At 32.1% G+C, this 144,179-nt stretch overlaps 3 protein-coding genes across 3 annotated transcripts; 2 read left to right on the forward strand and 1 right to left on the reverse strand.

Annotated features, from left to right (window-relative positions):
- The first annotated feature begins 9,670 nt into the window (after positions 1-9,670).
- Positions 9,671-68,453, forward strand: LOC149484319 (neuropeptide FF receptor 2-like). Its single transcript, XM_089700453.1, has 9 exons — positions 9,671-9,901; positions 37,521-37,663; positions 46,390-46,637; positions 46,933-47,023; positions 55,554-55,651; positions 58,792-58,960; positions 64,295-64,410; positions 66,565-66,645; positions 67,065-68,453. Exons 1-9 carry the CDS (start codon positions 9,705-9,707, stop codon positions 67,236-67,238), a joined length of 1,317 nt encoding a protein of 438 aa, XP_089556579.1. The 5' UTR covers positions 9,671-9,704; the 3' UTR covers positions 67,239-68,453.
- Positions 68,454-69,827: 1,374 nt separating this feature from the next.
- On the reverse strand, positions 69,828-87,594 carry LOC149484320 (pickpocket protein 11-like). The gene is made up of 8 exons (XM_089700470.1): positions 87,523-87,594; positions 86,731-86,832; positions 86,318-86,397; positions 81,799-82,072; positions 79,204-79,260; positions 76,934-77,054; positions 73,985-74,091; positions 69,828-69,959 (listed from the first exon to the last, which is right to left on the reverse strand). Exons 1-8 carry the CDS (start codon positions 87,533-87,535, stop codon positions 69,838-69,840), a joined length of 876 nt encoding a protein of 291 aa, XP_089556596.1. The 5' UTR covers positions 87,536-87,594; the 3' UTR covers positions 69,828-69,837.
- A 7,178-nt stretch (positions 87,595-94,772) lies between these two features.
- On the forward strand, positions 94,773-102,478 carry LOC149484321 (uncharacterized). Its single transcript, XM_089700850.1, has 7 exons — positions 94,773-94,814; positions 95,290-95,393; positions 95,754-95,907; positions 98,241-98,371; positions 99,614-99,734; positions 101,447-101,608; positions 102,368-102,478. The coding sequence occupies exons 1-7, from the start codon at positions 94,773-94,775 to the stop codon at positions 102,476-102,478; spliced, it is 825 nt and encodes a 274-aa protein (XP_089556976.1).
- The last annotated feature ends 41,701 nt before the right edge of the window (positions 102,479-144,179 follow it).

Consider the following 144,179-nt stretch of genomic DNA (forward strand, 5'->3'; position numbering starts at 1 on the left):
GCTTTAATATATTATGCTTTTTTTAGCTTATCTTTCTTCGTACAATATTTGAAATGCCATAAAAAAATTCCACATTGTTTACCAGCCCTGTAATGAAAAACATATTGAACAATAGCTATTGACATAGCGTCGCACAATATATTATGTACATCATGGCGCGTTTAAAGCAAGCAAATTAAATTAATAGCTGTGCTGACGCGGCGTTTATACAGACACCTACGAGCCTGTCATTTTTAATCCTGGTGGAATATAATAAAAATATTTTATTTGTTGGCATTCATGCTTTGTATACAAAGCAACGAGAGTTTTGAGGATATTTCTTGTTAAATTAATTAATTTACTTAAAAGCAACTATTTAGTAATCTGTACTTTTACTTCGATTTGTTATAGTTTTTTATAATATAAAAATGAATCCCAAAATGTGTTGGTAAGCGCATAACTTGAGAACGGCTGAACCGATTTCGATAATACTTTTTTTATTCTATTCCTTGAAGTACGAGGATGGTTCTTATGTAGAGAAAACGTAAATATGTAACACGGGCGAAGCCGGGGCGGACCTCTAGTTTTAAATATAATTTAATTCTTGCTCTTGTCGTTGAAATTATAGCTTTCTCTATTTGGCTTTATAGACTACAAGCCGGTATAGGAAAAAAATATGGGTCATTTGAACCACCAGGTCACCTATCTAGAACGATAGAAGAGCATAAAATAATAAGATTCAGCACTATGCCGTCACTTGTAAGCTGTCCAAGTGAGTGCAGATGAGAATTCGATAGTACTGCAGGTAGACTCGGTAAATTTTGGTCATATATTTTTGTACGGCATTCTTAACCACCGATAGATCCATTAAAATAATAAGAACACGCTCAGTGCCGTACAAAAATGGTGATCCACAAAGTCGGAATTTTTATTTAATTTTTTTTTATGAAAAGAGAGTTACCCCGGTAGATTTGGTCATTTGACCATGTACGGCATCTGTGTCATACTATTTCAATACTTCTTTTAATCCATTATTCCGCAACGCCGTACAAAAATCATGGGGACAAGGGGAAAAAATCGAGATATGCAATCCCCTCTCTTTCCCCACTCCAGTGGGTCATTTGACAAAGTACGGCTTCGGTTCCAAAACATTATTTAGCACTCAAAAGTACTATTAAAAGCAATGCCGTCAAAAAATAATTAATATTATATAACATCCTGCATCGTCTCCAAAGATTGCAGTACAGTCCAGCATTGCAGTAGGTTTTTCCAAATTGATTTAGATATTTATTATTATTCTAAAAAATACGGAAATTTACGTATCATTTATAGAGTAAACTTAAGAAGTAACGACATTTATAAAAAAATAAAAATTTAAAATCAATCTTTGAATTATTCAAAAATTTCACAAATTCTTTAATTATCATGAAAGACGCGAACGTGATAAGATAATGAAACACAGTCGTTTACCAAATACGTACCTGAAGTTAATTTTATCTAGAGTTAGGTAATGTACGTAAAATTTAACCACCGTTTCGTCTTCAATAAAGTTGTAATACGCTTACTGAATATTAAATAAATAAAAGTTTATTTGAAACAAAACCGTAACCGTTATGTAAAATTTACATTTGACACGATTAGATTACAAATTTCTTTCTGGAATTTTCTAGATTGAACGTCGTTGGAAATTTAAGAGGGAATTCCATTCCTTACAGAATAATGAAGCATATCGCTCGAGGATGTAAACTTATAATATGGAATTTAAGTAATATACTTATGTCGAGAGAGCATGTTTATTCAATCAGTAGGTATATCATGAAAAACGTAATGTAAAGAAAGAAAGTCGTGTTTTCGTTAGATCAAGTTAATATGTATAGGTATTGCATTATTTTAAAAGGAAAATCTCTTTATATTTAATAATAAATCTTTATTCCTATGAAAAGCAATTGTAATAAAAAAGACAAGAAATGTAAAAATAAGTTACAGAACACAATGGCACATTATATTTGAAACTATGTATAAACTGTTTTCAGTTAATAAAATAATAATAGTTGTAGAACCCTACCATTTCCCAAAATATTATCTATGATAAATAAATCAAAAAGATAAACAGACAAATTGATATTAATAATGATTAAATTAATATGTAGTTGTGTTTTTGTAAAATATGATATTCAAAATATAAAGTTCAATTTTATTTACTTGTATATAAGAGATTTAATACACGAGCTTCTCAAATGATTTCATTTTATTTGAAATGAGGATATATTTACAAAAATAGAAGCAATAGCCAAGCGCAGCTTATTAAGTAAAACAGAGAGATAATAATGCAGCGTAGTTGCATTTTTAAATAAGGAACTTACCTTTGTTAGAATATTAAATATCTATTTGATATGTTCTTTATGTAATAGGTACTCCATAATGGCAATGTTTACGATAACCATATCTACTATTTTAGTTTTAGCTCTTAGTTTTAGCACTCAGACCTTTAGATTAGCTTTAGCTTTAATCTAAGAAGATTTGAGTACAGCATAGGTACATTTCAATCAAAATGTAATAATTTATTTAATCTTAAAACGTATTAACTAAATATTTATATTTCACCAATACTTTAGTCCAGCTCTAATATTTTGGTGGTAATTCCAATTGATACTCTGGAAACATTTAACGTCGCTATTCACGAGAGCTATTCATTCTGAGAATGATAAAGGAACGAGGTCCTTTGAGTTATCCATTGGTCATTTAGACATTTAGTGACCCTAAATAGTTGGAAATTCTAGTTAGATCATTTGTAATGTTGTGACGTCAGTGTTGCTTTCTCAAGAGTACTAAATCGTTATTTGTCATTGTGTTGATTTGTCTTTTGTGATCTCGTTCTCTTTCACGTAAAGGAGCTAGAACTCAGTAACTCTACCTTTACATTACTATATTTACTTTACTTTATATTATTAGATACCTAATGTAGCTTTTCTGTATTCTTCGTTAAAACCAGTTAAGTTCGTAAAATTGTGCAATAAATTAATACAATTATTTTCATTTCAAGTCTGATTTATTAGGAATCGGAGCAAAGCCCTCCACATATCTTCTAATCTTTCGTCTTAATGTTGGCGTCTGTATGGAGCAATTGGTGCTATTTGCGTAGTTTATGGCCGAGCCAATAACGCGCTGTTGACCTTTGCGACTAGAAGTTTACACAAGACAAATTAGGTTCCTGAGCCTCTCATAATATTTATATTATATTATATTAAGTCAACAAATTGTAGAAACGTTATGTGTGAAGTTTCATAATAACTTAGTCAAGTAAAATATTTCAAATTATTAGTTATTAGCTCTACGTCGTTAATTATAAGAGTTTTTATATTAGTTGTATTAGAGTTTTTTTTAATGTTTGTAAAAATAAATATCATAAATATATCAATTAATAGCATCAAATAATTTTGATATGTAGTGAATAATAATAATATTTTTATTTGATTATATATTTCGTTGTAGATGAAATTATCGAAATTTTTACATTCAGTTCCATATGTGCAGTAGGAATCATAGAAGATGATACAGAAAATCGTCTTGAATAAGAATATGATTACGAATATTATAAGATCATTTAGTGCCTCACGGACTTATAAGCTAAAACTAATTCAGTTCTCTCACATTTACAAGGGTCTATTTAAATTGTCTAAAAACTAAATATACGTAGACAGGTCATAAGAAATCCCTTTTTAAAAATTAACTCTCTTTAACTATAAACTCTAGTCAAACAGATACATCTGGCAAATCTCCCAAATAAATTATCACGTACACATCTCCGTGGCTATTCTCTGCCAGATAGTGACCATTAGGATCAAATCCCGGCCCTTGGTTACTTACGACGTCATCTTGAGACGGCCATTCCTCTTTTGTAATGTCCAAACCTCAGAACATTTCCGCTATAAACAAGCTAAATGAAGTAAGTAAAAGCACACATTAAAAGTGATATGAAAATAACGTACTTTTTTAATTAGGTATCTAAACTAACACTTAAATAATAAAGCTCTATTTTTGTTATTACTCATATCAGTTATTTTACATTTTCAGAAACAATAAAACTACAACAATATATGCTACTTAACTATTTATTAAGGAATCTACGCTTGAAATAAGCCAAATTAATTTCATCATTACCAGTTCGTAGCACATACCTCGCTACGTGCTCTACGCATTATAATAAAACTATAATTCCGCCCGTGGCTTCGCCCGCGTTTTTAAAGAAAAACTCGCATAGTTCCCGTTCTCGTGGGATTTCCTGGATAAAACCCATCCTATGTGTTAATACAATTTACCCTCTTTATGTGTGCTAAATTTCATTGTAATCGGTTCAGTAGTATTTGCGTGAAAGAGTAACAAACGCACACACATCCTCGCAAACTTTCGCATTTATATGTAACTAGATTTCCGCCCGCGGCTTCGCCCGCGTTTTCAAAGGAAAACCCGCATAGTTCCCGTTCCCGTGGGATTTCCGGGATAAAACCTATCCTATGTGTTAATCCAAGTTACCCTCTATATGTGTGCTAAATTTCATTGTAATCGGTTCAGTAGTTTTTACGTGAAAGAGTAACAAACATCCATACATCCATACATCCATACATCCTTACAAACTTTCGCCTTTATAATAGTATTAAGATATTAAAGTAGGATAGTTATCTATATTTCTTACTACAACTGATTTATAATCGCACATCCCTAACTACTTGACCGATCTGAATGAAATTTGTCATGCAGAAAGCCATAATACAATACACGAATGCATTAGGAAAGGAATTCTACCCCCAAGGAATTAAAAAAATGATAAAAGTTTGTACTGTGAAAATTATTATAAAGCTACTGATATATAATATGTGTGTGTGTGTGTGTGTGTGAAATATCTCATAATAATACACAATTGAAAGCTCTACGTAAGATCTAACAGCACGTACCTTATTGTTATCTTTACGGCCGACTTCAACTTTATTGCTATTATCCCGTCCGATACTCTGTTTTATTGTAAGTGATCCTTGGGTTGTGTTCTGTATGTACAGAGATACATATTAACAAGATATGAGAAATAAGGATAAACTTTCATTTGACCCCCCACCTACATTAAATAAAACTATATAGTGGCCTTTTTCTATAAAGCTAGAAAGATATATTAAAATTTATATTAAAAAGCATCTTTATTGGTTTATTTTATTTAATATCATTTTATAAGTTTCACTCTAAGAGTAAAAATGAAATAAGCGGAGCCCATAAAACTTCTTCAGATCTGATTCAGAAGGATTCAGACGTTAAGAGGCAAACAAAAATTATTCTCTACTAATACTTTTCTAGATACTCTACAATCTACATAATATACATGCGGATTAGGATATTCATAGGATTATGATTGATAATATTATAATACTATAATAACACTAGCGGCCCGCCCCGGCTTCGCCCGTGGTACATATGAAAAATAGATGTTGGCCGATTCTCAGACTTACCCGATATGCACAGAAAATTTCATGAGAATCGGTCCACCCGTTTCGGAGGAGTATGCAGACTAACATTGTGACACGAGAATTTTATATATATAAGATTTTAGTTAAGCCTATTATGTGTCGATATGAACTAAGCCGACAAACTTCAATGTCTAAAAAAGCAGATTAATCTCGCTCTAGGCTTCGATATTATTTTCCTTTAGATTTTATATTTATCTTATTAAGGTGACGATTGGTTGAAGGCAATGTTTTACTTTTGTAAGTAGGTCGTTTCGTCTGATACTCTGAATCACTTATTCATTTTTTGGTTCAAAAAACGTCGTTTAAATTTTGATATGTGTTGTATATTATATTTTTCTTTGATCAAAGGTAACAAAGAAAAATGCATAATAACTACTGTTCTAATATCGGACAACATCAGCTCTGCCTGCCCAAAGATGAACTAACGAAACCAAATTGCATCTCATGCTTGCATCAATATACATTTCCCCATCGACGTGTGAAATGAATATGATAATGATCCAGCAATAGCCACTCTATATGCCATAGCTTGTCAATCCCCTGGGAGTTCATCCCACGACAATGTGACACGACGTGAAGATTACTCAGGCATGTAGTCTGAAGTATATTGTGAGGGAAACACGTCTCAAATGGCGGAATTACAATAGGCGGCTTCTTCGTAATGTAAGAATTGAAATTAGAGAGGGATTATTGTGAAAGCTTTTATTGCTTTTTATTAAATCTTATATAATCGAAATATGATTTAAGTCTTCAAATATAATCCAAGGTCGACTGTAAAAAAATAAGAAAAATAATACGTGCATAATAGAGCTAAGAATTATGCACAGACTGATGATTTATGTTCAATAGTATGCGTACGTCTGTGTTCACTTTCTTTTACGTAACATGTATACCACCCACGTGGCGTGGTTTCTTCAACATGCTATTCTTTGGTTAGTAACACTCATACAACTACATTTCGAACGTTTATGGGCAGTACATTATCTTTTAACATGTTTCGAGTTTGTTCAAGTGCTTTCCAATACCCGAAAAACATTCTACGACTTTCTTTGCTCGTTAAGTTTGTTTCATTGATAGAGTAGATAGATACTTTGAAAATATAAACACCTGTGATTGTTAATTCATTAAAACTTATATAAAATGATACTTACCAAAGTTAAAATTTATTCCATAGCTAGAAAAAAATATTAATGTGTGGTGCACATTGATGTTTCCATTTGCAAATGGCAATAAAACACATTACATTATATTAAGTATGCCTCATTTATTCTCCAGTTATTTACATTTATACTGTATACAAATAAATTATCTATTCTGAACTGGAATTTGAACATAATTTCCGCATTCTACGGAAATTTGAAAGCAAATGAAGTATTTAACGACGATCCGAAGAAAGTTCGCTAAATTCAATGCGATATTGTACGTGTTGTGATTATTTAGAAGGCAAATAAAATTATATATTTGTATTTCAATAAATCATGAGCTGCTGTTATAAATAAATTAACACAGAGCGTTGACAGCGGACCAGCTGTCTCAATAAGATAAAACAAACTAAAAACTGTCTGAAAATCGACTTAGTTGATAAATAATTCAAAGTCAAAGAAGACATTTCTTATATCGTACAGAACATTCTAAATAATTATATTTTAGATTTTAGATTTTTTATCAATAGCAAAATGGGGCCACTATAAGTACTAGAATCCTGAGAGGCTTATAACATTTCTATTCATTTTCTTGGTATAAATGGATTTAAAATTTAATTCTGTCTTGGTTTAGATTATCTAAATGGCAATGGCTTTGGCTTGGGATTTATTATGATTGATATTAAGTTTTAATCATAAAAATAAAATAATTATACGTAGTTCGTTTAAGTGATTCTGCTGTAACTTTAACATTCATTTATAATAATACATTTGACTTTACTTAAAAGAGAGAAACAAATAAGTTTTCACTTAAAATAAAGTAAAAACAAGTTTATTTTTTTAAGTTGGCTTTATTACTGACAGTTTCGAATGAAGTACCTCATACAAAACCTTTGCTAGTATGTTCATATTTTATTTACTTTCTTCAACACACTTACGCGCCTGTTTCTAACTCGAGCGAAATAAAAGAATAGAATACGCATGAACATACTCATATCACTACTTTCTTTGTGGTGCGTAATGTATGTTGTCAAATTGGCAATTTGTTCTGAATCTAGAAAGATCTTATTCATGAAAGTGCTTTTCGTGTGTTCTGTATGAGTGGGCGAGTAAGGGTTCTTAATATGCATATGTTTAACATAATATTTGTCTAATATCGGGTTTGATATATGTATGTTCCACTTATTTTTGAAATATAGGAACATAAAATAAAAATGATAAAATCGAAGACAACTTACATTCTTCACTTTCACTTTGTATTCAATATGTTTTATTTGAAGAGCTAACATATTATGTTAAATATTAGTCAGAAATTTTCAATGGAGTCCTTCATTGATTTCTAATGAATAGTCTGATACTTACACAATACAAGACTAAGAAGAAGCAGATTAGAATAAAAAATAACTTTAACTACGTACGTGGAATTTTCAGTCTCATTAACAGTCTTTATATTATGTTATACGGTCTTACTACTACTATTATCTATTAGTATACTCTTTATGTAGTAATGAATTACATAATATAACGTACAACAAATACGAACGAATAAATATTTTGTGTACTAGTTCTCTGGATTAGTTAGAATAAGGTTCAATTTCGAGCATTAAACGATTCCCGTTTTAGTTATATACGAAGTTAGTGTCTAATAATAATTTGAGAAAAATAACAAAACGACATACATCCCCAGTGACCGTAATGCTATGATTACTTATTTCATTGTTAAGTTTATTGTCTCACAGTTAATTTACGTTGTTTTACGCCATTTTTACGGGAACACAAGCCGCCTAAAGGTCGCAAAACTTCATCCATTACTGGTCCTGAACAAGATATATTTTGTTGTTCTTGTAAAAGGAGTAATGTACTCTGCTCGGTTGCGTTCTCTGCGTCATTGACTGCGGCCTACATGTATAGTGCTTTCTTTTTACAACTAATAAAATATATACCACGTTCGTAGATTCCTTAGGTCTTAATAAAAATGCTAGTTTTATTAGTACTTATATAATTTTGGTACAAACTATTTTTAATTATTATTTTACGATCTTTTCATTTTTCAAAGATCTTAATAACCCAGTTTGGAAACAGAAATAAGATAAGCCGAAATAAACATCTGTATCAAGCCCCAATTAACTAAAATTTAAGTTTTATTCATTCAAAAACTACAAGTAAGTAACATTCATTGTAGCGAATTATATTCGCAACTATTCACTGTTGTGACACATTTATCTGAATCGAGGAAATGGAAAGTTTTCGCTACACAGTATATAAACAACATGCAGACGGCGGAAGGCGACGACATCCTAGACGGGCTCACTCTTTCGGCAATCTGTGTATTTAATGTAGAGTAGTAAATAAATTAATACAAAATTTAAGATAAAATGTCCAGAACGATTTTAAGCTAAGCTAATATATATATAATTAAATAGAAAATTAAATTTGTAGAAATAAGAGTTATTTATGCCTTGTGTCTCAGAAACTTTAGTTAAATTCGACATCCATAAATTTGTGTTTTGAAAATGTATAGTCATTCGGAATATACTATGAATAGTATAAGTATACCTAACCATTTTATAATATTAGAATTAACCCAAAAGCTTTACGTTTTTAAACCCCCGATCAAACAATGAAGATTTATGTATTCTACCCAAATTTCAAAATGTCAAACATTTAATTACAAAAAACAAAAGAATGTTCCAATGAGAATGCACGACATATTTCCCGCCGAAAGTTGACAGTTTGCGCCGTCTCTCTCGCTCTTAGCGGGAAAGCTTCATTCAGTTGTTTTCTGAATTTCAGTGTCATGGACGTACGGTGCGGTGCAGATTCGAGCGCGGAAAGTATCGGCCTTTTTATTAGTCATTGAAGTTTGATTTACGGCGTAAAAAGTGGTCTAAAATATATTTGTATTTTATGAATATGAATATGTGTTGAAATAGTTATAGTTAATAATAATAAAGTTTTGTGAAGTGTCAATATGAATAATTAATACGGAAGTTTAAGTGGAATAACCGTTCTAATAGTTGAAGCTATTTTAGTGAATTAAAAAATGACAAGTCAGTGTGTGTGAGCAATAATGAATGCAACGGAAATATTGGATTTGTTCAATTCGAGTGTGAACCTGAGTGGGACCCTTCCCTTTGGGTCAGAGCTGGATATACTGTTCCAACCGGAGAGTGTGCTCATAGCACTATATGTGCCCATTATTTTGGTATCTTTGGTGTCTAATATACTCCTTATTGTGGTAGCTGTTAAGTGCAATTATACTAAGAAGTAAGTATGAGATTTGTTTGGATTTTTTATTAATGATTTAGTGTATGCAATGTATCAGGAGTGATTTCTATCTCATATAGATTTAATAACATCGAAATGCTTCCAATAAATCCACAACATAAAATTCGACATTCGTAAACATAATGTTTTAGCTCACTTAAATAAATTTTAATAAAGAGATAAACTTCTTAGCTACACAGATATGGAATTTCAAATTGTAAGTAGAGTTTTATGGTTAAAAGCAAATTTCGTCTGTTTCTCTACATTTTTCCTATTAGTTTTCGACGCATTTCAGAGCTCAGACTCTATGAATCTTAAGCAATTACCGAACTTCAATATTAAGCAGGTACCTATTTGTCATATACTGGCAGTAGTCTTGTCTTATTACTATTACTTCATTATTAGTTCACGATATCTTAAGGAGCCTTCGTAAAGCTCGCTAAGAGTGTAAAAGATTGAAACTCATTAGCAGTTTAATATGTTATAAATATTCGCAATCATCACAATATTGGAAAGTTTATTTTATACACACAATCATAAAATGAATTGGAGAGAAAGAATAACATTTTCAAACACATGTTTACAAAACAATATCGTCGTCAAAAAGTATGAAGCTAGCTGTCACATGCAATGGAGTGGAACAGCAAACTGGATACATGGTCGTAATTCTCCTAACTTTGGCTCGAATGCAGCAATTCTATTACAAAAGTTTTTATTTCTTATTTCTGTACGTACGTACCGAGGCGTTTGATTGACGTGTATCTAGAATTTGTAATTAAAGGAAATTCAAAAGACTAATTTAGAAATATACGGATATGCCTTATTAGGTCCTTTAGTTAAATTGACAAATTATGTTTGAAAATATACGTTGAAATGTTGAAAATAAGCTCTCAGTGACTTTATCAAAAAGTAGTGAATCTATTTTACTATCCTATTCCTAAACGTTGTAAGAATTGTGACCAATCTGTTTGTGTGTTCTTAACTTTGAAATAGAGGTCCAATACCAATTTGATAAAAATATTTGTTCTAAAATACATTGCTTAGAGATTTTTTATTTATTTGCTAAAACCTTGGCTAAAACATAAAAAGGGACAATTTGTGACAATGGCTGACATTAAAATATGACGTAAATAATAGAATACAAACCTTATCACAATCCTTTTGTGTCAACGTAGCCTGTAAGATAAGCAGCCTGAATATTAAATGTTTTTGCGTTAATACATTTTGGTTTTGAAGTATTTAAAGATCACGGATTAAATAATTCTAACTGTAGGGCTTTCATAATTTTATTCGATTTAATGATTGCTACTATTGCTGATTCGGAACTAACTATGCTACGCAATATCGTTCACGGACCAGCTTGCGGGCAATTTCAAGTATTTCTATGTCTCATGTATTATTCCGATATAACCGTTATTGATTGTAAAGTTTTATCCAAATCCATCTAGTAGTTTTTTCAAACATCCATCGATACTAACCAATTTTCGCATTTATAAAATTTGTAGGATAAAACATTCATCCACCTAATTGATAATGATTTGTTAGCATTATATTAATGTTGTTTTAGTTGTTGAAATCGTTCGACCCCAAATGCAAGTTTTAAAGCAATTCTGACCCCACCGCAGACCCGGAGCCTCAACTAACAAGAACAGTTAGGCAATCGTTGTAGTATAGTTAAATGTTCAATGTTCATAAAGTGATGTTCACAAGGTTTAAATTGCAAGCCACACTATTTTAGTAACTAGTACTTATTTAATGAATAAGATAATGTACCTAATGATTGCTCTATATCTCTATTGCTCTATGTAAAATTTAGCTAATAATGCAGTATTTTCTATTCAAACATGTACGATCAGAAAGTTAAAAGGAAATACTTACCATATAATTATTTGTATTTAATTACGTATGGTATTAATTTAAACTTTCTCCTCAAATTAACGGAAGGGTTTACCTTTTAATTTAATGGTGATTTGAAACTTTTTATTGAAAGAGTTTTTTTCTGAAAGACAATTAATGTTTCAGGGACTTGGTGTTGTTATTTGTTTAATTTAATATCCCTGTACCATAGAAGCTGGCACGTGTAGCTTGTTATTTTAATATATGTGTATACAAGGTGTATACATTGTATGTAGTTCCTATCACATCATTAAGCTTTAATGACACTGAGTGAATTCTGCACAATCTTATCTCAAAATAGGTCATGTTTTTACATCTCTGCAAACAATGAGCCGCCACAAAAAGCACTCTGAAAACATGAAAACTCACGTATTTTCTTTTGGCGTCATCATAAGTAAAGAGTAAATATCATTTTTAGGGTTCCGTAGCCAAAATGGCAAAAACGGAACCCTTATAGTTTCGTCATGTCCGTCTGTCCGTCTGTCCGTCTGTCCGTCTGTCACAGCCGATTTACTCGGAAACTATAAGTACTACAGTGATGAAATTTGATGGGAATATGTGTTGTATGAACCGCTACAAAAATATGACACTAAATAGTAAAAAAAAGAATTGGGGGTGGGGCCCCCCATACATGTAACTGAGGGATGAAATTTTTTTTTTCGATGTACATACCCGTGTGGGGTATCAATGGAAAGGTCTTTTAAAATGATATAAAGTTTTCTAAAAAACATTTTTCTTAAAGTGAACGGTTTTTGAGATATCAGCTCTCAAAGTCGTAAAAAGTATGTCCCCCCCCCTCTATTTTTATAACTACGGGGTATAAAATTCTAAAAAAAATAGAGGTGATGCATGCTAATTAACTCTTTCAACGATTTTTGGTTTGATCAAAGTATCTCTTATAGTTTTTGAGATAGGTTGATTTAACTGTAATTTATTATATTTGCTGCTACGGAACCCTTTGTGCGCGAGCCCGACTCGCACTTGGCCGGTTTTTTAAATGCTCTTTATGTGTTAACGCGCGAATAAAAATTCAAAATTTATTTATCATTTTATAAACGGCGACGTCTCCTCGGCTCTTTAACTTTTATGTGGATGAGCTGATTGTCGGGCTCAATAGAACTGGTGTCGGCTGCTCGATTGACGGTAAATTTGTCAACAACTTAAGTTACGCAGACGACATGGTTTTGTTGGCTCCATCAATCAGTGCGTTACGAAAGCTTTTAGAAAAGTGTGAAGATTTTGCCGTGGCCCACGGGCTCAGATATAATGTAAAGAAGAGTAACCTTTTAGTGTTTCAATCACGTGGTTTTAGAGTTGACTCAGTCCCGCCGGTGTTTCTCGACAATACACCATTACAGAGGGTCTCTCAATACAAGTATCTGGGCCACTGGGTCACGGATGAACTCGTGGATGATGCCGACATTGAGAGGGAGAGGAGGGCGTTGGCCGTCAGGGGTAACATCCTGGCCCGTAGGTTTGCACGCTGCTCTCGCGAAGTAAAGGTGAGTCTGTTTAAAGCGTTTTGCCAATCGTTTTACACGTGTAGCCTATGGGTTAGCTACACCCAGAGAGCGATCAATACCCTCCGGGTGCAATATAATAATATGTTTAGGATGTTGCTGGGGTTGCCGAGATACTGCAGTGCGTCAGGAATGTTTGCGGAGGCGCGCACTGACGGGTTCCACGCAATCATGCGGAAAAGAGCTGCATCCATGTTGCGCCGTGTCCGGCAATCGTCCAGCAGCATCCTATCTCTCTTCGTGGATAGATGGGAAAGCAATGTCTTGAGACATTGGAATAAAATCCATGTCTCAAGCACATTATGATTTAAAATAGTATTGTTGATAATGAATTGTGTAATTTTAATACTAACATAGTTTTTTAAGGTAACATGATACTAACAATTATATGGATATTGCAATTATCTGAATTAAATTAAATAAATAAATAAAAATAAATAAAAATAATAATATCTGATTACTCGAAATACTTAAACCTCAATTTTGAACTATAGTACTATCAGGTGAGAATGTATTTATTTGAGAATTTATTTATTGGTGTACAGGATATTATATATTCAAAGCTTCATTTTAGAAGGAATAGTTGTAATTTCTGAACCAAAAACTCAATTATTGTTCTACACGATGTTCTATACATCGTGTAGAACAATAATTTACACGATTTTATACAATAATTTACACGATTTCATTAATTAAACATATATTCCAGAAATAGCTGACGAGAATTAGAAGTTTCAAGGATCACTTATCACTTTGAACCACGTCTCAAATATTATATGGTTGGAATATGGATCAGCTTTTAAGTGTTATGCAAAATAGCCGATCGTGGAGTAGGTTTTGGTGAATCCAATAATACCAGAAAATGGATGGCCTTGTCCAAGCCTGTGTATTTTAAAAGAATTAAGAGGAAGTAGGATAAGAGCATTTTACGTCTAAATGGTAATGAAAAATTATGTTACTGGAATTGTCAAATGACAAAAGCGTGTTTTTTTACATATTCTGAGTAAAATTAAATTCATCCTCTAAATAGTTGAAATATTTCATCGGATTGTAGTTCGTAAAAAACAGATATATTAGCTACATTTAATATTTTATCTCACTATTACAAATTAATTATATTTCGAAACAAATGAGCAAATTTTAAAGTCTTCTTTTTAATAATAACTTAATTTTAACATCGTAAATATTGAATGCTTGCTAATTTAAAATAATCTGTTTTATGAAGTTAATACTACGGTATTTGGATTTATTTAATAAAGAACAACTTGATTAAATAATTTTCTTGCTTAATATTACAAACTCTCTAATTTACTACTCAAACTTATACCCTAAGGTAGAATTACAACAAAGCAAGTAAAATAATTTTAGTAAATTATTAAACAACAGTTTATGTTCTACGCAACGTGGGACTCTCAGGTATGTACCTAGGTTTGATTCAACTATTGTTGTATTATGGTAGCAGAGCAAAATAAATAATAACAAACATAATTCGTTGGTATACGGAGCGTGGTTCGCCGACCACTGGGTTTTTTGGGTAAAACGTAACAAATGAAGTAAATGAAGCATAAATTAATATAGCCTGTGGAGAGGTGAGTGCGGTCGTTGGTAACAATAATACATAATCCTTGTTTAAATACAATGCTAATATCTTTAAAGGTAAACTTTAGTTCGTGCCTATTGTTGAATTTGATGTTGATTAGAATTAGAGCAGATTAGTTATTATATAATAATTTGATTTCGTTCAATTAATTTCATATTTAAACTTAGTTTAAAACATTATTGTATGTATAATTGTATAATTAACCATTGGCACTAAATTTTTGAAGTCATTGTTGAAGAGCTATTAAATTTCAAGTTTAATTTTATTATTTTTTTTCAAAATTATCATAATATATCAAGTTTAGCGAGTCCAGCACTTTCGTAAAGTAATGTAATATTAAAAAATGTTGTGTGGTTTTATGAAACCACGGTAAAAGTGAAACTGTTCGAACGGTTCCGAACACTGCTTTGTGTAGCGCATGTCGCGTGACGGTCGGCTGCCGAGTAGGTATACCTACTTACAGTAGCGATACACGCGACATGCGCTACACAGACCAAAAAGTTTGAGACGATGTAATAAAAGTTTCACTTTAATAATTTTTGCTATATTGCACTGACTTTTCATCTGTTTGCAAGTATGAGTAACACAAACGACTTATGGGTCATTGTCAAATTTTGCGCAGGTAAACTTGTCCCTCAAAACTTTTTTACTTCTATACCATTAAAAAATTAACTGTCACTCAAAACTTTCAGCAAATACAAACTTAATCGCATTACTAATAATATATTAATAAAAGAAAGGCCTATTTTTAATTTTTTATTTTATTTTTTAAAGTAACATTGTGGTTTTTTCTGGTAACAGAAGGGTTTTCCATACAAATTTGACCTGTCCCAAGTAGCACTTCGTTACAGAAAATATAAAATAACTACAATTTCCAATATACCAACCCACATCAATTAAAATATTACTATAAACAGAATATTGTAAATATTTCTAAGAGTAGATTTTAAAACCGATCAGTGCTAAAATTTATTTTATAAAATTTTTTTTAACTTTGTCCCACGTAGTGTTTAGAATCGTGTGCTCTACTATGTTACTAAATAAATAATTACTCAAAATAGAGGTGGCGCTGTTTTCGACTTTCTATTAGCTTGAGCAAGGTTTCTGCAGCCATTGTGGTCGTTCGTTAGGTCGGGGGGAGGGGTACATTGAATTTCAGTCGACCGCATGGCGTTGAGCGTGCCGCGTGTTTTTATTCCGCATCAACATTGTTACCTCCCTATTAACGTAACTAAAACCGTTTTTTTCTATTATTTTACGTTCAATTTGGGGGTAATTATGCTCAATTTGAAATAAAAAAATAACTAAATGCATTATTCTATGATTTATGTCTTTTAGAATGTAAAATTTACAACTCTGTTATCATCATTCTGTTACTTAGCTCATGGTAACAGAGTTGAGTAAGCATGTATTCTTTAACTTTTGTTTGAAATTTTATATTTGTAATATTTTTTTTCTTAATAATCGGTTTCCTAAAGTAATTTTGAGTTGTTATATGTAAATAAATCATATATAATTAAATGTAACCTTGAAGATATTGTTACAGGATATTCTGCCGTTATTAACGCCCTTAAAATGCTTCTCACGCTAGCTGAGCAGCAAGCAAGTTAAGAGAAACATATCGCAGTTATTTACAGATTATATAAAATTGAAGTAACAATTACAAACAGTTAACAAGAGATACGAGACGTATTAAAAACAATGCAACAGAGAAAAACGAAAAAAGTCTAAAAATAAGGACGGCAATCCAGTAAATCCAGTAAAAACTATTAAAAAACGCCATGAAAAAGTTAAGAATCGGAAGGAAAAGTATGCTATTGATAAAATATTTGACAAGAAGGCCGTTAAATTCTCTAGGCAGGAAATACAAATTATAAAAGAGTGTCTTGCTGTGGATCAAAGTTTCATATGAAAAAAATCAGCCCACATGTAAGAAAAATGTTTTAAAAACCAAAATCAATCTTTTCGAACGTGAAAACATATCAAGAGTATGCAATTTATTCACTTATAGTACAAAAAGAACAACTAAGTTACTGTGTTACAACTCTGTTATTTTCGTGTCCCGAAGATTAAAGAACATATTTACGAAATTTTGGAAAAGCTATTCAATATAATACTGCTATATTACAATAGGTTAATTTGCCAGTTAATGAAGCGGTTATATGTTGTTATTAGCTGTTAATTTATAGATATTTCATGGAGTTGTGTAGAATTTAAGGTTTGTTATTTTTCATAAAGTAACAGAGTTGACTAAAACTTTAAATGAATTACTGTAAAACTTAAAAAAAGCTTGTACTTCTAATGGTGATTATAAGATATAAGACTGTAATTAATATAAAAGCCAAAATATGTGCGACTGGCTTATTTAATTTTATGATAAAAGGTAAAGTATAATGATAACAGAGTTGTATTTTTTCACCACCCTGACGCACTAAATCTGAAATAAATCTTAAATTATTAGCTAAAAATCGCGGCCAACTTAAATAAACCCTACTTCAGTTGTTTTAACAGGCACAGGCATAAAGAAAAGTTCAATTTTAAAATATTTTCTTTTTCACATTTTTGAAATCTGGAGTTACGTTTACCTGCGCAAAATTTGACAATGACCCTTATAATATTGATGAGATTTTACAGAAAAGATGAAAATAATAACAATATTTCAATAACTTCTTAATAAATAAGGCATTGGTTATGTCAGAAACACATTATCCAAAAGAAAAAAATATTAGTAAGAAGGTAAGAAAATATTCTCACACTAACATGAGCTTTTTTTTAAAACTTTTGTTTTTTATTTTTAAACTTTCAAAGAAAGTATACATATATTTAAGTCTCTTGCGGAAATATAAATTCAGTTTGTGAATAGCAAGGTTGTTCCTATAATGTGATATGTAGAATGTAAGTGCTTATTTTCGTGAATGAGATGATTTATGTAATAAAAGGATTGCGACAAAAGCTCTGAATTGTATGTTTTATAAAAACTCAATCTGTGTGTTTAGGTACGTCGTACCCAAAATAAGCTGCACTATTCCTGCTTTTAAAATTATATCCAAGACAAAAACATCTCAAAATCTACTGCAGATAAATATAATTGATGCCAAAAACGTGAATTTTAAAATAATCTTTATGTTATATTAAAGCCAATATAATCAATCAAATCAAAACAAGACAATATCAAGCATTATCTATTATATCATTGAAATTCGATAGCGAGTTTATAAAAGCTCATGGCAGAGGCGCGCAAAGCATTAACGCTTTTCAGAACAAATAGTGAAATGTTCAAGGCCCTAACATGTCAGTATTACAAATGAATCGTGAAAACAAGAACATGACTAGCGAGATATTATTAGAAATGTTGTGATTCACTTTTTCAATAACACTTAGTGTATTTATGAACGAAACGAAACAATATTTCAGAATTTGTTCGAACAAAATTATTGGGTTTCATCTGATGAGTTATAGTAATAGTGAATTGATGCGTTATCTCGAAATTGCAATACATTAATCTGCTTATCTGTATTAGGGTATTAATGTGCAATGGAGAGGATATGAGTATTTTACTTAGCTAAATGTTCTGGTTTGTAGGCCTGCTGTACTACAAGATCATAATATTATACATATAATATGCATACGTGTCCATATTATTTATGCTATAATTTATAAAGATGTTATTGGCCATTACAATATGAAGATAATTCATTATTATTTCGAGTATAATTAATAACAATGTTTCTGTATCTCGTCTTGCGGCGGTATTAGTCAAAATGCCAAAAATAATTATTGGGGCGTATGATATTATTTACCTTATTACATATATTGTATATAACTTTGTATCCAACACCCACAACACTAGACTTGTGTTCTTATTGAAATAATATATGATGGCTCTACACCGATAAAACTAATCACTCGACGAAAAAACTAAGCTAATTGACTAATTGTTAACACTAATATAATATACCAGTCACTTACCAGTCATCTATAATAATCATTAATCACCCTTAATACTTTCTCACAAGCCAAAAGTCAAGTCACGTGCGCCCCTGACGGACAAAGCTAAAGGTCACCAATACTTCTGTTTCCTTGTGTTTTTCTTTTGGTGCTACATTAACTTGCTGTTCGTATTTCAATGGAACTCTTGACCCAATTCTTGTTTTTAATGTGCAGTAAGTTTATTGAATACTGGCGCTCTCCACTTTAAATTATTTGAATTAAAAACACAGCTTTTGTTCCGACAACAAATTGCGCTTTTTAGCTTTGGAATGCTTGAGGTTGTAAAACTGTAATAATATTATTATATTACAACGAAATACAGATTTTTTTTGTTTGTTACTTTCATAAAAACAACACAACAATATTAAAATATTACTACGAAGTGCTGGAACCTGGAAATTATGACGAATTTTTTTTTATAATTTTTAAGAAATAACAAATTTTTATAAATAATTGATTTCAAACAGTGAATTTTCTATTTTATGTTGAATCAATGATTTAACAAACCAAAATGTAACTAAATAAATTAAATAAAACTATATCATGCTTTCAATACTCAGCAAAACACATCGCCTGTATTCATAAATTCCTAACAATCTTTTGTAGAGACTACGGCCAATTAACCCACACTATGTTATATTTGTTATCCGCTCCAGACCCATTTATATTCGTACAGCTGACTAAACATCTTAATATCGCAATCACTCCTCATAATTGTTACCCTTATCAATACAATGTTGTTAGTACGAGAACTGGATAGAGAGTTAGATAGTAGGGGGTTTTGGATATCATATGTAATTGTGAGTGTGAGATAGTTTTAATAAGTATTTGGGGCAAATATAACAGGAATTAAAAAAGTGTAAATAATATAATATTTTCGATAGGTGGGATGTGACTTATTACTTCTGTTGACTGCTATGTAGGTACAATATATCTTTATAAAGCCATTTTAGTATAAAACTTCATCCAAATCAGAACCAAGCAACAAACTTAAACATAAGCATCCTAATAATAGTATTATAAATGCGAAAGTTTGTGAGGATAAATGGATGGATAGATGGATGTTTGTTATTCTTCCACGCAAATACTACTGAACCGATTACAATGAAATTTGGTATATGTAGGTAGTTGAAGACATAGGCTATTTTTTATTCCGGAAATCCCACGGGGACGAGAACTGTGCGGGGTTTTCTTTATAAACGCGGGTGAAAGCGCGGGCGGAAAATTTAGTGCAGATTTATAACAATAGAAAGGTTAAACCGGAAATAAAGTAAATATTATCACAATCTTTGTAAAATACAAAGATTGTGATAATAATTTATATGAGTGAGAGGAACTTTCATAACAAGTTAAAACGTTACATGAATTGTCGGACAAAAGTTTATGAAGTCGAAAGAAAAGTTTTGAATTAAGAATAGGGTTGTTAAAGAATTAAATTATACGTAAAGTTTCGTATTCAAATGGCAAAGAATCCTGGTATTAACAATCAATTCTTCAACCGATTTATGAGTTTGTGTATCATAACCAAAGAATACGCAATCAAATTTAAAAGTTACGGGCCGTTTTCGAAAGAAAAAGAATGTTTTAATCCTCACCCCTCGCCAGTACATAATATATATTGTATGCTATTTGTTATTGGTATAGAATACTTTGTATAACTTATAATATTAGTAAATGCTTATTAAAAAGATCAGAAAATGGAAATCTTTAATATCTCTGTCTATCTATGCAATACAGATTCGTTTAATTTAATTTTACGTATTAATTGGATGTAGTCAAAGATATTGTTCATCGGAGTCAATAATTAAGGTGTTGTCAATCAACAATTATTATTTTGTTTGCTGTGGTTGAATGATCAAACCATTCATGGACAATGAAATATTTAATTCTTAAAATTTAATGTTAAGTATAATATAAAGTGCGAAATACTTGATTGTTATAAAATATTTTTTTATAATCAATAATGTTTTTATGTTTTATATAACGTGTACTAATTGAATTATATTGAAATGCTATGAGTACAATATTTTTTAATTTTATTAAATAGGTAGATTTCTAATAGGAATTATTAATTAATTGAAAGTATGCTTAAATTGTTCATTATTAATTATTATAAGGTGTTTGTTATAAAACCATGAAAGCGTTAACTGGATAATTGCTAGGCTAATATTAATAGTATTCATAACCCAGTTTCTGATTAATGACTAACCTTCTTAGCGAAGTAAACGGATCGATTGTGCCGAGTTGTAGGCGATTAAAACTTTGTACAATACATCATACCTTTACCTATGTGAATTCAATTCAAATTTATTTTCTTAAAGGAACATTAGCTTTACTTTCTTTGGACTGTAGTAATTGAAAAGTCCTGGATTCGATTCCGATTGAAAAAAATCTAAATTGCTTGTAAAGAAAACGGATTTTGCGTAATTGAACACGGATCTTCCTTTGTTAATTTGTCTCAACGTAATTACAAATTTAGAAATTAATTAAATGGGATAAATGGTTGCAAATTAAAAAGTTTTAAAAATAAAGAAAGGTCAGTGGACATTTTTAAATTAATTTTTACACTTGTATACCTTTTGCTTGAGGAAGAACAGTTTTAATATTAATATCACACTGCCCCGGAAATTTCTGAAAGGTTGTTTTATAAAGACGCGGGCGTGAAAAGAAGCGAAGCGATGAAATTATTTCCTCTAAAAATATATGAAGAATATTACAATTTTCAATGACAATATCACCAAACTAAATTGGTCTATTCACTAACAAGTTTAATATATTATAGTCACAATAAAGCTAAATAAAGAGCAATCAAACAACCCATTAGTTTGTATTGATGTATTGAAATAAGATTTACTGTTACATAAATTATTCTTCTCGTGATTAGATACATTAATTTGGTACCAATGTACCTATCTATCTATTTATTTTCTCCAATTATTTGTATTTCTGTATATTTAATAATATATAACATCTGTTAAAAATTATTTAACACTATAATTAATAGTAAAAATATCAACTGCTAAATTCTGCATAGTACCAGAAGCAGAATAAACATTAACGTCTTATACTTTATTACGACCATAAAATAGTTTATAGGTCAGCTATAAACTATCCGCCGAAAACTATATTATTGTCTTTACTATTCCATCAATTGACCTATTTGTTTAATTTAGGTAATTACCTTTTTTCATTGACAGGAAAGGAGCGTTTAATGAAGATTCTTAGTAATATTACATAGAAGAAATTGTGTTTGTTTGTTTGTCGCAACGAAGTGTTTATGATATTATTTTTGTGGTAGGCAAGAGAGTCAATTTTTTTTCATCGCAGTGAATCAAATCATTTCCATGATAATTTACTTTGACTACACGTGTAACTAAGGAGGTTAAAGTAAATTGATTATATTTATATATAATACTGTGTTTACTTGGAAAAATAACCTGTGAATAAAATTACGCAATTGAAAGAAATTTGTCGAAAAACAAAATTAGTTAATTTTGGCTTGTTCGTAAAATAACCTTTGCCTTTAGCCAAACGTCAAAACGCAATGGAATAGAATCCGCTAGCGATACAAATTGTCATAAGCGTACGATATTTCGCTAAGGATTTGTTCACCCTACCAACGACGAAGACGACCACAAACAAAATTTTCATCCAGTCGCAATTTAACAAAATTGTGAATAACACACTTAAAAATAAAATATTAAAAATTTCCTGTCGTTCTGGTGATTGGAATTTTTTTTTGAGCTCAACGAATAAAAAAATAGATTTTTCGTTGAAACGGTGGCTCCTAGATAAAAATGTATTTGAAGTTTTTTATAGATAATTTTATGAACTACAATTTTGGTAAAAGGTTAATTACCTTTTACCAAAATTGTAAAAGGTAATTAGTATGATTAACTTACTGTCTCGGCGAAAATCGCAAAAAACCTATTTTTATATTAACTGTACTCAATTTTTTTTCTTTCTGAGTACCAGTATGACGGGAAATTTTAATATTTTATTTTGAACAAATTTCGGCAAGATTGGAATTTTGGTCGTGGTCGTCGTCATCGTTGGTAGTGTGACCGAATCATTACCAAAATGTCATGAGCTTATGTCAATAATTAGCGTTAGCAGTTTCTATTCCATGGCGTTAGGTACGTTTGTCTAAAGGCCAATGTGTTAAATTACCATTAGGAAGTTGATACATTTTCGATCGCAAATTATTTTACATCAGCAAACGAATTCGCTTGAATTTCATTGAGTTCATTGTTCTGAAAATTTATGCTATGGAGCTGAAAGTTTTGATTCAATTTATAGGTTTCCGATTAATTGGGAGTAGAACAACTATTACCATTTTAAAACGTTTGGGTTAAATAATTAAACTACAAATGTTAAATACGTATCGATTATTCATTTCACAGCTTCTGTTAAATTGATACACATACGTTACCATCGAATTCGCGACCTCAAACCTAACCTAACCTAACCTAACCCAACCATCATCACATTCATATCAATATAGCGCTTAATATCAAACTACATATTTTCACATTTTCTAGTCCTTTTTTTTGTTCCCATCATCGCTCTTTTTTATCCTGTAAGGGAGGAAATCCATTCGCAGAGGTTTAAGCATTCCTAGGTAAATGTTCATGGGCGGTGTTGGTCACTTACCATGAAGTGATTCATCTGCTTGTTTTTCCGCTACAAAATGATAACCACTTAAAATATATTTCCAATGTGAAACACACAGCGCGCGCGGGCGCATTGTATTCAAAGTCAAATAGTGCTGGATATGAAATATTTTTATTTCACAAATATTCATCAAACAGATGTGAATGGAGATGGACGGTTGCCAGAATTGTTTGAAATGGCGCCAAAAATACAATAGAAAAACTCGTAGTAAATGTGTTGAAGCCTGTTACGTGTATTGATTGAACGATTAAATTCAATTGAGACAACAGAATTTCCATAAATAAATATTGTAAATAAAGGATGGAAAAATATACAGGGTGTCCCAAAAAGTAGTGATGAACGGAAGCTGGGAGATAGAGGACCTAGAGGGCTATCCGAATCACCCCCATGTATGTTATGCGATTTTTCGTATTTTCGGAGTTATGACGTTTTTTTCAATTTTTCACCTATCGTCGAGTACGATGTTATTTTCACTCATGGTGACGTCAATTATTGCGCTAGATGCTTGATTTTTTTTTGTTTGCTAAGCTGAAAGATAGGCCAATTCAGTATGGAAACATTTACTATCGTTAGATCTTCGAATGGAATAAAAAAAAGAATTAAATTCCAAGAAAGATAAAATTACCCAGTATGTTCACCACTTCAAGGGCCCGTAAAAAAATAAAATCACATAAAAAGTTTTCCGTTTGGCTTTTAAAAACTTGCTCTATCTATCAGGTAGCTACCCTGAAAATTTCATTTTATTATTCAGAAGGCTTCAATCGAAAAATTTAAATTTAAATGTGGTAAGTGCAAAAATTGAATTAACATGATGATCAATAAAAACAAATTAAAACCAATAACAAGGTGTTTAATTATTACCAGAAATTTTTAAAATGACCCCGCTGTTGCTCAGTGCAAGTGCGACATCACCGTAAAAAGTTGTCTTTTAAATGTCTGAATGCCCTTTTATCATTTTTAATGGTTTCTTCTGCTACTATGAATTTTCGGGTTATTTCGTTCAAATTGTGGTATTCTCTCAAGTAGCCGAGGTCTTTTAGTATCCCCATTGAAACAAATCAATGGGGTTTAGGTCGAGGGACCATGGAGGTCAGGCTTTAAGGCAGGCGTCACCAGCGCATGCGCAGGCTGCAACGACCAATCCATCTTTCGTATGTATCTTTGCCTTTTAGCCTGGCCTCCACAGTCCCCGGACATAAACCCTATTGATTTTTTTCCGTGGGGATACTACAAAGACGAGAGACTGCCACAATTTGGACGAAATAACCCGGAAATTCATAGTAGCAAAAGAAACCATTAAAAATGATAAAAGGGCATTAGACATTTAAAATACAACTTTTTACGATGATGTCGCACTTGCACTGAGCAACAGCGGGGTAGCTACCTTATAGATAGAACAAGTTTTTAAAAGCCAAACGGAAAACTTTTTTTATGTGATTTTATTTTTTTACGGGCCCTTGAAGTGGTGATGTTCACCACTGGGTAAGTTTATCTTTCTTGGCATTTAATTCTTTTTTTTATTCCATTCAAAGATCTAACGATAGTAAATATTACCATACTGAATTGGCCTATCTTTCAGCTTAGCAAACCTGCCTGAAAATCTCCGTGTGAAAATCTCCGTGTGAAAATCTCTGTGTGAAAATCTCTATGTGAAAATCTCCGTGTAAAATCTCCGTGTGAAAATCTCCATGTGACAATCTTCGTGTGAAAATCTCTGTGTGAAAATCTATGTGTGAAAATCTCTGTGTGAAAATCTCTGTGTGAAAATCTCTGTGTGAAAATCTCTGTGTGAAAATCTCTGTGTGAAAATCTCTGTGTGAAAATCTCTGTGTGAAAATCTCTGTGTGAAAATCTCTGTGTGAAAATCTCTGTGTGAAAATCTCTGTGTGAAAATCTTTGTGTGAAAATCTCTGTGTGAAAATCTCTGTGTGAAAATCTCTGTGTGAAAATCTCTGTGTGAAAATCTCTGTGTGAAAATCTCTGTGTGAAAATCTCTGTGTGAAAATCTCTGTGTGAAAATCTCTGTGTGAAAATCTCTGTGTGAAAATCTCTGTGTGAAAATCTCTGTGTGAAAATCTCTGTGTGAAAATCTCTGTGTGAAAATCTCTGTGTGAAAATCTCTGTGTGAAAATCTCTGTGTGAAAATCTCTGTGTGAAAATCTCTGTGTGAAAATCTCTGTGTGAAAATCTCTGTGTGAAAATCTCTGTGTGAAAATCTCTGTGTGAAAATCTCTGTGTGAAAATCTCTGTGTGAAAATCTCTGTGTGAAAATCTCTGTGTGAAAATCTCTGTGTGAAAATCTGTGCCTGTCGCTCGCGGCTGCGCTCGCGACAGGCACAGATTTTCAATAAGTGACATTTGGCTTACAGTTGTGCGTAGCAGAGAGTTATATTACGTGATGGTCATATTTTACTAAACTACATGGTTATTTATAATGTCCAAACTCAAGTAGGTATATGAATTCATTCAGAAGTATCGTGAAAGGCTGCTTATGGCCTTTCACGATGGCCAGATGTAACGCTATGAAATATCATGTAGCTGTAGGAACGCTTGCAATGATTTTTTTAAAGTATAGATACGTCACCCGGGCACGTTTTTTTATGTGATTTTATTTTTTACGGGCCCTTGAAGTGGTGAACATACTGGGTAATTTTATCTTTCTTGGCATTTAATTCTTTTTTTTATTCCATTCAAAGATCTAACGATAGTAAATGTTACCATACTGAATTGGCCTATCTTTCAGCTTAGCAAACAAAAAAAAATCAAGCATCTAGCGCAACAATTGACGTCACCATGAGTGAAAATATCATCGTACTCGGCGATAGGTGAAAAATTTAAAAAAACGTCATATCTCCGAAAATACGAAAAATCGCATAACATACATGGGGGTTATTCGGATAGCCCTCTAGGTCCTCTACCTCCCAGCTTCCGTTCATCACTACTTTTTGGGACACCCTGTATAAATCAATGATGTTAAATGTTGAACATTGTAATGTTATAGGATTTCTTCTCATATTCATTGTTCGTGAAAAGGAAACCTTTTATTTATAAATATGTTCTTTATCTTATTTCTGAGAATGTGCTTATTATAACCAAAAATAACGAATCTTTATACTTTACTTTTGTAGATCCAGTTAGAAATAAAATAATATTTTAAAATAAATAAATAAATAATGTATGCATACCATGTTTACTTGCAAATAATCGATTTATTTATTTATTTAAAAATATTTTCAATAAGAAATAAAAAGGAAAGAGGAATATATCCGAATAAATTCGAATGCGATATAAACTTGCATATTTCTTCGACGGAACTGAAAAAATATAAACGCTGAAAATAGACTGAATGCAACCGATTCAATAACACAAATCGAACGAAAACGTTCAAAGATAGAATCTAAAAAGCTAGATTATAGTGGCTGTCTCCTAAGCTGAATTATAATAAAATTATAGAATTTGTACTAATGGCAAAAACTTTAAACAATTTGTAATGTTTTTTTCTTTGAAAGTCTATTCTTTCGTTTTCTATATATTATATCATACATTTTTATAGGGATGAATATAGTTAACAGAAAATAACACAGATTTTATTTATAGGAGTTGAAACATTGGGAATATTGGGAAATGTGTTGAGTTTTAATCAAATTAGGTAGTAGTAAAATGGGATGGGTGAAGTAAATTCGAGCTTTCCAATTCATTGTTAGTATACAATGTGATAGAAGAGTAATGAAAAAATATTGAGTGGTCAAAATATTATTTACGTATTTGTAAGTTGTTAAATTGTAGTATTTACTCCAAAGTAGACTATGGTAATAAATACAATACAAAAGGTCTACTCGCCAAGCCGAGCTGAACTTTTGTATTGTATATTCTCATATTATATTCGTAATATCTAATGTACTAGAATATGAATTAAAATTTGATTTGTAGCGTTCACATTGTGTCTGTTTCAAGATTTATTACTGAATATTTATAACTTTTACTGTGCGTCCTATCCATTTTTAGACTACAGCTGTAACAACCGAGAAAATAGAATACAAATGAATTGAAACCAATACTGCTGACAGTGAAGTTTAGAAACAGCGGCCGATCGTTTGTTTCTATGAGTTGTCGCTGTATTTCGCTAAAGCAATTTCTGTTAAGCAAAAATACGTGCCATCCAATAAAATATTAGCGCGGGTGAAAAGATTTAGCGAGAAATACAAGCTGTCTCTGAGTGATAGATCTGTATTATTACTTTACGCAAGTTTTTCAATATGCTTTGAATTTTGTAATAAATTTCGTTCGCAGCTGGATGTGAAATGAGTAAAAATAAAATAATTTATGTACATATTACCTTCTATAAGAATCTTGTTCGGTTCACATTTTCGATTCTTTCAGTGACACAAATCTACTTTATAAAATTTTGTACTTGCTAGCAATCATGAAGCTGAAAAATTATGGAAATGTTGCAATGGTGTTATGTTTCCGTCAAAGTGTCTGTTAGAATTGAAGTAAATGTAATTTTCTTGTTGCCAACTTGTAGCGAGGGAGACGATTTCATTAAAATATTAGAAGTGGAGCGGTATAGGTTAGGTTAGATAAAGGTAGCTGGTTGATTTTGTTGTTACATGTTTGGAGCTAGGAAAGTTTTGTGTAGTGTAAGTTTCTAGGAATCTTCTGAGACCCAACAAGTCATGTAAAGTGAGTCAGGAATCAACGAAGCATCTGCTGATACAGTTTAATATGTGAATAGGTTTTCACACATCAATTGCTCATTATTTTAATGCAGCTGATAAGCATGAAAGCTTATAATAATATCACGCCATTCATGTATGGTGTTCGTACACCACGTTGCGCGCTGTTATAAAATACTGTATACGGGTTTTACTACCTCATACAATTTTTATAATTTCGTAGCATAAATTGTACCTATTTTGAAACGAAATACAGGGGGATATTAATTATTTTAATCATGGTGAACACCTGTGCCAGCAGCAGGCAAAAGGTTAAAAATATTCCAACCTTTATTTTTATAATTCGTAGCACAAATTGTAGATACCTACGCGTAAACTAAAGACAGGGGACATAATATAAACCTATCGAATACCTCTGCTAGCAATAGGCCAAAGGTTAAAAATATACTGACCTTAATTTATCGAGTCTGGCTTCGGAGTTTGTTCAGCTACGTGCTGTGAATTATAAAAAGTTATGTTGACAGACGAAATTAAATCTTTAAGAATTATAGGCTTCGTCGCTCGTAATTATCCTGTTAGAAAAGGTCTGTTTTGTGGTCTGCATTTGCTTTTATCGTGACGTAAATATGCTTTATTACTGTCGCGATATTTATTTGTTTCTATTTGCTTTATTTTTTAATTAATGCTATTGTTACTTTTGTTCGAAACATTAATTCTAAATACGATTTTTCATGTATGATTAATTGTAATGCGGATTTGGTAATTGGTTTCAATTATTTAAGCGACGCATGATACATTGCAATTATCCGCATATCTGTAATGAATATTAAATCACTTCAAAGTTGATTACCTACTGCGTTTCGATACAGTATTTAGTAGTTTAATATAATAGATTTGTATTTGATGGAATATTACAAAACTATTGAAAATGTATTGTTTTCAGTCAAATCATAAATATCCCTGGTGTTGACTACCTATATAAATAAACTTTAGACTCATAATTTTTCACAAAACAACTTAAGTTTGATCGTTAGCTGAAAGATTAATTTTCAAACTTTCATGCATAAAGCGGTGGAATACCAATAAAGTCAGTAAATCCTCTCCAATGCAGTTTTAATCCTTCAAAATATTAACTTCTCCACTTACCAAGAGTAATTCAAACTGCAGTATATTATTCTAGTGTAAAAGGAAATAGTTCCGAGAGCTTATATAAGGAGTTGGCAAGTCTCTTTTGGGCTTATTTCTTGTGATCATATGATTGGCTTATCTCCAGACTGCGCGGAATAATTTACGTACGACCGACTTAACGATACTTTAAAAGAGATTTTGTGTTGTGTTTTTGCGAAATTTTACGATTACCGGATTCATACTTAAGTTCTGTACATGTAAATACAGTGGGGATTAATGATTATAATATTATGGATACCTTTTAGCTTTAGTATGACAAGACAGGAACATTGTAAAATTATTTAATTGTATTATATATTTGATAACTTTTATCTATCTCTAATTGCGTTTTATCGTAAATTTTCCTTTTGTGTAACCAATGTGTATTGAATTGGTAGGTGGGTACTTATAAATCACATTTTGACCAGGCGGTCAAGGAGGCCCTTGGTACAGTGGTTGGCGCTTGAGCGTAGAACCAAGGGGTCCTGGGTTCGATTCCCGGTGGAGACGAAGAAAAAAAAATGTCTCGGTCTGGCAGGACATAGAAGGCTGATCACCTACTTGTCCCTAAAGAAAATCGATCAGTGAAACAGATGTATGAATAATGTATCTGCCCCTTACCCCACTACGGGGACACGGGACTTAACTTTTTACTTATAAATCATGTGCATTTTAAAATACTCGTATGTTATTTGAAAGGTAATAAATCATATAAATTTATAAAGAATAGAAAAAATTCGATCACGAGGTGGGACTCGAACCCGCATCCTTTCGCGCCATTCCGGGGCGGATGCCTGACCAACTCAGCCACTCGTGACCCGCCAGAGCAATCGAATTTATTCTATTGTTTCAGTTTTATGTGTCTGGAGGGACACACCGCGCGCCATCTATTGAGATGATTAACAACCATTTCATAAATTCATACATTCATTTTATAAATTTATATTTATAAAGCATTTGAATGCCATAAAACCAAAAATATAACTACTGCGGAGGTTTATTCGATAAATGTGACCCTAAAAATATCACGAAAAAACAAGTCTTTTGAAATTTCAGCTCGTTTTAATCTACGCCACTACTCTAATCGCTGAAGGCAATATAGCAAAATATGCAGAACTATTTTTAACTCGATCAAACACAAAAAATCGTAGTTTATTTAAAAAATTCGTTTCCATCTATTGCGATGAAATTCAATCACATATTTTTATCATGTTTATTAATTTATCCATATATTTTCAAATTCATTGATTTGATTCCAAATGTAATAATTAATTATTTTCATAATTTAATAATTAGAACTGTAGCTTACCATATAAACTCGGCTGGGCTTTCAATTGTAAAATTGTAATACATATATATCTTTCGACCTTCTTCACCAATACTGCAACTATAAGGGCTCAAGCCTCTAAAGAGTAAATTTAAACAACCGATTCAGCAACTCACAAATTTTTACAAAACAAAAGAATCCAAATTGTCACCACAGTACTTGAGCAAATGCCAATACTAACACTAGCATGGCGGATGTATCACGTTCAGCGCTGATTGATCTCTCCATAAATAGCCTCTAATTATTTGTTCTTACCGAAACATACAGAAACACAATGCTAATTTATATTAACGTTTGTGTATTGTTCTGTCATCTGATTACAAAGTTATTATATACACTATGTTTTTGTGTATCTGGGCATTGGCCATTGCCGCAAACAATATTTTGAATTAGGATCTTCAAATATCTCCAAACATTATTATCAATAATTTTAGACATATTTTACTAGCGGTGAAACGACGACCTTTGATAAGGATATAAAATATGTTACCATAATTCTACGGACAAAATATTTCATAAGGACGACGCTTTAACACGAGCATTTTATAAATATAGACATTAAATTAATATTCAATCAACTATCAAGTTCTAATTGTTTCGACTGTAGGTCTTTAACTAGGAAAATAATCGTAGATTATACGAGAATATAGAACATCTAAGATTTAGAAACGGAAACGGAAACAAAATATTATCCCATCTTGAATATCTTAGCGTCTATATTAACGCAATAAAAGTTAAAAGTAGCGAATTAATTCGCCGCCAATTCTATTAAGAAAGAAGAAAGAAGAAAGAAAAATTATTAAATTATTATGGACCAAGTTTCACTTTGTTATGTTTAACTTCTGAATTTTGGTTTACTTTGACTCGTTTTGAGACTCTGTAGATTAGGTACCTCAAGAGCTAAGACAACTACAGCCGTGACAATTCAATCCCGGAGTGAGATTTATTTGATGATTTCATTATAGTAATTAAGTTCTGGAAATGTCTCGAATTTACTTTATTTCTTGGAAACCTTTTGAGATATTTGACGACGAGTTTGTAGTTCATCTAGAATGATGGTAGTAATTAGCGATGAGAGCCAATGTTTGCTGAGTAAGTTAATAAGCAGACTTTTGGTTTTTTTGTTATAGGTACTGGTATGGTTTTGGTCTGATTTTTTTATTATTGTACCTGTTCACTCTTCTCTAGAGGACATCATGACGTGTTTCGTTCATATTTTTTATCTTTGATAAAATCTTTATAGGTGTCAAAGTTAATTAAGTTTTTAGAATGATCTATTTTACAGAATAAACATGCAACGCGCAACGTCCACTCTCAGCGTCCTCTACTTAATTTTAACTTTACGTTGTAAACTTCAAAAGTACGTATTTTTAACAAATAAATTGTAATCGTCGTCGAATTTCAAACACAAAATGTAATTTAGATAATATGGTTAACTAAGATCAGATAACTAAGCAATTAATTATAGAAAATGGTTTGGTGTTACTCCACATTAATCTTTTCTATCCCAAGCCTGTCCAAGTGAGATTTCTAAAAGCCAATTCGTTCCTGACAACCCCAGTTGGAAATGATATAATGGTACTCAGGTAGAAATCGAATTTAGATAAAATTATTTGTTTTTGAAAGCATTGTCTGTAATGTAGAGAAAATGTTCAAAGACAGGGACTGAAAATATTCCAGAGAAAAAATTTTAATCTATCAATATTAATTTATAGTATAAGTATAAAGAGTTGTTTGTTTCCACCTGTTTGCGCGACGAGTTAGCCAAGAAAATGAAAAACACGTGATAAAATCAAATATAATATAATAATTAATTATTCAATTAATCAATTATTCAAGTGCTTATATAACATTTGGTGCGTTTATGGACACGAGTTAGGAACGAATTAATTATCAGAAAATGATTTATTTCATTGATGAATTAATTTCATTATGCATTAAGAACTCTGCTGTAGAATTTATCCGTTACGTAAAACATTGTGAATTTATATTATGTGCAAGCTTGTTTATGTAAACGAAATTCCATGAAGAGAATATGATACAAGTTTTCATCAAGTTCACGTTCCTCATATTTCCATGAAATATTTCTTACTAGGCTACATAATATGAAATTTGATTCTGATGATAAAATTGTCTTGAAAAATATTTTATAGCAACATGTAGCATACGAAATATACGGAAAAAGCTTGTATTTTATAAGAGCAGGCAATTGTACTGGCGGGTCACTTGGGGGTAAGAAATACTACTCGAAACAATGAGGTGCATGTTTTTGCTTTTTGAGATAGGTTTTTATATGTGGAGTTTCATTTCTAAAACTATCCGAGCAAATGTAGATTTAGAACTGGCATATTTTTTGTTAGTCGTAGTTACATTCGAACTGGGTTGCGTACTTTTTAACCATTTTAGCAAGCATCTGGCAAATGTAAATATGACATATTTTTACTACTATAATTTTTGTAACAATGTAACTACTACGAGCGTGATACATCCGTACGTAATTATCTCCTACTGGAATATGGCAAAGCCACAGAATTCAATAAGCTGCAATATTCGTCGTATCAGATAGATTAAGTTTTATATCTTCTTGAACATGTTTCTAGAAATGAAAAGTAATTGAAATTTAATTTGTTCAGAATAGAATGGATTTAATTCTTTAGCATTTATCTATCAATACTCCCTTTGAAAGACTTTTCAATTATTGCAAATGTTCGTTCCTTGCAATGCGAGTTTCAGCGAGTTCGGCTGGACATTTAGCTCTAATAATAGTTTTTATTGTTAAGGAAGATACGTCTTTATAGTAAGTACATATTATTATGTATTGAAAGAAGGAAGATGTATTTATAATATGATTAAACAAATAAAGTTCTCGTGTTACTGTTTGTAATTAAATTCCTCTAAAATGAGTCTACCGATTCTCATGAAATGTCGAGTGCATAATGGGTAGGCCTGTGAATCGGTCAACAGTACAGTTAAATGATAAGAGTAAGGTATACCGACGGTTAGGTCAGCTAGGTCAGCTAATTAAACGACAATATGATGTTGACTAAAACCTTTAAAAAATTTACTTCAAATTAATGTCAATACAAGAAACTTTTCTTTTTACTTGATAGCTTTGGTATACTTACCGAAAAGATGTCATTTGTTACCAACAACCCGTGCCAACAACAAAATTTCATATTACAAGGTCTTAATAATTATAAGTTTGAAATTGCATTTCTATCCGTTTGCAAGTTGCAACGACTGCAGTTCTCTGATTATTAACAAATCACTTTGTTTCATAGCAATATTTTAGCAAGATTTGCGAGTGACTAATAGCGAGAGATTATTTCCTTTGGGTACTAATATTGTGAAATAGTCTGAGTAAGTTTGTTCAGGGTAATTCCAGGAACTGTTTAATTGAAAAAAAAGAATGTTTTTGTTTGTGTTTTGAAAATCGAAATCGATGTAAAAATGTTCCTTTTAATACCATATAATTTACGTGAGTCAGTTCATAATTAAGTAACCATGCAGTGAAGTCTAGAATTAATTTTATATATTCTAAGAATCACATTTGAATCATCAACTAATTGAATGTTCTAGGGTCGCAGCATAATCTAATTAATGGTGGCTGTATGAACTAACCACTCCTGTTGAAATGCAACAAGACGCACCTTTTATTTGTTTTAATTAGTTTAACACAATGCTGTTAAAATGGTATAATTATCGACCTTTGATTTATTCGATAATAATTAATCGATGGACCACAAAAAAACGATGGAATTAGCTACCCATCTATATTTGTGTTTCATTTCAACTGTTCGGTGCTTTTGCAATTTTTTCTATAATACATATTTTGTTTTTTAAAAAGTAAAAAACCGACCGAATTGAGAACTTCCTCCTTTTTTGAAGTCGGTTACAAATAAATCTATTCCTGAAAAAGTCTGTAAGTTATCGGTTACATTGTCTTGTCTATCACTGAACAAATATAGGTTATTCTTCAGAACGAGATGTTACGTAAAATAATTGGCTAGATATGTTTCAGCAGTATGATTGATATTTTTCGGGCTTGACTCCAATCTTCATGGAAGTTTAGCGCCTGAGGCCAGTCGTTAGTCAAGTTTTCGTTTTGCGTAGGATGTGAATAATTGAGGGCTTTAGATGTTTTTTTCGGAAGGAGCATTTTATTCAATCGCGATCAATACAGATACAAAATAAGCTAAATTATATTTTAGTCACGCAATTGTATGTATAACATTTTATGTTACAGTATCTTAAGGTATCCGGTATCAGCGTTCTGACCATCATTTTTCTTATTGTCATTGCGTACTAAGACCCCTGTAGAACCGCCATCCTGTTACAAATGACCCACAAAATTTCGGGTTATCTTAAGATAAAATATTATAGTATCTTCACCGTGTGTGACGCACTTAATAGTGACATTAATTATGATGGATGATATCGCAATGAATCCGCTGAGGCTTGATACTGTCACGGTATTATGTCACTTCTGTCGTATTGACTTTATGGAAGGCTATTGTAATAACTTGTGTTCCCCTGCGACAGTCAAAGCTGTGTCCATGATACCCTAGGGGGACTTTGGAAAGCTAAGTCCGTGATCCCGTATGTGACTGTGGACATGTCACTACTATAATAGTGTACATTCAGTATGCCTAAAGTCTCTTTAGACAAATTTGTTAAACAAAACTGAGGTGTACTGCAATACATTGCTTGTAAAAGTTCTTATTAATACGAAAGTAGTGGAAGTCCCATAGTATGTTTGTCGAATATTGTCCGCTTAGTTATATACAACGTGGTTAGGTTACGTCTTGTAGTCGTACGATCCTAGAGAATATAATATAGAACCTTTCTTCTAATGCAATCATTTTAAAAATCGCTTCGATTGAATTGAATCTTCGCAGAGTTTGAATTTTCGAAATATGATATCCTAAAAGCACTCTCACAAATGTTTATAAAATACTCGAGAATTATAAATGTATTGTTAATTTCTCAACCATTAATTTTATTAAAAACTTTATTGCTTTTTATTAAACCCTTATTCTTAACACATAATATATTAAAAAATTTAAAACATAAAAAATAATATGAAGAGGAAAAGTGGCGCATTCAGTTTGCAACTAATTTCATACATAATTAAAAGTTAAAACAAACTTTCAGATTTCTTAAATGCTGGTATAATCTTCAGTTTTTAAGATAGTTAAGTTTCGAGCTGGATCTGGCTGTAAGCCAATGTTAGTATAATACTCAAGTGGTTTGCTGCTTCGCACACTCGACTGTATAAAGTACCATATTTTTTAAGAAAGTGTAGATTTAAATAATATGCTTAGTTATCTACTTTAATTAATCGTTTTATAATTATATTCCTCCTGAATTAAAATTTAATTTGGGTACTTGAAGCTTTGAAGTTTTGAACGGTTCTTGACTGAAAAACTAATAACACATTCGATATAATTATGAAAGACTAGCTGAAGTATGCGGATTCACTCACATAACATGCTACAACGTACACTACGTGCTAATCCTTCATCTAATCTATCTTTGTAAACTTTATAGATTCAACCTTTTGTTTAAGAAAGAAGAAACATCCCATCCATTCTCACAAACTTTCAAGTTTATAACAAAGGAACTAGGATTATTACGTATTGTTTGGTACAACTAACCTTTGTAGTTTCTTCCCATTACTATCTGTAGTAGTTTTTCACCGCAAATGCAAGTAATATTCAATTGAACCAATATAAAGGCCGATTTATTTGCGATTATCGTCTATAACTGAATACAGATTAAGCCGTGCTGATAACTCTCAGCAATTATACACTCGAATAATCAGATAAAGCGGATTATAGGACTCCAAGTATATTAATGCTCAATTTTGTAGATACACCTTGTTATTTATAGTAGTGTTTCTATAGTAATGCAAAAATATAATGCAAATTAAGCAATAATTTGGAATAAGTTGGCGGTGTTTCTACTACCAATGAAGTAGAAGTAGGTGAAATAGGCTCAGAAATAAACATATATTTTAATGAAAATTTCACAACGGCAAGAATCAACGCATAAGTAGCAATATAACTGAATATGGAACTATGAAATGAGGTCTGTAGTAAAGCTTAGTTGTAAACTATCTAATAAACATGCTAGACAGAGGTGAGGATAATAATATGTTAAGTTGAAGGAGTATTATGTGAGTTATGTTACGGATCAGATCAATGACCTGTAACGTCTAGAAATCAACTATTTGATTGAATACCTCTTACCAAATAGCCCGAAATGGGCATAAAATAGTAGTCCGGATTGAAATAACATTGCAAGAGATGAGAGGTACCGCTAGTGTTGATAGAATATATTTATTTTAGTTTAGCCGAACGAAGAACCTGCTTTTGCAGTTTCTATCTTGCTCGGGGCTTTAATAAATTTTGCTTGGAATGTATCGTCATGTTCTATCGAAACATTTTAGTTTAAATTCATCTTATGTTCGGAATTGCTAACGCTCCGGAGAAGACTCGATCAGAATTCAATATACTATAAAGAAAACATATTTTAAAAACAACTCCAGATATAAAGTGTTTATATCTAGAGCAGGTGTTCAATTCAATGATAAATCACGGAAAAAGTAACAATTTTATGTAAACAATATTATTATTAGCAATAGTATATGTTGGCCACATTCGATATGACCGATTGTCAAAAGCAGTTATTTTAGAAAAAAAAAATTACTGTTACATAAATATTTTCCAGGAATACAATTATAATATTGCAATATTGTTTGTTGCAGCGTCACAAACATCTTTCTGGTGAACTTGTCAGCCGCGGACCTGTTGGTGACGGGCATCTGCATGCCGATACAGCTGAGCAAGGCCATCACACTGGTGTGGTACTATGGGGAGACGGTGTGCAAGATCGTTAATTATATACAGGGTAAGACTAATTTAATGTAATTTATCTAAATAAATACAGCAGTAACACAGCTACATATCATTTTAAAGGCTAGTTAATAAGCCGGTCTACACAGAGTGAGCAGCCTCGCGAAGCATAATCCGCGCGGAAAGCGGGTGCACACGTGATTTCCTCGGCCAGGATATAATAATATTATCGTGCGGCCTCGCTGGGAAAATTCTTCGCGAGGCTGCTCGCTCTCTGTGGACTCACTATTTTTTGTTAAGCTTTCAGTTAAATCAATAAATGTAAAATATTATTAGTGACTCTTTAAGAACATTGAGAAACCCGCTCTTATAATTATAATATTAATTTTGGCTATAATATCGTTGTAACGTTGTACTCGGGAAAAACTACAACTCAATGAATGGATGGGTTTAATATGATAACATCAAGAGAATAATAATATTTTTTAATGAGACAGTAAATAAAGGACATTACACATTCTATTTGATAGTTAGATATAATAATTAGCTAAGTTGTGTACTACACTTCTACATTTTCTTCGCACCATTTTCAGTAGTTTGTTATTTAACCCAGACTACAAGTTTCCTCCATTATAAACTCCAACATAATTATGTCATAGTATTTCGTTGTTTTACGAGCACCAACTACCTACTAAGTGTAAAATTGTGTAGTTGTTGCGGCAATAAGGATCGTTTTTGCATAAACTGTGTTTTTGTGTTGAAATGAAACGTCTTTCCTCTATTGAATCTGTTTTATTACTGATTGAAGCACACAATGTAATAAGTGACATCTTAGTCGTGAACGTAATTAATAAAAAACCGAACATACCGCCCACCAAAGGACTACACTAGTCCTTTCAAATAACAATGAAATTACCTAGTCTCCTTAACTTACAAATAAAGCGGCATGCTGTATGAATTAACAAGATATAACACCTTAAAAATCAATATATACCTTAAATGTGAATGTTATATACTTATTACATTGAACATTTGTTTACAATACTATAACTTTTACTTTAATTTTTAATAATTTATGAAATACACATACGTTGCAGGCTTTGTTATTTATATTTTACTTTACACACAATTTTATACATTTTTATGACAGTTTTATATTAAATATTGGTGTACCTATACACATAACAACAATACAGATAGGTTTTACATTTTACACTTTATAATTAATCAAATACACATACATATACCATAGCAAAAGAACAATTACATGCGAAATGAATTGACTCGCGTATTTTAAATGATTAATTGATATCTGTATTGATAGGAAGATAACATAATTTAGATACACTTCTTTTAATTATACTATCACCGCTTTTTACACTATAAACCCTAGTGAAACCGTCTGGCCCCGGGTGTTTGGCAGTGATACGCCCTAATGCCCATTTGCCAGGTGGCAAATTAGGTTGTTTAATCAAAATAACATCACCTACTTTAAATTCATCATTCTTCTTCAACCATTTTGTTCGCTGTTGCAAACTGGTCAAATATTCAGTTTGCCAACGGCACCAAAAATCATTTAACATTTTTTGACAATATTGCCAACGAGATAAATGTGTTAATTTAAGAGATTCTAAATTTGGTTGCGGTACAGTGATAAGTGCTTCCCCGATTAAAAAATGTCCAGGAGTAAGTGGATTCAAATTATCATCAGTTGAGTTCAGAGGACACAAAGGTCGTGAATTAAGACAGGCTTCGATGTCACACAATACTGTAGACATCTCCTCGAACGTTAAATTGTTGTTAACAATGCGCTTCAGATGAAATTTAATAGACTTAACGCCGTCCTCCCAGAGTCCTCCGAAATTCGGTGAGTATGCTGGAATGAAGTGCCATTGCGTACCATCGTTAACTAAAGTGTCAGCAACATCATTGGGCAGTTGTAGTTTCGCTTCTTCCCAGGCTTCCCTTAATTCCTTATCAGCACCAATGAAGTTACGACCTTGGTCACTCCATAAATTTGCACACCTTCCTCTTCGAGCACAAAATCTTTTAAATGCACCTATAAATGCTTGTGATGTTAAATCACCAACCAATTCCAAATGGATTGCCTTAGTAACCATGCATATAAAGATGGAGATATAGGCCTTTGTGGTCTTCGCGCCTCTTCCTCTGTTCATTAAGATCTGAATTGGACCGCAAAAGTCTACGCCAGAACTAAGAAATGCTCATGCAGGTTTTATTCGAACACTAGGCAAGTTCCCCATGATTTGAGTCCTTGCCTTAGCGTTTTCTTTAGCACATATAAGACAACCATGAATGTGTTTTTTTATTAAACCCTTTGCTCTAACAATCCAATATTTTCTTTTAAGGTAACGTACATCATTAATTGTACACCTCCATGCAGTGTCTTCATATGAGCTTCAGCAACAATAAGAGGAATAAGAGAATTCTGCTTTCCGATAATTATGGGATGTTTAACGTCTTCTCTTATGTCTGCATTTCCTAACCTTCCGCCCACCTTGATAATTCCATCTTCATCCAAATAGGGATTTAGTGTCTTAATCTTGCTGATTTTCTTCACCTGTTGTCCTTTTTCTAATGAATCCATTTCTTCTTCGAATTCTTCCCTTTGTACTATTTTTATACAAGTATTCAATGCCTCATCTATGTCTTCAGTTGTTATTTTCATGTCTTCTTTATTCTTTTTAAACCTTAAAAATTTCTTACAATAAGCTATTGTTCTCAATAATTCTTTTAATGTATCAAATTCTTCAAATTTCAATGAAATTTTATCTTGTATAGTATTTGCTAGTGTGACTGTATTAATAGGTATCTTCTTTTCTTCTAAATTACTTTGTATAAATTCTGGTCTCTCTAGTTGTAGTTCATCGTTTCTTAACCACGTGGGACCTTTCCACCAAATGTCACAGTTTATAAGATTTATAGCAAGCATTCCTCGCGAAGCTATATCTGCTGGGTTATCGTGAGATTGGACATGATACCATTGTTCCTTATTAACTGTAGAAACTATCTCAACTACTCTATTTGCGACGAAAGCTTTCCATCTTGAAGGTTCATCAAATAGCCAAGCAATAACAATTGATGAATCTGTCCAAGCAAAAACCTTGGATGTTGGTATACGCAGTGATTGTGATACTTGCTTCAAAAGTTGAGAAAGTAATAAAGCTCCACAGAGTTCAAGTCTAGGTAATGATATCGTCTTAAGTGGTGCAACCCTTGTTCTTGCAGCAATTAGACTTGTACTATAAGTTCCATCATCATTTCTAACACGACAGTAAACAACTGCAGCATAAGCTAATGTCGAAGCGTCTGAAAACCCATGAATTTCAATTGTATCAAAATTTGTATTTACTGTTCCAAGCCATCTATCTATAGTAATATCCTTTATGTTTTGGAGATCATTTATTTATTTATTTATTTATTTATTTATTAAGGCTCATTAGCAGCTGTACATCGATGAAAATACATAAAAAATACACAAAAAATAAAGAACATGATGGACAACCAATAAAAAATGAGCACTGCATGCACTATAAAAAATACGTTACAACACATTCAATACATTCCAAAATTATTAGTTAATAAATTATAAACAAGTACATACTTAAAAATTAATTCAATTCTAATTATCCACAATCTTAATTCATAAAAAATAATAATCAACTTAGATAATAATTATAATTTAAAATAAGTAAAAAGCGAAACGTTACTTTAAAATACATCATAAAACAGTCAAGTAAATTCATTTAAAACACAGAATTAATTCATTTTTTTAAACTTAGATAAACTTAAAATTATGCGGTAGTATTAATTAAACACTGACATGGTTGATCGTAAGTAAGGTTTTTTTAAATTTCCCAAAATTGTCAAAATGTATATCCAGTGTGTGATTTATTATTATTCGATTGTAATTTCTACATATTCGCGGTAAGGGAGAGAAGGAACCCAACTTGGTCCTCATGACGGGCACCGATAACAGAGGGATCGGTTTCCGTGGGAATTTACTAGGCGTTCGGAAGCCAATCAAGGAAAGCAGTTGAGGGCAGTCAATATTATTTCTAAGTAATTTGTATAAAAATAAAATATCAAAATTATCGCGCCTTCTCTCTAAAGATACCAATTTAAAATAATCCAGACGCTTCGAGTACGAAATTAGACTTTTACTTAATTTTTGACTATAGGCAAGGTGCCATATAAACCTTTTTTGAACCCGTTCTAATCTAAGTGAATGTGTAGCAAAGTGAGGGCGCCACACTACTGAGCAGTATTCTAAGACATTACGTACAAAGGTATTATAAAGAATAATTTTAGTCTTAGGACATTTGAATAGTCTTGCGTTTCTGATTACGAACCCAAGCATTTGGTTGGCCTTTTTTACAACATTTTCAATGTGGGCTAGGAAAGTAAATTTTTGATCAAAAGTAACGCCCAAATCTTTGATACTTTCAACTCTGACTAATTCTTGATTGTTGGCGTAATACTTTGAGTTAATGCCAACATGTTTACGTGAAAAAGTTATATCATTGCGAATATTCTTCCACTCTTCTTTTATAAAAATATTAAGATCCTCATCCCAGTTTGCTTTTTCAAGCCATAACTTCTGCATTAAAATTTTAGCTAAAACAATGCAAGGTGCAATCCATCCCAATGGGTCAAATAATTTTTGTATATCAGAAAGAATATTGCGTTTAGTTATAATAACGTTATGGTCATCTATCGATTCTAAACTAAAATTATATTCGAATCGATCCGTTCCCAAATTCCATTGAACACCCAATGCCTTGACAATACCATCCAATTTAATATCTAAATGCGCCTTTGTAGATCTATCATTTGCTTCTAAAGATTGTAAAAATTCTGCACTATTAGACGACCACTTTTTAAGATCAAAACCTCCTCTTCGCAATAGTTCCGTCAAATCTTTTCTTAGTTGAATACATTTTTCTAAATTATCACCACCAGACATGCAATCGTCTACGTAAAAATCTTCATTTAATATTCTAGCAGCTTCAGGAAAATGATGACCTTCATCAGCAGCAAGTTGTTTAAGTGTTCTTACAGCTAGGTATGGAGCGGATGCTGTGCCGAAAGTGACGGTAAGTAATCTCATATCTTGTATATTTTCAGTTGGATCATTTCGCCAGACTATTCTTTGGTAGTCCACGTCATTCCTATTCATCCATATCATTCTGTACATTTTCTGAATATCCGATACGAAACAGATTTTATGAGTTCTCCACCTCATAATAATGTTTCTAAGATCTTCTTGCAATACTGGACCAGGTAAGAGTTCATCATTTAATGATATGTTGTTAGTACCTTTACAGGAAGCGTCGAACACAACTCGAGTCTTCGTGGTCTCCTTATCTTGGCGTACAACGGCGTGGTGGGGTAAGTAAACTGCCTTTTTATTTATTTCCTTTTCAGGTACTTCTTCAATATGTTGTAATTCTTTGTATTCTTCTATAACTTTCAGGTATTCATTTTTCAGATCTGGATCTCTTTTAAATCTTCTTTCTAATTGCAACAATCTTCTTACAGCTACTTCTCTCGTGTTTCCTTCAGGTGAAAGCAGCTTTTCAGTTTTAAAAGGTAATGTAACTATATATTTTCCATTACTATCTCTCTCATGTGTCCTTTCATATATATTTTCACATAGTTGTTCTTCTTTAGTTAACTTTCTATTTGTATCAATATCTATCTCCCATATAGTTTTAAGTAAGTCATTAATATTTGAATCACTAGTTAAATTTGTAACCATTAAAGACTTATGTATAGTGTTAACTTTCATATTAATTCCACCCATAATGATCCAGCCCAGGTTGGTATTTTGAGCATATATAGTACCTGAGGGACCCTTGATTAAACCTTCTTGTAGAATTTTTGTGTATTCATTTACACCTAATAAAAGATCCATACAACCTGACTCATAAAAGTTTGGATCTGCTAAATTTAAATTGTTAAAGTGTACAAGCTCATGTTTAATACTATTTCTCGAAGGTAAGTTTATTTTTAAATACTTTGACATCACGTAGGCATGTACTGGTAACTCAAACTTAGGTTCCCACCGAGACAAAATATTTACTTTGACTTCATTCTTTACATGTACCTTCAAAGACTCCATGCCAGTAACTACCATATTAACCGGCTTGAGCTGTAACTTTAAGACTTGTGCAACTCGTTGAGTAACAAAACATGCCTGTGACCCTGAATCTATTAGTGCCTTAAGAGTAGTAGTGTGTCCATTTTCACCTTTAATGACTACTACCGCAGTTGCCAAGAGACTTACCTTATGTTCACCATCTCCTTGACTATGTAAAGACGTCATTGTAGTATGCACCTTCTTCTCATCTACATCGGTCCGCATTGATGTCGACGGTTGTGTAGTAATCTCGGATACCGACGAATCTGTACCTATATTTGATCGGTGTAGAAGAGAATGATGACGCTTTTTACATATGTGACACGACAAAGGTATACGACATTTAAATGCCGAATGACCTGGGGCCAAACAGTTAAAACACAATTTCTTACTTTTTACATATTCAACACGTTCATTACAATTCAGTTTAGCAAAAGATTTACATTTACACAGATTATGATTCTCATTACACATTATACAATTACATTTCACAGAATTCACGGACGTACCTACATGAAAAACGCGTTCTTTAGTGGACCTTACAGGCGGTGTAATTAATTCTAATGTACGAAATTTAGACTCCAAATACTGTTTTAAATCTAACCACTTCGGTAACTCTTCAATTTTTGTGTACGCAAATTCCTCCCACGCTTTATGAGACTCTGGGTCTAACTTCTGCACTACAAGAAATATTATAATCGGATCCCAAGAGTCGATGGATACATTTAAATTTTCAAGACTATTTAAAACTTCATTAGTAGTATCTAATAATGATTTTAACTGTGAAGCAGTTTGCGACATACATTTTTTCTGAGAAAAAAGTCTTTTTAATAAAGAGTTGACAATTAAACGTTTATTTCCGTACCTTAATTTTAATGTTTCCCAAGCCTGTGTATAATTAGCATCGGTAATTCTAATATTACGTAATAAACTTTCTGCCTCGCCTGATACACTGGACTTAAGATAATGTAGTTTTTGTACCTCGGACAGCGTACTGTTGTTGTGCACTAAACTTAGGTATAAATCATTGAATGTCGGCCATTCCTCATAGCTCCCGGCGAACGTAGGTAACTCAATCCGCGGCAACCTCACTCGATCGTTGATGTGTACCACGGTGCTGTCCTGGCTGGACTCCAGGGCTGATGCAGTGGATTCCATGTTCAATAATTTATCCTTCAAATCAGCGAGTATGCATAAATAAAGGTCCTCGTGAATGTAAAATTCTTCGTTGACGAAGTATGGTAAAAGCGCCTTTTGTTCCCGCGGCGTTATCTTAACTAAATCTAAGTGTGCGCTTTGAAAGGTTTGCCAATAATCCTCCAAATGTTTAATTCTCGATTGTATATATCCTTTGGATAGTCTTTGTTTAGGACACTTAGATATGTTAATTTGCGTTTTTTTGATGAGTTCTGCCGTACTTTCCAAAACACGTATGATTTGTTCCGTATTATTATTCGCCATCATAAATATTATCTTTCAATAACAACTTCGTAACAAATAACGCTGTATAATGAGCGTCTTATCGCGATCAATTGCACGGGTGCTTCTTTTGTTCTTCGATTGTAGCTCAGATAATCCGGTACGAATGCGACCATATGTTGCGGCAATAAGGATCGTTTTTGCATAAACTGTGTTTTTGTGTTGAAATGAAACGTCTTTCCTCTATTGAATCTGTTTTATTACTGATTGAAGCACACAATGTAATAAGTGACGTCTTAGTCGTGAACGTAATTAATAAAAAACCGAACAGTAGTATTTATATTTTGTATCTACTATTTAACTAAAATGTTAATTGTTGCAAAAAAGGATGTATTTTTTATTAGTGTATTCTTCTTATGACAAACTATCTGGAAAACAATTTTTATATAAATCATAAAAAAGGTATTTATGTAAACAGTATTTTATTGTGTTTGATACTTTGCAGCGAGCGTGGTCACGTGGAGACTGGTCCGTGGATCTAAAACTAATCTAGTTTTCTGTCCATTTATTGTTTGTTAACTTTATAATAATAATTACAAAATGTATAACAATACAGTTCCTACTATAGAGCTTTAAGTTTTATTATAATTTCATCATGAAAACACAAGGTCTATGCGTAGGATTTTTTATTAAATCAACCAGAAGGTTGTGTTTATTCAATTAGTAGGTACCAATGTTTTATTTGTGAACTCGATGGAAAACACGCGTAGGAAAACCAAATAAAGCATAGGTATTTCATTAAAATCCGTTCAGCTATCCTATAATAAATTTTAAACTGTGTAAAGAGCACGACTTGTAAAAAGATTTTTCTTTGAATCATGCGAGTGAAATTTTTATATTTGAACAGAAAATATATAATATGTGTATTTATATACTTATTTTATAACGCTTAAGAGTTTGTTTAGTTGAACGCACTTATCTCATAAACTACTAGTCAAAATTAAAAAAAATATATTTTTATGAGAAGTATTTATAGTGCGGCCTTCTTCGATAAATACATCACGCTACGTACAATAGGAGAAGAGCAGCAATAAAATAGAGCAAATAAATATTTCTTTTAAGACCAAAGTTGCGTGTTTCATCTCAAATTTAAAGAGGCTCATAATCCTGTAGGATACATTTTATATATTCGTTAACAGGTGTGGCGGTAGCAGCGAGCGTGTTCACACTCACAGCCATGTCGGTGGACCGCTGGCTGTCGATCGCGCCGGAGCCGCGCCTGCGCCCGCCCGGCAGGAAGCAGGCGCTGCTGCTGCTCAGCCTGCTGTGGGTGCTGGCGCTGTTCATCTTCATACCGCTGCTGTTGGTGGCCTCCGTGCGGAGGGAGGCCGTGCCTGTTATATCGCAGACTTATTTGAACCTTTCGGTGAGGTTTTTGGTAGTGTTGGTAGGATTAGCTTTTTTAAGTTGATTATGGAATATGGATGTTAACTGCTGCTTGACTGATATATTTTCAACAGAGAAAGGAATTGTTTTTAAATTTTCATGAAGAATTGTTCTAATATTCGCAAAAAAATAATGTGAAATTAAAAGTTTGGCATGCTAAGTTGTAATAATTTGACGATTTGCAACATGTTTAGATTTTGTTAATTTTGTTGTTATGGTAATTAATATAATTAATTCTCTTCAAAATAGAACGTACATATGTCTCAAACAGTATATTATTTCAGATAGAAACGAAGGATGTATATTTCTGTACAGAGGAGTGGCCGAGCCCCGAGTCCCGGAAGCAGTTCGGTACATTTAGTTTTACTTTAGTCTACGCTATTCCAGGTGAGATTTATTCCTTTTGTAGTATTGAATGTTATTTTATTTTAATACCTAAGTTCAAATAACCTTAAGGATTTACTTAAAAACATTCCTGAGTAGCGTGGTTCATGAAAAGAAAATTCGCCGAAGCAGAAATTAAGTTTTACCTAGTTACTTTGCACGTTGTTATCGTTTCTAAATAGTGTATAGACCCTATTTAGAAATAAAAACTAATTTGTGTAAATATGCACTTTAATATTACCTACTTATAGAAGTAGGTAATATTAAAGTTCATAATTACACAAATTAGTTTCATACACAGAAGAACTAATAAATTATTGATATAATATTTTATAACGTAGAGTAACGTAAGAGGTAAAGCAGTCTATGTTTCTAATCCCTTTTGTCCTTTGTTAAAATAGTACGTCAGTGTCAGAAAATGTATGAAGATGTAAATTGTTGACAAGAAATTTAGGCAATATGGATTTATGCTCCAATGGATAATATTGGAAATATCTTTGAATAACAACTACATGGTGTAAATAATTCTGTGCTCTTGTATTAAAAGTGGAGCAGTTTATATATGTTTAAATTAAGTGACTATTTCGTGTTAGTTTATGTAACGTTGATGATTCTTTATTAAATTAGATTCTCTTAAATAAATAAATATAAATTTTCCGCACAAATTATTAATAATGGAAGCCTCAAACAAGTTACATCTTTGCTTATTTGTTCGACTTGTCAATCAAAATCGATATAGAAAAAGCTGTTTATACTAATCGGCTTTCGTACTTTCATTTGTAATACCAAAAACACGCTCTAAAGAAAACGTTATATTTCATAGTATTGTATAAATTAACTAGCAATGCCCTGCGGTTTCACCCGCATAGATAGCGATATCGTGACAGTGAAAAGTCTAAGGTCGGACTATAGGTTTAATTTTTAATCACATGAAAATTTTAGTTTACCTAGTTTTCTTATTTTTTGATGAATTCCTTTCAGATTATTAGATACACAGCGTCATTTAATCAATAATCAATGCAGATTTTAATTTATATTCATAACACCATTTATGTAAAATGTTATATTAGTAAATTTAAAAATACTCTACAGGTTTTGAAAAATTATTGACATCAAGTAGTTTGGTTTCTTTAGTCGGTCCAGATGATTTGAACCTGATCAGTATAAATTGTTAAAAAACAGAGATTCAATATTTTTGATAAAAATTCTTGTACCTATAAGTAACATTTGAAAAAGTTTTATTTGTAGAACTTCAGTGTCTCAGTACTTCCCTATATACAACATTTGTCGTAGTTTTGTTTTGTGGCAGCAAAATTACTTGATGTTCTGGAGTTCCGACTCGAGATAGGCCAACATACAATTGTCCATGAGTAAAACATTCTTTACGCAAGTCAATCCCTACTAAATTGAATGTTTGGCCCTGAGACTTATTAATGGTCAAGGCAAAGGAAGTTTTTACCGGAAATTGTATTCTTTTAAAAGGTATAGGTATATCCGTGGGTATCATTGGTATCCTTGGAATATAAGCTATCTCACCAGTTGCAGGCCCAGTTATAATAGTCGCTACAATTAAGTTGTCTTTCAGTTCTTTTATGAGTAGTCTCGTCCCGTTACACATGTTTGGTGGGCTTAAATTTCTCAAAAGCATGATTGGCGTCCCAACTTTTAATGATAAATTGTGAGGCGGTAGTCCTGAAGGATTAAGTGAATTTAAAAATTCCTGTGGGTAATGAACGGCATCCTCTGTATTAGAAACTGTATCTATCGATTTGTAATGTTTAACCTGGCCGGGAACTTTTTGTGTGATGATGTTATTTATTTCATCGACCGTCTCATTCCGAGGAGACACTATTGCTCTAGAACACAGCCAATGAAAGTCTTTTTCAAGTAAATTTTCAATGTCAGGGTAAACAGCATCTATCAAATTTTCTAAACTATAAACTATTTTGCCCAGAGACTCATCTAAAAGAACTTCAAAAGTGTTTAAATTCGGAGACGGGAAAATGCCTTCACCAAGTTTTAACAATTTTTGTGGAAAATTGCTTTGAGTGTTTCCACGGAGGTGAGCTCTCATGTTAGTCCGCAAATTCAAATGTTGAATCGATGCCCAAAGTGGAGACGATTTCAAGCAAGCTTTGATAATATCTGCCCGCGTGCCTCTGTTAATTACTGGAAGGGTCTGTCTGAAGTCTCCGGCAAACACAAAAGTAATACCACCCATAACAGCAGCAGAGTTTCTTAGGTCTTTTAAAGATCGGTCCACAGCCTCCACATGAGCTCTGTGGCTCATAGTGCATTCGTCCCAAATTATTAATGACGCATCTTGTAATAGTTTGCCAAGAGGTCCATTCTTGCGGATAGAACATGTTGATTGTTGTTCCAAAGAGACGGACAGTGGGAGTTTAAATGTGGAATGTGCAGTCTTACCTTCACACAAAAGAGTGGCAGCAATCCCTGACGAAGCTACTGCTATTGCTATTTTGCCTGACTGTCTTATCTTAGCAAGAATCAAATTAGCAAGAAATGTTTTGCCTGTACCTCCTGGAGCGTCTAAAAAAAATAAATTCCCCCGATTGTTGTCTACGCTGTCTATTATTGTGTCAAAAGCATGTTTTTGATCAGGAACTAATTTTAAGACATTGTCATTGATAAATGCTGTTAATTCATTTGTATTATAACGTGTTAACGTAATGTCTGTATTATGGTGGGAACGAACTGAGGGAGGTAATCCAACATCACTCAAACTTTTATCATTTAATTGCAACAGTTTGTTTTCTATTTCTATTAAACCTTTATTATAAATATCTTCACTGAAAGGTAAAGTAAAATCTTGGTTTTCCTGCCTGACTCTATGTCTAATATCTTCGCATAAATGATTTTTAAAACTATCCCACAACTGCAATGGTTCCGATGGGTGACAAAACAAAAGAATGATTACAAACAGCTCTCTCAGATTTTTAGGACTATCAGAAAACGAAGCTTCCCTTAGGGCATAGTTCCAGTGGTCATCATTTTCAAGTAAACCTAAATCGCGGCAAACTGCTTGAAACGTCTCCTTGACAACACCATTTATAGTTTTGAGATATTCGAAGGAGGTCGGACCGCGTACGTGATGTAGCAGAATTCGGAGATAAAAACATTCTGATTGAGAGGGATGTACCCCGTAAACTCTACCTAAAGCGGCATCTTTTTTTATCCCCGGATGGCCAACTACATCTTCACCACGCCTCCTTCTTGTAAATTTATTATTAGCCCAAGTATAGTATTGAGGGACTTCGTGGTAAAGTAGGGTTTTAGCGAATTCATCTTCAAGACACAGATCAAAAAACGCCAGCAAAGTCGTTTTACGTGGGTTTTGAGCTACTTGTTGAGCTGTCCCTGGTGTAAAGTAGACCCTCTGACCATTCTCTAGATGAACAACTAAATGCACGACAGTAGGGTACCGGTCGTGAATTGGAAATTCTAAAAGTCTCCATACAGCTTCAGATGTACTAATATAGCGGCCATTTAAATAGTTTTCTACTTCATTGTTTGGATTTCTAACGCTGAACGTAGCTTGATCTGATCCTTTATTAATATATTTGCAAATATATTTTATAGCTTGGACCGAATGGCAATATTCAACATTGATATGAGCGTTGAAACTTTTACATAACAGTGGGGAATAAGGGACAATCCACCTATTATCTATGGTGACCCTACTTCCCCTAATGTTCAATGTAGCGCTCCGACCTCCATTTTCCGTGTCACGGCGACGATATACTGGATAACCATCTTCTCCCGTCTGGGTATCCATAACGAAACGTCGTGGGTATTTTTTAGTGCAGATACCGTTCCTCATACATGGAGCCGTTAAGTTCTGCTCTCCGCACGGTCCATGCACCATATTTTTCGTTACAATATCGAACAATCCGGGATCAATTTGTGGGTCAGGTACCTCGGCAACTATAATATTATCAATTTCGTCTGGCTGTATTTTTCTTTCCAGCCAGAACAACAAATGGCAATGTGGTAGGCCGCGCTTTTGCCACTCTACACTTGCCATATGGCATCTTACTTTACCGAATATTTCGGTTTTGGTGAAAAGTTTGATGAATTTTTTCATCTTTAAATGAAACACTCTCGCTATAATATCATGTCGGTCGAAGGACCGTTGACCTGGTAACAGCAACGCTTTAATTTCATCCCATTCCGGGTTGCAAGTAAATGTGACGAATAAGTCAGGTCTCCCGTAATTTCTGACGTAGGTCATAGCGTCCTGTGTTTTTTCATGTAAATAACGGGGAGAACCTGTAAAAGATGACGGTAATATTATATGTTGACCAATATTTGATGGGTCAACATTCGCGTCTTGGTTTAAAGCATCTCTAAGATGGATGTAATCGTCAGCTCTGAGTTGTTGTTGATTCCGAGAAATAAAATTTAATCTTTCGGAAATCATTTTGGCCATCATATCCACACAGTATTGGCTAAATAAATCTCTATAATAATGTAATATATTTAAAGAATTTTCTCTTAACATCAATCTATATGCGTAAAATTGCATACATGTAACATTTTTGTTCCGCGCTGTACCTTGTTGTGGGATGGTTAGATAATAACCATCTTCTCCTCTTATAAACATTATAGGATATTGTAGGGGGTCATATGAGCGGTGTAATTCTGAAACTCTTCTTAACTGTCCATCTTTACTGTGCAAAACTATATCTCGGGGGCCCTTTTCTTCATCGACCAAAAGAACGGCTACCTCGTTTACATTAGGAGCATTAAATCTACCTCTGTGTGCTGTCTGTGGTGTGCGATCTGAATGAATAATGAGTTTTAAATTTTCCGATGAGTTGAGTTCTAAGTTTTGTTTAAAACTTTGTATGTATATATTGTTACTATTCAACATGATCTGCAATTCGTTTATCAAATCTGGTTTTAGCGTGGGGGCAATGTTCGATCGCAGAGATAATTGGTCGGCATCAGAAATAAAATATATCTGCAAAAATTTTGGGCTTTGGCCAGATGGCGGTAAAAGACTACCTATCAGATGATACACTTGTCCTTCAACCTTAAAGGTGGGCATAAAACTACCCTCGCGAATTTCTTTTGCCCCAAACGAAGTCATTTGAAAGAGGCTATTGTATCTACGTACGTTATTCAAAAAATGCGCCGACAATGTATGATTATTTGTTAAAAGGCTTTTTATTGGTTCTGGTGGTTCTTCAATATCAGAAAGAATAACTTTACCAGACGCGCAACACATACCATTTGTTTCATCGGACCATTTTCTTGCAAAACATTTAGGACATATCTTATTCATTGCTCCTATTTGAACAGAGTTCTGGTTAGCATAATCGATTTGGGGATCATAATTAAATGCCGATCTGTTACTGTGTGCCAAAACTCTGTAACGCGTCGTTGTTCTTACGGACCGTTGCCTTTGTCTCTGTTCCATAAGCCGTTGTGAGCGTTCAGCGCTAGATTCGCGAGCCCGTGTATGTGAAACCCTAGCGCTATTTTCAGCAAGACGCTGTGAACGTTCAGCGCTAGAATCGCGAGCCCGTGAATGTGAAATCCTAGCTCTATTTTCAGCAAGACGCTGCGAACGTTCAGCGCCAGATTCGCGAGCTCGTGACTGTGAAACCCTATCTCTATTTTCAGCAAGACGCTGCGAACGTTCAGCGCTAGATTCGCAAGCCCGTGTCTGTGAAACCATAGCTCTATTTTCAGCAAGACGCTGAGAACGTTCAGCGCTAGATTCGCGAGCCCGTGTCTGTGAAACCCTAGCTCTATTTTCAGAAAGACGCTGCAAACGATCAGCGCTAGATTCGCGAGCCCGTGTCTGTGAAACCCTAGCTCTATTTTCAGAAAGACGCTGCGAACGATCAGCGCTAGATTCGCGAGCACGCGATTGCAACGCGTACTCTCTCATACTCGTAAGTCGAGCTGAATTTTCAGAAGAAGACTCTCCAATACGACGTATTTTAGCTATTCTCGCTTGAGAACTACGTGCAGATAGTTGTGAATTTCTTTTTCGTGGCATTATTATTTTGGAAAATATGTATTATGTGTCAAAGTTAATAACGTACCTAGTTAATAAATACCTAATGGATAAATTTGATAAAATACTGTAATATACTAAATAAATACCTAAGAATGTTATCGAAATAACTATCTTTCTATGAAAAATAAATAATGTTAATAATAGTAAAAGTTAGTGAAACCGTAAAATGTGTTGTGAAGAAACAATAAAATGAATAAAATAATTTGTAAGTAGTTCTGAAAAGAACTTTTTAACGCTTTGAAATTGATAAATACTGTAATATACTAAATAAATACCTAAGAATGTTATCGAAATAACTACCTATCTTTCTATGAAAATAAATAATGTTAATAATAGTAAAAGTTAGTGAAATCGGAAAATGTGTTGTGAAGAAACAATAAGATGAATAAAATAATTTGTAAGTAGTTCTGAAAAGAACTTTTTAACGCTTTGAAAACTCAAAATATTCGATTTCGGTTGCGTCCACTGCGTAGGGAGCCGACCGCGCGAGTGAGCCGCGCGGCTAACTATCTCGCAGAACTCAATATCCCTTCCCTCCTCACCTTCACCCCGTCCCGAACTACGCCTGCTCATTGTATTAAACAGTAAACCTACTATTTTCTGTAGATTGACACTTTTAAAAATTCGTTATATCTTTTGAATGGAATATCCAATTTTTTTAATTTAAAAAGTATTTTGCTGGTATTGAAACAGTCTACAATAAAACATCATTTAATGGGATAAGGATTAATATATGTGTATGGATAACATGGTTTGATTACTGTCGGCACTTCTATTTACTTTGAAAACGTATAAAAGTTGTTGTAGTAACATAACTACTGAAGATGGACATATGGTATCGCGGACTTTCTTGTAGATATTGATCCATTCTATAATACCGTAGAACATTTTTTTGTTCTATCTTCAATAGATTCCGCAGCGCACGCGATGACAGAAGTTTTATTGAGGATTTTTTACACCTTGGGTTACATTATTGCATTTTTGGTAAGGATCTCTAATTTTTTTGAAAATGCAATATAGCCTATGTTGCTCAGTAAAGATGCAGCTTTCTAATGGTGAAAGAATTTTTGAAATCGGTCCAGTAGTTTATGCGTGAAAACCATACATACATACATACATACATACATACTTACAAACTTTTCCTCTTTATAATATTAGTATAGAAGTATAGATTACCATGTTCAATGTTCATGTCGGTTTATATGAGAGGATAACCAAATTCTAATTCCCTTTGTAACGAGGAGCCCGCAAACACATAAAGCTCAAAAGCTCACCCTAACCACTGTAACATAATATATGAACTGTTCTATTTCTTTTGTTACCTATTTGAAGATTGAAGAGTTTTAAAGACCCGTAATCTTTTCTTCCAGTTCAAATTTATAAGGGATTTGCTTTTTTTCAAATAAGTACGTAATTTTTTTCCGAAAACTGTAAGCGATTTTGATGATTTGAACATCAAAGATTTTCAATTCATTCAACGGTGACGCTCTTCAAGGGATCCGATTACATTTTGATCCTACTCTGTACGAGTACTTTTAAGTGTTACTTTTTGACGAGCATGCAAACTTAACTTCATTATTAGAATAAGTTTTTTTAATTGTACTTAATGTGTCTTATATCAATATAAATTACATTTTAATATTGATTTAAGGTTTATGAGGTATATATTTCTAATATTTAACATTAAACAGAATATTGAAGAATATATTTGTTTTGAATGATGTACTTATTACGCCAAGATTGACTTGGTTGTTTAAGATTCTGGATATCGGGTAGTAACTATGAATAAATATGAATACACATAATTTGCACTATTTATACACTTTGAGTGTTCTCATATTATTATATGTAAATTTTAACGATTTCGGGCAGGTGCTAGTCCGTTTTAATAGTAGAAGTTAAATTGCTTTTACAGTTTTCACTCAAACACAGTGAAATAACATTTTCGTTTAAAATAACATAAATGGTGTTTATAGTGAAAATTATATTTGTATTGCATACGGGATGGAGATGAAATCAAGTATCGTGTAGATAAAGTCTTCATTATTGATAAATATCAACGACTTGATAACCCCGGCGTGGTCCAGATAATATAATATGGTAGTTTTTGTATCAATATAAATTTAAATCTATCAATCAATCCCAGGCTCTCATTGATTAATTATTTCATCAATTTTTCATAGAAACTTTGAAGCAGTCACTTGATTAAAAATTTGATCACGAAAACACGAAGGCAATTTTCTTTGCTATGTGGGTAGTAAGATATTCATGCTCTGGAACCTTTCAGAAACGATTCTCGGTATTTCTAGCATTCCCATTTGGATATTTAACCAACATCAAAAAAGCAGGATGTTCTTAATTTGTGAGATTATAACTAAAATTGTACTTGTTTAATGCAGTATGAATTTCACGTTATTTGTTTTTCATTTACCTCAATATACCATAACTTAGAACATATAAATATAATATTGTTGTATACAGGTTCAATAACAATATTATCGTATGCGTGTATGGGACGCACTCTGTGCTCCGTGAGGCCGCCGTTTGATATCGACGAGGGAAACGTCAGTATGCAACAAGTGAGTCATTTATTTACGTTTTAATATAATTATTACTGAACATTTATTTAAATACATTAGAATAATTTTAGAGGCTATTTTCTAAGTAAATTGGTACACAGGCTGTAAAATTATACTAGCTGTGCCCCGCGGTTTCACCTGCATTGTTCCGCTCCTGTTGGTCTTAGCGGGATGATATATAGCCTATAGCTTTCCTTGATAAATGGGCTATCTAAAACCGAAATAATTTTTCAAATCGGACCTGTCGGTTCCTGAGATTAGCGCGTTCAAAAAAACAAATTCGTCAGCTTTATAATATGTATTAGTTGAATATCGATTATACGTAGAAAAAGCGATAGACGGACATTTTAATAATTATTCTTGTTATTTTTACACAATAATATATTGAATTAACAAGTATTAGTAGAATACAGCGCCTGCGGCGTAGAAATTCAATATACTTCAACACTAACTATTAATCATTTCCAAGGATAATTCTATCATAATATAAATAGATTTCATCGAAATCGCTAATGCAGATTAGCCGTGAAAACAAAACCGATGGACAGAGAGACACGTTTTATTATAAAAATATCAACAATATTTTTATTGTTAATTACAAATTATATTATTCGCTGGTTTCTAGATATTAAATGTCTGATTGATTTGAACAGATACCTGATAGTTCTTAATTAGTGAACTTGATTGAATATTTCATTCTTCAGTATTTCTGATCAATTTTGCTTCATGAAACAGATGAAGACATTCCCTTGAAACGCTTTACAATATTTTAAATAGGCAAATATTTAAATCAAATTTACTGGTCTGTATTTTGCATAAAATATTATTTTATCTAAATCTGCACTGTTATTTAGCCATGAAAGCGTTACATACAAACTTTATATTATTAGTTTGCATAATTGTTCAAAAAAATAACGTATCCACAGGCTTGATTGTTTGAAACATTGGTCGTGTAGCCTGTGGTGTAGCTCAAGTCACAATAGATAGAGTAACGGTAGATGTAATTACAGAAGTTTACATAATCAATCTTTCTATTTTCAGGTCTTTTGTATTTATTTTTAATGGTCTTAAAACGAATTTTTTATCTCCTTTAGATTTTTTACAGCAAATAAATCATAAACTTTGTAATCGAACCTATTTCAGATCCAAAGGATTATGGAAAATATTTGTTTACCAAAGTGTAACATTTCGAAAATATATTAATTTTCTGATAACTTGAGCTACCTATGGGTATTGAATAAACGAGTTTTTTGTATAAACAAATATCAACATACAAATTACCATACCAGTAAACCCATTCCGTATTTTCCAATATAGCCTATCCCCAATTCTCTCAAGTATTCTCGGCAATTTTCACAAAGAATTCGGCACAACCTGGATGCCAAAACGTGATAAAATAAACAAGAAAGGTCCTCAAATATAGTTTACCTACATTTTATTGTTAGTAAAAATCCGTTCACGCGTTACAAAGAGACAATAAGTTTTGATTTGATGTATGAGGTTGTTTTATTACAAGTAAAAGTGAGCCTGAGGCCTTTTTCATTCGTTTATTTGGCAGTTACTTTCACTTATACACCATCTCTTAAAATTAGAGGTTAAACAATGACAAAAGTAAACACGAAATTAGGAAAGATGTGTCATAAAAATCATACAAAAAATTGAAAATATGGTGATGTTACTCATTTGGAAGTAAAAATCGGATGGATTTACATACCTACTTAAAAAATTAATGTGTGACATAACATCGATGAAATATGTTGAGATTTATCACTTCAATCACAAGAGCTTCAAAATTATCGGGTATTTTCCGATAGGTTCGTTGCAAACAAATGAAGGAGTCAAGTTTTTAGTCAAGGTTAAAAAATCACGAGCGCGAAGCGCGAGTGATTTTTCCTGAAAAACTTGACGACTTTATTTGTTTGCAGGGAACCTTGAGAGAAATGCCAGATAATTTTGAAGCTCGTATGGTAGGTATTCGGGAGATTATTTTTCCGTCCCAAATGTCGGCCAATAATTTCACAATTGAATTGAACCTGTCAGTTTGACGTCAACGACCAGAGAAAATTTTCAAAAAATTATCAGTATAATACCATGTAGGTTGTACCACGTGACGTCGAATGGTGCAATTCTATTGGTCGATATTTGGGTCGGAAAAATAATCAAGATTATACTCAATTAGTATTCTCACACGTACCTCTACACGCCTTGTTATGATCTTCATACATAACTAATTATTAATATAATGCGTCATGCGTATTTTCAATTAAACGTTGAGGAAATCATTATTTATTCGATGTTATGTTGTATTATATTATGATTATAACATTATGATTATTTACTCGTAAAATTGCCGCCTCCCGTAAAGGAAAAGTCACTACTAATTTATTATGTTTACAGAACATTCATATAAATTTCTTACTATTAAAATAATGTTCATAATTGTTATTTTATTCAACTAGTTGAGATTTAAACAAAACTGAAAATGATAAAGCAGGATTTGAAACTTTGAGATATCGTCTTAATCACATAACGTTATTTACGTGTTAATACACAAGATACTGTCGCAAAAAGTATATAGGTATTCTATAGTATAATATTCAACATTCTATCCATCTCATCCATATTTTAAAAAAGATCATCGTTAGATTACGTATTCCTCAAGATCTGTTACAGACAAATATTTACATAATTGAGGTTTTCCTGCCCACACGAATACACAATATGTTAAAACGTGTAGCTCGAAAACTGAACTGTTTGCATGTTATTTCTCGGTCTTAAGTCGTCTTATGATCAAGTTTCATGGAGATATCTGATATTATGAAAGAATTTAAAATAAACAGTCATAAGGTTGAAAATTCTTTGTATATATCCTATTCTATTTTATATTTTAATAATCAAACTAGCCTCGCGAAGCAATTGATGCGCGAGGCTGCTCGCTCTGTGTGGACGTGGCACAGACATGACAATCTGTCGTCACTATCAAAATGTCGTAGACGATAGTAAATCATATCGTGATATATGTGAACACCTCCATTTAAATACATATTATCTAAGACACTTAAAACTACACGATTATCCGTCGTCACGACAAAGTGGGAGCTCGCCCTAATGAAAAACGCTTTACAAAATAAGTTTTCCAGGGTCTCCGGTTAATGAAGGAGAGGAAACGCGTGGCGTGGATACTGCTGCTTCTAGCAGTTCTATTCGCGCTCTGCTGGCTGCCGTACAACATCATGCAACTACTGCTGGATGTAAACCTAGTCAATACTAAGGATTTGAGCGCGTTTCTGCCCTATGCGCTATTTGTTGGTAAGCTTTATTTCTAACATGTTTTTAAAGCCACCTCAATGACGCGTTTATGGCGTAGTTTACAAATCTAACTAGTTTATCTTTATGTATTTTTTAAATATTTAGAAAATATATATCCTGTTATAATAATAAAATCAAAATAAATATATTATCAACCGTATAACAGCATAATGAATTATTTTAATTAAAGCTTCAATTACTATTGAACCGTTAAATTCAACAAACAAACAAACAAACAAAAATACTTTATTGTGCACCACAGAGAAAAGTACAAATAAGGACAAAATACATTAGTTAATAAAAGAGCACAACAGGCGGTCTTATCGCTCAGACAGCGATCTCTTCCAGACAACCTGGTGGACAAGGAGACGCAGTGCAAAAGTAATTAAAAACAGGGCAAAGTGCACTAAGAACAGAGAAAATAAAATAAAATCAATAAATTAAAAATAAATAGAAATACATATTATATAAATAGATAATAATATAAGCTTATAAATATACATAAACATACACATATATACTTATACATAATGTACATACATAATATAACTAAATAAATAGATACAAACATATACATATACATATATAATAGGAGAATAAACATACATAATATATAAATACACATACATAAAATAGAAAACGCACACCAACACAATTGACTAATAAAATAAACAATGAAATTACCGACTAATTGGATAAATAAAATTGCTTCAGTAAGTTTTTGAACGTAGATAGAGATTGAGCTGCTCTTATGTCTAAGGGTAAAGCATTCCAAAGTCTAATGGCACGCACAGTGAACGAAGAGTTATAAACATGATTAACATGCGGTGGCATTGCTAGACGGTGTTTATTAGAGGAACGCGTCGGGTTGACGTTAGACACAAGGAACTCAAATCTCTCTTTTAAGTATAGCGGAGTTCTCGGATCGAACAGAACACAATACAGGAGGTGAAGGATATGAGTATTTCGGCGAAGACGGATGGGAAGCCATTTGAGCTTAGTGCGAAACTCGGAGACGTGATCGTATTTGCGCAAGCCAAACACAAATCTTATGCAGAAATTCTGAAGGCGCTCAAGGCAGTCTAGGTGGTATTCGAAGAGGTCAGGATAGCACGCATCAGCATAATCTATGATAGGTAAAAGGAGTGTTTGGACGAGCGCAATCTTAGTCGGTATCGGCAGAAAATTACGTAAGCGACGGAGCGAACCCGCAGCAGCAAAAACCTTTTTACGAACCTCCTTTATTTGACGATTCCAAGATAGACACGAATCAATCCAAATCCCCAGACACTTAATTTCGGTACTATACGGTATAGCAATCCCATCAACTATTACCCTAGGCAAAGTAGAAAAATCTAATTTGGATACAAAGTATTTCGTACCGCATATTATACTTTGCGTCTTTTTTGGGTTTACGTTTAGGCCATGACTATAACTCCAATCAACAATAGTGGATACGTCGTCGTTCATTTTAGCAATAGCATTCGGCAGGTCTTCAAGCGAAGTGTGACAATAAATTTGAAAGTCGTCGGCATACATATGATAGAGAGAAGTGATGTTGAGGGATATTGAATTAATAAATAAACTAAAAAGAAGAGGAGAAAGCACACCGCCTTGCGGAACACCAGCAGTAACGTCAGCCCAAGAGGAAAAAGAATTATCAACTTGGACACGCTGCTGGCGTTCCTGTAGATAACTACGAAACCAATCAATATCTGTTGGAGATATGTTAAGAGAACTAAGCGTGCTGAGAAGGATATCATGGTCAACTGTATTAAAAGCATTACTAAAATCTAGAGATGTTAGTAGCGTAAGCTGTTTTTGATCCAAATGAAAGCGAATGTCGTCAGTGACTTTAACTAGAGCAGTAACCGTGCTATGACCGGGACGAAAACCGGATTGGAAAGGATTAAGGAGATCATACTTATTAAGGAAAACGCTAAGCTGCTGTTGTACTAAGCGCTCTAGGACTTTTGACAGAAATGGAAGGATAGATATCGGGCGGAAATCGGTGAGCGTAGAGGGTTTAGAATGTTTTGGTAGAGGGATAATGAAAGCATTCACTATTTGTTTCATGCAAAAACTTAAATAAATGAATGGAATATTCGTTAATAGAATTGGAAATGAATAAAACATTTTGTATTTAATAATTTTAATACACTGGACTGTTTCTGAATATAATATTAAAACGTAACTTAAACATTTTTATAATAAACCTTGTAGGAGGAATAAAATTTAAGAAACATGTTTTCAGGAAGTCGTAGCTTTTTCTCGCGAAACTATTTATTGTATTTATTTCCTTGCAAATATATATCAACATAATATATAATATTGTTTAAGTGTACCGTACTTCAAGCTCCAACAGGACGGAAATGATGTAGTTTGTTATATTTTATTTATTTTGTCCCTCGACACCATTTTTATGATCTCGAAAATCTCATGGCTTTACGTGGTTTTACCGAGAAGTTATTCGAAACATTTTTTTCGTAATATTTTATAAATTTCAAATTTCATGTTTTATAAATTAGGTATTAGTTTTTAATATATTCATAATATTGTCACAACAAAAGAAACTCTTATGTAGATTGGGATATTTTGACGTGTGAACTCTGAACTGCAGAACAGATATAGATTAATTTTCTTTTAAAGTTATCGCATTGCAGGTGCTAGGTATTATTATTTTTTTCGTTAAACATCTAGAAATAAAGAAATATGGTTGCTATGACAATTGAAAATCGCTTCTCAAGCGAAGCGTTTTTCAATTGTTACGAAGAAAGTTCCTCTTTGAAATAAGTAATATTTCAATTTGATTTGACCTCGAACAATATAATTTAAAAATAAATTACAATTGTATTATTTCCTTATGAGAAATTTCTTATCTTACTGTATTTGTTTTGATTTATTGGGTTTCTTCTTATTTTCGTATTTTTATAACTAAGAACCAAAAGGAGGAATGTCTCTTTTCTTTTACCTGGGGCCTTAGACAAAGTAACAATTACAAAACGATAACGAAGTTAGAAATCGCAAAAATGTATGGGATTGACATTAGATAGACCACGTGATCTAACGCGGCGTATGTCAATCCCATACATTTTTGCGATTTCTAACTTCGTTATCGTTTTGTAATTGTTACTTTGTCTACAGGCCCTGTATAGCTTCGGACTTATTAGTCAGCGTGATGATATAATATGACGTATAGTCTATAGTCTTCCTAGAAATAAGCTTTCTAACACTGACATATTTTTTCAAATCGGGCTCATAGAAATTAGCACGTTTAACCAAACGAACAAACAAACAAACTCTAAGTATTGATTTGTTCCTCCTTCCAAATTCAAATTTCTGACCGAAAATTCCAGAAGATGCTAAATAAGCAGATAACGGTAATCTTTTGTATGCAAAAACGATTATTGTTACCCTCATCACGGAGTGGGCGGCCGGCTGTCAAAATGGCTGCTCGACATTGTTTCCTATTGTGCGAATAATCTTAGGCCAAGCGCGCACCACGATTTTAATTTTTGCGACATGATTTCAAAATCGCGCTGTAGAAAATCGCAGAGAGTACGGTGCGCGCACAGCGATAATTTAATAGTGATCATTACTCACTTTCATCATGGATTTCGTACAAGTTGCTTGTCTTTATTTACTACTTCGGAGGATAAGAAGAAAAAAAAAAAAGAAAATTCGTCAATATTGGACTCATCCTTTTACAGCAGATAGAATTGTCCAAGGTTTCTTTTATCAGAAATGAACTTCCATGTATGGATATCCATATTCATTGTATTTCTGATATGGATGTATCCCAAAAAATTCTTTGGCTATTATAGAATGAAAATTCCGCCAAAAGGCTGCCCTTTGTGCTTTTTTATTATTTTATATTATTGTAAGATTTATGTATATTTTGTTTCTTGCACAATAAAGTGTTAAATAAATAAATAAATAAATTGAAACTTTTGACAGATTACTGAGTTTATGTTTACCAAACAGTAGGTACCTATACCACTACGATGTTTACTGTTGGACAGACGAAACACAAGTGAAGTGCCGGCCGGGCCCGAGTGTGCGATTTTATTATCGCAGTGCGCGCGGTACCATACAATTTCGTATTCTGCATTTCATTTTCGCGACAATCGCGTCGCGAGCAGTCGCAGCAAAATGTGACAAATCACAATTTTAAAATCGCTGCGATTATCTAATCGCATGTGCGCGCATTGTCATAGTAACTCATACGTTGTATTTCTGCGATAAAATAATCACGCTGCGTAAAGTCGTGGTGCGCGCTAGCTCTTACTCAATGCATTTTAAATGGAACGTAGGAAATGAACCATTATTCATTTTGTTGTAACACGATAATTAGGCGATGTTTTGACGTTTAATTGGTTAACGTGAATCTTTTGTTCTAGGGTTAATTGTCCCTTAATTTGGGTTTGGACAGTTCGCTAAATTGTTTTCTTTTTATATTTAATTTTGTATTTGTTAGCTTAACCTGTATTAGGTATGTAAACGACTCCTTTATATTCGATTTTGACCCACTTTTAACCGACAGTTTTAATACACACATATAACTTTGCACACTTACCAAGAATCGGTGCCAATTCAAAAATTTCATAAGTTTGTTTTATTAAAGTGTGATTTTTAATATATTTCTTTATATTGATGTATGTACCGTACCTGTGTGTGAGGGCACATATTAGACAATTCATATTACAAACATAAATATAATATCTCACACTGAGCTTTGATGTAAGTATCCAATTTGTCTTGTACTCTATGACAAGGAACGGTGTAATCAATACTTGAATTATTGCTCAAACGCTCAGTCTATCAATCTGTATGTTCTACCTGGTTCAATTTAAATAGATGTATGTAAGATGTATGTATAATGTATATCTCATGCAAGATGCTAGACTTTATATTTACTATTGACACAAATTACTAAATAATTATTATGCAGTACAAGAAGTCCTTTCTTTTTCTATAGTGCGTAATTTATATTTTAAACTAGCGGTCCGCCCCGGCTTCGCCCGTGGTACATAATATTTACGTTTTCTCTACATAAGAACCATCCTCGTACTTCAAGGAATATAATAAAAAAAGAATTATCGAAATCAGCCGTTGTCGAGTTATGCGCTTACCAACACATTTTGCGATTCATTTTTATATATAAGAAGATTATATATCATGATTTGAACAAGATCGATGCATAATTTTATTTTTCAAAGCGCTTATGAATCCACTTTTATATAAAGGAGAGTGTCGTTTCACATAAGCAGTCTTAGCTGTAATACCTAACATAAATATAGAGCAGTTATTTATTTAAACCATGTTATTGCACAGGTCATGCGAACTCAGCCATCAATCCAATAGTGTACTGCCTGATGACGAGGAACTTCCAGCGCTCGGTGAGGAAGCTGGTCTGCGGCCGCGGCGTGTGCCAGCAAGCCAAGTTTACGGTTAGATATATTTTTAATTTTAATTCTATTATTAATTTTATTTTATTTTAATTTTATTTCATATTTATCTGTAACAGTTTTCTGTTTATCTGTCTGGGTGTATCCAATAATTTTAGAAAAATATGTGAGGCTAGATAATATGTGGAAAATTCCCCTTTGAGTGAAAATGGAACTCGGAATTGAAGTAACAAATAGCAAGCATAAAGGAAACATGCCTAAAATAGAATGTCCGGCTGTGCCAATATTGCCCGTAGTGCTTCCATTGAAAGGAATGGGTAAGGGATTTATCGGTTATTTGAGGTGTATATTACACGACTGGTTTATTTGATTAAAAGATCTATAAATAAAAAATTGAAGAGTTTATTGTATCATTTTTGTATCATTCTATCCCCGGATTTGCCTTGGTGAACTCGGGATGGAACAAAATAAGATATTACCTTTTAACAACTCAATCAGACATTTAAAATAATTTCTATATTTGAATTATCAAATATAGAAATTATTTTAAATTCTGTACAGGAATTATATTTATTCTGAATATTAAAAACCAAATGAACAATCAAACTCTTACTCTTTCAATTTTTTGAGTAGATTTTTCTAGTTTTACCAGTAAAATTATATTTGGATATGTAAAGTAACGAATGTTAAGTGCAGCTCGTTCCATACTTTGCATAAATTCGTAGCGAAGCGTAGCCAAAGCGTAGCACATGTGACTGTCACACGTCTAGTTTGTTTCCGAAGTTTAAATAATACCTGAAAATTATTCATGTTATACTTCCATATTATGCCAAATACCTGTTTTTGTTACATTATGTTTCATGTCGATTATTTTTTAGATATAATATACCTTCTTTGCAACACGATCTTTCATATCAACTTATTATTTATAGTATTTAAAATTATTGTGTAAAATACTATCTATAAATTAAAACGTATACACCTATAGTATGTTCCATTAATTCAGTGTTCATAAGAAGGGTATCTAGTACATGACTATGATGTTAATTAATGTTATTAGTCTACGGTCTACACCTAGAGTGAAAGCACTTTAAAATAACTTTCCACTTAGCTTTTCCATTTAAGGTTTATTATACGTGTGAAATGAAATACTTAAATAACTGTTACTTGGTAAACTTTTGCTTAGAAATATAAAGTAGAAAATAAATAAATATAGCTTTCTACCGATGTTTTCTAGGAATGTTCTGAAAGCTCACAAACTTACAAACTTTACCTGTATATAATACTAGCGGCCCGCCCCGGCTTCGCCCGTGGTACATTTTTCGCAATAAAAGGTAGCCTATGTTCTTTCTCAGGGTCTAAAGATTATCTGTGCCAAATTTCATCAAAATCGGTCCAGTAGTTTATGCGTGAAAACCATACATACATACATACATATATACAAACCTTTCCTCTTTATAATATTAGTATAGATTAATGGTTACAAATCAAAAGAAAAAATTGGTTGTCTGTAAAGTCGGTTTACTGACGATAGTTGAACGTGACAACGTCCGATTGTGCTTCTTTGTCGCTCGTTACGCGCTCTGAGGCGTTCCATGTAAGGCTTGAAGCCTTACATGGAACGCCTCAGAGTGAGGTAACGCCGCATGAGTCATGTTTTTTTGTGCGTGCAGCCGGCTCTATTGAATTATAAGACGTTGTCACGTCAAAAAGAGTTTGGAATGTAAGAAATATTACGGATTCACCTGTCAGCAGGTATTTGAAGTAAGTCTGTATTGGTATTTCCTAACTCACACAGAAAATGGTTGAGCGGCCGACAAAAGTAATTTCGGACTATAGTATTATAAACCCTGTTGTTCCCGAGGGATGAAATTTTTGAATAAACGCGAGCCAGAATCCTGCGAAGGGTTAGGATACCACTCTTGCATACGTAAGAGTTTTGTTCTACAGTTTCCTTTATTGTATTTATCCAATTTACTGTGTAAAAAACTTTGGAGGAGTTACTTGTAGCTAATTACTTTTATTATACCTTCATATAAAATGGTGATATTATTCTACTTTTAAACCAATTTAAAAGCAGATTGAGGCAACTTTATTAAAAAACCACATAGCAGCAATTGACTATAATATTTAATTTCCATTGTATAAGATTAATTACAGTACAAAATGAAGCAAACAAATCAGTTGGTTTTGCAGTGGCGGTGCACACAGAAGCCGGACGGGTCGTCAAGCGATTATGAGCTCTATCACGAACCACATAAGAGATGCTATTTGCAGGTAAATTTGTGTAATAATCTTGCATATGGAAACACAATAGCAGCTACGAGCGCTTTTGATGTCGTATTACTCGTATTTAACAAAATTGTTTTCTGTTTTGTTTGTTTATTGATTATATTTATAATCTGAGTATCATGTTACATGCTAACATTAAAAATCATTGTTATGTTCGTATTGAATCGAATGTCAGATTTAATTCACTAATGTAGGTTGTATTGATACAATTTTAACCAAAAGTTGAGGCTGTCAGGGTTACTTTAATTAATAATTATTGGGGTTGTATAATTAGGGTGGTAATTAGAGTGGTGGGTGGAAGTCACAAAAATCCCCAAAACATAAGCACCAGTTTAATTTGAGGAAAATAGCACAGCTCCTCACCTATTTTGTTTGACATGTTGCAAATCTATATCCCATTACAGATGAACTCTCTCCGCTACAACGGGCACGTGCACGCGGCGGGCGTCGCGCGGCGCACGGACACGCGCGCGCTCACGCAGCTGTCGCACGTGACGCGCTCCTCGCGCCGCACCGCGCCCGCGCACGCGCTCTCGCTCGACATGCTGCAGCGGCACGGGCACATCGACATCAAGTGACGCGTGGGCACCGTGCCCAGTGACATGTGCGGGTAAAGTGACGATATTGTGTGTGTCTATGTGACGTCACGCACGCGCTCTCGCTCGACATGCTGCAGCGGCACGGGCACATCGACATCAAGTGACGCGCGGGCACCGTGCCCAGTGACATGTGCGGGTAAAGTGACGATATTGTGTGTGTCTATGTGACGTCACGCACGCGCTCTCGCTCGACATGCTGCAGCGGCACGGGCACATCGACATCAAGTGACGCGCGGGCACCGTGCCCAGTGACATGTGCGGGTAAACGGACAATATTATGAGAATATTACTCGTAGAGAAGACGACACTTGTTAACGTATGGCGATGATGATATTATCGACATTAAGTATCGTGATACGTGTTATAAGTGATCACCGCGGTCCAAGCGAAATCTAAAACATTAATTATGAATCGTAAGATACGGAAGGATAGTGTAAACGCACAACTTAATAGAGGGGTGCTAATTACTATATGATATCAAGTACAGCTGTGCTTTTAAAATGCATAGACATGAATGAAGACTCATTGCTCAAATGCATGCATGTGTAATTGCGAAACGTGGAATATTCCCTCAGCCTACAACAAAGCAAGCTTCGCTCTAAGGGATGTAATGAGATATCTTACTAGATATTCGGTTTGAGAAACTTGCTCTATAGAATGCGTTCAGTTTACATGTACTACAAACATAGTAGAGGGTCCTCTAGCAAATTCTGTGAATTCCCCTTTGTATCATATCGATTTAATTACTGCATTCAGAATGCAGAAATAGATCTTAATTAATAGTTAAATAATGAACATAAAATACTGATTCCAATAGAGCGTTAATTGACTGTGGTATTGCAGCACGTCTTTGAATGGCAGTGATCATTAATGGCTCTCTAAAGTGATGAATAATTTAAACTAATGAATGCATGCATTAATATCGATTATTCGTGATTATAAATGACGAGCTTTGTGCAAATCAAATTAATACGGAAATCATTCAAATGGATTAGATACTTGAAAATGCGTGTCCCCTTTGTGCGTAAAAACGTATAAGTATGTTGTACTGATTGTTGATAATACATCGAATCTCTCTGATGTAACGTCAGAGAAAATATTGAATAAATGTGGTCTAATTATATTGGTTTTAAGTACCCCTTAAAGGAATCAAAGAAACGAGAAGATTCTTAATATTGTATACTATTATAATAGAAGTACAACATAGTATAGTATAGTAGAAGTACATACAACTAGGCAATAAATATCTATAATTTTTTGTCAAGTGAAATTTGAATTTGAGTTAAATCATTTGTGATGAATTATTACTATTAGAACCACTGAATTATTTTATGTGCATCACAATAATGGTAAGCTTTACATAAATGCAAACATTAGATAAATGGGGAAAAACGTAGGTATTGTAAATATTTAAAATATCAAAGTGTACATAATTTTGTAATTTTCTTATTTATTGTATAAATAGTATAATAAGCGTAAATTATTTTGTATCTTTCGCTCTACCATGTAAAATAAATTTATTGGATATGAATAACTTTGTTTGATTTCATTTCATTGCATTCATTTTCAGGTGCGCTTTGATTCGTAATCAAAATTACATATTAGATAATTTTGCTACTACTAAAACATTTTACAAATAAAATCCACAAAGTATGAAGATAGAATTTATTTAAATTACACTCAACAGTATTTATTTTAATATTAATCAAAGCATTTGTAATGAACCAAAAACCAAGTCAAGATATTAAGCAGGTATGCTCTGGCATTATTTAATTTTCTTTTTCCAACGAATGTTGTACATATATTATTTTTTATTTTTGGTTTTATCTTTTTTGATTTATATGATCGTAAACTAGTAATAATATTATACATACCTAATATATATTAAGGTTGTTTGTAACTTCATATAAGTTCCAAGGGAACTTAATCAGTAAATCATTTATTCAGGCCAGGTGAAGGGTGGTGAAATGATTGATGATGAACCCTTAGATTAATAGCAATTGTGTTTTGAGGTACTCAGGTTTAAGTTTAAGTGGTTAGAGAACGCATAAATTACCTATGTTATTGTTATTATTGTAGCGTTATATTACAGGTCTTCTATATCTTTACTTTTATATCACAGCATGGAGTAAATTTTTTACACAATTTTTCATATTATAAAATTGTGTACAACATAAGTTAAAAAAATTGTAATGTTGTTCATTGCACTACGTGGCTTGTTCACTTAATTCTTATGAAAAATAAAACAAATATATCACTTTGCAATATTTTTATTTCACACACAACAATATTACGTTTAGGTACAGACATACTTATATAGGAAGAAAATATTTTATCGCGGGCCTTGAGCGCGGGGACCGAATCCAGAAATTGCGTAACGAAAAACCTCACGCTCCCCACTCCGACGGGCACGGAGGTGTGGCTTGAAGGCATGCTATGCAATAGCTTAACGCGGCAGTCCCCGAGTGCCACACGTCTTTTTATTTTAATTTAAGTAACATAGTACGACCTATACATTAATCTTATATTAAAACATTTATAGATTTTAAATCAAACACATCACACAAAAACACTTAAACTATTTGTCTTTAATTGATTTCCAAACATACTTCATCAGAAAGCTGGTAAACAAATAAAATATCTCAAAACATGTGAGGAGCGACGCACCGAAGCTCAGCGAAAAAATGCCGCCATAAGTCGCTGTAAAAGGAAAGCTCATATTACAAAACAAATAATATGTTTGAATGGATGGCTGGAGGTTAAAGCTTGTTTGTCTGTATATTCTTTATATAGAAAAATATTTTATGAAAGGAAAATATGTTGTTTTTATACTAGATCGCTCGCTGCTAAGTTTGTAAATATTACAAGTATTTTAGTTGTAGGTGGTTGGACTTTTATTTAAAACGTAAGAAGAAGAGTAAGAATGATTAAAAATGTGTGATTTTATAAGATACCAAATCTTAATTAAATAGCAATTTCATTTATTTTCAAACTCTATTTTGTATAAAGTATTACGAGACAAATATGTTTAAGTCACTCCTCCAGAATGTAAATATTTTATATAGATTATGTTGACGGAAATCAAAACCTTTCTTTTCAAGACAAACAAAACATCTATTATACTAAGGATTGTAAGTATATTTTTACATTACAACGCATCACGTAATCCATATATCAACTGTGACTTGGCACACCCAGCTATTCACTTGTTTTTTGTTAAAATAAAAGAGGAACTGCCGAAATTCCCAGTTATTATGTAGGTAACATTCTGTCAACCCATGTCCTACTAATCCTAATAATATTATAAACGTGAAAGTTTGAGAGGATGGATGGAGGTTTATTACTCTTTAACTTGTTATAATGTATATTTTCGACAACAATATTGCTTCTAAATTTGGTGTTTGATGAACGAGTTTCATGAAATGAATATTAACAAAGAGGAAAAAGTATAAGGTAAAGTAAAACAACAACAGGATAAAGCGATGAGTGAAAAAAATAATTTTCCTATGTTAAAAAATATATTTTTTCAATGTCCAATTTATTACAAAGCCCTAACATTCAGGCCAAGTGCTTACACGAGGCAGCGCTGCATCAACTTAAAGAATTTAATAAATTCGTAAGGCGACTACACAAAAAAACGGAGCTCGTAGGTGTCTGTTTGAATTCATTTCACAAATAAGTCACATGTACTTTACGCTTTGGAGCCAATAAAGAGATTTAGACGTGAATATAATATTACAATTGGATTTTCACAAGGAAGTTACATCCTCAGAAAATATCATTATAAAGGTTGGTAATTGGGTAAAATTGTATTTATTATATTTTTATAAGCATTGTTTTTAAGTGGATAAAAAATGGGATACGAACCCGGGGTTCCTTAAAAAAATCAATCAATGTTTAAAAGATTGATAAACCCCGATGGTCTGAAACAACAGACAATGTCAAACTTATACTGCACTTTTCAAAGTAAATGCAATTTATTTCAGTTTTAAAGTTTTTCCTGGTTATTCTTTTTATTACAAGTAACGCAGAACTTTTTAAAACGATATTTTTAAAGTAATAAACTAATTTTATTTTCATAAAAAAGTAGAGATGAATATAGATACGTCAAAACATTTTGGTCTAAGATCCGAATATAGGTCGTTATATAGGTCGACCTGCACCGGCGTGATAATAGAATGAGACCAATTTTATAATAAATGTAGTCTATTAAAAAATCTATTAAAGATGGGTTGACTGAAAAAATCTTGGACAGGATATTTTTAGTTAATTATTAAAAAAATCTTTTTATTTTTTTAATTATGCAGTGTTGAGACAATAAACAATTTTGTTATAAAACAGCGCTCATGCTGATATTTTTTTTTCTATCTTCCCATCAAGTGAAAGTAACTGGTACGGACATGCCTGTTTATACCTGCCAACCTAGCAGCTTGTCCAGGTAAATATTAGAAAACCCTATGACTGCACATTCTGTAGGTTTCATACTTCAAGTCTATTATAATTTTTTTATTATCTTGATAAGTAGGTACTGCAATTAATTAAAAAAATATTTTTAAAAAAATGAATTAAAATGTCCTGTCCAGGATTTTTTCAGTCAACCCATCTTTAATAGACTACATCCATACTAATATTACAAATGTGAAAGTAACTCTGTCTGTCTGTCTGCTACTCAATCACGCCTAAACTACTGAACCAATTTGCATGAAATTTGGTATGGAGATATTTTGATACCCGAGAAAGGACATAGGCTACCTTTTATTGCGAAATATGTACCACGGGCGAAGCCGGGGCGGACCACTAGTTTATTATAAAATTGGTCTCATTCTATTATCACGCCGGTGCAGGTCGACCTATATTCAATTCTAACAAATACCCGCGGCCCCATCATTAAAGCGGCTCGACGGAACACAGTGGGGTTTTAGTCGGTAAGAATCCGACATAACCCACGGCTCCTTCCCCGGGGGCCGTGGGTATCTTTGGAAGATTTCCCCACTATAAAAAAAAAAAAAAAAAAAAAGGTCGACCTATATTCGGATTTTAGACCATTTTGAATTATGGAGTAAATCGTATTAATATCGAGAAATGCAATTATAGTGAAATAAGTTGTTTTCTTAACAATTAGCAATAACATTGGTTCTAATTTAATTAATTTAGTAGTAACTCAGAAGGCGAGTAATTCAGAATTGGCTATCAGAATAACGTATAAGTTTCTAGTAATTTCACACGTACCTCGCAATTGTATCATGATACATTATTCAATTACGTCGAGAATGTTCCATTGAACGACTATTGGAACACTTCTACACACAATCTAAATTCAAGTACATACAAAATATTATTAAGCAATCTGAAATTTTGAATAGGGGCAGTATAGCTTTGTAATGTAAGCAACATCGTTTGAATTTTGTGTGAAAGATTGTATATTAAGTAATACATTTTTTAATTATAGAATAAATATTGAATAATTATTAGCTTACAACCAGAAGACGGATACAGAATACTTTTTAACCCTATTACATTGAAAAAAAATATGAACATGAGTGGAACCGCTAGATTTTAATAAAAATTTCAATGAAATCTTGCTAGTACATCTTGAAACGCAATAACACAGTCGAAGAGAGCCATTACAGGACTGCCAAGAAACATTAAACAAAGCTGAAAGTACTTCAGTCAACAATAAACGAACCGTAAGCTGTTAAGGCGTGTTTATAATAGTGTTAGAAGCTATTAATTCTCATAATAAGATAATGTTGATAATGTACCGGGAACGTTCAATTATTGAGATTCGGGTGAGGTTAAAGGGCGGGTTAAGTAAAGAATAATTAATAAGATTTTGTACTGGCGTAAAATAAACATTTGAACAAGGAAATAGCTTGCAAAAACCCGTCAAGGAGTTGAAATGAACTTCATAAAATATTTTGAAGTTTTCCTTGTTAATATACATAAATGTTTACAAGAAATTGTATCAACTAGTAAATCAGTAAATAAGTCAGTTTCTTCGAAATATAAAAAAAAAATCCAAAACTGAGTTCGTAGATTTAATTTCAAAATAAGGCTAAAGTATATTTAAAAGAATCAGAATATTATGTACGTAACTTTATGGCGAGAATAAATGGATTAAAATCTTCTTTAAGATACAATATTTTATTTAAAAATAACCTTATATAACCTCGCAGTACGCCTACATACTAATTAACATTAAATATGTTTAGCTTGAAATTAACTGTATTTCGAGAGTATTAAAGTATATTATAACTCAGAGGAGTGGTATCCAATTACCGATATAAATGCGCAGGTAATTAATGTGCCTGTCTTTATATTCTGATACCTGAAGGTTTTATATACTTTTGAAGGTTTTATATATGTACGAACATATACTTACGTTCTATATACATGGAATGGTAAAAAAATTTAGTATTGTGTCTTGTTTTGTTTTTTTTTTTGCGGTTTTTAGCGTAGATGCATATTGCACTGTTTCACGAATTGACTTTCAATTCATAAGATTCCGTGCCAGATGAAGAAATTTTTATTACTCAAACTTATTCCTCATGCGCTCTCGAGTTGTTCTTGTAAAAAAAATAAACTAAGAAGAGGGAGAAAGTTGTACTTATTTTTTTTAACTGTAAGACAAAATCTTTTTCAGCCTGCTTGTATTATTGTTGTTGAATAAATCGTGCTTTTAATCAGTTTAAACGGCTTTCCTTTCATATCTTATTTCAACTCACCGATAAAATAACTAAGGTCCATGAGAAGCATCTGTTTGTAGCAGTTACACGTTGACTTGTCGAAGTACACTTGTAGAGTTGTTATTTCACTCAAGTTGTGATCTTTACTGTAATAATAAAATATATAGGAATAAAATACAATTCTATCGATTAAATGTAAATTGTATATAATATATTATACTAGCTGTACTCCGCGGTTTTACCCGCAGTGCTCCTCTCCTGTTATTCTTAGCGAGATGATACCTATAGCCTTCCTCGATAAATGGGCTATCTAACACCGAAAGCATTTTTCAAATCGGACAACAACCAAAATCTTTAGCTTTATAATATTGATATGGAATAAAGATTAAGTATGTCACAAAGATAATGTAAGCACACTTTCTTAAAGTGTTCGAAACGACTTAATTAATAAATCGCATTTAAAATCAGTTATACGTTTCAATGGAATCTTTTGTTTCTATAATATTATCTATATTAATTAAATAATGCAACGTCTGATGACATAGTTAAACAAAACCGAGTCAAGTTTGATGACTTCGTAAAGTCAAAGTTCGTGGAAGATGTATAGAGTTTGCTTCAGAATAAGTTAGGATCCAAAACAATTCTACCAAAGTTTTAATTATAAGTAGTTGCGGCAATATATTATAAATTTCGTTTGTAGTGAAAATTAGTTGAACATAAAGTTCTATTATAATTTAGAAGCATCTTGAGATAGCATGTGTGTTTTGTTCAATAGTTTACCCGTAAGATTTACATTCACCTCAATATAATAAATAATTTTCATAGTTAAGAGACTGTTTATGCTAAATTAACCTGCTTAATAAATAGGTAAATGAATGAATATCGGTTTTTTGATTGATTCTTTTTTGTTTGTTACAAAATCTATTTGTTCACAATATATAATCACAAAAATGATTAGACAAACTAAATTACTACTTAAATAAGTGAAGTCCTTAACCTAATATAAAGGTAAAACAAAATCATATAAGATACTACATAAGCCTAACAAATTCCTTTGCAAATTGGTGATAAAGAATTTCAATGACTACAACTCGGAAACAAAAGCAATCTGCGTTTAATCAACAACATCTCTTCAAACAAATATTTATTACAACTCGCTGCAAACTACTTCTAAAGGTTTAAAAATAGCCATTTTCATTGTCATGTCTCTTTCAAGATTGATGTGTTTGCATTCTTCTGAGATAATACTAACAATGATGTCATAGTGACTCGAAGGACCTAAATAGATGAGACAACCATTTAAAATATAATGTATTATGGCATAAATGATTAAGTTTGAATTGAAATTGAAATACAGAGTGGAAAATAGTAAGTTTTTTATGCTATCATAATGTAAATGGGAACAATACAGCAATACATATTTTTTGCGATATGTAAAAATCACAACTTAAACCAGTTACAGAGAAGTTGAAGTAGATTCCTAAAACACTCTTGCGGTTAGTATTGCACGCCTCATAAGCGAAGCGTTGAGGTGGGTACTACTGTCACTTCGCGCAAAACATCTGATTTTTCAAACTTAAAATGTCTTTATGTATCATACATTGCACTTGTAAGATAATACATACACACACATATTAAGAAAAAACACTATTTTTAACGTTCATGATATTTTTGATGTCATTTTTGTTATTTAAACTAGTTAAAAAACAGTTTAAAAAAGTTCTGTCTTGGACGTCCGTGTGTCTGTATGTGCGGATCCTTTTTCTTGTTAACACGATAGCGACCGAAATACTTTACTAATCGAGTCTTTTTTTTTCTCTTACGCTTGAGTATGCTCAGGAATAGAACCCTTTCATTTTTCAGGGTCTGATTCGATGTGGTTTAATTGTTATTAAATAAACAAAAATAATAATTTATAAATATTTATTAAAAAAAAATTATGAGGCGTGCACTTTTGGATTTTCCAAATTATTTGGTAAGTACGGTGAAATACACGTTACATACTCTAGGTTTCTCAAAATTCATGTATGCAGAGCTTAGGAAAGTAATACATTTCACAGTAAGTACTAATATAGGCTATTAAATAAATGGAGTTGAATTAGGGTCAGCGCTTGAACGTGATAGCCTTTCCGGGCCTAAAGCATGGCTACGGAACCCAGATAACTCTGATTATAAACGATAAGGTTAAACAAATGGGCTTACGTGTTTGCGTCCTAATTTACATTCCTACAGACGTAAAAGAGTTTTATTTGCGACATTTTATGAATTTAAACTTCTCTATTTTATGTACAAAAGGCTACGATGAGAAAATTATGCCATTTTGTTGTGTTTGGGCAATTTTTCTCGTTGATTAGCATTCCGGATTGGAGGCGGATTTAAATAATTGACTCTTCATAAACAATTGTAAAAATTTACATGAAAAACAAAAGCTTTTGGAATTAAAATTTTTCATAATTAAATCAGCAGATAACAGGCACGTGGTAAATACCCATATCATAAGTAATTTGTACTTTGGCATTAAATTAATTAATTTTACATATAACTCGTTAAATTAACAAACAATACTAGGAACGGACCACGCAGCCGCGGCACGTGGAAATACTTGATTTAAAATATTTTCTAATCATTTTACGAAGAGATTATTTCATTCATTTATTGTATTCAATATTCAATTCTATTTTTAGTATCGTTTAAATTTTATTAACATAAAGTGTTACATTTAAAATTATCGATGAAAAAACAGCGATTACGTTATCTATTTTCTATTTCGGGGAGTTAAGCCTAGCTTAGCTTAGTGCTAAAATAGCTTTTCAGAAATGCGGGAGCGGTTAGTCTTAAATTATACTTTGTTGTGTTTATTATTATTTTTCACGCTGAGGCCAAGCTTGCAAACCATTCAACTACAAACTCGTTAGTTTGTTCGATAAATAACATGGAAATAGAACTATTAAAACTACATGCAACACGTACATTTTCAATAAAACTCACATAATATCGTAAGGATAGAAGTCAGGCACCAGTGGCATGACATCGCTGGTGATAGCGTACCGCTTGTCGCGGCACTCCATGTAGCAGACTTGAGTACAGTCGTCGAGTACCATGCCTCTTGCTGTAAGAGATTTAATAGGCATAAGTTGTAGTATTTGCTTTTGAAATAGTCAAGAGTGTATAGTTTTATTTGGAGTGTTAAATAAAGAGGAATATTTCACTATAGTGGTAGATGAAGTTTGTTAAATGCTTTATGTTTATGGAATCCAACTAAGATTTAGCGCCACTTTATGACATCCTAGTTGTTAATTATTCAAATTTTGATTATTCGTTAATCTAAACTAGGCAATAATGTTTTTATATAAATTGTATGATGATTTGATGTAAGAGTCAGGCAAAATAAAATAAACGGTTATAAATGGTTGGTTTATATGTATTATAAAAAATATATACAAGCGTGTTGCATTATCTTTTAAATGTTACAAGAAGAGAACTCATTGTGTAATAAAAAAAATATGTTTAATAAAGTTCATAATAGTCCTTTGAACATAAATTTGCTTTATCTAACGGAGCGTTATACTCGTTTTCTGTGAAAGATCTAGTGTTATTGGAAATTCCTGTAAATAGGTCGAGTCCTGTTGGAAAGAAATATGAAGAAAGTACTGTTCTTGTTGTCCATATAGACATACATAAAGATTTGTATTATACTTGCAAACAAGTATATTGCGTTATTCGTGCTTTGAAAATGTTAATAGTTTAGGTGAATTTTTCTTCAGAAAACAGATATTTAAAAAAAATTATAAAGTACGTACGTAGTTAATAATAAATTAGATTTAAGTTCATTGCAAAGGTTTTAGTTTAACTATTTATCTGCCCGTATTTACAATAAACATTTTATCTGTACGAGCGTGATGCGAAATAGTTTCTATTATTACAATAGCTTCAGGTACAGGTAAATGATTATGATTATGTTTTTCTTTCGATTATGTTTAATTGTACAAGTGTTATTAATGTGAATGTTGTGTACACCTATAATTGATAAATACATAAGATACAATTAATTAGATAATGTCATCCTATATATATAATGTAATGTGTATTAATTGTTGTGTGTTCCATAAATAAATAAATAAATAAAACATTTTCTATTCAGTGCTTTCAATCAACCAATCTGTTGTATATTTAAAATAATGTAGCTATTGTTATTGTATACTTGTACTTAAATCCAAATATAAATACTTTGGGTTCATTTTAAAGAAATAAGTTTCTTATACTGTTTCTTTTTTCTATATCAATATTTATAGGTACCGAATACTTTTAATTTTTACTTCACTACTTAGATTTTTTTTAATAAATTAAATTATTGACTATTCAGTCTAATTGGATGCTAGAAATGCTTTCAAAGATATTTCCAAGTGTAAGTTATACCTAGTAATGCAACATCAGTAACGATGTTAATTAAAGAAAAAGGTATATAAAATGAAATACAGCGTTACTAAGATTTTCTATCTACAGTAATATTTTTAGTTTATATTATTTAAATATAAAATAAATTAAAACTTCTCGCGTATCAAAGCTTGTCGTTTTCAGACTATTAAAAAGATTTAAAGGTAAAAATAAGTGCATTGACCTGACATCAAACACACCCTTGTAGACTATGTTTGTACCTTTTTAAGAAATTATTATCAAAGAGACTTTAAAAACCCATCAAGGAGAAAATATGTTTGATATCAATATTATAAGAAATACATGCAAATAAACGGACGTATTTATTTGCATTATTAAAGCCACTCACAGATTTTTATTTTAGAACAAATAAATTTTTTTACGAAAGCGGATTGTTCTCAACAGGTAGATATTATATAAAAATTTAAAACCAATAATAGATTTATCAATAAAATATAAGCTGATTGAAGTTGAGAATCCAGTTTATATTTTCATGTTAGCTAAGTAAAAAGTCGGCTATTTATAAGTAAAAAAAAGACGTGTGTCACTCGAGGACTGCCGCGGTAAAGCTATTGCATAGTAGGTATGCCTTCAAGCCACACCTCCGTGCCCGTCGGAGTGGGGAGCGTGAGGTTTTTTCGTTATTTCTCGATTCGGTCCCCGCGCTAATTAAGGACCGCGATAGAAGCTATGCAATAGCTTAATAATATAATTCTAGATTTAGCACGCATTCCTAAAGTACTTTTAAGTGTTAAAAAGATTTAATATTATGTTTAATTTCAGCTCCTTACATTTCTTGTGACAAAATTGGATGCGAGAATTACCTCTAAATTTGTTCAAGCATTCCAGATCTTTAAATTCGCAGATGCGAGTTTCTCGTTCTGAAATAAATATTTCATATTAAATGAATACGACATTAAATTATTCACGGAATAACATTAATTTTAATGGGATGAAATTTGTTTTAGATAACTCCATTGAAGGTTTGTTTATTTTTTACTAGATTTCCGCCCGCGGCTTCGCCCGCGTTTGCAAAGGAAAACCCGCATAGTTCCCGTTCCCGTGGGATTTCCGGGATAAAAACTACTAAACGGGATAAAACTATCCTTTGTGTTAATCCAAGTTACCCTCTATATGTGTGCTAAATTTTATTGTAATCGGTTCAGTAGTTTTTACGTGAAAGAGTAACAAACATCCATACATCCATACATCCTTACAAACTTTCGCCTTTATAATATATATATTAGATATTAGATAAATCATTATCTACTGCGTATATTCTTGTCATAAAAAATATTTTAGTTGTTTATAAGTTTAAATGAATAATTCAATCTGGTTGAAATTGAGTAAAGAAATAGACTATTATTTGCTATAGTTAAAAATAATGAATAGGCTTCTTTATTATTGCAACGACAAAATATTATTGTAACTGCGTAGTGTGTACAACTATTACTAAGAATTACAACTCCATGTTATTTCGTAATTTCTTATGAAACCATATTGGCAATAAAATGTGTTAACAGCTATTAATTCTTGCGGCTCTTTTGTGAAACCTTTTCGGATTGTGGCAAATCATTTCTTACTTTGTATTTTCACGATTCAAAAGCTTCGAAAAGAAGTCTAGTCAATTTATATCAGATGTTAGAGTTCTTCATGTTCATGCCCTTAATATTATAATAAATCAGAGTTTTTTAAAATAAGATACATTTAATTTCTTCAAAAGCTAGTGGTAGTAAGTAGTTTATTGTCAATAGCGTGCTTATGCTAGGCTGTAAGCTTTCTGCACCACATACTTTCTTTTTAAACTTGGCACAGGTGCAAATGAGACCGAATTATAGATGTAATAGCTGTATAGTTTGCCCTGACTTTGCTTGTATCGCATCCTTCATTTAAGGTCCTTAATTGTTTATATACAAGTACGTACAAAATACTTCGATAGATATTCTAGTGTAAAACCAAACACAATAAAAGAAAAGACAAGTAATTACAAAAATATTCATAAGAGGCTCTCATATAAAATAATTTTGCGCAATTGTGAAAGAACTGAATACTTGTTTTCCAAAAAAGCGTTAGGGGAGAGCGGGGATGAAAGTCACATTTTTATCTTTTTTTATGTAACTTCCAAAATACGTTGTTTAGGAATGATATTTGTATACCAAAAGATAGTGTAATTATTCTGTTACAAAATAAATAAACGTATTTTTGTGTAATATTATCAGTTGTAGAAATATTTTGTATTTTCACTCTAAAGAAAAATGTGACTTATAACCCCGGGTCAGGCATGGTTGTCACAATGCCTAGGGTAGGTAGTCACGTACTAAATAACAAGCAATTTATAAATAGAAAGTCACACTTTGGTCTTATAATTTTACGGAATAATTTTTAATTAAGAACTCTTAACCAAATGAAACCGTGTCTACGGTCTTTATTTCAGTCTGAATATTAATCAATCACAATTTTAGCAAACAATAATAATCGTGAGTCAATATAGAGTCATCAAGGACAGATGGACTTCCAGCAGGTTTGTTAGGGTGATTTTCCGGTGTTGATTGAAAATTTACGGCTAAAACAAACAACCTCAAAACGCAATTAAAGTCATCTCGCATACAGGGGGCTGGTTGATAGGTGACAACCAGCCCCCGAAAATTTGTGACAACGAGCCCCATAACACGTTTCATGAAAATAAAATTGAAAATAAATTCCGATCAATGAATATCTAAAAAACTATACTACGATATTATAAAACACATTTCATCATCATCAAATGAACTGAAAGATTATTACTGTAAAACAAGAACGTATAATTACGAGGTTCGACACAGCAGCACAAAAATTTACTTTTGCTGTGCGAAAACAATAAACACGTGTGAGGCCCTCACGGCAGATCGGAGCGGTCTGACGCGAAGTTGGGACAGCGTTTTCACTGTATCGCTCTTGCCACGCTGTTCAACAGACTTATTCGATAGTTCAGTTTTGTGTTAAGACCGCTGTGACAAACAACCCGTGAGACAACCAAACCCGGTCTCCCCTACTCGTAAATGATTAGAAACTTATAAATAAACGGTTTCTATATTTACTACCTACTATCTACTCTAAATTTATATGATTGGAATACCAACGACTAGCAAAACTGTTAACAAAATAAATAATTTATTCAGCTCTATCATTAGATAAATTAAAATTATTCGTATTTTTTTTTCTTTAAATAAAACATCTCGTTAGTATATCTAACGGACACTCGTAGGTATTTTATAAGTCTTTGTCTCGTGGAACTTGTTAAAATTCTGTGCGAGTATTGTTCCATTAAGTATTCAACTATAAAGTTTCGATTTAAATTGCCAAAGACTAGAAAAAGTTAACTGAATAAAAGAACCTCTACATTGTAAATAGTCGTACTCCTATACAAAGATTCAACTAACCTTTAGGATACTTATACGGTATACAACCACAATTAGTAAGAAACATTTTCATCCTGCACTCGGTAATACAAGTCTCAGTAGAATATCTGTCAGTATGTTCCAGCAGACCCTCGTCATGGAAGATGCAGCCGCGCTTCTCGACGTCAATGCGTCGGATTTCGTCGTCGCTTTGGAAGATCATTGGTTGGACTTTAATGTCGAGTGATACGCCGGTACCGACGTATTTGTATAGCACTGTCACTTCTGGGTAGTCGTTCGGGTCGCATACTAGGATCTGTCGATAATATTGTTAAAAAGGTGGTAACGTATGCCTAAAACTTATTAGTGAAAAATACAGAATGTTTAATTATTATGGTAGAGATTATTACCCTCGTTTTATATTTTAAATTTTCATTTGATGACAAAGAATTTGGAAAGATCAACCCTTTTTTAGACTAGAGTGGATAATTTTTGAAACAAAAAAAAATCGCAGTCGGATGAAACCCATTAGAAAAGGAGGGGAATATGATAAAAATGTAAGGAAAAATAAATTACGGTCAATCCGAGTTCGGGAAGCGGGAGGGGGGAGCTTTTAAGAGAAAAAAATGGTTTCTCTTGATTTCCGACAAAACTACAAGTCCTATAGAAAAAAGTTCAATGGCAAAGTTGTAGGTAATTAAAAGTTCTACAACTTTTGTATTCACAATTTTTTCACATAACCTAAAAATTTAGGTGAAAAATTCAAAAAGCCAAGTTTTTGGTCTTTTATTTCTATCTACTTCAAAATTTATTTTTTTTCTACGAAATTTGGTGGAAACTTAATTTATTATCTCCCAAATACACTGTAATTTATTTGATTGAAAATATTTATTTTTTCGCCTTATTTTGAATTAATACCAAAAAAACAACCTAATTTTCAATCGAAAAGTCACCCGTCAAAATATCAGCTTTTTTCAAAAACTTGGGGTGCCTTTTATTCATTGAAATCTCTACTTTCGTATGGTGTAAAAAAAAATAAACACCACCATAGTAAATGTTCTCAGGAAATGCATACAAACAGTCTGAAAATTAGCTTTTACTAAATCAGGCACACTTCTCGAACTACCTGAAATGTTTTTATCGACATCATTTTGCTTTTGAATATGCTGTAAAATATTAAACTTAAAACAGATAATTATTTTTCTTTTGAAATATTACCGAAAAGCCGATACAAGAGAAGATATAGAGTTCAAGAAGTGTGCCTGATTTAGTAAAAGCTCATTATCACACTGTTTGTATGCATTTCCTGAGAACATTTACTATGGTGGTGTTTATTTTTTTTACACCATATGAAAGTAGAGATTTCAATGAATAAAAGTCACCCCAAGTTTTTGAAAAAAGCTGATATTTTGACGGGTGACTTTTCGATTGAAAATTAGGTTGTTTTTTTGGTATTAATTCAAAATAAGGCGAAAAAATAAATATTTTCAATCAAATAAATTACAGTGTATTTGGGACATAATAAAGTAAGTTTCCACCAAATTTCGTATAAAAAAAAAAAAATTTTGAAGTAGATAGAAATAAAAGACCAAAAACTTGGTTTTTTGAATTTTTCACCTAAATTTTTAGGTTATGTGAAAAAATTGTGAACACAAAAGTTGTAGAACTTTTAATTACCTACAACTTTGCCATTGAACTTTTTTCTATAGGACTTGTAGTTTTGTCGGAAATCGAGAGAAACCATTTTTTTCTCTTTAAAGCTCCCCCCTCCCGCTTCCCGAACTCGGATTGACCGTAATTTATTTTTCCTTACATTTTTATCATATTCCCCTCCTTTTCTAAGGGGTTTCATCCGACTGCGATTTTTTTTATCTTTTCATTATTTTCAAAGGCTTCTACCCCAGTCTATTTAATGTTTCTTAATATTTAATTACAAGTTAATTTTATGTCTTAATACGAACAAACTTCAATCTTTATTATAGCAAAGCAATGGAAAAACAGACAATATGCCGAATTAACTAAATTCTGAATTCTTGAAATTAAACTAGTTCAAGAGAAAGTTCTTTGTCTTGCACAAGTAGTCCATTGAATGAGTCCCTCCAAGGGGGGTCTAGAGTGCGTGAGTTAGTAACGTAAGATGTTTCTTCGGAAACATGTCAAGAGTCCCTAGGTAATAAACATACTAAAACCCCGGGACACTAGGAGGAGCCCCGGAGTGGGGGGAGGGGGGAAATGGGTCCATTTTTTCATTTTTCGCTTAAATCTCAAAAACGGTACATGTTAGAGAAAAACTTTCAAGAAAAAGTTGAAAGGCCATAAAATTATCTACAAGTTGTACCTAAATCATTTTTTCCTATATCCTACCGTTTCTGAGTTATACGCAGTAAAAAATGATTTTGGCTCAAACAATTTCCCCATACTACACATCAATCGATCAAAAAATATTTATTTCTTCCAAAAAACTCAAATGTGCAACTTGTGACCGGTATTGATAGATTGCTCATATTTAGATCTATAATTGGTAAAATAAACACATTCCTCCATGGAAGCCTTTAGGAGGAATCGATTGTCAAAATGTTATACAATTAGGGCAGTTTGAGTTACTGAAACTTGATCTTTTTATTTTTTTCTTCCAAAAAACTCAAAAGTGCAACTTGTGACCGGTACAGATTGATTGCTCATAATTAGGTCTATCATTGATAAAAATACTAGATTCCACCACGGAGGCGTTTACGGGGAATTGAATTTTATTAGGGTAGTTACGATACTTGAACTTTTTATTTTTTTTCTTTCAAAAAACTCAAAAGTGCAACTTGTGACCGGTACCGATAGATTGCTCATAATTAGGTCTATCATTGATAAAAAAAAACAGATTCCACCATGGAGGCGTTTAGGAGGTATTGAATTTTATTAGGGTAGTTACGATACTTGAACTTTTTAACTAACTGTCCTAATAAAATTCAATTCCCCGTAAACGCCTCCATGGTGGAATCTGGTATTTTTATTAATGATAGACCTAATAATGAGCAATGTATCGGTACCGGTCACAAGTTGCACTTTTGAGTTTTTTGGAAGAAAAAAAATAAAAAGTTCAAGTATCATAACTACCCTAATAAAATTCAATACCCCGTAAACGCCTCCGTGGTGGAATCTAGTATTTTTATCAATGATAGACCTAATTATGAGCAATTTATCTGTACCGGTCACAAGTTGCACTTTTGAGTTTTTTGGAAGAAAAAAAATAAAAAGTTCAAGTTCAGTAACTCAAACTACCCTAATATAATATTTTACAATCGATTCCTCCTAAAGGCTTCCATGGAGCAATGTGTTTATTTTACCAATTATAGACCTAATTAAGAGCAATCTATCAGTACTGGTCACAAGTTGCACTTTTGAGTTTTTTGGAAGAAAAAAATAAAAAGATCAAGTTCAGTAACTCAAACTACCCTAATATAATATTTTGACAATCGATTCCTCCTAAAGGCTTGCATGGATGAATGTGTTTATTTTATCAATTATAGGCCTAATTAAGAGCAATCTAATAGTACCGGTCACAAGTTGCACTTTTGAGTTTTTTGGAAGAAAAAAAATAAAAAGTTCAAGTATCGTAACTACCCCAATAAAATTCAATTACCCGTAAACGCCTCCGCGGTGGAATCTGGTATTTTTATCAATGATAGACCTAATTATGAGCAATCTATCTGTACCGGTCACAAGTTGCATTTTTGAGTTTTTTGGAGGAAAAAAATAAAAAGATCAAGTTCAGTAACTCAAACTGCCCTAATATAACATTTTGACAATCGATTCCTCCTAAAGGCTTCCATGGAGGAATGTGTTTATTTTACCAATTATAGACCTAAATATGAGCAATCTACCAGTACCGGTCACAAGTTGCACATTTGAGTTTTTTGGAAGAAATAAATATTTTTTGATCGATTGATGTGTAGTATGGGGAAATTGTTTGAGCCAAAATCATTTTTTACTGCGTATAACTCAGAAACGGTAGGATATAGGAAAAAAATGATTTAGGTACAACTTGTAGATAATTTTATGGCCTTTCAACTTTTTCTTGAAAGTTTTTCTCTAACATGTACCGTTTTTGAGATTTAAGCGAAAAATGAAAAAATGGACCCATTTCCCCCCTCCCCCCACTCCGGGGCTCCTCCTAGTGTCCCGGGGTTTTAGTATGTTTATTACCTAGGGACTCTTGACATGTTTCCGAAGAAACATCTTACGTTACTAACTCACGCACTCTAGAACTTTTTATTCAATGGACTAAAGTTAAATATTCAGTTCAAAATATAATGTTCTGTTCAACTGTTAAGTTTCGATTTTGAAATCTATTGGTTATTCTTATTAGTTGATGGAATGGAAATATAAATTTATCAACCTTTCTTTACAGATATTGTATGTATCAGAGCATTGGTGTAAATTTTATATAATGTTTATGAAACTATGTAAAAATGCATTTTTTGCTTACATTGAAGATGTATAGCAATTCTCAGGTATTAAAATGTAAAGACAGTTTAATTAAAAGTTATAATTTTTAAAGGAATATTACCTTTGCTCCATAAAATGGTACTAATGACCAGTTTCCATAGTCATTGGGCTCTACATTCAGCACCACACCGAGACCTGAACCTCTGAAATGGTATAATATCTTATATATAAAATTCTCGTGTCACAATGTTAGTCTGCATACTCCTCATTCCTGCAATATTCTCATGAAATTTTCTGTGCATATCGGGTAAGTCTGAGAATCGGCCAACATCTATTTTTCATATGTACCACGGGCGAAGCCGGGGCGGACCGCTAGTATTACAATAAAATAATTATAATGTATTTCTAAAAGTATAAAATTTTTAAAACTTAAACATGTCTATAAGCATAAAATATCATTAGGTATGAAACTAAAAACAGTGTTTCAATTAACATAAAGAATATCTAATTTAAGTTATTTAGTTAATACTTGACATTTTGTACCTCCCCGACTCTGAAGTGACAATGATGTTGCTGCTCTGCTCATTCTCCGATTCATCATCATACCTCTCAATGTCATCATCATCATCTGCAGCACTTAAATTGAATTTATTATATTAATTTGGTAGTTTACTGAATAAATTGTTATAACTGGATGGTAGGTAACACAATATAGGATTATATTGTCTTTGGTAATTCATACCATTTGTAACATAATATTATATTCTATTGTTTCAATTATATTATTAAGAATTAATAATAAATAAAACATTGAAAATTATTAATATTTTTAAAACGTCAGATAGGAATTTACGAACACGTTATCACTTTTCAAACGGAATTTACGAGGGTTTGATAAAAGAGAATTTTAAACACGCTGTGAAAGTATTTCTACGACAAAACATTATATGTACGGCCAATTTATTTATATCAAAATAAATATTTTCTTTGTAGTACAATAAAGGCGGCAGGTGGAACCTTGTGACCTTGGGTCGGTCCGTCGATTTAAGTAAGTAATTCTTAATAAACAAAAACACCTGAAGTACACTAGATTATTTTTATGTAAAAATTTATGGAATACCATGACCAACTAGATTACTGCAAACTAGTTTTAAACGTTTAACATTTTTATATTTATTGGAAGTATTCAGTTTTCACAGAGACCTTCAGCTCTTATTGCTGCAAGTATTTAATTTAAGCATTATATCTAAACTTCCTTTCTATTTTTATTTCTAGGATCATTATCAATTCCTCTTGTCTATTTAAAACTACACTATAAAAACTTACTCGACGGTGTCATCGTTCAAAGCTGCATAGTTGAAAGCACAGCAATGTCCCTCGTAAGTTTTGATCAGTCTGAACAGCTCGCTGCAATCCTTAGCCTTTCTGTTGAAGGAACAGTGTAGGAGCAAATCTTCACACGTTTGATGTACCTGTTTATTATTAGGAATTAGGAGAATTAGGAGACTTCTGCAGTTAAATAATCATTCTAAACATACCTTATTATTTCATACTAATCATAATATTATTATAATATGGGTTTCTTTTCATTTGATAGCTTAAGAAAACGACAATTTTAATAACGTTTGTACTATGTTGATTGATAGTTAGTGTTTATAAATAAAAATTAAGTCCGCAGTTCATTTTGCAATGAGTTCTCTCAACTGTAATAATATTAGCTGTCTCTATAAGTTAGCAAGCATTCAAACTAATATTTATTAAGTTCATTATCGCTTTGTCTTTATTTGCACTTTCTAGATTAGAGCTTCTTCAAACAAACTAATTTAATTGACATTAAATTTATTTTGTTTGATCATTTTAGAAAATTGATTTCTGCGACTTGTTTTTTTTTTATTTGTTTGAGTTGTTTTTGGTTTTAAAAGTTTGTTGACAATATAAAATGTACTTTAAACAAATAATATCTTAATTGAAAGTATCTGTATAAATATTAACTGTAACATTTATTTATTCAATTAGACTTCTTCTAGAAGCACTTTTATACATCTCGGTTTAGTCGTTATGGTAACTCGTCAAAACATTTTTATAACTTTTAAATTGGTTTGAATGATATTTGTTATATTTTCCCATTATAAATACCGAAATTTCTGGAAAATTCTAGACATTTATATTAGCTTTAAACATATCTATCTAAAACGAAAATAAGTCCCACCACGTTTTTTGGAATTTCGACTACTCATGTGTATACGAGTGTATTACGCTTGTTTAAAATTAGTCATTCAATAATTGAAAATTTTAATAATTATTAAATTCAATTCAGAAAAGTTGTCGAAGCAAAAAATAAATAAAACGAACGTATTTGCCGTCGTCCACAAATATAGGATATCTGACTTTACATAAATTTGGTTCAACTCAAATAATTGTTTTATCGTTTCCAGTTTATGTTTATTAATATTGATTTAGGAGATGGAATATTGTGTATTGTATTTGCGATTCTGAGCAATCTAATAAAATTTCCTTCAATATCCGCCCCGGCTTCACCCAGGAAAAGAATAGCCTACGTCAGTACTGCATCTTGTATTCACAACTTTCCGTCAGTAGATTTTGTTCAATTTTACCACTACATTATAACTATAATGGCGGCTAATCTAAATATAATATTTTTTTAAGATATTACCTCTTCCATAATGCTCTCCACAGTAAAGTAATGTCGCTTTAAAATAGCCAATTCTTTGGAGAAATCCCTTTGGTTATCTCGTAGTTTTCGATATTCTTTGAGATCTGGTAGATTTTGTAAAAAAAGTTCCACCTGTGATTGCGTAACGTTGTTTGACTTTCTGGAAATTTCCATAACATATTTACAAAAGTTATTTATTCGTAAAAACTGATAATTTATAATTTATAAGTAATAAAAATTGCTTTTTGTAATCCTAGTGATTTATATTGCTATAATTTTTATAATTTAAAAAGTTCACGTATTCAGTTTTATCTAAGCAAAATAATGTTATTCGAAGTAAGTAAAAATTTGCATAAGTTTGTTTCATTACGGGAAAATTGTTTATTTGTTAAAGCGGTTTTTCTATGTAAACATTTACCACAAGCTAGGAATTTGAAATTAAAATGTACCGAAATTACCCCTTTAATATACATTTTATGTATCATTTACTTAACATAAACAGAAACACGTTTATTCTGAGTTCATTCCTTTTGCGTTTGTTACAATAGCAAAGACTAATAAAACATGTATTTTACTGCAATTTAGAATTTTGAAAGAATATGAAATTCGACCACGAGACTGGATAAGCTTCGTCTTTGTGAATCTTTAGAATTCACTTACGAATCCATCTCAATGATCAAATTTATGTTACTCTATCCATTTAAGTGTCTAAAAGGACACTCCGCTGATGTAATATCTTCTGACTGTACACAATTTTGTGGGGAAACGTCACTTTAATACGATACTTTAACTTTTTAGAATTTAGTACACACTTCAAACAAATTGCAAGTGACCTACTTGCAACAGTACCAGTAAATTCCAAAAATCATTGAATAAATATTTAAGTCACAGCAACTCTACTTCTTTTAATATACGATAGAAATAACTACATCGCAATTTAAAACAAAACGTATAAATATAGATAGAGACACATAGAAATCTATGTAGCTACAAGTCCATTGAACTCTATCTATTTGCACTCTATCAACAAAAGACAATTTACAAGGGTCACAATTATCGAAATTTTGTCTTCTAATTTTAACGGCTTTCATCTTTTACCGTTCCGTTGCAGATTGTACGAGGAAAATTTATATTTTATATGAAAACAACGACACAATATGTTTCATAGAACGTGAAATACTTTTAAATAAAACAGGCGAAAACGACTGCAATGTAGTTTTCCTCTCTTATATGAAATAAATACGATGAACAATGAATCTCATGACTTTTAAAACAAAATACAGAGACTGCTGGGAATCGGAATTTAAAAATTTCAGAAAGAACAACAATAGGAAGTAAAATCAATCTAAAATATATTAAAGATGGAATTTTAAATTGAATTTGTAAAATAAACAGTGTAATAATAAACAAGACAAGGAAATTCGCGGTTTTTCTTTGAACACGCTACCTGCTAACAACAACCAATTTAACCTTGACTCGATACCCAATTTATATTTTTAATTATGCATAGATTATATAATGTTTGCAATATTATTGAGATGGACATTAACCTTTATACTATGTTCTTAAAAAAGTGAAAATAAGTATTCTTGATCGAAACATTAGAAAATACTATTTACATTTAGTCATATTTTAGTCAAACTAGTGTGTTTGAAACTATTTCTCTAATACTGAAAAATTAATATAAATAACATTAAATAAATACTTACAATATATCAGCAATCGTTTTGGATCGTTTGTTTGAAACCAAATTTACATTGCAAATGGTAACTGAAGGGAATGGCACTTGATTTATTTTGCAATTAGCGTTTATCTGTGAACAATTATATTAGTATTTTTCATTAATTTATTTGTTATTTATTGCCTACAATAACAAATTTAAATGAGTTATGTATACTGTAGTTTCAGAGGAATACAAACATTCAATTTCAATTATATTGTTTTCAAGTATAATGCTACGAGCTGCTACGAGTACATTATATTATATAAATAAATTCTTCTATAAAAATAATGTTTTGACATCTGTTATATGCAGTATCGGATTATTTCCAGTCTTGAACACATCAGGCTAGTTTCAAGCCACTGAGCAATGTCCTCAATATGAAATTTAACAAATCCTCTCAATATATATATTTTGAAATTTATATGAAAAGTTGAAGTTGTTTAGTAGTAGAAATGGTCTTTCATATATTTTAATAAAACAACTTACTCTCTTCAGCCGAAATAAACTAATATCTCTAATAATTCAATTCGGAATAATATAAATCTTTGTACAAAGACAAAATATAAATAAAATTGTTAACAAATTATTTATTCTACGCTCAAGCGTAACGTTAGCGTTAACTCAAGTTAATAATTCTATTTGAAAGAATGAATATGAATAGTTTCTTATACGGTCTGTAAGTCGAATATTTTAATTGTAATAGGTACTCACCCTAGTTACGATGTGATCGTTATTATATTTGTTTTTAATAATAATCAGGTAAGCGACAGTTATTAAAATATTGGCTAACATTAAAATATACCATATGTTGCGATTTCTTTGTTTTTTGAGATTGCTAGCACCATGAATAGTTGTTATATTGTTGTGTAGCTCTATCGTGTTTTTGTTTGATTTATTTTTACTTTCCATTTCACAAATTGAATCTTTTTATCCACTAGATATTTTAGCTAAGTTCCTTTGTATATTCAATATGAAAAATAACTGTATCTATAAAAGTTGAATAGAATATATTTAGAATAACCATCTAATGTTGAATCATGGCTTTTAAAAGAATCTTTGTGAAATTCGAGACTGAGTTAACAGTGGGAATTATTGATGAAAAAAAAAAAAACTTTTAAAGAAACCTCGGGAGAGGTTTTATGGATTTTATGAAGCGGAAAGCGGTAAATGTATATCGTAGTATATTGAGCATGAATATCCGATATTGGCTCGTATAGATAGATAATACATCATTTTGACTTTCACTATAGTTTAAGAAATGATTTCTTCATCGTAGGATTTACATAATAAGAGTATGTTTTAAATTTTCATGAAAATAAGGTAAGTATGTTAAAAATGTCACCAACACAAATGGTAGCAAACATATTCTGAAAAGAAACTTTAAATATTGTCAAATTACTGTGATTAAAAAAAAACAGCCCTCATAACCTTATTTTTGAAAGTAAAATTTACTCCCGTCTAAGACGGGTAAAAATTTTGATCCTACATCTTTCTTATTTACTAATATTATAAATACGAAAGTTTGTGAGGATGTGTGTGTGTTTGTTACTCTTTCACGCAAATAATACTGAACCGATTACAATGAAATTTAGCACACATATAGAGGGTAACTTGGATTAGGCGAGTTTCCACGGGAACGGGAACTATGCGAGTTTTTCTTTGAAAACGCGGGCGAAGCCGCGGGCGGAAATCTAGTTTAGGTCATAAATCAGTACTAAAACAGTTTCAGTGCTCACTCAAGCCAATTTAGATTTACGTAATTTATTATATAATATATAATTTTTCTTGAAAAGCCATCCAATGTAAAATAATTTAAATTAATATTTAAGGATTTGGGCGTTCATTTTCCGCTTTGCTTGTTTATGTAACCGCCTTTCAGTGAAAATGTAATTTTAATGTTAAAACTTTTTTCAATTTCAGTTGACGAAAGTTAGTGGCAATATTCATTAATTTTTCATTAAGGTTGGGTTCTAATGAATTTAATGGCTTTAATGTATTTAAAAAATAAATGAAAAGGAGCTTGATATTATAATACTAGCTTAGCTAGCTTAGCGTTTGACTTTGCCTTATGCTGAAACTCCTGTCTTGATTTTCAAAGCGATGGTGTCGAATAGTTGAATGGAAAACAATGTAAACCAAGAACACTTTTAATTGTTTTGGATATGCAATCCTAAATAAAACTAAGAATTATTGTGTTTAATTAAAGCAATATTAATAACATTACGATATTATGTCCCGCAAATATAGACAAAGTGAACGTGCAATACGCTCACAATCTCATATCACGTATAATGTGGTGAACATTTATGTAATGGAGCGAGAGATATTCCAAATGAAATGGCATAATAAAACATACAAAATCCCATGAGCCAAAGGTGTATTACGATACAATCTTTTTAAAGGCTTGTACCAAAAAAATTAAACGAATTTTCACAAATAACCTCTCCAAAATACTGATACTATTAAGCGCGTCACACACGGTGAAGATACTATAATATTTTATCTTAAGATACTGTAATATTTTCTATTACAGTATCTTAAGGTATCCGGTATCAGCGTTCTGACCATCATTTTTCTTTTTGTCATTGCGTACTAAGACCCCTGTAGAACCGCCATCCTGTTACAAATGACCCGAAATTTTGTGTCAGTGTTTCGGGTATCAGCGTTCTGACCATCATTTTTCTTTTTGTCATTGCGTACTAAGACCCCTGTAGAACCGCCATCCTGTTACAAATGACCCGAAATTTTGTGTCAGTGTTTCGGGTCATTTGTAACAGGATGGCGGTTCTACAGGGGTCTTAGTACGCAACGACAAAGAGAAAAATGATGGTCAGAACGCTGATACCGGATACCTTAAGATACTGTAATAGAAAATATTACAGTATCTTAAGATAAAATATTATAGTATCTTCACCGTGTGTGACGCGCTTTACGGTTAAAGTATCTAATTAATGTTTTGCAATGTTGAAAAATATGCTAATAGCCCGTCCAGAATATTCCCAAAGTTTGTTCAACAAAGCGATTTTGCTGAAAGAGTCGTAAAGTAATAATTTATGAGAGGGTTCGCGAATTAACTACACTGGGATGTAATTACATATTTAACGGGCAAAATGTATTTCGTAACTCATTTATGGAGGGAAAAAGAGAGGACCTGTGTATTTAATATCAAGAATTTTTTAATGGAACGATAAGTAATTTATATAAGTTACAGGCTATTACGTGCTATTTCGTTCGTGTTCTGAAGATCATAAATAACAGCTGTTAATAAAAATAATGTTTAACGTTAAAAAAAGAACCGTACACATCAAATACATACAAAGTCTATATTATTATCTATAAAGTCACTTGCTGTTTTTTGTTTGTAATTTACGTGAAGGGACGACACTCCTTGATACGATCGAATTTGTTGATTATTTCACCTTTTATCAATAACTACATACAATAAAAATAATATTGTACGTACTAAAATTAATAGTAAAAACAAAGAAGCTAGTGAACTTTCTTTTATTAATTATAATTAACAGCAGCGACAACAATAAGTGTCATTAAATATAAATTAACTTAAGTTTATAAAACTATATTTCTTTTAATTATACTTCAGACTTGATGTAGAAATGTTTCCAAGTGTTAAATTCAATAGATAGGTACTTAAGTGCATGAAAATTATACCTCGTTGAGATTCGGTTTATATTCATTAACATTAACAACAACAGAATTTATAATAATTAAATCGGGTACGTTACGCTCCGATAATGTTTATAAATATTATTTAGAAATGATCTCTACAATATTTGTTTATTTTACATCAGCATTTACATAAAATGTATTAAATATTTTAATTTAATTTTTAGGTCGTGTATAATTTCGCAATTTACCTAATCTATTACTGTCTTTGTGTAAACTTTTATGAAAATTGCAAAAAAAGGCAATTTTTATCGTTATTTTTTGTTTCCGTGTATCAGTATCTACTATACTATTATAGTAGGTAATTGAAGGAAAATGAAGCAAGCAATGAAGAATCTGATTTATAAAATCGTGATAGAGAAATTTGTACAATTTAGCCAGCATTGTACTCTCCACGGTTTTTACTATTTCTCCATACGAGGGAATAGATTTTCGTATTTTATATGGACTCTAGTTATAATAGGCAGCGTGGTTTTATGTGGTTTTCTGAGTCACATGATTTGGGGAAGGTTTGTTGAAGATCCAACATTTACAGTGGTAAGCTTTTTTTTTTGGAATTTTCATTTTGTCTTCACTCACTATTGGCTCAAATATGGGTCAATTTTCTCAATATCGTGTAATTTAAAACTAGTAATTTAGAGTATTTTACAATAACTCCGTCGAATTGTAAAATATTTTTCACTTTAAAATTAAAAATATGATCAGGAAAAAAACTCATTAGTGTAAAACGAACTTACGCGTTTATTTTGCTATCCTATCTATAGGTTTTTTATTGTATACGTTATTAGTTAAAATACTGATATGATAAGTAATATATAGTACACTAGAGGTCCGCCCCGGCTTCTCCCGTGGTACATATTTCGCAATAAAAGGTAACCTATGTCCTTTCTCGGGTATCAAAATATCTCCATACCAAATTCCATGCAAATTGGTTCAGTAGTTTAGGCGTGATTGAGTAACAGACAGACAGACAGAGTTACTTTCGCATTTATAATATTAGTATGGATTTCAGGTAGAATCACTTCACTATGCTACAGAGAACATACCATTCTCTGCTGTGGCTCTATGTGATCCTGAGGTCTATGGTCCCAGTACTGTCAATATCACCAATATTCTGTAAGTTGTAATAATTGTATTTCATATTATATAGTATACTAGGTTTTCGCCCCGGCTCCACCCGAGTAGAAATTTTTGTGAGGTTTAGGAGACAAAACGTTCAGCCGTTCGAGTTATAATGGCGTAACTGATATGAGTTTCTTATAAATATTAATCACCCACTTGTTAATAAATTTTAACACGCTGTATTTGCGTGTATTTTTTACATTTACCTACTACGTATTTTTATGGTACGATTAGTTTTGAAAGTGTCTACAAGCGTTGGTAAATTATATATAAAAATATTGAGAAAAGGTTTGCAATATTCTATGGGCTACTTACTACTTATAACTTTAATACTTTACATGAATATTTTGGCAGGTCTCTCCGGGGCTTTAAGGCAAAGGAAATTGCAGATTTCTACAGAAGCTTTACTGATGTTGTGGACAAGAACTATACTCCGGAGTTGCATGTAATTAAGATGCACAATGTTTTAGAAGATTTAGGTCTCGCTTACGATGATCTATCATATCAGGTTAGTTGATTTTTTTTTTCTTTATATGCTTAGGTCATAATATCTATATCTATCTATATGAAACTATATAATGTCTCTTATTTTTTATGAAGTTTGAAATAAGATTTAAGTATTGAAGCGTAACAAATAGACTTGAATTGATCTACGATCTCCTTGGAGTGGTAAATGGTAATATCAATCTTAGCATGCATATTTTCAAAGGACTATACGAAAATCGCTCCAATTGAATTTATCTATTGTGAATTTTCTTTACATTCAAATTTATTAAGTTTCTGAACGAATTTCTATATTACACCTTAAAATTATATAAGAAATAAGGCTTCTAACACAGTTTACTGTACCTGTAACTTAATAAAAAGCCAAGGATTTGAGTCTAGACGAGCGTTCAGTGTAATATTGAATTTATCAGTACATTGATCAAATCTTCGCGATTGCAATCGGTGAAGGAAATACGCGATGAAACAGGCATTTACAACAAAAAGGTGTATATAATATTTGACATAATATGCTAACTAACGTTCGACAAACGTGTTTTATTATAATCTAAACTTTATTATAATTTTTAGGTTGTTCAATTTAAAAATTTATTATAATAGGCTTGTATGATTACATTGCAAGATAAAAAATAACCTTTGTCCAAAAATACACAAGAAATTATTTTAAAAATTATAACCATATTTTAGCAAAAATGTGCTCTGCGTGTAGCTGCTGCTGCTGAGCTAAGCCATTTTTTTGGCAAAGCAAGCAAACAAAAAGTTGGCCACCTGGTGTTGATGACATGTTATATACCATTCTCTGTAATTCAGCAAGCAGCATGTGACGTTGCAACAAAATTTCACCTTTAACCCTATATATAGCTAGCAAAAATTATTATATAAGTGACACGCATCTCTTGTATTAAACCAATGGTAACTATACAAGCATTTCCTTAACCTTACGTTTCGTTAAAGTCAGTTAAACAAGCATGTTATGAATTCGTGAACATTCAGATTGTGTTTTGTTTATGTTTATTTCACTGGATGAGTTTACCCCTGAGTCTCTTGGATGCTGTATTCGGTTTACGACAGTTCAGCAACGGTGCTAACAATTTATTGTACGTCAAGTGTATTATTTGGTTTGAATTAAAATCTACAATTTTTGATTGTTGAAGTTCAGTATTACTAGTATACAAGAACAAAAACGACACATAATCTTTATGATATTTACTAATAAGTAAATATCACAAAGATGACGAAGATGTTATCTCTATGATGTTATTTAATTAGGAAGATGGCTTTATTGATGAGAAATCAAAGAAGATAGAACAAACATACAATGCACATACTTACTTAATATGTATTTATCACATTATAATGTGTATTTATTTCATTGTTGCATTTATACTAAACTTTCATGGCAACCTACTGAAATGAGTAGGTATGAATGGATTTTCATGTTATTTATTGAATAATTGATAGGTAGAGCCACAGGCTAGAGCTAATCTTAAAAGCGTAAAATGAGGACACAAATTGGTAAGAAAACAGACTCTAACGTCTACTACTTTAAAAACATGTAAAAATTAATGCTAAAAATAATAACGGTAGAATATAAAAAGGTTTTATATGCTGTCATGTTTTATATAATGTCCGTGTATATATTATTTTTATTGGTTATTTTTAATTTATATTGGTTCGTGTTTTATAAAGACTCTTTCTTTCTTTCTTCTTTCTAAAAATATAACACAAAGTGGTTAAAGAACTAAAATCTAATTATATCCTTGTTTAAACAAGTTTTCCTTGAATAACGTTTTTATAATTTATTCAGTTCCGTGAATATAAATTAACTTGAAACTGAAGATTAAAGTGTAATGAGATTGAGTATAATTAAAAAAAAAAACTAATTAATTTCTTTCATGAGACTGGCTTCTGAACATCAAGGATATTTTTAAGCTATTGCATAGCTTCTATCGCGGGCCTTGAGCGCGGGGACCGAATCCAGAAATTTAGTAACGAAAAACCTCACGCTTCCCACTCCGACGGGTGCGGAGGTGTGGCTTGAAGGCATAGCATGCAATAGCTTTACCGCGGCAGTCCCCGAGTGCCACACTTCTTTTTTTTTTCATTCACTAGCTCTCAAAATCTTATAATGTAGGATTTACTTTAAAGTTGTAAAATATAAAAATAATCCCTTAATACTATTAATACAGTAACTAGATTACAGAATACATAGGTACTTCATAATTTATTATCTTAATTATTTGCGCGAAAAGCAATTGACAAAACCTCTCTACACATTATACTTATAAAATCATCGCCCTAAGATTTTTATTTATACAGATATTATGATTATTTTAGCTGAAGAAGCCATGTGACGTAATGCTGCGGGAATGTTTATGGCGATCCAAACCAGTTAACTGCAGCATGATGTTCAGGGAGGTGTTTACCATCAACGGACACTGCTGTCAGTTTGATATCAATTACTTTAAGTAAGTATATACGATTGGATTAATAATTATTATCATGCTTGTAATAATTCATGACTTCTTCTGTCTAAAGGCAAACAGTCGCTAAAAGATGTATGCGTGTCAAGATTTCAATGATAATAAAATATAGTCTAAGTACTTCTATAACTTTAGATACGATTGAAGCTTGTTCTCAATTAAGAGTAATGTAATTAATTGTCTTATGCTTTATCTACGTATATTGGTGTACTGTTAAAATTGTACAATTGAGAAAAAAACAATAAACGATAATAATTTAAATATATAGTAATAGACCGGGAGATACTGACACAAAATTTCGAGTCATTTGTAACAAGGATGGCGGTTCTACAGGGGTCTTAGTACGCAATGACAAAAAGAAAAATGATGGTGTGAACGCTGGTACCGGTGGCTTAGTCGCGTGGGCGTTTGTCGAACTCGTCGGAAAAATAGCGAAAGTCAAACGATTTGTAACACAAAAATTTTAGAATTTACCGATAGCCCATAAAAAAGTAGTAGGCGGTAGTGTCATGCCATACTTTTCCGGTGTGACTTACAGCCCGCCATACCGATGCGAATGTGTTGATTTAAATAAAACAATCATTCAACCATTTGTACCAGGCTAACTTTTGCACAGGTAACTATCGTCGTGCAGCCATTTACGAAAATCGCCATGCCATACTTTTCGGACGATTCCAAATGGTCGCCATACCGCCGAAAATCTGCAAAAAATTTTTATTTCGCCAAACTTTTTGTACCAGTATTGCATTTGGATTTTTGGAGAGTATTTGATAAAATGTGACCATTATTATATTTGCCATACTTCTAGTAGGGGGAAAAAGTGCTGTCATACTTGAAAACTTAATTTATTATTAATTTATATAAGTGAAGATTTCCAACACATAGATCTTTGAAATTTTGTATTTATATTTGTTGATCCTCAAACTTACAGGAAAAATAAGTGCCATACTGTTACAAATCGTTTGACTTTCGCTATTTTCCGACGAGTTCGACTAACGCCCACGCGACTAAGCCGCCGGTACCAGCGTTCACGCCATCGTTTTTCTTTTTGTCATTGCGTACTAAGACCCCTGTAGAACCACCATCCTGTTACAAATGACTCGAAATTTTGTGTCAGTATCTCCCGGTCTATAATAATAGTTTTAACCCTGAAACCCAACTACCAACTAGACACATATTTGCTTATCTATAACTATTATTTTAACGATACAATAACGTAAATTTTAGACAGTTCGCCGAAAACGGCACTAATTTCAACGCAGGGGTCGAGATAACAGAGGCCATTGATATCTCAGTGGATACTCGGAAAGTTCACCCGAATGGTACCTTTGGTGATGGCTTTGTGATGGTGAGTTTTACGTATTATCTTTATATTTAATTAGTTCAAATTTAAATATATTTGATATAATATAAAATATTTTTTGGTTATCAGTTATACCACAAATGAATGTTCTCCAATGTTATCTCGATTGTCATTTAAAGTTAAATTGAAGTCAATTTTCATATTCTTCTATAGGGAAACGTAGCTTGGAGGCGTGTTTCTCGTATTAAAATTCAAATAATATGTCATGCACGTAATAATTTATTCCGCGTAATCATCACAGAATATTTATGAAGGGAATAGACAAACATAACACGCTTTAATAAGCACACAGTCACGTATGTGTCTTATTTATTTTGTCACGTCGTGTCATATTTCATATAATATTATAATCTGTTGTAATTAATTTTACGCGTCTTAAAGGAAATGTCTTTTCTGTAGACAAGGAAATTGAATTTTCCTTTGCTTTTAACGTTTTTGTATTAATTATACTTAGATGTGAAGAGCACTTTGGAAAAATGTTCAGTAAATTTTTGGACTCGAAAAGTTAATCATAGAATTATGTGACTAAATTTTTAACAATATGTTAATAGTTACTTCATAAGAAATGAGATAGCTCATTTATTGAGGAATCATAAAAGCATATAAAAGCATATCATCATACTAAGACCAACAGGAGCGAAGCAATGCGGGTAAAACCACGGGGCACAGCTAGTGAGTAGATATTATACACGTGGAATCTTCCTACGATTTCACTGAAAAGATACTCTCAAATATTAGGCGTCAGTTCCATTATATTAAGAGCATGTGGGTTTTTCGTTTTGTCATTGATGGCTATATATCAATATCGTTTATCGGATCTTCCTATAATCCCGTCCTATTTCGCAGTATTCGATCCCGTTTGATAGGTATACCAAAATCGACCATTCATTGCTACTTATTGGTAGTTATGTGGAGTAAAAGTTAATGAAAAATTTTTATTTTCAACGAACTTAAAAAAGAAGGCTCTCAATTCGACTTCTATATATTTGGTCTTTTGAATTTGTTACCTCAGACCTTTCGACTGGGAGAACGGATTTTGATAATTATTTTTTTATTTCAAAGCTAGTGCCTCCGATGTTGTCCCATTTAAATTGGGAGCGTCAATAGTTATGACAATATGAAGGCGATTCAACAAGTTTTTTATTAAAAAATGTTTTTCAGTAAAAGTACTTTTATTCTACCTAATTTATAGTAAGTCGGTAGTATGTTTATATTGCATAATTGTCGAATACAAGTTAGGGAACTGTTTATAACATTAGGAATGTTAATTTAAGCGAAACTAGCTAATGTTTTGCAAACATTTAGTTCACAAAGAAAATTCGCAAACACTATACAATTCATATGAAATGCTAAATTAATGCAGACTGGAGACCGGTTTTGTTAGCTTAGACCAGTAGCTTAGACTGACACTAAATTTCGTTCAAATTATTCCCACTGCTTTTCTACAATTTGTACGAGGTAAGGTATGAAATTATTTTTATTAACTTATCATCACAAATTATTCTAATCATCATAAATATCTTTTTATTATTTTCTGTAATTGATATAGAATATAGATTTCCTTGCAAATCGTCTTTGTATCTTATTTCTCCAAAAAGGCTTGTCGGAATTTAATGATTTTTTTTTATGATATGGTTTTTCCGGCAGAACGTTAGTCACCATAGCAGACCTATATAGACTTAATATTTTTATTCCAGCTATACATATTCGATGAAATGAACACACTATCGCTTCTAGATAGTTCTATAATTCTGACGCCATCGACGTATTTCGACGTCACAGTCGATGTTTGGATCATTGACTCGTCTTCTGATGTGAAAGCCTTGACATTGAATAGTAGGAAGTGTTTCTTAGAGGCGGTAAGTACTGTTTTATTATTTTTTTTTTTATTAAATTTATTTTGCTATTGATTTCTATCATTTATAGGGAAGCATTTAAACAAAACCAAAATACTTGAAAAGGTCCATTGTTTTTCATTCGTAGATTCTTATAGTAGGATAGTGTTTTAAACTATACAATATGTTTTGTACTCTATTTTACGTACATATCAGTACAACTAAGAAAATAATAATAAACACTTAATAAATTCAACGTAACTATATATAAAATGTGTTTAGAAATACTAGAGTTGTAATGTGTCAAGAGGAATATTAATTTTCGCTCGTAACAAATTTTATGATAAGGATTTTTCGCTCAAGCCATTCTTGATCCAGTTATTACTGTAACAGGATAACATTAAAGCCGAGGATTGTAAGTCTGATGGAAACTAATAAAATAAATTATACCTTTTCTACCCAAGCCGTTTTTTATTATCTACTCGGCTGTGAAAATACATAGAACTAGCATACGACGCGAATTTAATTTGGTCGTTTCACGATTTTCAAACGTTTCAGCTCTTACCTTGATATTTCAGACGACGAAAAGCAAAAAAGTAATAACGAAATAGAAGAAAACGTGAATTACAGTTTTCAATTTCTTGAATTATAAATTATTAACCAACGTGATTTTTCGATTTCATTCTGTATATTACACTTATCAAGTTTTCAATAGAAGTGTGCTAGAAAAATTTTTTTGCTTAGTTCTATTACCTATTACTTTTAATCACTTTTACATTGTAGGATGGTATGCATTCTTCTTCCTACCAACACTGCGTCACGTCGTTCATTTTGAAGAAAGTCGTCGATTACTGTCGCTGTTTACCTTTCGACCTATCACGTGAGAAAAGCTGATTACGCACTTCCCCTTGCAATTCACAATATTCGGTTATTTTTTACAGTGATACGTATAATATTATTTGGTGTAGATATGGTTTATTATATATAATTAAGACGACAATAGAAACTGTATCTCTATTGTTCTTGAAGTAATTGAAAGGTAAGACAATAATTTTAAAAAGATAGGTAAAGTTAAGTGCGACATAAAAGGCTGATCTCCTCTCGGTTTTAACCGAAGCTAACCTCCAAATCTGGATATACTTCTCAATTATAGAACCTTAATGTGACCTAAAAGAAACTTTATGTTATACTTAGTTGATTTTTGTTTTACTTTTATTGATATCAAAGGCACGTTTAAATCCACATTTAATTGGTTCTTACGCTTCCCAAGCGATCAGGCCTATAGAGCTCTGATATTGAACGTTCAAGTTAATTAACGCAGGATTTCGTTCGTTACAGAAAAATCTTAATAAATGTTCCGAAGAGAAAAAAAGTAATCAAGATATTTAGTTTGCTGTAATTATACAGGCTGTATTTATTTGTTTGTTTATCTAGCGAGTAGGTAATAGAATTAAGGATAAGCAGTACCAATTTGTAAACATTTTAAATTGACTTTTTATTAATTTTAATTATTTTGTTCTGATATTGTGAATAAATCAAAATTATTTTTATGTAACTACATAATATTACATGTCACTACATACTATTATGTTAGAACAGAGGATGAAAAAAATCATAAAAACACTATTTGAAGCTTGCCTGTTGTGTTGTTGCTTTGAACTCAATCAATGCACTATTGTCTGTATTTTAAAACCATTCACAAACCAACCGATCGTTTTTATTTATTTTTGGTCTATTCATTATCGTGCTATAAGGATAAGTTAAATGTTTTGTCCTTGTCACTCAAGTGTCACTTCGTAATTGATTAAGCGTGACAATGCATTGCTATTCTGGGCGTTACTTCCATAAAACGTTGGAAAAAGTTACTTTTTTTAGGACGTGGTAAATTGTTAATTTTCAGGGAAACTGTTTGAAGAAGACTTCCCTCGGTGTACCTGGGAAAAACTGCTGTGTGTGTATCAAATATTAGGTATGATTTGTTCATATTATGTTGAATCGATTATTTATTGAAACATTTATAAATATTTTGCTGTTATAATAATTGGATATAATTTTTTTGTTCTAATGTTTTTATTTTTATATTTCTTGCATGGTTACTTGACTTATCGATGCATTTATTTCTTATATTATTTTAGAGCTCAGCAGCAGCTTATTTACAGATGTGTTATTCAAAGTGGTTATTCTTTTCAGCGAAAGTTCAAGGGGACATTCGAACCATCGTGTCTGCAAACGATTGTTATCAAAAATGTGACTATGTCCAGTACGAGACCAAAGCTGAATATATTAGAGAGCAAAGGGCACTTGGGTAAACGATCGTAGAATATTTCTAGAATATACTTAATTCTTTTACTTTTTAAACTTTGCTTCTCAATAAACTTTTACTTATTAAATTCAATAATCTGGTTGAGACTCTAGATATTGTGCAAGTGAGCGAGCAAATGATCGCTTCACGTCCTCGGTTAACCAAAGAGAAAATAAGAAAATTTAATATGCATTGTATAATAATGCAGCTGTACATACCTAGTTAAACTAAATTATATTTATATTATCTTATAATCTTATAAAATTAAATAAAATTTTGGTATATTTACCAAATAATTTTCTTTTACAGTCTTGGCTATCAATAATTCTCTAAACATGTTTATTGAAAAGCTCTTTAAATGCTCAAATAATATTTCGTAGGTATTTAATGGGCAGTAGTGTAATTTCACGATTAAATTTATTCCCAAACTATTTTTTAAAGAAATCCGATTATACGCTACCTATTTTATTTATTATGCGTTGTAAGGAAATTTAATTGATTTGGGTCAAGCTCTGTTTACAAATTTTTTATTTATTTATTTAATTATTAATTATAATTCATATTAAACTTGAATAATTTGTTCATTAATGTTTTATTTCTTCGTCAGGTTCAAAATAAAAACTAAAACAACAACTACTACTTTATCATGAAATATTACGGATTACTAAATAGTTATTTCGTAAAAAGAAATGAAAAAAAAACACTGAATCTTCCTTTATACATTTGAGTGTATTTACTAAATTGATATAAATAGCACCCCACGGATGTAATGGATAACTGGCTCTATCCTTGTGAGGGAATGAATTTGTAATAACCATAATAATATAACACAGTAGTTTTGAGTCCTATCTTCCTTTTTACTATTTGATAAAGGTTCACATTGCTTTATGTGAGTAAAAATATCGTGCTTTTTGAGATCAAAGTAATGTAAAATTCCGCTTTCATGGAATTCTTTCGCGTTGACATTTAAAAAATAATACGCCTTTTTCCAATATAAAGCTCTTTGAATACCAAACTGTATTATCATTGTTTTTGTCCACTAAGTGTTTTTTGTTTTCTTTGCTTTCTTGGAAACAATCCCCGCTAATTGGCTAAAGCCATGGTTTTATTTTGTAAATAATCGAATTATAGATGAGGTAATTAAATTGTTAACCATAATATAATCTTTCTGGGAATTCAATTACTAAGTTGTTCATCTTTTACTATTATATCACCCTATTACACAACATATTCCTAATCAACTAGGCGCTTGTGTTTTACTTAACTTGCCAAAGGTGATAGAACTATGTACAATTAATGCTCTTTGTAGTTGATGGAGGATGGTGTTCAAGTGCAATTCAGTAGACATAAGTATATTAAATCTGATATGGAATTGTGACAACATCTATACTTATATTGTGCTAATAATTATTAAGACGCTTGTGAATTTGTGATATTGTCCAGCTTTGTAGCTGAATTTTTCTGAATTCGAAATAAGCGGCTAGTTTGTAACATACTCAAAAATTTTACGAATAGTTCATATTTAATTTCACTCGACTAAAGACATTTCATAACAAAAGAGCAGAGAGAAAAAACAACCCAAAGGGAATTTAAAATAGCTTTAAAAAATTCCACATGAAGCTGGAATGAAGACAATTCTACAGTCACATTTAGTTAATTAAGAACAATACTAAGTAATGTGTAATTTCAGCGGGTACGGCGGTCTCAGTCGGGTCACCGTACATTATGCTAATAACATATGCATTAAATATAGGAGAGAAGTGCTCTACACGTGGGATCAAATGCTAGGTGAGCTAACCTTTACATTTTGTTTATTAATTGGAATAGCTTACTGTTTATATGTGTAAATGTTGATGATTTGAATGCAATATTAGGTAATTTTACTTCGTTGTAAAAACTCGTAGTAATAAAGTCCGCACGGCATGATTTACCTATCCACAAGACATTGGCAATATGATGACATAAGTGTAAGTCCATTGAATGGAATCAAACATTACATACTAGTATAATAATTATTTATGGGTGTTTTGTTTAAATTCAAGTTTTAACTTCCTAGGCAATCGGTTACAGTAGATATTATAACTTCTAAGGTTCGATCCTCTCTATTACGAGTAACATCAACTTCAAACTATCAAGGAAAATAAGGTAAAAATATCGTTAAGTGAAACGTGAAATGCAATTTACCCATGTTCCAGTTAGAGAAAATTGGCCGGTAATAGAGGCAAATTACTACACATGATGCGTGATGTCATCTCGTAGGGAAGCAATGATGTAATGTAGTCGTGGTTTGAATAGTTTGATGCAGGTGAACCGCAAAATTAATGCGTCATAACTGTTATTAATTTTCGATTTTAGTTATTTTTTTGTACCTATTGATTTTATGTTAGGACTTAAGAGTAATTCAGGATGATTTGTGGGAATATATTATTTATGTTCTTAAGATGAAGTAATGTGCATGGAATTTATTTGAAGATTTCTGACTGACAAAAATGAATTATGTGCCTTTTATCGAACCGAATGTTAATTATTTTGAAATCTTCCATTTTTACTGAAAGCTTTAGATCTAAGAACTTTATTTTTCCTTAGAACACAAAATCAAATTACCATAAAAAATGTATTTCACGATTTATTGAACAGAATTATAGCCGGAAATATTACATTTGATATATTTTTACAGCTAACTTAGGTGGAATATTTGGACTATGCCTCGGAGGATCGATCATAAGTTTAATGGAACTTGTGTGGTTTCTATTGGATTTAATAACAGCTGTTTATCATAATATTACCAAGAATAAAACTGGTACTAAACAGGTTTGTAGAGTGAAGGAAAAATCCGGATTACAAGATGTGAAGAAAAGCAATGATAATATTAAGTACCCGTTTATACATTGAAGTACCTATTTTTTTTTTCATTTTATTAATATGTGTTTATATTAGTTATAAATGTATTTAAGTGTGAAATAACTTTTATAGTCACTACTTGTGTTTGATTCTATGTAAATAAAATTATGTATAAAATCACGATTGTGTAAGGTTGATAAATAAAAATAAACGCATTAAAAATGTTACAAAGTATTTTATTTCCGAATACATTCAAATTAAATTAAAAATATTACGATGTAATACTTTCGTTGATATTCGTATCGATAAAAGTACTTCAACAATTAAATTAACTTAAATGCTAAATATAAATTATTCAGTGAATGCTTTAAGATTATATTATGATCAATTTTATTTTAAATATTGTATTTTACATGCATATTGCATAAGTAAAAAATATACATGCAAACTACTTATCTACTAGTTACTTGTGGCACTCAAAAGAATTGTAGTTAAAATAGATAATTAAGAGGTTAAGTTTCAGTTTCAGTTTGATAAGGTGTAGGTACATTCGCAAACCTCGAAAACCGATTTCGTTAATTCTTTTTTTTAATATTCCTTGAAGTACGAGGATGGTTCTTATGGAGAGACAACGTAAACATGTACCACGGTCGAAGCTCTCACCGCTAGCATTTTTATGAATTTCACACTTGACAAACTGAAATAAGATTTTATTACGATCTCGTCTATTAAATTTTCGCTGAATTTATTTCCATTACCCTTTGACTTTCCGAAAGCTATTTTTCTCTCGAATGACGTATCTTTTATGAAGTACAGTGATTTAGAATTGATATTAATCGCCAGGGCAAGGCCTGAGTGCGGCTCTTACATCAATCATGTATGACGTAGTGGTTTTGTGGTGTAGGTGGATGGTTCATTTTCACAAACAGTTTTCTTATTTGTCGAATCTGTATGTGTAGTTAAATATTTAAGTATAATATGAGTAATGTCGAATCTGTATGTGTAGTTAAATATATAAGTAGTTTTAAAGTTAATGAAATATAATATCATGATATGGTATATCTAGAATAAAGTCTAACGTAGTTATTTATTTAAAGAAACGAGATTTTTATAAAGTCCATTTAAATTGTTATATTTTTCCTTTATTTATGCTAAACCAAACTTCGTCTAATTATATTTTAACGCTTTTTTCATTTACTCCAAACTTTTTTCTTTTTCATAATTATACCAACCGCATTCAGCTTATGAAGTTTCAGTTCCAGTGCGATGACGTCATCAACATAATGATGACGCAACTTACATATAAATGAAGGAGAATGGTCCTCTAGAATGCAAATACTCTGTAATGAAGGTCTGTGGAATATTACCGATTAATATTCCAATGAAAATTCATGTCTGCATATTGCATCTAATTTAATTTCTGTAAAAACCATTCTCACTCAACTTTATTTAAAACATACCAGATGATATTTCAATATATCATAATAAAAGTACCTAGTTATTTTTCCTTTTTATTAAATAACGATTACAGATTATGATTTATTTTTCTGTTATATTGATAGGTAAGTCTGCACAACGCAGTTAATTAAGACTACTTTTCTCGTTAACCAAACTTCCCAAATCATCGTATGCGAAAAACAACTCAACGAAACTACGTTAAGGTAACTGTCGTAACCTTCGTAAATAGTAATAGTAATAATAAATAACTATGTTACAATTTATAATAATATTATAAGATGTTGTATATTAACAAAACGTGTAAAATTATAGTATGCAAATAGTTAGTTAACTCCAAAAGATACCCTAAAAATATATTGCGTGGCAACCCCTCTAGTTACTACTACAGTTTTTGAAAAGCTCCTGAAATTACATTCTTTTTGAAGTACATTGAAAATCCGATAGATGGCGCTTATATAAAAATAATATATTTTATATTAGAGCCACCTAGATTCTTATGTTTAAACTTGATGTAATTCTACATTTTTGTTTTGATTGTGACAAGTTGTTTTCAGGAAAAATGTACAGATCGCGCTGTTATCAAATTCATTTTCAATCAATTTATAAATATTTGACTAGTGCGAACTACTTGCTACTTGGTTCACATTGGGGTGGAAAGTTTCAAAGAAAAATGTATGTTTAATTTGAATTTTACTCCCTTACTTCTATTTTCAGACTAGATCAAAATGACGATACACTTTTTATTTCTAAAGTAAAAGACGTCTAATTCATTTATTTTTATTTTTGCGACGTATTTTTTGTACCTAATAAACAAAAATACAAAACATGAAACGTTCACGTTGATGGAGAGACGAGCTTTGTAGCGGGGAGCTGCTGGATGCTGGTCTTGTGAACAACTGGAAATCATTACAGCTGAAAAAGAAATTTACGTATAATTTGTAACTTAATAATATGTGGTATGGTATTTACATAAGGTGAGATTGTGGCTACAATAAAAAACCGGCCAAGTGCGAGTCGGACTCGCGCACCGAGGGTTCCGTACAAATAAGTTTAAAATTATTTAAAAAAATATATTATGTGATGGAACTAAAAATTTATGGTTTTCGTAATTTTTCCTTTATCTATGCTATAAGACGTTGCTTCGTACCAAATTTCAAGATTCTGAGTTCACGGGAAGCACCCTGTAGGTTTTGATTCCCTGGCAAGTTTCGAAAATTTGCGGCATAAACGGCTGTATCTTTTGATTGCGTTGGCTTAGAAGTTTGATTTTTTCACAGCTTCAAGGGACAGTAGACCTGAGTAATTGATATAATGAATTTCAGCTTCATACCTCCACGCGTTCCTGAGAAAAAGGGTCTTGACAGACGGACGGACGGACGGACGGACAGACGGACAACAAAGTGATCCTATGATATATCCTATCCTATATATAAGGGTTCCGTTTTTTCCTTTTGAGGTACGGAACCCTAAAAAGGAATTACTATTTAATACAATATTTTCGAAAAACTAGAGTAAAATACGAAACTTTATATACATCCTCCTGTAGAACTTGTTTACAAAACGTAGAACATCCTGAAACATCGCACAAACATTTCCCAACCAATTATTTATCAGCATTTGATACGGTCAGCGCAAAATTACTAAATTGATCTCAAGCGATCGCATGTACTTGTACAGTTGGCATAAAAAGTTGGAAGAAGGTTGCAATTGAAATTCCAGTCACGTGTCCAATATACCGATTGCTTTCAGATCGCTCTCCATTTTTCTTAAACTGATTTAATTATTCAGAGAACGAGTGATGAGACGGTGTACTTTTATCTGGAAGTTTTACTGAGTGAACCGTTGAGAACGCTATGAAAATATGGATCGGTGGATTGTAGATTCGTTTTGGTTCGAATAACAGCGAATGGTTGGTCGTTTTATGGATTTGCTGTATTGTTTATAATTCACTGTTGTAAAAAGACTTGAATTTAATTGTAGGATCTCATAATTAATATCAGATAATATATCCATAATATTGGATTTATATAACGAGGACATTTTAAACTTTATGCATTATGTAGGTACGTAAACTTGTGTATTCTCGTATGATATCCGTGAGGGGGGCTGGTGACCTGTACCTCAGACTTCTATGTAGTATATTTCAGGCACCAGTTTCTCGCAACGTTATCTTCTACTGTACATTGTGTAGTATTACTAAGTTTTGTTACCTTTTAATCTTGTGAGAACCAAATAAAGACCATTTTATTTATTTATTTATTTATTTAATAATAAAAAGCGTTATGTTATTTTAGGCATAGAGCCTTCCTCTTTGTTTGTACGTCGTATAAGGCAAACTCTATAAAATTGAGTTCTACCAATGTGTTGACTTCTCAGAAGATTGATTTATTAGTAACACGTATTAATATAGCTCATTAACCTAAATTATCGTTTCCAAGCGTTATACAAACTTTAGCACAAACTAGCTCGTATCCGTTGTTCAAAATTATGATTTAACCCGTTAGAATAACGTTTAATTTCCAAAGTTTGTAGTATAAACTGCAGTGTAAAATCCTCGTTAATTAAGTTAGCCCGAACATTATCAACATCTACAATCTATCCGCTAGTCTGAGCCAAACTAACTCAACTCAGTTACACTGAACTTTATCTAGCGAGTCTACATTTATTCATACATCGCTGGTATACACGTCAATATATTTTCAATAATAAATCACATGGACATTTACAAATAAATTACGAAAAATTTTCACAAACTTTACATATTTTAAATTATTACTTTACTAAAATTAATTCATATGAGTGATGTAGTTTACAGGCTTATAAAACTTAAAAATCACATTTGTTTTAAATTATTGTAAATTTTTAAGTATTTTTCACCCAAAAGTAACGAATAACGAAACGTAAAAATATTGGAAAGCGATACCTATCTTTACATTACTGAACTATAAAATGATCACTTCCATTTACCACAAACTATAATTCCTTATAACTTATACAAAAAGAATTAATGAAATCGGTCTTCGTGTTATTGAATTAACTACAAGTTACAACTAAGAACTCATTTTGACTTTCTCTCGTCTTATACCCAAGGGAAACACGCTGAAGAAAGTATCCTATCTCTTTCATCTGAGTAAGTATGAAATATCAAGTTTTATTTCAATTCAATAGTTTTGGAGGAGGAAAAAAAAACGTTTTTATCATGTGCATGAATGTATGCTATTATCTATATCTATAATTCTATACCATCTATACCAATATTAAAAGGAAGTAGAGTCTCTTTCTATGTTTGTAGGGGCTAATCTTCTGATGTATCTATGGGTCCAAACAATTTTTTTTAAGTTATTGAGTTGTATTATTATGTAATAATTACTGAACTTAACTTAGTGAAAGCATAAATTTTAAACTGGGCCCTTATTTCCCTAATGATATTCAGAACAAAAATTAATTATTATAAATATTAATTTAAAATCTGTTGTGAAGTGTTTAATTTCTAAAAATACAGATAAAAAGAACATCTCAAAATATAAATTTTCCCTCATTTAAGAAGCGTTGAAGTAATTAAAGTCAGTAATGTTAAAGCAAGCACCTTAACCTCGTTACTACGACATGCTTTGCGAAGAGTAGCGACTACATTTACACGTTTATTTTTAAGTTTCAATTTACAAGAAAAATATGAACAGCATCTATATAAAGCAGTATAAAAGAAAAAAGTGTTACCTTACTAAGAACGATTGAACGGAATGTGGATTTCTGTCTCTTGGATTATAAAAATTACTGCTGAATAGAACATTATGAGCTACAGTACAAAAAATAGAACATTAAGTTCATGAGGCTTCAAAACACCATGATAAAAAATATATCAAAAATAATCACAGTCACAGATATACGTACTCTTAACTATTTCTAGACATTAAAATAATACAATAATATCTCTCTTATGCAACGTAAAAAAGCACTAACGAACAAATCATTTAATATTATATTTTCATATGCATTGTATCACATACTTTTTCACCAAACCTCAACTTTATAGGTCTAGCGGTTTTTTACATTTCGTCACCATTCTTCTTTATATCTTCTCTATCTCTGCTTCTGTAACTTTGAATAATAAATATTCTCAAAGTACTTTAGCAAAATTTTTAACAAATTATAAAAACTCAAAGTGGTGTCAGCAGGTTTAGCGAAATTAAGGAGGTGTAAGTAGATAAAGTTTTTATTGTTACGGCCCGAAGAATTTGTCACGTCATCCCGGAGCAGATGTTTAAAGTTTCAACTTTTCGGCTGTTTGAATTAGTTAGTTGTTTATGCAGAGATATTGTATTGAAAGAGGAGTGGAGGAGTACTTCGAGCGCTGCTAATAGTTTTAGTAACGCTTGAAGAGAAAAATAATACCTTGTAGTGATGAAATTTTCCTTTTAGCTGAGTTTTTAAATGTCATTTTTAAATAGATAAGGTAATAATATGAAAATGTAAATGTAAATGATCTCACGGAAAACTGAATGTTATTATAAGCCGATTTCATACAAACGTTCCGATAGTATTTATTAGCTTACAGTTACATGGAATTGATTGAGTCGTATAAAATTCTTAACTCAATTTTTGTAACTCTTTTTACAACAAATCATTAGGTAAGCTTTTTACCTGTATTTCGTCCCATTTCGTAGTGTAAACGATTCTATCTAAATCGCAGCGAACACATGCTCATTTACCCTTCAAATAAAAAGAAGATATTTAACTGCCGCTTGGATACATTTAAAAGTTGATGTTTATTCGTATAAAGAGTCTCCCGAAGGATTTACCGTAACATTTAGCTGTGCTCATATATTCCGAGAGCACCGACCCGTATAAATTCACTTCTGTGACGTTGCAAGTCTGCGTTTTAGCTAAATTGCAAATAAATACGACATAGTTTAAGTTTAGTAAGTGAAAATATTGAAACTTTGGAAGCGAATGTTTAGTGTGCTGGGTGTAAACAAATGTGCGATTTAAAGCGCAAAGGGACTGTGAAACTGAAAATCAGCGCTGTTTAATCTACATAAGAAGATATGTGGAGCTGGTTTTCATTCTTATTGCTTAGTTTATCTTTGTTTGTTTTCCACATTATGAATCTGAATAGTTAATCCAAACATATATAACATTAATCTTTTATAATTAACATTATTTGGTTTTGTTTGAAATAAAAGCATTTTTTCAAGAGCATAATATTTAATCTTGCACCCTGATACATGCACGAGGCTGCGATAATTTGTAGTCTTTGTTTTGACAGATATTTAAAAATATCTTTAACCAATGTTTACTGCCAGTGGTTACATTAAATGGTTACTTCTGAATCGCTCTAATATGCAAAGAATATAGTTAGATATAGTACCAATACGTTACTCAACACGGAAAGAACAGCTACGTACGCTCACTTGCAACAACGGCTATAGAAATCACACGTAATATCCTAATCATCTACTTATAATACTTAACACTGTAATATATCACTATTAGCGAACGATAGGAACGTATCAATACCAATACAACTTATCATCAAATATGAATAATTTCAGGCACATCCATTACAATGAAGGCGAGGACGTGTGGATGCGAAGGCAGGGTAAGCCGGAGATCATTAGGCTAATCTTCAATTAGCTGCTGTAAGCCGCTTGAGCAATACTGATTGTCTTGGGACGTTAGACTATCGTTAGACTATTATATTTGTACGAATGTTAAGAGTGTATTGATTTACTGTGAGCGTACTTAAGATCTAATGGGATCAAAGAGTCTTTGTATAAGAAAGAAAGTAAATCTCTTCATAGCGTCACAGAAAATCAGTATAATGTTACTTTTATATGAATGTCATTTCAATAGATATAAAAAGCCTGTGGGTAGATACTATTTGATTATTATATGAAACCACCACTAATCTTTAAAGGGCCGTCGCGAAAAAAGACGGCATATTAGACACTATTTATTTCATAAACCTTTAACATTGACAGTGCTCTCACTGGTACAAAGATAGAGTAAATAGCCATTTTTGTAAGCATCGTCCCAGTTACATTAAAATTCGAAAAAAAAAGAGACACCACACTAAAATTGTGATCAGAAAGTGGACGAAGGTACGGTCCTAACCTAGAATGTAATACTATTCTCTATTAACCTTTGTATGTATACATACATATATCTACGTAACACAACTTAGTTTGTTCATTGAAGCCCAACTTCTCCATAAAATATAATGTGTAAAATAATTAGAAAGGTTAAGAATAGCGAAAAGAGCCGTGAAGATAACTTAAAGCCAGTTAAATAAGACGACAGTTTTATTGAAAGTAGGGCCGTTTCTCGTAATTTTCTCCGGTCGCCCTTTGCTGTGGTACAATTTACAAGCGTTCGATTTTTATCGATAAATTATGTCTTGTTTAAAATATACCTTTTGTGCCTGTGAAAAATTAATACAATTTCTATTGCCTTCTTTCACTTTGTTATGGTAAACGGTATTATACAATTCATGGTCTCAAATCTTTCGTAGTCAAATTGAAAATTGGGATGTTTATTTCATCAAATAGATAGTATATATGTTAGATAAGGTACTTAATGAAACTGATAAGGTAACATATTAAGTAAAAATTAAAAAAGTAAAAAAAATTGGCGTTACTTTTTTGAAAATTATTGTGAAGAGCTGAAGCGATTCTGTAGTTTATTTTAAAACTACGTAATATTACTAAAATACGTAAAATATTTTTAATAGAACACTTTATCATCAAAACCTTTAGTTCCTTTTTGCTGTATTATGCTGTCTGACAAGCAGTTCATAAGAAAAAAAGTAAACCCGCTTTCTTCGACACCTTGTGCCACTCGCGAACAAGATAGAGATATTTTTGCTTTGCCACAAAGTTAAAAACTCGTTATAGGCAGCTGAAAGTTAAGCAACCATTGTGTCTGACGGGAATTTATCGCGCCTCCGTGCTGTCGACTGCCATTTTTACCAAAGTTAATTAGACTTTTGCACATAATACCTAGGTATAAGTTGAAGGTGATAATTGATTAAAAAACCAGTGAAAATGAAAATTTTCAATTATTATTATGTTCGTTATCTATAAAAATAATTAATTTCGTAATATATAGGGACGAAATGAAACTTTCTCAAATACATTTAACCATTTCATGTTTTTCTCGACATTAGAATATACTTAAATGTACTTAGCTTGATTTATTCCGGGCGTTAGCAGCGTTAAATGATGAGCTACAAGCAGATACAAGTTCAAATATTGCATGATTTATTTGAACTCTATATTCTATGAGCAAGCTCAAAGAAAATTCCAAGAAACATCTTCTACATAGAAAAACAAAACACCCTAGATAATAGACCGCGTAGGAAGCGTCACTCCAAAACCGTTGTAGTGAAAATAAATTTTTCTGCGTCATAAACTGGCGGTAATCCCAAATATCCGACAACGTATATCCTTCTTTGTGTCGCACAAACGTCACCAGAGCTTATAATTAATCCAGGCGGTCGAAAAAAATTCCCTTGAGCACACTTTATTCGAGAATAAAACAGGTAAAACATACGCTTTCACATATAAGTAATGCATACCTATTCTGAAACGACGTTAAACCAAAAAATTGGCTGTCCCTTTCATTATCTACGTGTTTGAAAGAGAAAGGCGGTTCGTGGATTAGGCAACGGTGGAAAGGTATGTTCAGAATGGGGATGCAGTTACCCCCTTATATATTTTATGGAGCAAGCGCTCTCTTTTTGCAATAGCTAGCAGAAGGTGCGGAGGCCTTCATATTTACGATTAAGCCGTGATCAGAAAAATAAAGTACGGCCACTTTTTTGTCGATAGACGGTTGATATGCGATATTCTTGCAATATGTTTAATGTAGTATAAGATATGTCGTATTTTATATTGAGATTGTAATATAGATAAGAGGTTTCGCTGTAGTTATCTTGAAGCTTGGACTCTATTGATTCTTATACTTTATTTTTGTTAGGTTAAGTGTAGTAGTTTGTATGAACGAAATAAACCAACTCTCAAGGTTTTTTTTATAAAAGTACGTGTTTATTATACAACTTTATCTATAAAATTCATTTCTTTGGGGGTAATTTTATAAATTATAATAAAATAATCATTTATTCCTTGTCTCACCGATGAATTATAAAACTTTAAACTCTACCCCAGTGCGTCATAAAACTCATGGGCAAGTCGCAATGCAGGTCTGTTTTATTCATTTATTTATTATAAAGAGGAATTTTTAAAATACTTGTCGTATATAATAATAATTGTAGAAAAACTCAATCACCACCGAATAGAGAAGAAGAACCATAAGTACCTAGTATATCTATCATGTGTGACAAAGGCTTTATTATAATTAAAAGGGACAGCGCAAATATCAAATATTTAACTATTAAGTGAAATCCCACATCAATCTGAAATCCTCTTCAGGTGTGTGAAGTAGGTAGATGCGCATTTCACACCTTCCTATTCCACGATAAAAAGAATATACAACAAATAGGTGACATTCATTTCTTAAGGTTCCCAAATTGTATCAAACCCAGAAATTACCACGTTATTTTTAAAACATTTTAACATCCAATAATTAATTCTATTAACAATATTTATTCGTTAGATCTTAGACCAAAGAAGCTGGGAAACGAGATGATCGATTTTATTGTGATGGTGTAGGGTTGCCCTATTTCCAGAATTGTATAAATATTTTGTGCCTTATGCCTCTACTCGCAACTCGACTTGTAAGAAAATTGCGTGAATCATACATAAAAATCATGTTTCCTGTCTTTATGTGTGTGAAGTATAAGTAAGTCTGCGCGAATTCACTAATATATAAATGTTATCTCTTAAGATAAAAGGTATGAGGTAGCTTGCTATTTTTAAAGAGTTTCCTATCGTTAAGTTAACATCAATCTAAGGCCGATTTTTGTAAAAATAGTGACTTCGATTTCATCAAACATCTTAAAATCAAAATCGATTATTCAATAAAAAAATGTAGGTACTACTGTAACTACTGTAAGTATTTCATCGAAAAACAAACTGCTTAATTATTTTACATTCAAACATTAAATGAAATATGAAAATAATGATGTAAATGATACTAGAATATCCACAAAAGTGCAAGAGCTTGTGTCAATAAGTCGTGTTTCGTGAAATTAAGTTGCAGTTACAAATTAAGGAACATAAAGCGAGCGCAGGTAAGAGATTATGTAAATATAGTAACGAAGTGGATACCACGAGATATATACTTTGGATATGGCACTTTATTACAAATGCAATAAGATTTAATTTCTATGTTTTATATATTTATAAGTCATATCACACAAAAAATGTGATATGAAAATGTTAAACACAAATATAATTTCTATTGAGCCTTCATTCTCCTAGATATTAACTCAAAATTCCTAAATAAGTTACAAAAACAGTGAATTTTAAGGACTATAAGCATAAGAAGGTGAAACATAAAATAAAAATTGTAAGCTAACGAATTCCTATATTACAAAATACTACATGCTTGTCTTAAGCTAGCAACCTTCATAAATACAAATATTTTACTTCAGTGGACACACAATCACACTATCCTAACACTTTACCTCAAATTTCCCGATTGACAGTTGCGGCTAACAGTCGAAAAAGCCTCACAAAGCTGAAAGTATACGATGATAAAGAATGCATGCTCTTATACGAATTGGGTCAGGCTTGCAACGTTACCACATGCTCTCAGAATAGATTTAAAGTAATAGCATATTTATAACGTATCGAGTTTTGTTCGAGTAGCGAGATGGGTATTTGCTGGCCTGCTTTGAGCGCAGTGTTTGTATTATATTCTATAGTAACAAGGTAACAATTGCTTATTGTGATTGTAATGTTACAAGTATAATGCGTAAGTGGAAAAACTATATATTAGTCTACCTCTTAATTGTATGCTAACTTTTTTATAAAAAAAAAAATGTTTTTTAATAACTCAGGCCCCGGAATCACAGACACAATAGAAAATCTATTATGTCGTGGCCCGATCGGGCAGTTCGGGGCTCAATGGGTAAAAATAAATATTGTATAACCAGATAAAACGATATTATGCTATCATCGTTATTTAATAAAAATATCTAAAAAATTGAAATTAAATGAAAAAAAAAATGTATCTATAATGTATTCATCCAACTTAAAGCGTATAAGACCATATTATTAATTCCCTCTTATCTCACTTAAAATGCATAACATTTTAAAACCAAAGAGATACAACTCAACAAAAATTATATTATTAAACTATTCTTATTTAATTACCACATCCAAACTTAAAGATCCCCGACGTCTAGAGTCGCGTCCTGATTACTGCCTGACGAACAGTCAACAGAGCTTTTTATAGCTGCGAATATATCTCAATGTTACGGAAGTCTTTGAGGGAACGGGGAAAAGGTGAGAAGATAGCTTTTGTAGTGAATCTGTTTGTAGAGACACAATACTTTTGAATTGGTGTTAAATGGATTGGATGTGGTAGTAAATAAACTATTAAATTATTAAAAGCATGTGTGAATAAGGCTTCAAAATGTAGTAACATAGTTATGTAGTTATTATTATTAGTGTTTTTTGTTGTGTATTTTTTTAACATGCAACTTGAGCTTTGTTACCATTATTAGTACTGGCAAGTGCGTATGAGCATTAAGATTTCAAACTACACCTCGTTGCTGAATAAAACTACCTGTACTAACATGGAACCTTTAACTTTAATCTCTCCAAACATTTAAATAAATATATGTAACGAATACGTCACCAATAACTCCTCCCAATTGAAACCCAAAGCATATCAATTCATACAAATAACATCGTAAAACAAACAGTACCTAACAAGCCATTAAACATGTCCAAGTAGGTGTTCATGATTTATCGTCCAGTACCGTGCTTCTATTATTCACTCCGCACAATTCTTTGTCGCTACATCGAAGTACATAAAACTATTCGAGCGTGTGTTGTAAATTTCGTCATCCGCCAACCACGTAGCCGTGTAAAATATTCAGCGGATGCCTGCGCGGGGATAACGCCTGTCTTCCACCGATTTAGGCTGTACTCCAGTGGGAGATAGGCAGCAATAATAGCTAGGTATTAATAGGTAAGCTTTAATAGGGAAGTTTTAATAGGTAAGCATTAATAGGTAAACAGGAATTGAAGGTGTAATTCACAAAAGCTTTAAAATGTAAATGATTTAATCATCCAAATCGGTTCAGTTTAGAAAAAGAAGAGACAGACAGACATGTAGACCGACAGAATTACATGTTATATATACAATAAGAAAAATAATACATTCAGATAAAGTTGAATTTGTTTTAACAATTTAGTTTTTTTAAGTACAAACAACTTTTTTATTATGAGCTACGGCGTAGACCTATGCTACGACGTAGACTGTAGAGTCTATAAGTTACGAATATGGCTTCATAGCATGAAAATAATAGTGGTTAAGAGCTTTAACATAAAATATAAGTTTCGTATTATGTTTTACACATAAAGTATGAATACATACTTGGAATAATGATATTTTTCTTATACGACAGTGTAGTACTTAGAGGTAGAATATTTACAAAATAATATATTCCAACACAATGCATACTGTGTATTTAAATTATATGTTTTAAATAAAAATGGTATGTGTACAAAAAATTGTTTTAAATTTTAAATATAATATGCTGAATAAAATATATTTTATCTTCTTATCTTGTTTTTTAAAATCCTTTGAGTTTTAAAGTTTCAATTCGTCTTTTCTCTCTTTAAATTTTATATTGTATTTGTACTGTATTGTAATATAATATTTTCTATATTAATTCACTTCATTGGTGAAGTGTTCAAGTGCCTTATAATTCAATTAACCACTATGAAATTAAAATATTCATTGTATCTTTGACATTATCATAGAGACAAAATAGTGTACTAAACTACAAACAACTTTCCAAAGCGCGACAAACATACATACCCAAAATAATTCGGTAGGTCCAAATTCCAAAAGAAGGAGCCTCGCAAGGGCCCTCGCTCATAAATCAGGAGTCCTCACAAAAACTAACTAAAAGTTCTCCACGCGAAAATGATGAAACGACGCGGAGTTTTATTCAGTTAGAGTTGAGATAACGATGTAATTGGTGAACGGGGGCGCCATTTTTAACTAAGAAATTGCCGAAGAAAAATGTGTTCAGCGCCCGCCCGGTCTCGAATGAGATTAATAAATTGTTCCCTTTACGTTTCGAACGATGGCTTTTTGTTTGTTATTCGTCAATGAAATTATGGTTTTTAATCAAGTTTATTGTTGTTTATGGGGTTGGTAATTGATTTCAAAGGTTATATGGTTCATGTTCTATTTGAAACATAGCCTACAGTTAACTCAAATGTATGATAATTTTTGGTTTACCTCTTATCTTTTTTATCAAAAATAATGTTAGGGATACGAGTAGAAATGAAATGGAAGCTAAAGTTCCTTTTATATGGAATTCAGTAGTCAAACTGTTATTGTTCAGTTTTGCTTCTGATATGTAATTATTAAAATTCTGATTAAATCGTTTTATTACTGAAATAAAAATAACCTGAAACAAAAAGGGGATAAAAGATTATATTTTATCAATATTTTAGGAGAGGACCGAAAGATTCACTATATCATGATGTAACGATATTCGTATACTGCGGGTTAAATTGGATACGATAAGAAAAATATGTAGCTCTACCGTCCATATTTTAAAGATTTGCTTATAGTACCAAAAAAGTACACACTTTAAAAACAATGTAAATATATATATATATTACTGGACGTATCGGGCTGAAATTTGGCATGCAGGTAGATGTTAGGACGTAGGCATCCGCTAAGAAAGGATTTCCCGAAATTCTTGTGGGAACGGGGAAAACGGGGATGCACGCACAAAGTCGTGGGCGGAAGCTAGTAGTATATAATATATAATCGTTAATACATAGTCTATTCAAATTAAATGAAAATTTATTTGTCAGAATTGTATTTTCTTTCTACCCTATAGCTGTATTATAATACCAAGCTGTCTAGTTATTCTTAGGAGGATGAAATCTTTACTCGTATGATTTCGTATTAAACTTTTAGATATTAAATAATACTACGATATCATAAAACACCAAGCGTCAGTTGAACTTCCACGATCCAATATTTCTCACTAATTACCGCGGGACCCCGAAAAAAGTTGATCAAGCATAACCGCAACAAATTTAGCCAGAAAATATGAAATTACCTTCTTTAATATATGGCACGTAGACAAAAAGCGAGCCGTGTTACTTGCGAAGCGGGAAATGTGTCGATGCGGCCAAATAGGCCGGGGTTAAGAGTTAAACTTATTGTGGTGTGGTGTTTTTGTGTATTTGGTGTGTGTAGCGATACATATTTGTTTGGTTGTGTTTAGGAGCTCTAATCAATCGATAAACAAGTGACTTGAAGTACTCACGAGTTGTTTAGAACGGGGGATGGAAAGAACGTTAAGTTGAGCACTTTATTTGAACGATGTCCATGGGCTTCTTATAATCCCAATCAGTAAAGAAATATATTGAAACCGGCATTTTGTTGCATCAATGTTTGAAATATGTGGTTATAGATGAAATAATGTATAAGTTTTAGACAATTTTTAGGGACTTATTAATTTGAGTGTGAATTCTATCTTTAAGAGGAAAATTAAATTAAATTAATTTCAGGCGTTTACACATCACAGACAGTTCACAGTTCTCAACTTCTTGCACCAGGTGCTGACATTGCTATTCTAATTTAGCGCTTATTTAGCAGATAATAAAGATGTTGAGCGAAGATATTAATAAAACACATGATTGCACCATCAGTGCATAATGTTGTAAGGTTATTGGGCGACGGAACCATCTGCGCGACGGCAGCGCCACATTTTACGAGCGGCCCGTGGCGCGAATTGCAACTAACGGCTTCTATTTGAGGTGACATACAGTTTGTGTGGACACGCTCGGTTATTTAAATAAATTTAATTTTGAAATGATTTGACGTAAATTTAATAGGAGAGCAATTTAGTAACCAAAGATAAACGTTATCATTAGTAGCTATTGGTATTAAACAACAATGATGACCACCAGCTGGTCTATCAGATTTCAAATAGGGTTTTACATTAATATTAAAATAGATTCAAGTTTTAGCTATAAGAGTAAATAAATTACTAAACATGAATATATTTATTTCAATGGATTGAAAACATTGGTTTGGTTTTAGAGTTGTAATGTTTAAAATTATAATTTGGTTCAAAATTTTGTTAATTTTATTTTAATCACCACGCATACATTATTTTTACAATAGTTTCAAGGCAAGCCATATTGGGCAGCTAAGTTTCGAAATTTCAATTTGAGTTTGTTAAATATTTATACTTACCATTATTAGCCCCCATTATTTTATGGATAAATGAATATTGAATGGATTTCTATTAATATTCTTACACATTAAAACAGCTCCTACGATACATATTAAAGTAAGCACAAACTAAATTATTGTAAGGATTAACACACAACTTTTCTATACTGATTTCACGCGTTTCAAGCGAGCTAAAGCAAATTTCATTTATTAAAACTCTAATAAACGCGCAGTTACCGCGCCCATTCATCGCCCGTGTGTTTCCACTAAACTGCCCATAACCACGCACAATGTAGACGAGCACAAAACGTATCGAGTGCCATTTGAACGCCTTTTCCAATCACGTCACGTATTACGTATAGACAATTTTATAAAATGCTATACAATGGTGGACTTTAAAGAAAATGAATTTAAAATCGAGACGCTTTGCGCGATTGTGTACATTTGATGCATATGTATGTGTGTCTCTATCGTTGATTATAAGGATGTTATCGACACAGTATTTATCTGTAGTATATTAGACATAAGTTATAAGACTACTGCAAAACAAAGGCAATAATATTATTGTGAAAGGGCTTTAAAAGATAATTACCTACTTGTCCATAGAGTGACTTCTTTAAACATTTATATAGAGATTCTTGTACCAAGAAAACGGAAATTATTTCTTTATTTACAGATTTAATAAGTTGCCACAGGACTAAGAAAACGTTTTATAGGACACAATATTACAGAGGTTCTATTTGTATTAAAATTATTTCTTCGATACTTGATATTTTAATCGAAAACGTGTATTTTCAATAAAGTGTACTCTAATAGGAATTCTTCTAGCTTTGTTGTTGATATAACTTGATATATTATTAAAATATTCAATACAGTTTGTATTTTTATTAATTTTGTTATAATGTAGAGACTAGAGTTACTATTCGATTTGTAAAATTTCAATTAATGAATGACCAAAGGTGTTTAGAATTTACGTTTGTTAAATTCACCTTGATTGATCCTTCATCCATCCATCACCTTGAAAAAAATCTAATTATTAGATTTTTTTTCGATTTCGATAGTTGATTTCGAATATTACATAGGTATGGTTTAATTTTCAACGCGTTTTTTTTATTTTTATTTGCTAAAATCCGTCGTACAAACATCCGAAATTAAGAATTTTGGACACTAGTTCGAGCCCTTCACTCATGTAGAGCCAAAATAAATACAAATATTTATTCTAAACTGTCCAATCAACTGTCTTAAAATATATATCAGTTGATTTAACGAGAAAGAAAAACAACGTCCATTTTAATAAAATTTCACTTTTTTAATACAATGAGATGGAATTGCAAAAATATAGTTCAAACAAAATTGCACATTTTTTATGTTTCAACGCTGGTCTTGAACTTTTCGGTCAGCCAAATGTTTAGTAAGCTGGTAATACTCATTACGTCTAAGATAAAATGAATTCTTAATCCGAAATTTTAAACCACAAAGCAGTTGCCAATAGAGGCACCAAAAGTTTTGGTAAGGATGTAATCACATTATACACGTACAAAGGAGCTGGGATGAACTACAGTTAATTAGTTCATTTTGTAGGCTTCTGCTGGCTCCAGCCAACTTTGAGCTATTCAATTATGTGTTGAATTTCAGTTCCCAGCTATGGTTTCAATTATAATTACTAAGGTCGATAGATATTTCTAGGTATTTTGGTTTACGTGACTCTATTGTTTAAATTGCTTTTGTAGGCTGACTAGGGAAATTTGAGCGTAGCGTTGTTCAGCTATTTTCTGAATTATTCTGTACAACTGAAGAGCGAAGGGAAAGAAAACAAAAATACGTAATTTCAAGTTTCATTTCTAATATATTTATTAGTGAGATATATATGATGTGGTTCTTACGATTTTATGTTATGCAATGAATGAAATTAATAGCGTTTTCTTTATAAAGTTAATTTGTTGTTAGCAGAACTGATTCATATTATTATTTCATTTTATTCTGGATTAAAAAATAAAAATACACAAAACACATATAACTTTCTAGTTCTAGCACAGAAAATAACGAGCCAAGCGATACTATCTATAAATTTCAGAGTAGATTTTTTATTGCACGAAATAAATATAATTAAAGTTTGTAAGGCTTGACCTGCTTAAGTTCGCAACTAAGACAAGGGTAGTTAAGTTATTGAAAGAGATCATTATTTCCACTTTAGTGTAGCTGCATATTAAAGTTTAAATTGAACGTACCCGGCTGCGGTGTAAGTCTGCATTAGGATCCCATTGGGACACGGAATCGGATGCGGACAGAGATCCGCGGAGCGATTTGACTGCCTTCAAAAAAGGGTTTAATAATGTTATGTCGTTACTTAAGCGATTCAAGAGATATTCACTTAAGTAAAACATGACACATTGATTAAAAATGTAATATATAGGTAATGTTGTGTGTTATTGTAGGTCAAAAAATGACGATCATGATATAATACGTTTTTTTTTCAATCAAAAGACTATAAGGTCGATTGTGATTCGCTCGATGTTTTGGAAATTGAATAAACAACAGCTTTTTGATTGAATATAAAATTATCCATAACTTCATACTTAATATTTGATACTTAGAAGCATAACGTCCTGATAAGTCGATAGCAACTTATGAAAAGTTGTCAAGTGGTGATTTTTAGCGATTATTTTATCAGTACCAAAACCGCAGCCTGTTCCGTCTCAAGGGTTTGGAACAAAGTATCGTTGCAGTTGTCTGCATAATTCACTTTATTGCAACCGCAAGATATCCCGTCATAACGCGCAGCTTCCCCAAGGAAGCTAGGCTCGGTACTTGTGAAAAATGTTGTTTTTAAAGTTTTACGAAGCGTGAATTGGTAATGAAATAATAAATTATTTGATGATTTAAAATGGTAAAGGTAAATGATAATGTGATGGGCTTCTTTTAAAATAAATACAAACGATGTTGTTTTGTAATAAAATAATTTATTTAATAAAGTTTAGTTTAAAATTATAGCTTATTAGCAAATCATATTTATTGTTCTGAGATAATAAGAATGATGAGATATTGTTTTAAATTTTGAGAATCCTATATTTACCAAAGAAGTAGAACTCTATAGTTATGATACTGCTCGTACAGTTAGTATTTGATGACGCATTAAATCTATTCCCACCACAATAAAATGCTTTACGAACGTTATATTCAAATAGCAAGCGAAGATAAGCTGTATAGATATTTTTAACGACCAAAGTACACCTCAGGCCCATTTTATCGGCCGCATTTCACCTCTAGACGGAAGTATTAAAAAGAATATTACGGCTATAATACCATAGAATTCAGTGGGGCCTCTCAACGATACAAATAATAAAATAACATGTTACTTCACGATAAGGCTGGGTAGCCGTAAAAAATGAATAATGCTGTAAAATCTTCAAGCAAATATATTTTATCTACATAAAAAGCTTTTACAAGAGCGCTTATTGAATTCCAGTTGTTTATGTGAACTGGTCAGGTGAACGTTGTGTTTGTTTTACCATTGTGATGGAATAAGGAAATAATTAACTGATTGAAACAGATTGCGGGCCGGGAGTGAAAATACATTATATGTTTTATAAACAAGCGAGGAAATGTATTGAGAAAGCGCATGCATTGAGATATATTTAGACAGATTGTTTTGAAAGCTAAAATGTTAACAGCTTTAGATAATATTATGTTCCTGATAGTTCAAATTACAACCAAAATATTATATTTTATACATATATGGCTCTATTCCTACATAGCTCAAGAATTGTCTCGTCTATCATTATTTTTTATTTATGACCGCACTTAAATCGATAAACAAAACTTCGAAACGATACGACCAGAAAATTGATGTCTCTACAATCAATAAAATGTTGCTCACAATAAAAATAAACATTCCCAACACATAAACTCCATCGCATAACAAATTAATAGAGCGATTAACAAAAAATGTAACTTGTATCAGCTGCATTGAGAGGCTCGAACACATCGCCGGTATTTCCGCTGGGAAATCAACCGAGCACCGTCTTCAGAGCTCCACAATTTGCACCATATTTAACTTTTTAAACTTTTGTTGTGAGACTCCACTTGAGTGTGAATATTCAATTCAGTTTGTTTATTCATCAATCTCGTTAGCTATATGTAGGAGTCTGAGTGATTTGGGAGGGGATGGTATTAAAATTAAATAGAAGAAGAAAGAAAATACATTTAATTTAATGCCATGCCAATTGCCACTAAAAGGTATGATGACAAGTTACATAACTTTCTAATGGCCAAAGTGCTTAGTGCTTGTCACTAATACGTGATGTTAGTGTTTAGTACCTAATAGTTTAAGCCGGGTATATTATATTGATCTGACCTTTTCAATAATATCTTGAAACTAAATAAAATAAAAAGCTCAATTAAATTGTCACTGTACTTTCACCTGAATTAAATTAAATAAAAAATAATTATCATCCGATATGATAAGTGCGCGTATCGTAAAATTCATTAAAATATAGTTAAAAATAAGGATTGAAAGTGCTCTCGAAAAACTGTGAATTTATATCGAACATATAAAATTTATGTTTGTATTTCATAATTGTACTATATTTGTGTGCCTGGTACTGTATTGGTACTATTTAAATAGAAAAAATATAATTTATTTAAATTATATATTACGTTGAACTTTATTTTTGTGAGTATTTAATATTATTTCTAGGGCAAATTAGAACAAACATCAGCTTTTATTTTAGATAGTTATTTAGTTTAATTAATAAATGTACAGACTTCTGCAGAACTAAGTTATACCTTGAGTTTCTCAAACTCAAACATTTGCACATTCAACCTTCCTTGAAATGCACTTTTGAGTCAAATTCTACAATAATTACGTACAGTCAAGAAGCAGTTACAGAGTGGTTCCTGTTAAATCGCAACAAACGTACAACGTTACCGTTAATCAAAATAAAGCAATAAAAACGACACAGCCAAGTATTAGTAAGAATAAAAAAATAATTTAAAAATCTCTTTGCGTATATAAATCCACATACGCCTACAGCCTCTCGTGAACTCAAGTGTTGTGTTAAACGTTAATAAAACTGCAGCAAGGGTTATGCAGATTAAAAATTAAATGTTAAAATTTAATAAATCCTCTTTTCAATTTAATTTTGCGGACAAGTTTGAAAGCTAGCGTTTCACAAGACCGTCTGTAGGCAGCGATGCGTGCTCAGACTGTGATATGCCACGCGAAAATGTCCCTTAATTACGAAGCACTAAGGGCTCTAGTTGATGGCTTTGCGTGGCATGGACGGTGAGCAGTGTGCACTTCAGATGGTCCGTGGAAAAAGACAATAGCGATGGCGGAATTAAAAATGCAGTATTGTGATTAGATTTTTTTTTTATGTGATTAGATTTGATGTAAGTTTTAATTTGCTATCTTCATGTAACCTATTATTCTGTTTCCTACTATGAACGTTGGAGTGGGTGGGTACATATTTAGAAGCAAAAAGCTTTTCCTGCAAATGGCAAATGGTTATAAATGGCACTGAGTGCTAGACCAATAATTGTATCGTAGAAGGGCTGGCACAAAATTCAGTCCACATCCTCTAATTCAGATCGACCGAAACTGTAAAAAATAATATTAGTTATCAGCAAAAATTACATTTGAAGCATTTTTTTTCCTGTGGTATCAAAATATATATTAATTCATATCGCCAAAAGCTTATAAATTCCGCTAAAAGGGGGTTGTCTTAAGATGCCTCTGAGGAAATTTTAAGCTTGCATTTATGTCAGTTTATTTTTCAAGTGCTAGGTAATTATAACATTTCTTTTTGCAGCTCTTTCATGAATAATATTTGCTTTTATGGCCTTAATATTTGTAAAGGGATGTTTTATGTATGTTAATATATTATGTAACACAAGTAAACTTAAAATACATATCTTTGTAAGTTGTATTTACGTAAGTTGGTGATCTGCGTTGTATGTTTCGAAACCAACCAGACCTTATCAGACCAACTTTTTGTAGTTCTTATCACTAATCGAACCTACGACCTCTTGGTTCTACGCTCACGCTTTAACCACTGTACTCAAGAGGCGGTCAATATCATGATTAATTTATACAAAATCGTTTTATTCCAGAACAAAAAGATCCCTGGCCAAAGCCAGACAGAGAAGTAAAAACATATTCCGTAGACTGTTTACATCCACCCCAGACATCGTTGACAAAGGTTAAATAGCTATTGTTTCCAAACAATGGCTGTCTTACAGCGCTTGTTACTGAAAATATTGATTGATAGTCGAGTTATTCCTTTTTATTAATAAGTAGTCGATTCGTTCTCGGGGGAGATTTTCCCGCGTGAATCCTGTTTCTGTCTGGAAATCTTAAAGGATAAACCTAAGTAGAAAAATAATATAAACAACTCCTTCCTTTTACCAACGTCTAAAAATTAGAAAAGAACACATTAAAGAAATTATTGAAACATACAAGACCAATGGCGATAAAAATTGTAACTCGCAGTTCGAATAAAATTTAGACGTAGTAGTAACATGTGTTTTAGTAAAGGTCATCTATCAGTATAAATTTAAAGCTATCGGGTGTAGAGATAACTTGCATACTGGGTCCTATCTATGCAATGTGAGGATGGTTCATAAATTGTAAGCTTAACCGCTCTGAAATATTACAAATGAAATGGATAATTCGGAAATCTGAATGGAAAAAATGAATCGATGCAATCCAAAAGGAGATTCTCATTTCAAGGCTCAATAGGCTATTAAAATTACTTTAATACTGCATCAGCATGTTTTGTTTTTGATAATCATATTAAATGCCAAGTCCGCCAAACTTCACTAACTAGTAGTATTTTATACAAACGACGTGCATAAAATATAAGAACCAGTAAAATCCTTAATCCAAAGGAGTTACACAACTTACATTTAATTCATCATCAACTCAACAATTTAAGCGCTTTTAGTGTCCTTAACACTATCTACAGACAACGAATACTTTAAATATTCTCAAAAACGGCGCAGTTCATCATCTTCAGAACTCTTGATATATGGTGCGCGAACTTTCCCAATACCAAGGGTTGAGTAAACAAATAGCCAAGTATGTCCAGCAGACAATTCGTCAACGTCATATCGCCGGATAAAACTCCATTTTGTAATATCTCCCAGATTTATGATGCTGGCTATTACCACACACTTAACTGGATTATTTAACGCTCTCCTTGCGCCGCAATCACTTACAGACCAACCGCCATTTATTTTGTTAAACGGAAAATATGGTTCACGTGATGAACTGATATTTCATACGATAGCTTGTTTCATTTGTTTGTGCGCTAGTTTAAATTGGATAATTAACTCTTGCGAAGTAAAATATTACAAAATGCACACCTCACCTAACAAAAAATTAATCTAAACTTCATCATCGTATGCTTCAGACGTGGAATCATAATAATTAACAATCAGATTTATAAGATTTTAAAATTTTAAAATAAATTGACAATATCAAAAGGTAAGGATAAGAATTAATTGAAGATTACATATACATTTACTTTAAGCAGAAAAATAACCACACATTTCAAGGCATTTGTCTGTAACCGTACTCGGCATCAAAAACATCTTGTAAAATCCTCATCTTAATAAATCAACCAAAAGCAGGCAAGTGCGCGTAAAACAATAAATCTAATGTTAGCGACACATCGTCATTTCATCTGACGACGTTGATTGATCGTGCTAAGTCTTTTACATCTCCTTCATTTATTATCTGTATTACTCTGTTATGGGGGATTATGGCGGCCACGAGTTCAGCCGCCATCTTGGATTTTAAATTGCGCAATGTATTTTGAAGTTTTTGAGACGTTTCCTTGTATCGATGTGTTTATTACTGACGGTTTTATTATGTATGTAGCTGTTTTAAATATACTTGTATGTTTTCAGACTTAACTCTTAATGGATTTGGACAATTTGTGTATCTAGATCGACGACGATACCTTTGTAAGTGCAAAGGGCTACTTCACGTTGAAGCGATAGATAATAGAGATGAAATAATGGAATGGAAATTTAAATAAGCATTACACACATCAAAGCAAAGCGTAGGTTAGAAGCTTGTACATATTAAAAATTAATATATTGTAATCAACTGCTATTCATTCAAGTTAAAAAATTACTATTAAAATAAAAATGACTGAACTTTAAAACTGAATGTTAGATTACCCTCACGGGGCTGACTGATGCATTCCACGTATGTTTTTTTTTTTCGATTTTTTTTACAGGCATTTACCCTTTTTTATTTAAAATGCTTCCCTGTTGAAATTGTTCACCTACTTTTTAAATGGGAAAGTACCTACGTATCTACATGTTATAATGCTTATAATTTAGCATATAAACTGGATTAACTTTTATAGTGTTTATATTTTATGTCGATGCGACCTGAATCCTGAATTGTCAGTCTTTTTAATTGAAAAAAATCCATTAAAATAATACCGGAGAATACGAAAAAAATGGCGTAAAGTAGACCCAGCAAGCCCCTGCAAATTGCAACTCATGTAACCAAATAAACCACGTCATCAACTCAAAAAGGACGCGAACTCATTAATGGCAGAACCAATATGAACACTTGGCGCAGTTACAGGCGAAATGAACCGAGTTTGGGAGCTTTTTAAAAACCGGTACAAAGTGCGCACGTACGTGCATAAGTGCCGAAGTAGACTACACTGCATTGTAGTATTTTGTCCGTCGGAATAATAACGTAACTTGCGCTAGGGCTGCCGCGCGTGAGTTATGTGCTGTGCGCTGTGTGCCACTTGAGAGACGCGAGAAATTATGGTCTAAGTATACGTGGTGGTTTTAATTGAAGAATTACTTTATAATATGAGATAAGAGTTTGTTTACAGGTTTGGCTTTCTTTAAAAAAAACTAAATCATAAAAAAGCTAAAGCTCTTTTTATACTTTACTATGTTGGTTTGAAAAGTGTGTGCAGGAAACCTCATGTAAAATAAAATTTCAAATATTTTATTTCAATTTTCTTCAGCTTCAGATTCAGCTTAAGCTTTCTTTGAATTTGCAATATACATTTCAAGAATCGCACATTCTCTAAATATAACTCTTTGTTAATTATTTTTATCTGAATGAATAAAGTTTATTACAGTTAATTTCATTACATGTAATTCATTAATTTCAACAAAGTGCGAACCCTACCAGCATATGCGGTCCGCCCGTCCAACATTTGGACTACTTTCAAAGTTTACGTTGTCATTTCTATGAATGGACCTTTGTTCAAATACGTTTTTGTTTAACTAGCGCGCTGCATATCATAATGATATGTATATTGTATATCTTTATAATTTTTTATCTGTTCATTTCTCGGGGCATTGTGTTGTGAAAAGTGAAAGTATTCGCATTTGCTTATGTTATTGAAATGGGTTAAATGGGAGATGATTCAAAAGTGCTTGAAGTGAAGAGGCCTATTTGAATGAATAATATATGAGCTTAATAAGATTCTTTGTCAGCTAAGTAATATAATATCAAAACGATTTGATCGATTCGCTTCGGATCAAGCTCCAGACATATGAGAAATTCTTTGCCATAGACAAACTTATATTTTATACAAAGACATTCAAAACTGATTTGCATCTGGTATTAATAAATAAATCACTTATTTAAGTTTAATTCGTAAAAATACGATTAAAACATCAAACAAACACTAACATCCAATTTGTTATAATTCTAGTAAATAAATAATCAGAGGTGATAATTTTCATAAAGTTAGAACAACGAAAACTGTGGAGAAGACCTCTTTATTTTCCATATTTTGTATTTGACAAAGTGATGACATGAACATAACATGACCGTATTTTTCTAGAAGAGAAAATATACATAAAAATGAACTGGGTATCGATAAAATATTGTAGATATTACTAAATATATTATATATCCATTAAATTATAATATTTTATCTTTTATTGGGTAATACGAGAACGTATCGTTGAAATACAAATTTTAGTTTATGATATTATGATGAAACTTAATACGAAAACATGAATACACTAATAATTCTCCGTAATAATTGGTAGTGAAATACCAATTAATTTTGAATGGATCTTAACAGTAAAGTTTAAACTATTGTATGCTGTAAGGATTATCAGAATATAGGTAGTTCAAATAACAAAAGTTCATGAATATTATTGTAGAGCTACTATAGTTTTCCTTTTCAGTACTATAAGTAACTCGTTTTCACTAAATTTGAAAGAGTATTTTTCGGAGCATTTAGGTACGGATTTTTCACAGATTATAAAAATATACATTACATACATTTTGTGTAATAAAATGTTTAAAGCGTGAATAAATTTGCGTGTCTTTTTCAGACGTATCTTCATGTCTACTTAAATTTGTACTCTACTGTGCAATGTAATCAATACAAACACCAGTACAACAATCATTTCCACTCCTTTCCCTGTTCTATCCCACCGTCTTAGTACTTAGTACTTTGAAGATTAGTTTTTGACTTGTAACAGCTGACTTAGCAACCACGTCTCGGATGCAAATGACCTAGATTGAGGGTCCTTCCCGCGTCTTCAGAAATTATAGAAAACTCACCATCTATGATTTCTGATGAGATCTTCACTTTAAGATTTATTCAAATTAGACACTTAAAAATTAATGAATTTGGCTCGTGACGGCGAAGGGTAATTTTAAGGTGAATTTTTAAATTTTATATGGAAATCTTAAGGATTAATTTTTTTAAATCTTGTTTGACTTGGGTAGGTATGTTATGACTTAATTAATTTATGGATTTTTAAACAGTATAATAAATATTTGTAAATGTGTAAGCAATAAGAAAATAGCTAGGTAGTTTGTTTAGTTATTCTTCATTATATTCACTTCTGTTTAGTATGTTTTAATCATTTTGCACCATTTGAAAAAAGCTAGCCCATCCTCATTTAAGCTTATCCACATTAATACATTAAGTTAATTCGCATGAAAAATCATTGCACTTATTATTTAAACGTGTCGTTTTGACTCTCAAAGTATAATATCACGTACAAAAACCGTTTTTATTTCACAAAGCAGCACTAGGGGCTTGAACAATTAACCTCTAAGAACTGTGCTACAGAAGACCATCGTATCAAATATTAAAATTCAGTGGGTATACATTGAACACGCGCCGCGGCGGGTTAAAATTCAAGAGTTTTCGCCTTTCGCCTAATTTATTCAAGTAAATTTTGGACATGCGACGAAATGAGAAAATGGCTGTTTAGTTTACTGAGATGAGGTCGTGGTAAATGGTAATGGATGGAGTGTTTTAAAGAATTTGTGAGTTTTTAGTTTGGATTAACACTGTTATACGTGCAATGTATGAGGTTAATAATTGATGTATAATTGTTGTAAAACATTTACGTTTTGTGCATATTTATTACGTGGCCCTTTTGCAACGGATATGATTTTTTATGAAGAAATAAATTGAAGTATATTTGATTTATTCGTGGATTAATTATTACAAATTCCTTTTTCATTTTTCTATCTACTGCATTAAGTATACAATTATTGTAGATGGTAAGCTTTTTTGTGGTTTCATGAATAATTAGATAGTAATTTACAAGCCAAGCATGTTAAAAAGTGAAAATTAATGAAAATAATATGACAAAACTTGGCCTGCTTAGGGCTTACAATTCGTATTTTATTGTATTTAACCCTTATTATAACTCCATTTATATGTGGGTAAGGATATAATAAAGATAATATTATAAAATTATCGTTTTGTTAACAAGAGGCACTAGTTTAAATCCATACTAATATTATAAATGCGAAAGTAACTCTGTCTGTCTGTCTGTTACTCAATCACGCCTTAACTACTGAACCAATTTGCATGAAATTTGGTATAGAGATATTTTGAAACCCGAGAAAGGACATAGGCCACTTTTTATTGCGAAATATGTACAATAATATTATGTAGTAGATAATAATATCAAATCTTTTTTATTTCTTACTTTTCCGTTTTTGAAGTCGGTTGTTTTTAACGCAGTTATTTTTATTTAATACTTTTTAGTGTATTTTTCAACACGAATCAAACGAGCACAAACTCGATAAAGTTGAGTCAATATATTACTGAGTTCCTATGGCCACCTTCCGATTCCATCATCAAATCAGCTTCATGTCATGATAATGTTTCATCGCTATCAAATTTACATACGTAAGTATACAAAATTTCAGCTCAATCGGTTACCGGGAAGTGAATCAAAGTTACTTGCTACATATCAACTTAGTCATCTAGTACAGACAAAAATGCTCATAAAATAAAAACTACTGGGCCTATCCGAAAAAAAAAAATTATGGGACCAATTCGACACCATCCCGCATCGAACAAAAAAGAATCACGTAAATCGGTTCAGAAACCTCGGAGTAATCGGTGTACATACATAAAAAAAAAATATACCGGCCGAATTGATAACCGCATAAAATCGCATGGAGAGCTTAATTTTCATTAAAGGCTCTAATCGCACGGAAAGCTAAATTTTCACAAAAAAGCTCTAATCGCACGGAGAGCTTAATTTTCACAAAAAACTCTCATTGCACGGAGAGCTTAATTTTCACTAAAAGCTTTAATCGCACGGAAAGCTTAATTTTCACAAAAAGCTCTAATCGCACGGAGAGCTTAATTTTCGCAAAAAGCTCTAATCGCACGGAAAGCTTAATTTTCACAAAAAGCTCTAATCACACGGAGAGCTTAATTTTCACAAAAAACTCTCATCGCACGGAGAGCTTAATTTTCACAAAACGCTTTAATCGCACGGAAAGCTTAATTTTCACAAAAAGCTCTAATCGCACGGAGAGCTTAGTTTTCGCAAAAAGCTCTAATCGCACGGAAAGCTTAATTTTCACAAAAAGCTCTAATCACACGGAGAGCTTAATTTTCACAAAAAAGCTCTAATCGCATGGAGAGCTTAATTTTCATAAAAAGCTCTAATCGCACGGAAAGCTTTATATTCACAAAAAGCTCTATTCGCACGGAGAACTTAATTTTCACAAAAAGCTCTAATCGCATGGAGAGCTTAATTTTCACAAAAAGCTCTAATCGCACGGAGAGCTTAATTTTCACAAAAAGCTCTATTCGCACGGAAAGCTAAATTTTCACAAAAAAGCTCTAATCGCACGGAGAGCTTAATTCTAACAAAAACATTCATCGCACGGAGAGCTTAATTTTCACAAAAAGCTTTAATCGCACGGAAAGCTTAATTTTCACAAAAAGCTCTAATCGCACGGAGAGCTTAATTTTCGCAAAAAGCTCTAATCGCACGGAAAGCTTAATTTTCACTAAAAGCTCTATTCGCACGGAAAGCTTAATTTTCACAAAAAAGCTCTAATCGCATGGAGAGCCTAATTTTCACAAAAAGCTCTAATCACACGGAAAGCTTAATTTTCACAAGAAGCTCTAATCACACAGAGAGCTTAATTTTCACAAGAAGCTATAATCGCACGGAGAGCTTAATATTCACTAATAAAAATAACTGCGTTAAAAACAACCGACTTCAAAAACGGAAAAGTAAGAAATAAAAAAGATTTGACATTATATTATTATTTACTACATATTATTTAATGTGCTATTTATTAAAAAGGTTTGATGTCGGTGCACGGGCTTGTGCTTAACATTAACATTAACATTAATGTTCGGCACCAACTTCAAACCTATTCAATAAATAGCACATCCATACTAATATTATAAATACGAAAGTAACTCTGTCTGTCTGTCTGTTACTAAATCACGCCTTAACTACTGAACCAATTTGCATGAAATTTGGTATAGAGATATTTTGATACCCGAGAAAGGACATAGGCCACTTTTTATTTCGAAATATGTACCACGGGCGAAGCCGGGGTGGACCGCTCGCGCTAGTTTAAAATAATTTGACATTGATAAAGTTAATTACTGTCCTAGTCTCAATTATTTTCAATTTCTAGAATAAAGCAGCATAATATAGGATTACCGACAGTCGTTGTGTTCGATATCTTCTTAGTTATAAATTAAAACTGTTAATGATTTGATGATTGTTGCTGTTTCAGGCAAATGCAGTTAAAATCTGATAAGGAAATAATATTAGTTGGTCTTCTATAAATTTATCCATTTGCCACTCGAGCGTTTCTTTAATTTGAAAATTATAATACAATTTTAGATCTATCCATTGACATGTTTCGCTAAAATGAGCTCTATTAATTGCGTTAAAATGTAGATAGGTTGTGTATGAATTTACACAATAGCATATAAGTACTTATAGTTAACAAAAGAGACCAATAGCCGTAGAATACCCAAATCATTGGGTATTTATCAAAGCCAGGCTTAAATAGTGCGAATTATAAAGATTACGTCCCTGTTTATTGAGATTATGTCTGAATATATTTGCATGAAGATAAGGATGATGAACTTGTATTAATACCTCGGCATTGGATACAGTTGAATATGTAAATAAACCCAGAAATATTTTCATGATCTATTACGTTAACCTAACGTACAATAATAATTATTCTTTAAAGTGTGTACCTAAATGTTTCACAATATCATGTAACATTTTTATAAGGCACTGTTACAAATCAACAGACAGATAAATAGCGGGGCATTTAATGCAATAGCGTGCAAAATATTTTTCACAAAAATATCCTGTTGGTAATGTCGTGGTCAACGACTTCGACTCCACTTTATGTTTTCTTACTTTTGAAGGTTTAGTTTGTGGTTAACAAACTTAACGCAGCACACTCAATGCCTTATACACCTCCAAATAAATCATATCTATTTTTACAAAAGCCCCGACCATCAAACATGGAAATGGTCGTAATTATGAAACTCCTTCGCTCCGCGGGGCGAGTGATTCCATCATCATTCGTCTTGTCGGCGACACTCAAAGCGGGCGGTTTCATTAGTCGTGATATTTTTCTCAGAATAACGCAGGTGTTCGCGTTATCGAGTGCCAAGAGAAATGGCTTCGATTCGCCGTTTGTTTCATATTCGTCATTTGTTTTGTCGGAATGCTGATTGGATGGAGATGTAGTTTGCGATGGATGTTTGAAGAAGATCATTTTAATAATAGGAACCTAATAAAAATTATAACAAAAGAGTATCTTTCGAGTAAAGACGAAGATTATACAATATTCTTAAATACGTATAATAGATAACGTGATTTTAAAAATTACTTTTGAATTTTATCATAAGTATTGCCATACAGAAAACATACAAAATAAAGCAATGCTAAGCTCTACAATATAAATTAACTAAAAAAAAGTTAAAGTAACTCAAACTTAAATCATTTAAATTCTCAATCAAAACAATAATCACAGCCATCAATACAACTTAGTACAGTCAGCATGAAAAATGTGCAATTTGTAATATTTCAACGAATTCCGAATCCCAATTTGCCTAAGCCCCGTGGTGGGGCCTAGGCGCCTCGTAATTACAACGCTTACATTGTGACAGTAATAACGTAATGGATACAGATGTTTTCATTTTAATCAGCGGTATTAATTTTCGATAAGTTGTACGGTCGGCAGCGGCGTCTGAAATATTTTCGTTGGTGAAGGAACTTTACTGGGATCTTGTTGATGGGGATGTAAAGAGCGATGTTAAATACAGTACATATTACATACAAATATTGAAATATTGGATTGGATATTTATCAATAAAGAGTTAGTTTTGTTTGTTAACGAATTTCTTCATATCGGCCAACAATAAAATTTTAACATTATATTTTCGAAAAATTTTCAATAGAACTCAAATGTAATGAAAAGTACTTTTGTAAAATTAATTACTTTCTATTACTATAAGGTCACAAAAGCGGTGATAAATAATGCTAAGTTTTGAGGTTATCTTTTTAAGAAAGCGCGGGAACGGCGGCGGCCGTAAATTCTCTTTTATTGCTTGGTTACTTGCAAAAAACAATTGTCGTTTTTTGCAAGATAAGAATTTGTTTTGTAAATTTGACTCAATTTTTTTACGAAAACGGTCTTTATTATTCAAATGTGGGCAATAATCTTGTATAATTTCCGAATAATGTTGCAATTTGCAAACTTTATCAGTTTATAAAAGCTTATTTATTTGTCTATCAATATCGTCAATTTTGCACAAAACTCTACATAGGTACATTAACGCTAAGTTGTATACCTAATTAATCTTTAGATATTAATTATAATATATTATGTGTATTATCTATCATCCTGCCTAGATTTTCATAAAATTATAATCCAAAGAATTCTACCGTGTTCAAAAAACACGTTACGACACAGGACTATAATTAGGAGCGAATGCACATCTCAATATTAATATATTATTAAAACTAAAATGCTAAACAAATAAGGCTATAATTCGATTAAGTACTCGCAAGCGATATAAGTTGTATCGATGGCCCGAGCGATAAGGCCACAAAGAAGCGATGCCGAGCGACGCGACGGTATTATATTCATACAGACATGGCACTTTGCTGCCAACTATCTACGGGACAAGCTACGAGATTTTGGCAATATTTGGTATATAAAAAATTCGTGTATAAAATGGTATTTTTTGTTATTGTGTGCAATTTGAATAAGGTTGCGTATCGGACGTGGGCGCCGCTTACGTCGGCCGAGCCAAATACACATCTATGCTGTAGCTATGATTTTTAGATTTAAAATAGGTAAAAGATGGAACAGTAAAGTATTTTACCTAGATGCTTCTGAAAGGAAGTTTTCAATATATAGTTTCTGAATATTCTGGGTTTATATGAATAAGGGTTTGAGAAGCTGATATAACAGGTGGTAACTTGGCTTCAGAAGTTATGTCGATTTTTTAATTAACATCATTCCGTCTTCGCTTATATTTTTAATAGTTCTTTACCTAATAATTGTATTTATCTTTAATCACTAAATATGAAATATTTTTAATAACTAAAATACGCTTTAAAATCGCCCCGAAACATAGCTCATATCTATCCTTAAAAAAAATGTTGTGTGGTTTTATGAAACCACGGTAAAAGTGAAACTGTTCGAACGGTTCCGAACACTGCTTTGTGTAGCGCATGTCGCGTGACGGTCGGCTGCCGAGTAGGTATACCTACTCGGCAGCCGCGATACACGCGACATGCGCTACACAGACCAAAAAGTTTGAGACGATGTAATAAAAGTTTCACTTTAAAAACAAAGTTGACACCAGTTTTGTTATAAAACCAAAATAAACATTTTTCGCAAAGGTTACAAATTCCACCGCATGTACCTTGGACCCAAGATAACTGAGCTCTTTGCTCTGAAACCGTTTTAACATAAATGTATGATAAGAATGCTACTCGCTAATATAGGAAATCAAGTTAAATATATTGGATAAAACTCTATTCTGTGAACAAACACTGGTCTCGCTTTTGGAATAAATTATGTTTTAGAAGTGTTTTTTTAAAGGGCGCTAATTCTTCTTGATTCTTCTATGTATTTTTGTATTTGTATGCTTTGATTGATATTTATATATTCATCGAACTATGTGTGAATGTGTACGAACACATTTGTCATTGTTTGATTATTATTAAATGTTACCGTGTTTTACATTTGTGAAAAATATTAATTAGTTCAAGATACTTATGTTGCTTACGTGTTTGTTTATATTATGTTTTCTTTTTTTTTTAATTTGTATATTCTTATACTTTTTTTTTGTGGGGAAATCTTCCAATGATACCCACGGCCCCCGGGGAAGGAGCCGTGGGTTATGTCGGATTCTTACCGACTAAAACCCCACTGTGTTCCGTCGAGCCGCTTTAATGATGGGGCCGCGGGTATTGGTTGGAATTCTTCCGCGACATATTCTTATAGATACCTGCTGATATGATATATAAATTACAAAACCAAAACTGAAAACATTATCAACTCGTTTATGTAGAGCACTGATGAATATTATAAAACAATTGAAGAAACTTGGTAAACCTATAAGGGGATTTCAATTTCAATTTATATAGTGACAACTGACAATATATTAATTTTGATATCAAGATGTAAATTCAGGTCGCCGCGGAATGCGAGTAGGTTAATACACATTTTAAGCGTCAAGAAACAATCAAGTAAATTGACTTAAACCTAGGAACTAACGCAAATCTGAACACGGGAATACCCGGGAGGCTTCACTTGTCAAATCAGAGAAATAACATATCAAATAAACTCCTAATAAGATTCTGCCCGTCCGAGATCTAGTGTGTTCATTATACTGCAACTGGCTGTAGAGGAATGTATTAATTTTCGCGTGAGATATTAGTTTGGTATTAATTTACAGTTTCAACAATAACAGTATAAATACCTTTGGTTATCATCATTCATATCAACTTTCCAAGGAACTCATACTATGAAAACAAAAGGTTATTATTTTTGAACGCGTATAAATAACTAAGGAAATGTAGAGTACAAAAGACAATATTAAATGAGATTTTAAATTTTACGCAAAATTGTCTAGTTTATAACTTACTAGCTTTCCGCCCGCGGCTTCACCCGCTTTGTCTAAAACCGAATAAATTATACACTAAAACCTTCCTCTTGAATCACTCTATCTATTTAAAAAAAACCACATAAAATTCCGTTGCGTAGTTTCAAAGATTTAAGCATACATAGGGACATAGGGACAGAAAATGCGACTTCGTTTTATACTATGTGGTGATTTACTGGCTAACCTTTGAGGCAGCAGCAACGGCCTCTTAAAATATGTGTTGATCAGGAAAAATCAAAAAGTTACCGCTATGAAAATGCTCAAAATTGTACTTATGAACTTGTTAATTTATCAGTTATCAGTATACAACAACACAGTCATTGAAGTTTCGAGTAAAGTCGCAAGCTCCAGCTAGTTTAGTATAAAGCCATTGTTTTCGCTATAGATACTACAGCTACGGTTAAACTGCGCCGAGGTGTAAGTTTTCTCATTACACTTAGCAACTTTCTCCAAAACAGATTAGCGTGTGGTAAACTATATGACGAGTCCCGTGTGACGTCACTGATACATATCTTTAATTTGACGTCCCTGTGGTGTAGTGGTAATAAAATCTTAAGGAATGGGATCAATAAAAAGATGCAGAATAAGAAGAAAAAGATGCAGGTATTTATAAAAAATAAAATATAAAAGAAAGTCGTGTTAGTTACTTCACTTATAACTCAAGAACGGCTGAACCGATTTAGCTGAAAATTGGCAGGGAGGTAGTTTAGAGCCAGGAGAAGGACATAGGATACTAAATATGTACCACGGGCGAAGCCGAGGTGGACCACTAGTAAAAAATAAAATTATTATATTGTCTATCTCTTTATGAAAGTAGATAACTATCAATTAATTTGGCGATGGCGTTGTGCAAAATTTCAAGATATCTTTTCTTGTTGTTTGTTTTTTGTTTTTTCGAATTCTAGGAATGTGTAGTTCTAGTTGAGTGAAACTGTATTTTCTATCATTTGGCAAAAGATCTATCAATCAATATGTCAAACATAGACATACTCATAAATAACATTATTTCAGTGTCAGACGATCGATCATAAATAATGTAATTAGCCCACAATTATAATTTAGCTAAAGCATAATTCAAAATAGAATTTACATATATGATTATATCGTTGTAGGAGGGAAATTAGAATGTTATATTATGTCCGTTACATGACCCGTCTAATTAGTAAATAGGGTTGGCTAGGTATGTTGGTAATCACTGTGATTTTAACATGTGCAAAATCACTGCTACTGTGATAATTAAGAACGTCTAGCCGCTCGATTCGACTCGGCCAGGGCTGACACAGGGTAAGATTAAAGAATAAATAAGCGTCTCATGAGACTTCGGTAGATTTGTGAGAGTTGAAAAACTGGAAAATTAATTTATGAGGTTATTCATTTAACACGTACTTATAGATATCGTAGCCTTGGCCAGGCTTGGCTAGGTAAATTGCGCATTATTAAATATAAACGGTTAAAAATATTTGTATAGAATTTGTCAATCGATAGAAAAATTTAACATTTCATTTATTACTTCACAGTCTACTTTTTAAAACAATGCGTGATGAACTAAATAGTAACAGTGAAAAAATTACATAACAGTGATATTAGTATTTGTTTCTTCGCATCACTAGCAATGAGTGCTCGAAATATAACGAGATAGTATAATTATGAAAGGGCTGAAAAGTGAATTGGTGAGGGGGAAAATTGTTGAAGTGAACATTCATTTGCAAGTCCGTTCGTTAAGATGTGAAGTAGTGGAAATGCTATAAAAGAACTCCTTTCAAAATTTATAACTTCATTCGTTAATTATGTACACACGTCCTATTGTACAAAATTTTGCAGATAACTATTAATATTATTATTTGAAAAAAAAAACATTATTTTGTTTTATTATAGGGTAGAAACCTGTTTAGGTGCCAATAAATATTATTAATAGGTAATTTTGAGAAACAAAAAAAAAATCGGGCGTTAGGATGTAGTTGCAGACAAATTACATTCATTTTAAATATACTATTTAAATAAATACGTAGGATCTAATAATAAATTCTACATGAATATGTACGTATACTTAACCAGTGAAATTAGTTCTCAATGACTAAATGCAACGATTGAATCCTTGTTCTGTAAGTCCAAAATATCTGAAATTGTATTTCCATTCGATTCGCAGTGCAAAAAACCCATATCTCAAATAGACAATCGATTGCTTTTCACAACGAAAATTTTCTATAATTTTTCTTCATCGAGCCAATCAACAAAATCACATAATATTATTATCTAAAAATAATTTCACAGCCGTGAGAATCATGTACAAGGTGGACCAAAAGAAGTCATCCGATGTTGTTTGGCTCTCATTTTTTTTCTAAATGAAAAACTTCGATTCTGTTTTTTGATTATGTTTATTTGAACCTTTAAAATTTTATCGGTTAAGTCGAGAAGATGATATCGGCCAAATGGGCGCCGTCACAATTGATTGCCATACGGGCTCGTTTTATGGCATTTCTCATCACTTCAGCGAGAACTTCGGGCGACAAATTCTCGCACTCGTGTCTAATGTTGTCCTTGAGGGCTTCCAAGGTCTCAGCCTTGTTCATGTAAACACGGGACTTCAAAAAAAACCCCACAAAAAAGTCTGGAACGGTTAAATCGGGCGATCTTTCGGGAGAGTGCAAATCGCTAAAACGAGAGATGAGGCGACCCGGGAAAGCCGCCCTCAGAATATCGGTTGTGGCTCGCGCAGTGTGTGCCGTTGCTCCGTCCTGTTGGAACCACATATTCTCCAGTCCTAATTCGTCCAATTGCGGCAGAAAAAAACTCAGTCAACATGGCCATATAGCGTGCACCGTGCCCGTAGCATGTTTCCGGCGACAGCTCGACATCCTCGGCAACAGCGGCGATATTCTCGGCAGAACGGGCGCTCCGGGGCCGGCCACTCTTGGCAACGTCTCGTGTGGTCCCATACTCTTCAAGGTTGGTGGCCAAACGGCGCAGTGTTTGCGCAGTCAGTGTCGGACGGCCGGGGAATCGGCGACGAATTGTTACGCAAAAATGTTGACACGATTATTCCGCGTTATTGGGTACTGTATCGCTCCATGGCTTGTTCACTTGTATTCTACATCTGTCCAGTACACAAATGTCAAAACAGATTTGACATTGGCGGCCATTTGCAAAAATGAGAGCATCTTCCAATAGGGTGATTTCTTTTGGCCCACCTTGTACTATGTCT

This window comes from Colias philodice, chromosome 11, assembly GCF_061535455.1.
Source record: "Colias philodice isolate Cphi_HAF_F1 chromosome 11, ilColPhil1 Martin Lab GWU primary, whole genome shotgun sequence".
Taxonomy (NCBI): Eukaryota; Metazoa; Arthropoda; class Insecta; order Lepidoptera; family Pieridae; genus Colias; species Colias philodice.

What these genes read in the sequence shown, in the direction of transcription:
- LOC149484319 (XM_089700453.1), top strand. Translation starts at nt 9,705, where the DNA reads ATGAATGCAACGGAAATATTGGATTTGTTCAATTCGAGTGTGAACCTG. An exon ending in TTTAGTCTACGCTATTCCAG is followed by an intron (nt 47,024 to 55,553) that starts GTGAGATTTATT and finishes TGTTGTATACAG; the next exon opens with GTTCAATAACAATATTATCG. An exon ending in GAAACGTCAGTATGCAACAA is followed by an intron (nt 55,652 to 58,791) that starts GTGAGTCATTTA and finishes TAAGTTTTCCAG; the next exon opens with GGTCTCCGGTTAATGAAGGA.
- LOC149484321 (XM_089700850.1), top strand. Translation starts at nt 94,773, where the DNA reads ATGATTTGGGGAAGGTTTGTTGAAGATCCAACATTTACAGTG. An exon ending in GTCAATATCACCAATATTCT is followed by an intron (nt 95,394 to 95,753) that starts GTAAGTTGTAAT and finishes ATATTTTGGCAG; the next exon opens with GTCTCTCCGGGGCTTTAAGG. An exon ending in GGAAGTGTTTCTTAGAGGCG is followed by an intron (nt 101,609 to 102,367) that starts GTAAGTACTGTT and finishes TTTACATTGTAG; the next exon opens with GATGGTATGCATTCTTCTTC.
- LOC149484320 (XM_089700470.1), bottom strand. An exon ending in TTCTATCCTTACGATATTAT is followed by an intron (nt 74,092 to 76,933) that starts GTGAGTTTTATT and finishes TTATTATTACAG; the next exon opens with TAAAGATCACAACTTGAGTG. An exon ending in GGACCTTAGTTATTTTATCG is followed by an intron (nt 69,960 to 73,984) that starts GTGAGTTGAAAT and finishes TTCCTTTTACAG; the next exon opens with CGACTTATGGCGGCATTTTT.